This window comes from Arctopsyche grandis, chromosome 8 (assembly GCF_051622035.1).
Source record: "Arctopsyche grandis isolate Sample6627 chromosome 8, ASM5162203v2, whole genome shotgun sequence".
NCBI classification, from domain to species: Eukaryota; Metazoa; Arthropoda; class Insecta; order Trichoptera; family Hydropsychidae; genus Arctopsyche; species Arctopsyche grandis.
The window spans coordinates 10,939,020-11,083,198 of record NC_135362.1 but is presented as its reverse complement, the minus strand read 5'-3'; the positions used below and the strand labels follow the sequence as shown (position 1 = coordinate 11,083,198).

Here is a 144,179-nt window from a genome sequence, read left to right as displayed (position 1 = left end):
CAACTATCCACATATGTAATTACGATTCGACTCGATTCAAAATAAAATAATATTATTTTAAGCAATTTACGTACATACATATATACATTGATCTATTCGACAGAAATTTGTTAGATTATTTTTCTACATACATATGTAAGTATAATACTAATAATTTTTTAAACGTAACAGGACATAGAACACATCACACACATCTCAAAATCAAAAATACATTTTGTGGGTAGCATTTTAAAAGACTCGAATTTGTGAAAAACTGAGAGAAAATATTTATCGAATCTGTTACAACAATTAAATTAGAAAATTCTAACAGTAGACTGTGTTATAAAAACCACAATATCTCACCAGCAGCGTATTTGGTTGGGACTTGAACCCACGACCTGTCTACTGGTATGCAATAGCTCTACCAATGCACTACACTGTGGCTATACATTTATTTAATGTATTATTTTAAAAAAAACCTTGTAAAAATCAAATCATTCGAGATACAAAATTGGACCGTTTGTTCAAGTATAAATTTATGTACCACTTTTGATTAAAATGGACTGACATATTGAAATCACAAACTAGGGTTTTCATATTTTTTTAAGACAAAGGTAAAATAGGAATATTTTAAATATCAAATCCGATCAAATGTTTAGAAAGTTAGTGGAATTTATGCTTATCACTTTTTACTTTATCTATGATTTTTACTTAGTATACATACATATGTATATACCAGGAAAGTCAAACAGGTTAGCCCCAATGCGTCTTCCTGAGATTTATAAAGTAATTTCACAGAGCATCGTGCATAAATTTGAGACATCTATGCATTTTTTTATAAATCACCAAATTTCGAGATGCTGGAAAACATGAATTTTGCGAGAAATAGGACAGGGTTGCCAGTTTGTTGGAACCGTTTCAATGAAATAAAATAAATTGGCAAACTCCGATATATGAAACGATCGACCTTTGAGTCACATATCTAAGATCTGGCCAACAGCACAGCCAGAAATTGAACCGGTGACCACACAATTGAAAGCATTACACGCTAACAATTGATCCATGCTGCTGGTTTGATACTACGATGCTTACGACATTTGTGTTATTACGTCAAAACATTCTGAGTTTAATTAATTGATTCTGAAAGCATTCAGAGCGCTGCATATCGTTAATCCAATCTCTGAATTTTCCCTTACATATTTAACAATCCGTACGCGAATTTTCAAGACAACCAGAGCAAAGCCTCCGTACCGGGAGAATTCAACGAACGGTCATAATGGAAATTCGAACATACGAACCGTGAATTTTACAACACACACATACAAACACACCCACATAAACATAAATAAACAACAAGAACGTGCGTCTAACCGAGTTTTATATCTGCGAACTTCAAAGTTTTCAATTCGCGAAAAGCTCTGCTCGACGAGCTTAATCGCTCAGACGCGGGTGGGTGTGTACGCTCGGAATGAACGGACACGAAATAATAAATTAACTCGGTTCCCTCGGGAGAGCCGAATCTATTATGTAGGATACATATGCGTATGATATTTAACGCGTGTTGAGATAGCATAAAATTAAATATTGATAGATAGCGTCTAATCTAATCAACGCGCTGCAATGTTTGCCGCACTTTAGCAAGAGAGGGAGAGAAAAGGGCTAGCAAATCTGATATTACTGTTGCGGAACATCGACTTTTTGTGTACGAATGTACACAAGTGAGTGTGTACGTATAAGGGCCGTCATTTACGCTCGTAAAATGGCTATAAATCAATTCGTTTATTGTCGTATTCGTATTTTGTGCGATATTATCGCACGCTCACCCTTCTGATTAACGCGTTCGGCTCCGCTCGTTAAACATACCCCAGATCCGATGAAAATAATTATTTTTTTATTGTAGGTCGATGATACGAAGAAAAATTCGGTGAAAATATTTAAAAAATATGCGATTGATTGAATTATGTCACACTTAAATATGATATTCACAAACTAATAGCACGTAGCTGTCTATTATACTATTTTATTTCATATATTTCAATTTATTATTTGTTTAACCTTGCTTTCACTAGAAATTAATTTCAACATATTTATTCTTCTTTGTTTGATGTCGTACATTGAACTGCGTATTTGTCTGGCTGTACAGCTTTTAATGTTCTCTGCGAGTTTTTCTTGAGTTGTGAATTTAATATGTTTTTAAAACGACCCAGACGTCAAATGAGTTGAGAACTTTCTTAGAAACATATATTTTGATATAAACAACGAAAAAAGACGCATATAAATTTGCACGATATTAATTTTTTTCATCATAAATTTAAATAACCATGTAGGTATAACAATTAAAAGACATAATTTCGTCCAGCGAGAGCAACCCGCACGAGAGCAACCCGCACAAAGCGGTGGTAAAAACACATGTTTGGATAGCTAGATGTCGTCGTTTTAATCTGACACAAGATTTCGATGTAATTTTTAATGAGTTCGTTAACGATTAAGCTCCTCTATCTAACTAACCCTCGTATGTCGGTAAAATATCAAAGCGACATGAATAGTGGAAGTGGTTCAAAATCAAATCACAATATTTAGACGGACAGGAATGTCACTGAACTATCAGAGTGAAGTTAATAAAAATCCTGTAAAAATGATACTTTCACACCTAAAGGCGATAACATGAAAAAGAACAAGGCATTGAAAGGTGACCTTCGGAACTGATCGTAAAAACTCGTGACTTTGGACCGCAGATTCATATTAGCCTTTTTGTATGGAAATATATGTTTATATTTCACGTATCGAGCCACTTGAGAGTTCTATTTTACTTTCATTGGTTTATGTATCACATTTTGTATGGATAATTTTTCAATTTTCGCAAATAAAAAGCACACTCGAAATAGATCGAAAAATTGTATGTACCATTATCCTACTATATGTTTCATAAGTGCAGAAAATGCCCCCATATATTTTTTGTGCTAGTATATTGATATATATTTTCTAATTTTTACTGGGAGGTTCACCGCACCATTGCCCTTTAGGACGAGCCGCACCTGCCTAGGATTTGGACTAGGGGTGTTTCAGAAGTCTTGAATGTATCTTTTTAATCTTTAAAGTTTAAAGATTAAAGGGATATTAAATAATATTATTTAAATACTATTATTAAAAAAATATTTAAATATTTAAGAATTTACATATGTACATTTCCGAATTTCATGAAGAATGGCTCAAGTTTGAATCATTCTGTACGGAATTCGCAAATGTAAATTCTTAAATTATAATATTATTTGAATATTTTTGCATTTAAGTGTATAAGATCCGATTCAATTTTGCTAAAATTTACATGATTTGGACGACTGCAGTTGACCTCAAGAAATGCATTGAAAAATGCTCTCATGTTATGTATATTCAAGTACGCTGCAGTGGCCCCTTCCCCGTCGTCAATTCAGTCGACTTCAGCAAATTGAAAACGAGAGGAAAAAGTACGTCAAAGGAAAACTAGCCATAAATTCCATCCAAAAATAAAACCAACATTTTATATATTGTACAAAAATAACCAACAATCCAGGCCAATCATTTCACATATGTATGTACATACATGCAAGCGCAACTATTAACATTTTACGATACTTTACGATCGTTCGCATCCCTCCAACACCTCGACCCGATTTTAAAGGGCGAAAATCGCACACATACATATCACACACACACACACACCCTTGAAAGAAAAGTACCATGAGATAAGTATATACAATAGAGAGATACCAAGACAATACATAGCGAAAAGTTCGAACCGCGAGCTTTCGGACCCGGACGCGAATTGTTTCGGCGCGCGGTCGCATAATTTATGTTAATTTTGTGAGTTTCAAACGAGGTCGCGTATTTATGGAGAATGCAGGAAATCGGAACACGCATCGCTATAATACGTGTTTATCTCGTATGTTTGTCGTCGGTTATATTTATTTTTAATGAGGTAAAGTTCGCCGCGAGAACGCAATTTTACGGTTCGTCGCTCGGGCTTTCGCGTGCTCGCATCACCCGTGTACATGCCAAAGCTTGGTGTTCCGTGAAATTTGCGACAATTAAATACATGCATATGCATATAAATATAAGACGAACCGGTGTAAAATATCGCAAATGTATGTACAACCTTTTCAGTAACATAATGCCATGCTGAATTGCAAATCGTTTGAAACTGTACTATTAAAGTTACAATACGTGTATATGCCGAAGTATTAGAGATTCCAATTACCGTAATTTCCGTTTACGGGTTTTCCAATAATTCTTTTTATCAATTGCCGACTGACCGATTTTTTAATCTCAAAAAAGTATTTTTTATGTACTAAATATATTTAACTAAACGCTTATAAGCACTATTATATTATTCTCAGATATATTGTCCAAAAAAAAGTATGATCGGTTATGACGTCTTTATAAATGAAATAATTTTACAAAGGACTAAAAATTTTTTTTATTTTTTAACCATCGATTAAGAAACATAATGTATTCACACTATCTTCCGATAGTTGTGATCTAATTTTAATTTCGAAGTAATTTCTTCAATTTTATTTCATTTCATCAAAGAAGTGGTTCCCTTTCTCACAATTTCTTTATTTTTTTTCTTCTGGGTAGATTAATTTCCCAAATTGACTTCAGTTTTATTTCTAATAACTAACTGAAGCCTTTCTTTTACTGATCACACACATTTAGTTGTATATAGAAGAACTACATATAGATATACATACAATATCACCATCGGAATTCAAACCTACATTCCTTGTAAATCCGTTCTATAACTTCTATTATTGTATTATTTTTTTTCTGATTGAAGCACTCGGTCGGAACAGTGTTGCTAGAAGATAAAATAAACGAATGGAATTTGATAAAATGCAGCGAATATAAGTTGATTTACCGGTAAATGTAATAATTTACCGATAAATTCACCGGATTCACCGGACTTAAAATAGACTCCCTACTAAGTACGATAGATGAGCAGTCAAAATATAGATTATCAATATTTTGAATTGGACAAATTGGAAACTCAGCGTTCACTTAAGAGTTTTACATTTATTGTAATAAAACTCTCAAGTTACAAATATTTAATTATATTGAAATCCGTTTTTTGATGTACAAATTTAAAAAAAAAATAACCAGTAATTTCTATACAATGTTATTTTAATGAAATATGCTCACGTGTCCACAAGAAACATTAATAAAATATTTGCTATTTAAGTTTTGGTGTGATATGAAATTCGGAAGGATTTACAAATCTAGGATATGTAGAAAAATGTTTTAAATTTAGCAATGAAACGCATTATTAAAAAGGGCTCAATCGAATTATACATTATGATTTTACATTTATAAAATACGATTATATGGACCCATATGTGTATAAGCACTAACCAAGGATTGCAAAAAAAATAGTAAATTTATTGTCTTAGTAAATAAACTATTGTATCTTAAAATAAGCCTTTTTAATTTTCCAACTGCTGGTGCTTTTAGCTTAAAAATTAAAGCCGCAATAGAGATAGAGAAATTCAGCGAAGGATAGGAATTATTTTGAAACGCCTACTAATCTAAATATTTCTGTACGTAAATTAAAAAAAAAACAACAATGAGAAAATACACATTTTATAGAACGTCATAACTGATCAATATAAGCAGAGGTTCACTTCAGGTATAATGAGGTGGCGTATAGACATTTTCCAAAGTGGTTGATGTTTTTCTCGTTATGAAACGCTTTCCTCGAACGAAAGATCAATTTTTCTGACATTTTCTTATTATCGCGCGAAAAATTGCGTATTAACTTGTCTTCGTGTATATGTATTTTTTTTTACCAAAGAAAAACACACCAATTTAAAACAGATTTTATAGGCCCATTATATTACAAAAAGGGAAAAATAATGACGACACAAAAACGATAATAGATGCTTATATTTAATAAATAATTGATCATCACACAAAAAGACACGTGGAATCGATAGTTCACCGAATATGCCAGCGATGATTGAATCAAAAATTCAACCGGAGGCGAACACGACGAAACAATTACTACGTTAAATGGCAATTAGTTTTAGTAGGCTTTTAAGGATGCGTCGTCGAGTTACCCCCATCTCAGTAATTGGCTGTCACCCACCTAGCAAATTCCTTAATGGTTCGTAAATGAGAGAACATAAAGCCTAGTATACATACATATGGAGATGCTTCTTCCGCAACTTCCACAAGGGGAGAAAATAAACTTTAAAACGAAACTACAAAAAGAGCTTAGGTATTATTGAATTATATAAGTATGAGTTAGTCTCTGCAATTCGTTCAACTATCGCGATACATTACATGGGCTTTTCCCGTGCTTTTCCGAACGCGCGTCTAATTGGCGGGAAAGTTTCACTAGAAAGCAGAAATATTCAAATTCTCGAATTAAATGACACTTTTCAGCATAAATCTGCATAATTCGCTCTGCTTTCGAATCGCTGTCGCACTATCTGCGTACATATTTCGTTTGTGACGAGATATAATCCACTTATTTCCGAGCACAGAGGTCCATTTCACCCCGGCGATGTGGTTCTCTATCATTATCTCGAGACCCTGCGGTCCTTTCCTCGTCGTTGTGTTCCATTATTTGTCCTCTACGCATATCTCTCCTGCATAATTCATTCCATTTGCTCCAATGGGAAGAGAACGAGCGAGAGAGAGAGGACGAACCTTAGATCTCACGTGGGGTACTGAAATTAGCCGCCGTCCAGAGAGGATCTCTTGAGATTGAGCCCCCCTTGAGAAATGAGATTTTCTATTTTAAAGAAGGGATAAACCCCGCGATTGTTAGTACACATCCCGCCCCTCGAACCACCCATTATAACAGCGAATTAAATGAATAGATAAAAGCATAAATTTGTACACTCGAAAACCTCGTTCGGAATATAAATCGAGAATTTTCCATTTAACGGGGTCACGATCGCTGGCGTGTCTAATTAGACACTAATAAGTTCTGAGAACTATAAGTGTCAAGAACGATCCTTTATGGCCCATTCTCATTTGCCCTTTTCGCTTTCGTAAAACCATAAGGTTACCTTTATTAGGCTTGCCATCCCCCCCTCTAGCTCTATTTTCCCCACTTGCGACGTGTCAGGTTTGATTTTATTTTATAGTGAATTTATTACCAAATTATATTCCCTCTTCCCAACCAATTTGTTCAGTAAAAATATAAAAATTCAATTCAAATTTAAACGGAATACTTACACACGTACCTGTTGAATATTGCAAAAGGCGAGCAGTGGGTATTTAGAGATAAAAAATGTTTTTTTTTTTTAAATTCAACAAATTCATTTGAGTGTTGTGCAAATTGAACAGGCCGATCGTGATGCTGCAAAATAAAATATAAATTATCCCCCCACTCGCGAAAGCTCCTCGTTACTCCTGTCGGCACGAACATTTCTTACAATTTGAATTATTTATTGAACCTATTCAATGACCTCCGTTACAAATTTTATTCGGAACATTTTTTTGATTTTTTATACCATCAATGCTCGCATTCAATGTGACTACAATACATATTTCATATAATGATTTAGTTCTGAAATTTTTGAATGAAGAAGGATATGCGAGGTTAAAATTTTAAAGTTTCTAAAGGAAACGAAAGATCCCATTTTAATTTCGCCTAGAGGGCTAAAAGCCCTATAAATTTTAATTTCGAATGTATAAGCCACGGAGATTTAGCGTTCAAGGACTGCGCCGAAGCTCATTCGAATGGCAGACGTCGAGTTTTGGCAGGTTCGTAATCTGTCCTTTTTCCACCGACAAAAAAACGACAACGCTTTGTCATTTTAATTGGCATTCCTTTTAAGAGTGCCATGATTTTGAATTTTACCTAAAAGCCAACTTTTTTACTTAAAAATTCCAAAAACGTATGGATGCTTTTAATCATTCAGTAAAATAGCTAGAGCTCGTATTTTACTAGTTTATATACGCTTTCAACGATACTGTAGTATAACTGTATTTAGCCGACGTATCGCTGAAATCCGATAACGTATTTATGCGCTGAAAAACGAGGCGAGTTCTGCGCAAAAAGCGCTAATTTACATGAAAAGCGAGTCCCTTTGTGTAATCAGATCACCCCTGGGCGCGATTTTTTGAAATTCAACATTCGTTTTGCCGCAAATTAAATTTAGAATCGTGACGTGTTGTCGATCACATCATTCGACGCGAAGGACGAATGTGGAGTGAACATTTGGCGGATTTTTTCTTAAAGGATTGCACACAGTCGAAGATGAAAATCTGAAAAGGTTCTCTTTTTGAATGACAGCGGTCGAGTCGATAAGACGGAAAAAGGACGTATTGAAATTTCCGCTGTCGGAAAAGTCGCGTAGACTTTTCCGACCTACTACTACTATTTCGCGCACTACGTTCGAAAGATGTAATTTGCGTCGTAAGTATACTACATATGTAGGTATAGTCGACTTTCAGCTTTGCTGATTCGCCATAAAAAATAAGTATAAATTCACATATAAAGAATTTCTCAAGTGCGAATATCGAGAGGATAGATCTGAAATAAAGAAAAGGACGATGATTTTGTGGTAAAAGGCCAAATATCCATACATACGAATATAAAATCTTTAAAAAAATCATATATGTATTTTAATTTTAGACATTAAATAGAACCCTATACTGCCATAGCCTTTACTATATATACTACACTCAACGCTTAACTATAACTTGATAGTAATATATACGTACATACATACAATTTCAATTCCCGGAAACTGGAAAGGTATTCTCATATATGTTTATAGGTACCCATAATGAATAACCTTTTGATCGCAATATTATGCATACATGCTTGATACATACATATATACATATGTATATATTTTACACGCGCAATATATCAGAGCAAGTCAATTCGAGAATTTCAAATACACGTCGATTTTCGAGAACAATTCAAATCACGTAACACATACATACATATACAAGCTATAAATATAGAATAGGTAATTCATTTCGTACAGCAAACACATAGATTTGATTGCCAGCATTATGACACACTATACAAAATTTAAAACATTACAAAAAAACACAGTGAAAAAGTCATTACAATAAAAGTTCATAGTTCAAAGTGAATTTAACATGGCACTCGATGTACACTGACGTAAAGCAATATTATGATAATGACAACGCAACGCCCTTTTAACTTTTGTGCCCTATAAAATTCGGTTCGGTTCACTTTGTCGGGAAAATCCGATCCGTCGGAAGATTCTCAAGAGGCGATAACGAACGTCAAATAAGACGAGATGCTCGCGAGCCGTCGTTTTTCATCTGCTAAGCAAAATTCGAGAGATGGAAAAGCGCTCAAATATTATTATGTATGCACGATGGGTTTATGAAATTTATTCCGAAACGCACACGCTCGATTGGATTAGTGTCAGCGCGGCGCGAAGGGGTTATACCGACAACACGTCGAGGGAAAACCGCAAAATTTATGCATTGCTTCTGATCACTTGTCGCAATACGGATATTTTCCACTCCCTCCTGGCTCCAGATGCACTTTTGGAGAACTATTTTTCCATACATTATTCAAATTTGATACACAATAAATAATAATGAAAGACAAGCACCGAATGAGTCAGTGAAGACATATGAAAGCTTTTTTTATTTTGCACACTTCTGGGAATACAACTGAGTACATAAGTGAGAATGTGATATGATATTTTGTTTATCTACAAGATCGTATTCAAAGTTTCTCTCCATACGTACATATGTGTATGTATGTACATACATTTGAACTTCCATGTTATATTAATGATCTCCGTTTTTTTACTGACTTAAAAATAAACACGTACATTTTTTTTTTATATTGGCTATAATTCATTGACATAGTACTTACAGCTTTTTAAGAAGCGAATATCAACAATTATATTCATACGTATATAATTGTACACATGATAGTTCATGGACGCTCTTCAAATTTGTTACAAACATTTCTCAAAATTAGTCATTTTAGACTAAATAGTCACAAAATTTATTTAAAAAATAACAACATAACGATAAACATATATATAAAAAGGTATTACACCTTTATTATCACCATCTATCAAAATATACAACTTATAACTAGAAAATTTGTATGTATCCTAGATATTATTTTACTAAATACTAAAATACTAAATATTAAATAATAAATAATAGACTAGCACATAATGTTTTGAACAAAGTGGTCACGGGTTCAAATCTCACTGGTTTCTGCTGGCCAGATCTTGAATTTATGTGACTCCAGGTCGATCGTTAACTATCAGAGTTTGCCAATTAATCCGATTTTCATTAAAACGGTTCCAACAAATTGGCCACCTTACCCATTTTCTCACAAATCTCAAGTTTTCAGCAATCTCGAATTTCGCGGAATTGTATAAAAATGCTGCGAATTTACAAATTTGACCATAAATGTCTGTGTGGGTGTTAATTTATATGTATTTACTTTGTATAATACTAGTAATACTACAAAGATGTAATTCTACAATGTTAAGTTACAATATGTTTATTTTTACATAACTTGCAGTCCAAAATCGAATACTGCGAACACAAAGGTCAATCACGAAAAATATTGGGGCAAAATTTAAAAAGCTTTATGATTAAAAAAAAATCATTAGCTGGATAAGTCACCGCCGAAAGTGTTATGTTGGAAAGCGGCCCGCGGCGCAATTGTATAATCCGCGTGCGAAGAATTAAATTCGCAAAGGAAACCGTAACGCGAAAATGTAAATTTAAAGTTCAAACGGCCATTAGGAATATGTTGGGCGAAGGCTTTTACTCTTAAAAACACAACACAGTGGCGTTTTGTGTAACAATGGAGCTCGGAACAATACAGGTAGTAGGGTAATATGCAGCCTGCCAACGGCAGATTATACATACATATGTACATACATACAACACCCACCACACACGAATATCTACTTTATGTATGTGTGTGTGTGTGTGCTATGTTTATTGTACCTATATTTTATGTATGTATGTGTGAAGGCTACAGGGTGTTCGGTTAGTTGTTTAAGCGCGTTCGAACGGCGAGGATCGCGTAGGTGGGCATTAGAGTAATGTCGTCACGTGTCCAAAGGGTTATTATTTGACACCCTATTAAGTCGACACTCAACTCTACATACATATGTACGTCGATTCGTGACGGTGCATATTAGCGTTATGAAAATATGTCGTCTTTAAAATCGCTTCAAATCCTAGATTATGGCTCGCATGATTAAAATACTTACATATATGTATTATTGAATAGAGTAAAAATAGTTAGTTGGTCTGGTGAGTTACAGTCTCATGTCTAAGATATCGGAAAAATTCCGTAAATGACCACATTGAATGTAACTATCGTTGATTCATTATGACAATGAAATAAATTAATATTTGTAATACAGCTACTCTGACATTTTTATTTTCACAAGAAATTCTAAGCTAGGCGTATTCTACGTTTAAACACAGCTGGTAAATATATTATACTTTGTACTGATATTTATATACCGATATATGTACATACATACATACATATATACTGATTTATATGCTACTAGCTGAACCCGGCATGCGTTGCAATGCTAGAATAAGACATGCAATTCCCGTTCCCATCCCGTTCCCGTTGCGTTCCCATTCCCGTTCCCGTTTTAAGTGATGGTTGGAGCTCTACTAACGTCTGTTCAACGCCGTGTCGTCATAAACCAACTGGTAACGTGGTTACCAACGAACATATTTCCTTGACTACACAATGGCGCTTTAAATTTTCGCGTCGGTAAAATTAAGAGATTTTTTCCCGTTTTTTTTTCACAGTAAGCTTCCCGGACATGCATACAACAAATCCTGAATGTTCCATCGTAATCGGTTGAGTGGTGCAGGAGCCTATACGAGACAGACAGAGAGACAGACAAACAAACAAACAGACATTCAATTTTATATATGTATATAGATTATACTGATATTTTTTTCTATACAATTTTTCCACTGTGGCATCTTAAGGTGTAAATTCCAAATGATATATGTATGTATGTATGTATACATGTATGTATGTATGTAGGTATGAGCAGTTCTTCATTTGAACATAGTGGATGAATTTATGTTGGCTCTGTTATTTTTTTACTTGCCTCTTCTTACTTTCATTTACGATTTCTAGTCGGAAGAAATTTGGGTTCTTATTTATATTGTTATTGAATGTATTTATTTATAAAATTGTAAAATAATTTTGAATGTACATTTCGCAAAATGTGGGTTTATATTATCGGAATTTGTCAAAGAAACAAACCACAAATTATATACACAAAGCTAGACTATTTTTGTGCTGAAATAAATTGATTGAAATTAAAATCATTGAGAGCTTTGAGTGTTGTTAGGAAGAGTTTTTGAATTACATTTCAAATAATTATTAATAATTCGAAAATAATTAAATTGTATGAATTTCAAATATCAAAATGACTTTTGACCTAACTGAATAAAATAATCTGAATTCACGAATTTATGCCCGTGCAAAAATAAAATGAAAGGAATATTTTAAAGATAAACTAACGGTTAACGATAAATATTCCATGTAAAAGAAATAAAAGTAAGAAAATCCGAGGAATTTTTTACAACTCGTCTAATAAACCGGTATACAAACATGAAATTTTATTATTACGCTTCTTTGGACGGACTCCAGTAGTATAATTTGAATGCCGTAGGCTATTTACATTTGGGCAATTTTGAAAATTATTTTGCTTTCCTCTAAAATAGTACATTAGGCGGTAGAAATTGTAATTCATCCATATGTACATTTATATGTACCTAGCGTATACTAAATTAAAAGGGTGTTTATATGCAAGTACATAAATATGTTTTCATATCAGTTTTATGTTATATATCAATAGATTTGTCATGTTCTTTAAAAGGTAAGAACTGTTTGACTTAACAATATAAATTAATGCTATAATTACATTACACGGTAAAGGTCTAAATGTAATTGTTTATTTGGCTTTATCAACTATCATATATAATATGTATGTACATACAAATTTATTTATAAACTTGGGTCGTCTTGACCGAATTTATTCTTTAATTTTACGTACGCTTAAGCCATTGCCACGTGTTATTACAATATATAGGTATATCATGTTAGTTATTATTACAGGAATACGTTTTCCAACGCACGTCAACGTCAAAACAGTTAATAATCTTCTTATTACTTGATAAGATTGAGAGCTATTATTTTATATATAATATAAAGAATGTCTTGTGTATTTGTTTGGAAGAGGGGAAGAAAATGTGGATTTTCATTTTCTCACAGGGCAAACTCATTTTCAACAAAAGATGACGGGGAAAAAAAGGCATTAAATTGAAAAAGACAAAAAGGAAATGCGACCCGACGCCGTATCAATATTGTGACAAAGATATGTAAAAAAAGCATTGAGTTTTCTTTTGTCATTTGACGTTTTCGGGAAAAGAAAATATCTCGATCATATACATGCCATATTAATACAGAAATTCCATACATACTCGTAGAATAATCACAATTGAAAATGCGAACATTGAATTTAATAACATTTTGAGTATAAAAGAGGCGTTTTTTTCTTTATTTTATCTAAGACGCCATTGTAATCTAAAATAACTGAATGTACATACATACATACATATAATCTAAGAAATTACTTAAATGGGAGTATAAATGGAAATACTCGACGGAAATTTTACCGACCTACGTTAAAATTTAATTAATATTGAAATTTCGTTCCGTAAATATTAACGAACGTGAGTGGCCATCACGTAATATTCTCCATTCATTTCTATTAAAATTATAATTATTTTTTTTCATTAAACCGTTTTGCCATTGTATTTTTGTCATTTATGAGAAATTCTGCGAAAAATAGGAACACGAAAAATTATTTCAACAAAAGTGATAATTTAACCACAATAAGTATGTATGTACGACGACTCGACCCTTGTTTTACACAAGTCTAATAAACGAAAATACGAACATTATAAAAAAACATGTTTTTTCTTATTTTAAAATTTAAATGAAATATCACGAAACCAAAAGATACCTACATAGTTTCATACTAATCAACAATTATTTGAGCTGATTTGACTAGGCGAAGCAATTACTGATATAATTCTCCAATCCGTCGAGCAGCTATTAACACTTGCCTTACTTTGCTAAAAAAATCCGCTAGCCACTGTGCTGGACGCTAAGCGTCCAGTTAAAAATGTGTGTTTTAAGTTAAAATAACGCAAAATCTGCGAGGTTAATTATTGTAATTCGTTATAAAAATCATGTTATCGTGTTTTAAACGTCGAAAAATATTTAAAAAAGAGCAGGAAATGAAAAAGAAAATAGTGGTTGAAGGAGAGCCGTCATTCCAAGGCGGATATCATTCTTACACTAACCGTTGAGCATGGCGTACTGAATCCCCCCTCTCTCTCGCATCTGTGAGGCACGTGTACAAAGGGCTTCTCACGAAAATAATTATTTCTGTTGATATTGATCATTTTTTTATTTGGTATTGACATAATTTGATGAGGCAAACATAAAATATGAAGATCTTGCATTCAATATATTTAGAGGTATAAAATAAAATATAAGTCCGCTATCCATCACAGTGCAGTAAGATTAACACTTACTTTTAATTTGGTTACAAACACACACAGCTACCCTTCAATACATACCCACAAAGCTCATATACATATGTATATTCATATACAGTATAAAATTTATACACATTAGAGAATTCTCACACATAAATAAATTGCACGACCTTTTGACCCTTTAGCATAATAGAAAGTGTAAGACGGTTACAAGGATTCTGAGCCTTTGTCACAGCCTTACACCTTGATATTTCATAAGAGGTTAATTTATTTAATTCAAAAAACCAACATGCTATATTTTATCCTATGAGCACCTCATCTCAAATCTAACAAACGTATGAATTGATCGACAAAATTAGCTAATGCTGATATTTTCTAAGTATATAATATAATATAACATGAAATCTAAAATATATATATGTACATATGTATGTATTTTGAACCATTTATTTTCAGCAAAATACGATAATATTTCAGTGGGAATAACGATTGCGAATTTGCGAAATCCGCGTAATTCAGAGTACTGGGGCAGATCACCATTATCATATAGCCAGCTTGAACTAAGCGGGTGTCCCCCCGCCACCCCCAAAGTCCACCCATCCATCCCACAGTATAGTTTTAGCTACTTTATAGTTGAAACTAGCCCGGTTTGCCACCCTTCGGCATGCAACAGGCGAATAGCGCGTCGAATGCACCGAACGTTGCATGAACAACTGTGCACGCAATTCCACAATGCAAAGTTTCTCCAAATATACATCTAATATATCATTTCATTCCATTTGGGCCTCGCTGTGATTTTATTTTTATTTATATTTTGTTTTATTTTATTTTACTTTTTCTTTCTCCTTTGTATATTTTTATATACTAAGGATTTTAATTTTGTTCAGTGTAAACAAAGAATGGGATTTATGGATTTTATTTTTAATTTTTACACTTTTGTTATTTTTTTTCTCTCTGAATGATGTATTATTTTCCTTTTGTTACTTTTTTTTTTATTATTTTATTTTACCATGTTTTCTGCTTTTGCTTTTTTCCTTTATTTACAGTTTACTTGTTTTTATATCATGTTTTTATATCTTTTTCAAATGTAGGCCATTGTGGCGCATTAGGTTCTTCCTGTAATGCCAAAATGGTCCAAAACTATTAAATAAATAAATAAATAAATTTCGAAAGAGACTTTTCATAACATAATAACCTATGTATGTACGTAGATTTCAGTATGATTAAATAAACAATACAATGAGTGCAATTGCCCAATAAGTGGATTTACCCGCTTTGTTTAATCGTAGAACGACTTCGTCTCAGTTTGGAATTTCTCGTTGGAATGAAAAAGAGAAATTGCTGTTTTATTACCAACTAAAAACAAAATTTCTAAAAAAAAAAAATTGGACAATTCTGACTGACTAAATCATCAGACTGTAATACATAATTATTATTAATACAGATTATTATAATTTCTCTATTAAAATTATACGTATCATTTATTCGCGAGTATCATAATATTTTTAATTTATAGCAATTTTAAAGGCGAAACTCGGTCATAATCAAATTTTCTAGACGCTCCATTTATAAACAAAAATAATTAATAATAAAAATTAGCACCGCTAAAATTTGATAAGCGCTGGATTCTTTACATAATTCTCAACTTAACGCACGAGTAAAAATATTCGAGTGCTAAATATTTCGTGCCGTTTAATTACCGGTGGGTGAAACCACACTTAGGAAATTTGCGGTTTACAACTCCGATACGCATTTTTCGCGTCGCAAATAAAAATTTTAATCACAACGACACATTTTTTAAATTAACAAGAGCGATAAATCAATACGTCGACGTTTGTTTCGGTAGTTCGTCGTACAATACAAACAAACAACATTATAATAATTCGCATAATACAATCTGGACACGTACACACAACGGCGAAAAGGTGAAGGTTTCCACGTGCCCGGAAAAAAACATTTACACCCTAATATTATATTTTTCGAGACTTTTCCTTTATTTTAAATATTTTCCAGTTTGTTTTCGTGGCAAAACACGTATGCATAGTTTTCGCATGTGGAAAAATTTTTCTGCTCGTGTCGCGCCTATCTCAAACTACATTTTGTCACGTTACAATAAAAACAACGCTTATAAACACATATAATATATGTATGAATTTATGTACACACATATCATACAAACTTTAGTACACATTGTATGTGATAGTGTTAAAAAAAACCAACATTAATGGAATTGTAAAGCTTTTCCTAGAAGTACCCAACAAATGTAATTCCAAGTATTTCAATATTAAATATTGAAATCGAATGCCATTCTGAAGCATACTCATCATTATTATTGTATGGAATTGTGTAATTGAATTCCAATCGCGTTCCTTATCAAAATTCGAATCCTAAGCTTATATATTCCAAGTTATAATGAAGCCTATGTATATAATATGTGTAGCAGGGCAGGTTAGAGGGTGAGGCGAGCGAGGCACTTGCCTCAGGTGAACGATGGAAAGGGTGCCGAATTTTAAGTCAATGACTTTAAAAATTTAAAAATTTGCCAGAAAAAAAGAATATTTGATATTTGATTAAAAAGGATTAAGATTTTATTAAAAAGGATATCAATTTCATTTTCCTAACGAAAATTATAAGAAGGCTTTTCAAAGATATCAGCTTATATATTAGCCATTTTTTGTGAAAGTTCTAGAAAATTCGCCTTTTTGCGTTTTATTTCTAAATAAATATGCATTAATTGTTCAAATAAATCAGTAACGGTTAATTTGGGAAAACCTAAATTATCACACATGAATATCTCAATCTATTTTTTATCACACATCAATATCTCAATCGACTTTTGAAGATACTCTTCTTCGAACAGTGGCCCATAGAACACATAGACTTTCTCAAATATAAAAAAAAGATTCGGCTGTCGTGCATTCATATAGTTTATCATATTGAATAAGGATTTTTTTATTACATATTATATATAATGGTTTTTAAGTCTTCTATCACCCGCATCCCATTTAATTATGATAAGTTCTTTTAGCTATTATATTATATTATATATTAGCTATTATATCTTAGTTTTGCTTAATATTATAGTTAAAATAAATAAAAAAGCCACATTATAATTTTCGAAATTTCAGTAAACGTCATTAAATTATATAATATAAGTAATTTCCAAGTTAAAATTATATGAAAGACACTTTAAAATAGTGTTTATTATTGGCAAGCTATTCCGATATGTCGTCGCGAATACTATTTTATATCGCAAAATTATTAACAACAAACAAATTACCTCAGAATTTGAGAATACATAATTTAAAATTTTCCGACAATGGCTTATTTATTATTTTTATTTATTTTTACATGCATGTATGTATATTAAACAAGCATTCGTATTTCACAACAATGTGTATTCAAGTATACAAGTTGGGGCATTGTAAATATGTAGGTTTTTGAGCTCTTTTTCCTATTATGCTATACATTAACATTATAATAATATAATACTATGATTACTAACCAAATTAAATTAAATTTTAAAATAGAAAATGATCAGTAGATCAGTAGCTATTAAAATAGATATAAGATGTATTGTGAACATAATTTCGTTATAATAAAAAGCATTTAAAAATCAAAAAAAATACAAGTTGGGGCGAAAACAATAAAACGATCAGTATCTTGCAAATTAGTGCTTTAGTTAAAAAGTAAATATTTATCAGCCGAATGAAATCAGATTACATACCGCAAAAGCTTTTTTTTTAATATATTGAAGGGTGTTGTATGCTCACAAAGGGTTTTGCCCACAAACGACTCTATTTAGTGCCACGAACGGATTTTCACTTACAATACGAGAAGTCTACCGTGGAATCACAATGGTCATTGTATACGAAATATACGAAAAATTTAATTGAATTTCTAGCGGGCAAATGTCGCGCCGTAGGTAATGTCCGAGTACATACATACACACAATCAGAGCAGCGTTTTCCACGATGGAGAACCGCACGAAAATGATTTCTGCTCGTTATTTTTCCCGCCGTGAAACCTTTTCGTGGAAAACATTAAGCGAGCGCTCATCTTCGTCGCTTCTCGGCCAAACTGAGCGTATAATCGTCGCAGATGGCGTAGGGGCAACAGCTGAAAATCGCGGTTAAAGAAAACGTTTCTCGTCTTTCCCACAGACAGCGACGACTCCGCTAAATTCGACCCCTCCACCCACCCATCATCCGTCGCTTTCCCGACCTCCCATTCCACTCCAGTGTTCGACCAAAAGCACTACAACAAAGTCTTTCCTCGAATTTAAGCTGCTTCGAACGAGCTTTTCAGGACCGCTGAAGCGTTTGCTTCGCGCCGGAGCACACTCACAAAAACCGAAACGTCCTACACGTGTACCTTTTTTTTCTCGAAACCACGAACAGTTTTTCTACGAGGTTTTATTTCTCAATTTTAAACGACTCTCAAAGTGCTCCAATATTTAATATAACAAAACCTGGTACCCATACACAATCCACCATTCAAAACAATCGAACCGCATAAAATACAAATACTTACATAATAATATTTCTATATAAAACATAAAAATGAATATTTGTTGGTTTTCAATTGAGAATCCCTATATTTAGCATACAGTCTCAGGAATATTTATACATATTCATACATTATTATTACCAATTTAGATCGTCGACGGTTTTTAAAGGGAGTCAGAAGCCTTAAAAGTGTTTTATTTCAATTTTCATCTACCCAAATAATTCGGTTAATATATATACGTATATACATATTGATACTATAAATATACACGAATAAAACATATTTCTTCGTTTATGTACAAATATGTATAAAACCATTTAGTTTTCATGTATATTGTAAATATGTATGTATAAAATCATTATAATTGACTGGAAAACAATTACAATTTATTTTTATTAAGGGAACTAAAATCGGCCACTTGCATAATATAACTGCAGGCATTTTACGTAGCTGGAAATTTGATTAACATAAACAACAATTAAAATCAAAAAATTAAAAATTTCATCAAAGTATTACATTTTCTGAAATATTAGATAAAAATACAGAAACATATGTGAATAAATATTATAAATTCATATGATTCAAATTTTTATGTATTTATATATATGTACATGTATATGTATATGTATGTATATATATAAAAATATGTATATATATATATATATATATATATATATATATATATATATATATATATATATATATATATATACATATATATATATTTTTTTTTTTTTGTGAAATACATAAACTTTCACATAAACACAAAAAAAAAAAACATTTTATACGGTTCAATCTACATTATATAAAATAAAAGTATCAGACGTATAAATATACATACGTAATATTACATTTTAAATAATCTTATGATTTATTGAAAAATCATTTATAGTATTTAAATAAAGAATTTATTTAAATAATATACTAGAAGCTTTAAATTGATAAGAAAACGCCAAACGAAACGAAACGATCGACATTCACATTTACATATTTATAACAGCAGTAAAGTGACAAAAGATAAACTCACGGTCAGTGTTCGATGCGTGCCAGATGTTCTCGGGAAAAGCGTTGACTTTTCGCAAAGTTTTTCCCCCGCTCTCCCCACTTGTTGATGCGCGACGACTTGGACGACGCGTCGGTGTTCCCTCCTGCGTCCGCTTTTCCGAATTTTCCTGGCCGGACCGGGCCGAACTCGGTCCACGGAATTCAGATTCGCAGCTCCGTCGAAGTGTAGTTCAGGGAGGGTGCAGATTTTAGAGAGGTGTCGTTGCGACCGTTCGTATCGGTGGCTCGACGTGGACTGATGGCAGGGACGCGCTAGAGCCTTCAGCTAGGATGGGAGGGGAGGGGGCGGCACCCGAGCGCCCCTGAGGCGACCGCCTTATCCTTCATCCTTTACCTATAAAACGGCGGGGCCAATTCGCTAATGTTAGGTGTGCATTAAATATACATTCACATGTACATATATACATGCATACGCTTGTGATATGAAATTGAAAAATGATCCAGTTGTACACATACATACATATACAATATTTAATGTGTTAATTCACATATAACTGCGTACATTCGTGAGAGGACATATAACCTATATTGTTGTATTGAACAAAAATGGTATTCCATCAAGCATGAACATGTTTTAAGAAAGCATGAAAACAGTCAATAAATCATCATCATGACAACCACAAATTACTAAATATGTAAATATTTTCGCATTCATGAATATACAATCGTGATTTGAGCACCAGCTTTTTTTCAAAATTACACCGTTTTTCAATTAAAAAAAACGGGTCTACGTGATGAGCCAGAATGTTAAATTACAGAAAACACAAATATCGTAAGGCAAAGATCGAAAATCGAAAGATCGTAAGTCGAAAGATCAAAAAAAAAGGGTGCATGGTAATCTTAATTTGCGCGAGCAGGGTACAACAAGAGGAACAGGAGGAACAAGAGGAACAGGCTTTTCCTCCCGTATTCTGCGCGCGCACATTAATACGGGAGGAAAAGCCTATTCCTCTTGTTCTTGTTGTATCCTGCTCACGCAAATTAAGTGAGTATGTACCGTTTACCATGCACCCTTTTTTTTTTGATCTTTCGACTTAAGATCTTTCGATTTTCGATCTTTGCCTTCCGATATTTGCGTTTTATGTAATTTAACAATCTGGCTCATCACGGAGACCGTGAAAAAACATACCTCACATATCTATTATTTGTATACTTCGAAAATAGCTTTATAAAGGTATCATTTTAAGCATTCGTACGTTCAAATAAATTGAATTTGTAATGTTGATTAAACTTTCAGAGTAATCAGACTGTGAAATTGATTAAATGGATTCATAAATACACACGCACACCGGTAGCCGTTTTGTATTTTTATTCATGCCTGTAAAATTTCAAAGCAGAGCTCCGTCTAAAGATCAATCCGAGACGTATGGATTACGCGAATGATGGATAAGGGCGATTTTCGAGTAACTCGAACCCGACAGACGTGTCCAATTAATTAACGAAAATACAAATACGATCGAACGAAGAGATGGAGAGGCAGAGACCGAGAAGCGTTAAAAAGCGAGGGTCGAATTTTGATTTTTCGGAGGACGAACGACTCACATTTCAGCTTTCCGCGGAAAATTTCCGATGGGAGGAGACGCGCGTAAACACGGGACCGGGGCCAGTTCGTGGGTCGACCCTTAATTAAATAGAATCCCTTTATTCCGCCGGATGACTTTATCCGGAAAGAATATAGGGTTTCGGGTCGGTTAATTGAAAACCGTCGGCGATTGTTTTCGTGCCATACGTGCCTCATACGAATTCACTATACAGATTTCACTAAACTGATACGAGATGTGACTCGTAAAACACTGTCAAAGCTTGCACTACGCATGACGTAACACATAAATAACAAAACCAATGAACCCATTTTAAGTTAGACACTCAACAATATCAAATTGACAAAAATACGATTCGATTGGTTGAATCAATCTATTACGATTTTTATTCCATTTTTATATGCAACAAATAAAAAAAAATTTCAAAGAGTGAATCAAATAGTATCTATACTAAATTGAGTAGTCCTAATTCGAGAACCTATGGATTTGCAGAGCGGAAAAACACTTTTATATAAACACATTGAGCCACGGCGAAGCTCACTGGAAGAGCTTTTGTTTATTAATAGAGAGGCCGTGGGTTCAAGTCCCCTTCTAGAATTTTCCGATTTATCTAGCTTAATTGTTTTGACGCCTCCAATGAATCGTTATCTTCCCCCCAGATTCTCGGAAATTTGAGTTTCTTACATCTCGAATTTGTTGATTCTTATAAATATGCTACCTATGTATGTATGTACATACTCTTTAGAAATGAATTTTCTCCCAAATTTGATATACATATGTACAAATATGAAATATTTGTTGATCACAGCTTCCGAAAGTAGCAGGCAGACCCGTAAGAATCAAATATAGTCAGTCACGTGTATGTACTACAAATATAATGGACAAGTAGATTATTTAAGATATACATACATACATATTATAGGTATAACATGGCGTTATCCAAAATATTTGTACAAACAATTTCATACTACCCATTATTGAACAATTTGCTCCGGACAACGCCAGCTATTTAAAGCCTTCCAGGAATTATTGTTATATATACATATGTACATATGTATGTACATACAATATTGACTTTTAAACGAGGTACTAATAATAAATTTCAGCCTGAACAAACAAACATATTAAGGCACTCTCAACTACGTACAAATTTAATCACACAATACCTTTGCATTCATACATACCTACATATTTTATGGGCTTTCCTGGCCAATTAGAAACATCGAAAACACTTTGTTTACCGATGTTTACAGTATCATCGAAACATCTATGGGAAAATTCGGTAAATATTAGTAAATCTTTCTCGAAGTACATACATTTCACAGAGTGGGTATACTATAAAAAGGGTAGGAACCGTTTCATCGAAATCAGATCAATTGGCAAACTCTGATTGAAAACGATCGACGTGGAGTCACATACATCCAAGGTCTGGCCAACAACACTGTGTCAGGAAATGAACCCATGACCACTCAGTTTGAAAGTATTATTATTATTATTTTTAATATATATTTTCCATGATGTCATTGCGGTTGTCCCCCCTGGGCGACATCTAGTGTATTACGCTTGTACATATATAAATTTTTGAAATCATATTCAAATAGTGGTGACATGGTTTTTACCAATTTTATGGATGAACCATTTCAACAATGAAATCAAATACATTGGCACAGGAAACGACCGACTTGGAATTCCAAATATCCAATCCCAAAACAACCAAAGATACATACGTATTTACATACAAAGTCTCTTTCGAAATTATGTATATATTAGATAAGAATACAAACATATAAGCCTAATAAAAATACTATATACAAGAACTAGCGAGACATCTAATGTTATAGATAATATTTTTTTATATCATTCCATCATTCAAATAGTGGTGACATACATAGTAGGGTGGTTTTTTCCAATTTGATGGAGGAGCCGCTTCAACAATGAAATCAGATGAATTTGCAAACTCTGATAGGAAACGAACGACTTGAAGTCACAAATATCCAAGATTTACAAGCAGCACTACAGATTATACTCGAAATAAATTATCTTCAATAGAGGTCAGTTCGTGAAATATTTAATCTTCAATAGAGGTCAGAGGTCAGTTCGAACCCGGCGACTTCTCGGTACTTAGCATTAACGCAACCACCAAGCTATGCTTCTGGCTATACGATAACCACCTGAGATCACTTTAATTCATTTAATTCGTACGCTGCCCAAACGTCCGAAATTATATGCGAACCAGGCAGTATATGTCGGAGTATTTCATCAGGTAAAAGTCCAGTTAATTCAGGGCACGGCAATATTATTGGCATCGCAAATAGTAGCCAATCACAGGAAGGAGCGGGTCGACAGAGCCTCGCTTCCGAGCCTAGAGGGTCCGCCCTGTCGAGAATTGCGACTTTTACCCACATGTCAATTTCTCAATTTTTTTTATATTTTGAAATATACAAAATTTTATTAACAGAGAGGTAAGCTCTAATGCACTGATCTGGTAGTCGAACAAACTGAATTATGTATTTGGATTTGTATGTAACTACATACATATGTACTGAACTTTCGCCTGAATGGCCACTACGGATCAAAAGCTCGTTACTGACACAATCGACAGACATACAGGCAAAATCCCTATTGATATTGCCGAAAGCTTTAAAATAAAACGAAGCCCGCAAATTGGATATGTGCGCATGCATGGTGATTTTGCGAATTAACGCACTGCTGCGCACTCCCGCTGATTAGGACGCCATTAGTTCATTTCCCTCTAAGAGCACTATGTACATATGTGTGTGTGTTATATCATATAAACTTGTATGCAACATTATCAATGGTTAATGCTGTTATTAACACGAGTTGTGTATTAGATTTATGGGTAATCTTAGCGTGAACAATATTGCAACTTTGCCTAACTCCGTCCAATCATTTTAGCGTACAATTTAATTGTCACCGATTATGTATATTGCGTATTGTATATAATATATGCAGTGGCGGACTGGCCATACAAGCGTACATGCCCGATGGCATGTGGGCCCCACTATCCGTTAGAAAATATGGGCCCTCAGTAAAATTAAATAACTTTTTAACTATTTCACGTGTGTAAAAATTTATAGGATATTGCACTTTGGGACCTAGAGTTTGGGTATTTCAACAAAACAAATTTCTTACGATATACACAAACAACTAATACCTGCTTTAACAGCCCAAGGATCGGTTAACTTTTTTTATTAGGCTCGAAATGTAAGTTTCAACATTTGCGTGGGCCCTTTTACCGGGCCCATTTCCAACCTCAAGGTTATTTAATATTTCCAACCTATGTAACAACTACCTAATGAAATAAAAATGGGAATAAACAAATTTCCGTGAATAATATAAACTGAATTGCTTAAAACAATTTTGATAGGACGATTCATCATCAACCAGCGATTTAAATTTACTTCATACATACTTTCAAAATAACATTTGATTATACTTCGACGATATAGTAAGATTTAAATACACAATTTTAAACAGTTTCCGAATATAAAATCTATTCCTAATCTAGACACATCCATGTATATAGAAACATAGGATAGGGGCCCCTCCCCAAAATCTCGATTTTCGATTAACATTAATTGAAAATATTATGCATTTTTTGTTTTCAGGGACGTAATTTGGGGGGGGGGCACTCGCCCCCCTAAATTAAGGAATAGGTGAATTTAGAAAATATTATGAATTTAATGATTAATGAGATACTATGGATCTATGAATGCTGCGTTTATTTCTTATATTATGTTACTTTTGTGTAACTAATAAAATAATCGCTGCTATGTGCTTTGAAAAAAAAAGATTTTATTATTTTGAAGCAAATATATTTTGGTTTTTAAGTGGTATGCCTTGGGTAACATTCTTAGAAACTGTTCATCCCATTGAGCGAATCGTTAGAAAGGTCGCCTTTACTTTATTTTGTCTCAAAAACAGATGTGTATCGTTTATTTTTCCGAAAGTTTGTATATTTTTTTTATATAGTGATACATTTTGATGGTCGACTTTTGTTAACCATTTTGCGACCATGTGAAGATTTTTGGAAAAAAATTTTCGCCTGCGGCGCTTTTTTGGCTTTTTACATAAGATATTTTTATATATATTTTTTCAAAAATAAGCTTATTTTTTTCATATTGTATATTTTCCATTTTTATTCCGATATAAAAAGGATTTTTTGAAAAAAAATTCAATTTGACCAATCTTTGCCCCCCCCCCCCCCCCCCCCCCAAGAAAAAGCTGAAATGACGTCCCTGATTGTTTTCTACCGAAAGTAAAAGCCGCTTTTATGCCGCATTCTTTTATGATGCATTCTATTTACCTAGGACAAGGATTAAAACGAAATATACAATGTAATTTATGGATCTATATTGCTTTTGCCATTTTTCTTGTACCTAAATTTGTTTATTCCCATTTTTGAAAATTTTATTTATTTTTTGCCCTTGATATTTAGCGTGATGGAAAGAAGAACATTTTGTTATATTGGGGGGGGGGACAAATTTTTTTAACCCTGGGTGGGGCCCCCTTTGACTCCTGGCATGCACTGATTTCAGTCCCAGTCCGCCACTGAATATATGTACATACATACATATATGTAAGTTACGTAATTGTTGTTTCAGTGACTTGAATCTTTACTCATGTGCCGAAATCATTCAGCCTAGAGCTTAAATAAGAGGTTCATTTTACAGATAATTTAACCTTCGTAATATGTATGTAAGTCAAATTTAACAGAACGGTAAACTACCACGTATGATATTTCTCGATGACTGCTTTAATGAAATCATTACACTCGTAAACTGTACATAGAATAATTTCACCGTCGACGTACATATGTATGTATGTATGTGCATATGAGATTAGGGTCATGCCAAATATTAAATTAAAATTATCATTATTTATCTCAACTAAATATGTATGTAAAATCTCGATTAAGTTTATTCATTTTCTATATAGATACAACATTCGAATTCAAAAAGTAAACAAAAAGCAATCACATTTTCTATGGTTGCAAATATTGACAGACATGATCTGTAAATTTTGCGTGTTTTCGAATCGTCTCAAGAAAATATATACGTCATTCACAAAGCACGACCATATCGAGTTGTTTGCCTAGACTGTTTTCAATTTAGTGAGCTTTAATACTTTAATCCACACTTTTTCTTTCGATAATGTAATTCTATATTTGAAAGACTATGTGACCAGATAATCTGTTGACGAAAATTAAAATTTGCTTCCAAGTAATTCATTTAAAATACATTTAATACAAAACAGAAATTAAAAACCCACTCTTTATTTCCGTTCATAAACTATAAACTACATAGTTGCTAGACTATTGTGACATAAATAAATTTACCGAAATTAAATTCTGTATTCCAAAGATTACAAAGTATCACAATACTTTAAATTACAAAGTATTACAGAAGATTTTTTATTTTAGAAACGAGCTGTTCTGATTATCATCATTATGTACATATTTGTATGTCCACACATAGCTCAGTGGTAAGCGTATAATGAGAAGTTGTGGGTTCGATTCCTGACCCGGTGTTGATGGACTTGGATATATGGCTCCAGATGTTCCCGGGTACAAGCCCTGAGTTGACCTCGGTTGAAGAGATTTATTCGGAGTTTATTTGCAGTGCTGAGGCCAGACTTGGATTTTTGTAACTCCAAGTCCATTTTTTCGTATCAGACTTTGCCAATTTATCTGACTTAATTGTTGAAACGGTTCCTACCTAATTGGCCACCTTATCTCATTTGTCACCATTATTTGAATTTAATTTTAAATTTATAATAATTTTATAAACTTACATGTACATATATGTATAGTACATACATATGTGTAAATTCCTTCAGTATTGTCGCATTGATTGTTACCCGTAATAGCAACATAGTATGTAAATATAAATTTAAAAATAAAAATGAAATTTTGTCATCTAAGCATGTATGTATGTACAATACAACTAATTACCGAGAGTAAGAGAATTCCTATGCCAAAAATAAAGGCAGTGCTATTAAAAACAATAGGCTAAAAAATTTTAATGTTCACATTGTGTTTTTGTTCTTAAAATACAGGGCTGTGGGTCGGAGTCGTGGAGTCGCGGTGTTTTGGCCGGAGTCGGAGTCGTTTAAAATGAGCGACTCCGACCATTTTTTCTATACTTAATGATTCAGCAACTTAAATTTTAAATGAATGGAAAGAAGTAGAGGAACTTGAAGTCTTGCTTCGTCATCCTTATATCTTGACAAAAGTATTGCAAGCAGAAGACTTGACTCCTGGTGAATTTTACGAAGATTGGAAGAGCATTATTTTTCGTTTGTCTAAAATTCAGAATAATACTATTGCTGATGAAATAAAAAACGTCATGCTACTGCAAACATTTACTGGATAATGATATTCTATTGGCTGGGATCTATATGTACATACATATGTTGACCTCATGGTTCGATTCACATTGACGGAAGAACAAATAAATAGAGCTAGGAACGCTTTGTTTCAATTAACGATTCGTATGAAAGGAAACGAGACGACATCAGGCAGCTTTGATCAATCAATACTTGAATTATCATCATGTTCATCCGACACCGCTGAATCAGAAGACGATTTTGATTTGAGAGCTTCTACGAATACAGATTTAATAGAAGCAATGTTGTTTTTAAGAATAAATTCAAATAAATAATTAATAAAGTTTGATCTTGTTTTATTTTTATGCCTATAACATGAAAAATATTTGCAAAGGTAAGAAAACAACCTGATAAATTTTAACATTTTTGGCCGTGGAGTCGGAGTCGTGTTGTTGGTAAATATCGGAATCGGAGTCGGAGTCGAGGTCGTGATTTTTTTTAACGACTCCACAGCCCTGTTAAAATAGGCACGGTAGCGTGAAATGTGCAGTGGTAACGTAAATGCATTCGCAATACTGGCAATTCCTCATATTTTTAAAAGGTTTTTTTTAATGTACATATATGGCGGAAATAATTAGACTTGACTCAATATTTCTTTCCAGAGATTTTTTACAAATATTTTCACACTAAGAAACAAGATCGTTGAATTTAAAAAGAAGCTGGCTCTTTGGGACAGTTGTATACAAGAGGATAACATAGAAATGTTTCCACTTTTGAAAGAACTTTTATTATTTACTAATGTAAACCGAAAATTAATTTGAAACAAAATAAGTGAACATTTTAATTTAAAATTTCAATCGCTACCGCCCTGATAATGAGGATCCTTGTAAATGCAATCTATGAATTAAGAATCCCTTGGTGTAAAGATTTCACGTTATGCGCACTTAATACTCGAGAAAAATAATCCCTAATCGAATTTTATTCTGATGCTACTCTATTTAGTGTAAAGACATAAATACAAACATTGTATCAGTTTTGGATATCGATAGAAGAAGAGTATCCACCCCTAAGTTACAAAACCATTAAATTATTAACTGAATTTTCAAGTACCTTTTCATGTGAGAAAATTTTTCGGCCATTTCAATAATAAAAACTGATTGGATGTCAATATTCAAATTTAGTGGGTCAAACTTAGTAAAGATTGATTAGTCCCTGCTCCGGTTTTTTTTTATTGCTCAGTGCTATTAGTTGTTTGCCACACCAAGCAACATAAAAAATGAACTCCTTTAATCAAAATATAACAGGTGCATACATACATATTATACATATGTAATCGAAATTCTAACAACCACACACCACAATTCGCATATACATACATACATATGATACAATGTGTACACATTATATTTCACCTTATTCAAATAAACTTCAAGAAAACCAAACAACTCATTCGATCATTCTTAATGACACGTCGCGTCGGACGTTTCGGTTTTCCGACCAGGCAGCCAGTGTTCAGGGAAAAACCATTCAAGGGCGAAAATTTTCCAAGGAAAATACATCGAATGGTGTAGCGTCCGGTCCCCGGGGTTCTCGTTTTCAATTATGCTGTCTCTGTAACCCTCAAGCGACCGGCGACACTAACCCCGTGCCCACCTACCCCGACCGCAGTCTATAGTGGTGCAAAATCCGATATTCGAAGTTGCCATAATTGGCCCTTCAGGACGGATAGAGTCTCTTTTGATGGGCACACACGCGTGCTCCGAATAAATACCTGTACGAATACCGTCGCCATTGTGAACCTGTATCGCGGATATATGTGTTTCTTTATGCGGACCCTTATTTCGCGTCGATTTTGGTCGATATCAATAGTTGAGGACGCCGTATTTACAAAGCCCTTCCGGATAATTGTTGAGATTTTCCATTAGCGAATTTCCCCCCCCCCCCTGCCCACTCCCATAGATATACCCCGTTCCCATAAATTGGATGAGGGTTTAGCTCGTTATTCCATTAGCCCCGAAAGATGATAACCGAAATGCAAACAATACGAAGCTCATTTATGTGTATTCGATTGTATCCAAACATATTCTCGGCGGGCCATATTGTATTGATTCGATTTAGGTTAGATGATTAGAATTTTAATTTACCACCTTTGACTACAATCGGGCGAATCTATCGCCGCTACATTATTAAGCTCTGAATTGTCTCTTCATTATTATAGAACATACACAATACATATATATTTTATGTATATACCTATATGTATGTACATATATTATATCATAACGTAGAGAGTGACTGTCATTTATGCGAAGGCCTTCAATTTATGGCCAAATTGTCATACTCATAACCCAAAGCACTAAGAAACTTAACAATGCACATATCATTAAATTCCAGACCCGAAAACATATAATAAATTCTTATCTACATTATTATGAGTTAGCCATTTAGGAAAGCTACACATCAATTAAGACATATGTATTGTAATGAAAATTGCACGCTTATATATGTATGTAGATAAATTTAAGATTATTGGTATGTATACGTCTGCTCATAAATACATATGTATATATATATATATAACTTTGATAAATTTTTTTATATATGACTTTGATAATTTTTATATATGACTTTGATAATTTTAGAATTTTTATTAAATTAGATTTTTTAATTAAAAAATTTCATCCATGTATGTAGTTGTGCTATAGGTTTTTCAATCCACCTTTTTCATTTCAAATTAACGCTTTTTCATTTCATATTTACATTGAAATATGGATTGAATATGGTAAATGTCATCAAATCGAAAACTTTGCATTTCTATAGAAGCTAACTACGAATGGTTATCTAGGGATAAATTGTTTCCGAAATGCAGGTATGGATGATTTTGTAAAATGTCTTTTGAATGATGATTGGGAATTATTTCCGCAGTAACAGAAAATTTATCTTAATTGGAAGAAAAGATGCACATTTGTTTCCTTCCTTAAACATAGAAAATTCTGATTGGATGTAAAATCCGTTTGCTACGATTGACTCATGGAGTTCTGGATGTTCGTACCCAGAAGAAGAAGAATTGTTCTCCTTGTCGACGGATCGTACTTAATTAATTATTGTTTCCTTTAACTGTTATGTATTTTGTTTAATTGTTAATAAAAATTATGACCGTATATATATATATGTATATATATTTATTTATTTATTTAAAGTTTGGACCGTTGTAGCATTACAGGAATTCCTAATGCGCCACAATGGTCAAAAATATAACAGAAAAGACAAGAAACAAAATAATAAATTAGACATAACAAAAACAAAACATAACAAATACACAAACAACTAAAAATAATAATAATTATTATTATATATCGTTTATCGTCTTGAATTCATTCTATGTTTACAAGGTTTTTGTATTTCGTAATATTCTTTCTCGATTATGATTTTCAAGTTATGAATTCCATAAGTCCTCACCAGATAGAGTTTCAAAATTTGTCATCCGGACTGACCGAAACCAATCACGACAAGCAAATAATACACCACCACCACGTCGATCTACTCTATCGCGACGATGCACCCTCCAGGAAGAATCAAAAAGTTCAGCATAAAAAAATGATGAAGTCAACCATGTTTCCGTTAGTGCTACCATATCATCACAAATAGTAGAAACGGCTGAATTAAACGCAGCCAGCTTTGTCCTGAGACCTCGTACATTTTGGTAATAAATTACCAATTTTCGGTCTCCCAGTTTGGCGCGTGACATTCTTTGAGACAAGAAATATATATATATATATATATATATATATATATATATATATATATATATATATATATATATATATATATATATATATATATATATATATATATTCATATATAATTTTTTTGACCGTTTAATTCTAGTGTACAGCCATTTTTTCTCATGATCAAAAGTGCACCGTTACTTGAAAAAGGTTCAGAACCAGTGCGTTTAGAGTATTCTGTAATGTCACTGTAGCAAAATATGTAAAAAATAAAAATAAAATATCCAAGGTCTGGACAACAGTAACCCGTGTGATTGAAATTGTGCTAAACATAGTATACGTTGCTGGTTGTATGTAATAAAAAAATAAATAATTTACAACCCACCAATAGATCTATGTGAATACAATTCAAGACTTGCAGATTTAACACAACGCGTGCAACAATATCCCGTTTAAATTTTAAACACAGCGCAAATTCGTTCGGCGCGTGTTTCGAACAACCTCTCGACGCGTGACTTAACTCAACACAGAGAGTATGAATTTCGTCGACCGACGAAACTGAACACCGATAAAATATTCAGCCGAAAATTTGTCCTTCTGAAAAATTAAACTGTCACGTTTCACGAGAAGATTCAGTTTGACCTTTGGATCGTTCGGTGATGCGGCAACGCATTGCAGTCGAAGCGAACGGGAGGTTCTCACATATCGCCGACCGCAAACACCGATGCTGGCAGCTGCAACGAGCAAGTCAAAACCTTCACATTATATGTATGTACATACATATTGAACGTGCTCCTTCATTAAGGCTTTCATGGCCTCCGCCAAGGTGCGCATTAAACCTTCTTAATTAAAGGGGTGGAGGAATAACAAAACAAAACAATCGTTGAATAATAGAAGCGTGCGATTTCGTTTTCGGTACTTATGTACGAGCACGTGAGAAACGTCTGGAAAGTTGCCGACGCGACGACGGTATTGTAAAACCCGACTAATAAAGCCACAACCCCGAGGACTCCTCGGGGATGCTGGCTAACCGTGTAAAATTTTGACAGCCGATTAGCGTGGCACGTTGTGTGTTTGAAAGGTCGGGGTGTATGTATTATTCATTCACACACATATACACAGGTATAATATTTGAGAAGAAACCTATGTAGTTGATTTGCGGTGGATCAATTGATTTTCGGTGGAAATTAAATCACCCCTGATTGTTTTCAAATACATTTAGGATAACATATAAAGACAAAAATGTTTAAGAAACATCTATAATGATCTGGTACTACTCCAGTCAACCTAATGATTTGAAAAAAAAAAATCACGTTGTATCGATAAGTATTTCAGTAAACGAAACCAAGTTTCAGTTCGATAGCACTAACGATGATCAAAATATAACCAAAATACACAGACACATACTCACACAAATGCATTTTCTTATGGATCATGAATACGTGACCAGTGATCGATTCTGTCTCGAGATCGAATTTTTGCAAAATTTCATCTTGATAAAACATAAAAAGATCATCATGTCATGAATTCGTGAATTATATGTAAAACATAAAAAGAACCTTTCGGAAAGGAAATTGATAAAAAAACATCATAAATTTAACAAACATTAATTTTGTCCCTTTCATTGAAACCCGTCCATGAAGGGGCCATTTAAATTATATGTGAACAATTTGTATCTGCTTATGTGTGTGTGTTTCGTTTACAATCTTATATTTTCGTTCTACCTAATTTATATTTATCGGTTACAATTTAAAACAATATCATAAAAATATCAACATAATATTTATTGACATGAAAAAAGAACAAAATTGTTTCAACATCTGAGAGAATAGAAATATAAAAAAAAACCGAATTTCAAACGAGTGATGCTTTGATTTCTTTAAGAGCATTTTCAATGTCTGTAGGTGATTTTCTTATTGTTTTCGACATTTTTATCTAAAATACGTAATAGATATTTTAGATATTTTAGATATTTTATTGTTACAAATCAATATACACTCGCCATTACAGATTTGCTCCAATGCGACGGGTGTACGTTAACGAAATACAGAATACATAAACAATCAGAAATCAGAAATACAGTAATACATACATATACAATTAGAATATATAGCATATAACAATTAATCAGAAATAATAATCATAGAGACATCTATGGATTATTTTTAGATTTTTTTTGTATACAATCTTTATACATATAATAAATACGAAATTATAGAGATGTCTATAGAGATATCTATAGATTTCAGATTACTGTGTATAATTATTACAAATTATACACAGGCAGATTTTGTGACAACAGGATTAGATCTAATACCAATTTTCAGGATCCGTTTCAACAATGATCAGATAAAATTGGCAAACTCTGATAAAGAAACGATCGATTTGGAGTCACAAAACCCGCAAATCTAACCAGCAGTGGCGAGGACTCGAACCTTTGACCTCAATGGTGCTAAATATATACGCTTCCACTAAGCCAAACTGCTGGCTATATTTCATCAGCCTGTAACTTTTTGAATTTTGAATTTTTTCCTTTGATTTTTTGTTTCTATGTTTTCTTCAAACATTAGTAAATATTTGGTATATTTGCACCTGAAAAAATACCTAAAATTCATGCCTCTAGACTAGGATACCCTCTTAACTCTTTTTCCAACTCCAAAAAGATACATACAAACATCTTAGAAAATTAAACACGTTCCTTTAGCTTTCGTATTTTTATATTAATATAATTTTAACTGAACACTTATTTCCAGAGCACAGAACGTGCACAGTTCGAGCACTAACGTGTATTACATAAATTGAACAGGAATCGTGTTGAAACTGTTCTGAACACCCACGGGGGAATTGCAATACGAGATGCAAATGCCGATAAGACGAATGAAAACTCGACATTTATACAATGCGAATAAAACGCAGAAGACGTTCGTGACAACTGCCAAGACAAAATGATTACGGATTTACGAGCACTTCGAGGGTTCAAACACTGTAAAATGCCATCGTAAATTTTACTGTCCAGTTTATCATTTCATGTGCTATTTATAATGAGTCGAGAGACTTTTCGTTACAGAAGTCACCTAAAGCCATTTTCACACGTCAGGGCCACATTACGTTTACGTAAGATATGAGTCGATTTACCGAGATTATTCTCGAATATACTTTCGCTCAATAAATTTCCGTGTAATTATTCATGTATTACGCACGCATAAATATTTATACATAATGTGTACATTAATATTGCGTTTTCAATATTGCATATCGTAAAACAATTAGCGTTATCTAGAAAATTAATTCCGTTTATTGTTATCATCAATCATTATGGCTCGTCCTAATCGAATGCGAACATCAAAAACAATAAGTTTAATGTTGATCATATTAAACGGTTATATTATAAATATATTTTTTCGACGTCAAAAGATTATACATTTTATATATGTATATGTATACATATGAGAAAAATATATACTCCTAATAAAGCTCCGTAAAAATAATACGTATTTCATAATTTACACGTGTATGTACTTAAATCAGTTTTAAATAATGTAAGCATCTGAATAGCGTTAAGTTATTGAATACGCGTTACTTAATTATTCCTATTGTGGGTGGTTCCGAGAAAGAAATATTAAAATTAATTCATGGAATTATATTTAATATAAGCACTTCATTAGACTGAGTTATAAAATTTTCACGGGTAGAACAAAAAAACAAATTGAATATAAATATAAAGCTGAATCGTCTTCCATTAATTTAAATGGATTTTTGTGAAATCTCACGGACTTTTCTTCCAAAGAAAAACAATAGTCAATTGAATTTTTCGGAAAAAAGAAAAACTTGGGTAGATTACACAGAAAGACGTGGCTAGGTGGGTGGAATACCGTCAATTTACAGAATTTCAAACAATGCGGAAAAGAAAATCCCCCTCCCTCACGTCGATAATTTATACCGTGGCGTTTGGTAGACTTCTTTCACCGAAAATCAACGCTTTCACGTTAAAGGGAATCCCATTGATGAGCGGGGAAAACTCGAGAAAAATCATCTTCATAGAAATCGACGTGTAAAACGACCGGATAATCAAACCGAACTTTCAATTAATAAACAAACCGAACAACGAAAAAACTTTCACATTGTGTTTTCAGCAGCGGCTAGTCAAAGTTTCCATTTCGTGGCTTTTAATTAAAGCAAAAAAAACTTTTATGTGTCCACTAGAGACACAGACACGTCACGTGAACTCCATGGAAGAAAAAGATCGATGAAAACCGAAAAGTTTTTCGCGTCAAATACCAGAAAATCTCGGAACTTAGCACGGAATAAATAAAAAAAATCACATGTAAATAAAACTCAGATGTGCGCCAACCCTTATAAGCGTCATTCAAACATCGCACAAAGCCTTCAATCAATCACCAGTCATTTCAAGATCGACGATAACATTTCACAAAACAAATTTATTGAATGTGCCCCGCATTCATAACACGGAATACAATTCATAAATTACTTCTATTTTTTTTGTTCAACCTACATCTGTCGTCGACAATTGATCTTTTTTTCCTATTATATATTTCGCGAACTCTTTGCGACACTTTTTTTCATTCACTCTCAACAATAGCGTGGGCGAGGATTATTTAAGCATAGCGAATTCGAACACGGTGGAAAATTTTAACAGGTGATCCATTATCGTATTGATTCGCACGTTAATTTCAGGTTTCAACCGGGAACGGGTAGATAAGGGGAAGGGGGGGGAGACAGGTAGGGCTCGAATTACTCCTATCGAAACCTTCGATATTCCACTATTCGAATGAGCCCTCTGGGTATTTATGAGCGACTGTGGCCCTCGTTTGATTAGACTTCGATACGATATCGTGCCACTTTGCAAGTTAATGGGACCTTCGGCCTAGAATCTATGTAGATGCTTCCGCGATGACAGCTTCCGTTCGTTCGTAACTCACTTTTCCGAGAATTTCCGACATTCTGTGTGCTCTTGAGAGGAAAATCAGGGAGATGACGCGTTCGAGGAAGTGGGTTAAAATGTAAAAAAAAGGTTTGCACTTACATTATTGAACGGGTATTTATGTACGTTACTTACTGTGAACGAGAATTAATACAAACATAGTGACGCTTGTACATATGGTCAATCTGATGTTCTCCTTTTGATTATGTGTTTATTATGTACAATTAAGCTACGCAAACATGCAATATTCGTATAATGAATATTTGAAAAATCGACAAATGCGATTATAATGAACGTTGCCACATCCTATTGTAGGTATTGAATCGAATTGACTGTGGCTGATTTCACCTGGGAAATACTGAGCACCAACAAGAGTTATTATATAAGTTATTAGTTTATGGATGAAAGTTGAAAACATTTACTTTAGAACAGTTACACACACACACACACAAACACACACACAAACACACACACACACACACACATACACACACACACACACACACACACACACACACACACAAACACACGCACACATTTATAACTAATAATATTATTTTCGTCTATTTCCATATACGATTTTATCATGTCAGTTGCAGTTATAATTTAAAAACTTATTGAAAAGTTGGAGCCAATTCAAATATATGATTTTCTTTTAAATAAAGAAGTCAATATTAAGATGATACGTACAATAAAAAATTACAAGACATTTGAATAATTACATAAGTATTTCGAAAGGTTAAACTTTTTGATACCCATTCGCTCTAATATTCAACTCAAAAATAAAAAAGCAGGTTAATTTAAGAAAATCTTTACCGTCAAAAGTAAGACCAAATCTCGAATGATGACCGATTCTAATACCCAAAAATTCCTGTTCATCTCTTAAAAAGTACAGTACAATAACATTAATCCGAAATATTTTGTGTGAAAATGATGTCGAAAGTACAAACATCAAAAAATTATATCAGCAATAAATCATAAACATTGTGACAAATTGGCGCAAACTTTACATAAATACAAACATATGTATCAGTGGCGTGTCGTGAAAATCTCCCTGTTTTTGTCGCGCAGCCTTACGCACGTGTGCGCGAGCAGGGTGTAAGAACACTAGGTGACATCAAACCGACTCCCTCTGAATCCTTTTCGCTCACACTAAAGTAAAGCCGAGCGACAAAAACAGGGAGATTTTTACGGTACGCTACTGACATTTACTTCGTGTGTACATAGATTAGAAGCTATAGGATCGAAACTATCAATTGATAGAACGAATATCACCAATTAACGAGTGTAACTGTTTAATCATTCAATAGCATGGAATCGGCTAAAGTGCTCCAGGTATAAAGAAGCGCTGACACGGTTGTGTGTTGAGGTGTACAGGAAGCTGTGGCTCTACAGGTGTGGCGCGCGTGCGCCCCACGTGGCTACCGAATGGCGTCCCGATACGATCGATAACAACCCCTGGCTGCAACACTGTCATTCGATTTGTCCATCACCTGTCCGTCGCTCAACACCTGTCCGACACCTGACTTTTCAGTTTTTCCCCGTCCCAAGCACCAAGTCTCACCACTTTATTATATTCGAATATATATAGCCAGCAGCATAGCTCGGACGTTAAGCTTCTGCTTACCGTCAAGAAGGTGCCGGGTTCTATCCCTGAATGAAAATGAATTTTTCAGAGTATGCTGTTGGTCAGACCTGGATTTGTGACTCCAGGTTGATCGTTTCCTATCAGAGTTTGCCAATTTTCTCTGATTTCATTGTTGAAACGGTTCCCGGAAAAAAAAAATTGGCTAAAAATCCTTCCTACCTACTATGTCACCACTATTTGAAATTTGATGGATGTACAATAAAAATTTATGTACAATTCATAGATGTCTCGTTAATTTGCGAGTTTTTTCAGTGTCTCGCAATTCAACGACTTATAATAAAAAAATGCTGCATTTGTATTTGTAATTGGCCAGGAAGGCGCATTGGGATTTACCTGTAAGGCCTTCCTGGTATATATGTAAAATAAAATAAAATAAAAATATTATACACCAACAAATATATATTATACACCAACAAATATTATATATTATACACCAACAAATAGATTTTAATTGTAATGATAATTGCCTCGCCAAGTTCCGTCGAACACATTCTCTATTCACGATACAGATTTAATAATTTGCTTACTAAACATTAATATGAAATATAAAACTATTTTGCAAACTTGATTATGTTGATATGAAAATGTGGAACAAAAGTTTATACATTGTAATCACCGCGTTTTGAATGGCTGTCCAGTAAAATGTTTGACATAATGAAGTTTAAATATTTATTTAATTATTTAAGAATACTTGGGAAAGGTGGCAAAGCCGATGGACATAAGGGGTTTGTTAATACATATAGTTGTGGAGAAATACAAATATAAAATAAGATTAAAAAAATCAAAAACAAAGAAAACCGAAAAAAAATGTAAATACACAGCTCAAAATAGAGGAAAATAAAAAAAACAAGAGAAATCACAAAAGATAAAACTTGAAAAAAAGGAAGAACTACAAAAACCTATTTAATTTATGGAAATCATCAAGTTTATTTAAAAAAAAAAGGTTTAAGTTACTACATACTAATTCATTGGATAGACTATTCCATTTTAGCCTTAAATTGAAAATAAGGATTCTCTAATTATTTTAAAGTAAATATATTTATAGACTCCGAGAGTCCAAACGAGTGTCTTTGTAAACGTAAGGAGGTTTATCACAAGACAATTGTAATGGTTATTTTATCATCGCTGCCGGATGAAGGCCAACACGCTTCCACCCGTCTGTTTTGCGCAACTCTCATCCACACATATTCTTAATTTCATCTACCCATCTTCCTTTTACTCTTTTGCATTCTTTCGGGTACCATTCTAGCACTTTTTTTGGTCACTTTCGTTCATTCTTCTAGCCACGTGGCCCACCCATTTCCATTTCAATCTCTTTACTCTATCCACTATGTCCACTACCCTTGTTATTCTTCTCACGCAAGTGTTCCGCTTCCTGTCTTTCCTCGTTCTGCCAAGCATACAGAGTTCCATACTTATTTGAGTGCATTGGACTTTATGTATAATATTGTCGTTCAATGTCCAAATTTCACATCCATACGTCATCACTGGCAAGACGCATTTATAGAAGATCTTTTTCTTCAGGCAGAGTGGTATTTTTGATTTAAAAACAACATTCATTCGTCCAAATGCACTCCATCCTAATTTTATACGTCTTTTTATCTCTTCTTACTACTGGAAATGTCTATTATTTCACCTAAATATAAATAATTATTTACTACTTCTACTATTCTATCATCTAATGAATTGCAATAACTATTGAACATTAATTTGGTTTTACTAACATCATTTTTAATCCTACTTTCATACTTTCCACGAGCTATTAAAACTATGTACATATATCGTCTGTGAACCGAAACTGACTCAAGAAGCGACCGTTTATGCGTACTCCAGCTGTGACCCATTTCAGGTTCCTGAAAACGCCCTCAAGCACCGCATTGAATAGTTTATGATATATGGTGTCTCCTTGCCCCTCTCCTTTTCCTTTGCTAAATGTTTATTTATAATTTTATAAATATGCTTAACCGCTGAAAGTAGACTAATCTGGAATCGTATGTGAGGAAGCTAACTGCAATATATAGGAACGTCACAGCTTCGATAAAACTTTTTTCAGATACAACTAGATTTATCATAGAAAAAGGAGTAAGGCAAGGAGACACCATCTATACCAAAAAGAGCAGCCAGAGAGACTCTCCACAACATGTAGAAAAAGGATTCTTTCCTATTTTAGGCATATTGCAAGGAAGGATGTGGAGAGTTTAGAAAAGCTAGAGGAAAAGCGAGCGAGAGGACGGCCTCCCATAACTATAGTCACAACGTAGCTCACTGGTAAAGCCAATGTATACCAGTAGAGAGGTCGTGAGTTCAAATCGAGTAATTATTCGATTCATATACGGTGCTGGGGAGATCTGGGTGGTTATTAAAATCCAGATCGGCCGTCTCCAGCTAGAGTTGCTTATAATCTCGCTTACCCCCTTCAGTTCAGCAAGTTTCTAGCATCTAGAAATTGTTGATTATTATAAGTATTCTACTTATGCACATACTCTGTAAAGTGAGTTCTCGCAAATTCACTGTATATCGAATTTGGTGATTTTTGACTATACCAATTTGTCCATATATGACTATATTATATTGCATAATAATAATTGTATTGTAATGTTTAGAATTATCAGTACTTACGAACGAAAAATTTTACCACAGATGTCGCCTTGGAGCAACCTGTCGTGGCACCTATGGCCAAAATGTATGTATGAAATAAAATAAGACGATCAGATCGAATTAAATAACTGACGGCATCGTCCCTAAACGATGATCTTAACTTAGCACAGAACCGGGAAGAGTGGAGGTAAAACTTCCACCGGATCTCAGATGATAAAATGAACCACGACGCTTACCATTGATCAGCAGCAACGAGAAAGAAGAAAAATAGTCCACACACATGTGTAATATCTTAATCTACAACCAGATGTATACATACATATATGTATATATATATACATATATATGCTTAAAAATTCATCAAAATCTTCTGTCATTCTTTTCTCTTCCACGATTTATTTTCTACATGGTATCCGTGGGCTGGCAGGGCAGCACATAAAACAACAAATTCTAACACAAAACACGATCAATCTGAATTTAACATTATTCATATCATAAATTAAAGGAACACTCAAAATTCATGGAGACTGTTGAATAAATAACTCACCCTCCACCACAAAATGAACCCAGAACCATTCTACCTGGACTAATAACGTTTTACCTATTGAGCTATCACCGTGGCTGAACATACATACATACATACATAATACAGACACATACGTAAATTACACATTCATATTTTCTGGTTATATTATATGCGAGATTTATAACGGTCGTGTGAAATTCAAGTACGGAAAATAAATTGGCTCGAACGATCTTGGCAGACAACTAAGACATCCGACAGTATGTGTAGATATGTATTTTTTACGACACACATATGTATGAAAGCGTGGACGTGTTGAGTGTTCGACATTAAAATTTGCGGCTTTCGTGTTCACTATGATATGTACGGTACCCACACATACAGACATTTCCTAGAGAAAGTAGAAGTTTATAATTTTACGGGACGAATTTTGTAAATTTAACGACCCGAGCAATTTGGGCCGAGTGAAGGGTGAAACGATGTGACACCGCACGACAGGTAACGACGATCAGTTATCGAGTTGGGTTAAGTGCAGGCTGATGCGAAATGCGAAATGCGATAACGTAGCGATGAACAATCGCCAGTAACTCGATGGCAATGCGTCGTATCCTGTGGCGTCGCTCCACTGTGCACTCAGCCCTTAGGTCGCGACAAGGTCAACTCGAATGTAGTAAGTAGAATGTAGTACTACAGCTACAGACACGGCGCGATGCGACAAGACTAGAAGCTAGGAAATTGCATCAGTTACCGATGGTTACTTTGGTGATAGTTCGTCGCTTTGGATTATTGTCGTGTCGTTTCGCATCATCGTGCACGTACACAGTATTAGAGCAGGCATGCTCTAATATTGTGGCGCTCAGACCGACATATATACGACATGCATGTATGAATACAATTGTATAATGATTAAGAGGGCTGTACACCGGAAACCTTAATTTTGTTACCGTTCCTTTCTTCGATATATGTATATATTCAGTGTATGTATATATTGAGTGAATGCGACAATATATATCAATATATATATATTGAGTGAATGCGACAGTTGCGCTTCGACCAGATAAAACGTGTTTTAAATTGACAAAATCGAGGTTTCGTATTCTACTATTTTCTCCTCCAAAACTGAACCAATTTTTAAAAAAAATTCATCATCAGTATGAGAAAGATATTTTCTGTGCATCTATCGGCGTATTTTTTTTTAAATTGACCGTTAAATAACCACGCTAGACTCTTTTCGTGGGTGTAAAAAAGAGGCAATTTTATAGATGTTTGGCGGCTCCTAGCTCCTATAAAAAATAATTAATCAAAAAAATAAAACGATAGATGCACCCTAATGGTGGATATCCATATCATATTAAAAAATAATTTCTCTAGTGCCATAATTGAGCTAGGGAGAAGTATAGTACGTTTGTATGGACAAGGCGCTGTTGTCCAGCCCTCTTAATGTACGATCATATTAAAGCTTATTTATTTAAACAATATATTACGCAAACTAACCTTTGCATCTATTTTGGAAAACCTATTTTGGAAGTGAAAATTTACCAGGTATGATTTTAATTACATATTTGTATAATTAAGTAACAGCCGCAACTTTGCAAACAACCTATTTAAAATAAGTAATAGAACAAATAGAGAAATTCGGATGTAACCAACCCACGACTGTATCTATGTATGTATTTGAGGAATATAAGAAGGTCACAAAACAAAATTCGATAATAATTAAACGTACATATACGTTCACACATTCCGGCTATGAGAGAATTTTCGATACAAACTGAGCGCAGGTATAGGAAAACTTACACAAGACAAAAAGTTCTACTTCCGGTAGTCAGATTTTGTTCACATTTTTTTTATTACTTAAAATCACTATAAATATTATACACATTAAATATCAAGAGGATCACAATAATTTAAAAGGTCAAAATAAAATAATGAAATATTGTTTAAAAAAAAATAACTACTTCCGGCTTACGAATTCTGACCAAAACCTTATCAAGTTAGTACATAAAAAATACAAATATAAATTTTTTAGCTAGATACGTTCAGGGGTGTGGAAAAAATCGTGGTCACAACATTTTTCACTTTTCTAAGAGGAAAAAGTCCCACTTCCGGTTTATTAAATTTAGTGGTTTTTTTTTTATAGGTATCCTCTTAAAAAACTTATTCTGGTCGAGGGAAGCAGTTTGGGAGATAATTGAATTCAAAAACAAAAAAAGAGGATACCTATAAAGAGAGGTACCATTTCCCGTCAAATTAAAAATTTGAAAAAAATTAACGTCATATCGATAAGAATTTCAGTAATCGATACTAACATTCAGTTCGATAGAACGAAGGGTGTTCAAAAAATTCCCAAAATTCACACAGACACATTTTTTCTAAATCATGAAAACGTGGTCAGTGATTGATTCTGAGTTCGATGATCACATGGTCACATGTTCTTTCACATGATCACAAATCTTCATCTATTGTTACTACGTACATATGTATGTAGATAATGAAATATTTGACAGTTGAAAGGGTTCAAAATTCTAAATATAAGTACATATGTACATATCTGGATGTTTGAATTTAAACATTATTTTATAATTTATTTATTTAGCACACACTTTGAGAGACGTCGTGCCCACTGCAAATAGGATCAAAGGATAACAAGGTGAACTTCTTACTTTTGCGGTGATTTAAACCACCTAAATTTTGCAGAAGTATTTTTTTTTCTTCGCTTTGAAAGTACGCACGGTATGAAAATCTCCAAAGAAAATAAAGGAAATATTCCACAAATATTGAATCCAAAATCCCCTTTCCTCCATATTAGATTTTCGGATTTAAAAAAAGGAAGACGTCAAAAGGAAAATCATATCTTTCTCGTCTTTTTTTTTGTCGTCACATTGATAGCTTGTGCGGAACTGGAAAAGAAAACGACCAAATCGAATAAAAGGAAAACGCGACGCGCATAACAGGTGATTCGTATTTTTATTCTCTATTTTGACCTTTCTGTGCTTAACCGACATCAAAATCGAAAGAAAAATAAAGCAAATACAGCAAATACAAAAAAAAATACACACGCGCTCTCTAAATAGCGCGTTTGGCTGAAAATTCGACATTGACAATTAATGACGAGCTGAAAAAAAAATGAAACGAAAAAAAATACAAATACATTAAGTAAACGGCGTCCTCGACATTTCTAAGATTGGGGCCAAAAGAAAACTTTTTTCTCTTTCGAACATGTGTACGTATCTAACGACGCCTATGTATGTAGTTGCCAAAACCACAATGGAATCGTTACGGTTTCAAGTTAAATCGCTTCGTGTCAATTTTTTCTGAAAACCAAAGGGCCTCGATCACAAAGCGTGCGTATACATCACGTCGAAAATCTGCCTTTGCGGTGATTTTAAATAAATTCAAAGTAAAATTTGCACTCCGGCGGGATGCTGAGGGACGATGGAACGGAGCGAGTTCAATAGCTCCCGTGGGGATCCCTAATAATTAAAGGACGATGCAAATGAGCTTTAATTCGAATTCGTGACCCGGTTTCATTTCACTGAAACGAAGTCAGAATGTACGACTCGGAATATTGCTTTCAACGAATATGGATAATGTCAAAGACATTGAATTGTAATACATATCATATAATCAGTTCCTTAGAATGGATCTCTCAAAGGAATCTGCTTTCAAACGTTTTGCCGTACATACCACATTGTGGTGTACTGAAAAGTGTGTTTTATAGTTTTATATTCACTTCTGGAAAATCATGAAAGGAAAAATCAAACTATTCAGATTTGTTGAATAGAAGGAATATAATTAAGGTGCTCTTGACTATGCATCTGTATATCGCGTCTTTCTAATTCCTCTTTAAGTTAAGCGTAATTTATATACATCATCTTCATGTTTGTACAGCCACTCACTGGATGAAGGCCTCTCCAACACGCTTCCACTCGTCTCTGTTTTGCGCAACTCTCATTCATATCATTCCATACATTTTCCTAATTTCATCTACCCACCTTCCCTGCGGTCTTCCTTTTACCCCTTTGCATTCTCTCGGGTACCATTATAGCACTCCTTTTGTCCACCTTTCGTCTATTCTTCTAGCCACGTGGCCTGCCCATTTCCATATCTTTACTCTATTCACTATGTCCACTACCCTTGTCATAATTCTAATTTATATACACAGAAAATGCAAAAGTGCAAGAAGTTTATAATGTTAAAATTAGTACATTTTTCAAGGTCACATGTTCAGGTATCAAACGTTTTATGATGGATTCAGGACCATGCCGTGCCATGGATATAGTGATCCAGCCGCATTAAATCGCACCTCAAGGGGGGCAGCACAGGCAGCGAAATCTAAATACAATTTGACTATAAAGAAGCTGTCGATAAACCCTTAAGAGAGGAGAATGAATTTAAGATAAACTTTTTCAATAAGTCATATTAATTATCTGCCCCTAATTCTCTGAATGAACGATTCACGCTTCTGGAAACCAATAACAACATTTTCCAGTTTTTATATGACATTTTTAAAACTCAAGGATATCGATGACTGAAGGCTAGAAAAATATTTACCAGTCTCCAAGCAATACTTTCGGTCGAAAATGATTCTGATATACAGTGAATACAAATGATCTTCAAGAAGAATTACTTGATGTATCCCGAATGCTGCCATATTCTATGAACATACAAATCTGTCATTAATTTCTATTGAATCTACATCAGCGGCCACTCTTGACTACCCATACCTAATTAACCATTTTACTGAAGTTAAAGTTAGAAGGGTAAAACTGTAGTAGATTGTTATAGTTGATATCATTATTTTAAAGTATGTAGTTTATATTTTCCAAATAAAAATAGTATTCGTACATTTTGTGCAGTTTTTTTTTAAATTACAACCGAAGATTAAAAAAAAATTTGCCTCCAAAGAGGCACAGGATATTTTTTGAAATCAATGTTTTTTTTTAATTATCGTTCCCTTGATACGACAAATATTTTACACCGTGTAGGTCCACCGATGAAAATCTAAAATTTTCGTTTTTCGCTCCAGTCTAATATATAATACACTATTTTTTGCGATAAATGCGTTCCAAGGGAACGTATATGAATGAACAATCATGTATATAAATCCTGAAGAAAAAAAATCTTTGATCAATGTGCTTTGCCAGTGTATGGATGTAAAATTTTTTAAATTGGTCATTTTATTGTTATTATTATTATAATTAATAAATTAAATAAATAAAATGGAATACGTGGGTGAGAAGTGTAAATATAGTAGTGGATATGGTTGAGAGAGTGAAGATATTGAAATGGCAATGAGTGGGTCACGTAGCTGGAAGAATGGACGAAAGTTGATCCATAGAAGTACTAGAATTGTACCCGAGAGAAGATGGTTAGACGAAATTAGAAAGATGTGTGAGGTGAGTTAAATAAGAGTTGCGAAAAACAGAGACGAATGGGTTGGAGATGCTTTCATCCACTAATGGATGGTGAATGGTTGTAAATGATGTATTAGAATGAAATTTGTTAACACATATGTACATACATATGTAGGTATTGTGAATCAAGCCATGATTTAACTTATATGTTGCGCCTCAAATGAGAAACATCTTCAGAATGTAAACGTATTTTATAGTACATATGTAATTATTTAAATTATAATAACGAAAATTCTGATACCGAATGTTTTCAATTTAAAAAATAATAAGTTTTCATTTGTTTTCGTAGAATTTCAATAAAAATTTTAAACAATGCTAAAATCTATACATACATTAGGATAATAATAATTTAATATAAGGGGTGATGAGATGGTTTTATAAATGAAAACAAATAGCAATATATAGATAATTCTTATGGGATTTAGGAATTTTGCAAACCACAAATGGGGACCACAATAGTTCAAAACTATAATATGATTTATATAACAACCTCGGGTTTAAAAACTACTTAGAATAAGTTGAATAAGTAAATCAATTATTCCCATTACCTTGGATAATGAAAATTATATCAAATAATGACAAGAGTTCGAGCATCAGCACCAGTAGGAAGGAGGAACAATTTTTGCTGGTAGCCATTTTTTCCAATAGCTGTTACTAAGGAAAACAACTAACAGATTATCCGAATATCATGTGTGTGTGTGTTTGCATAAATGCAACATATGTATTGTGTATATTTAATGTTAATATGATTTATGATATACTTCTTTGTACTTAATTCATTGAGGATAAAAGGAAATGACATTCGATTAATTCTAAGATTAATTTCAATCACGAGATTCCATATTTAATTGAAGTGTTTTGCCGACTCAGAGTTCTACCGGGACTTGGGGAATAGTGACTGTTTAATTTGGGAATATATTGTAACCCACAAAGCCTTTATTACATATATGCGATAAATTCACATTTTAATTATATCTGTATTTCATAAAAAATAAAATAAGGAATAAATGTGGTTGGTATTAAAAGTAAAATGATAGATAAACAACATACACAATGTATATTTTAAATTAAAATTATAATTTTCCAACATATCCTTAAAATACAAAGGCGGGGAAAAAAAATATGTATGTACATGGCTCAAATAATATACATATTATTATGAATAATATTAAAAACACTAATGATTTACATAATCTCCTCTCAAACAATGTGGTCTTACAAACAGTAATAAGCCCAATTTACTATCATTCACGAATTTATTTATTTAATTTTTTATGTATTAAGTGCATCCTCGATTGACTGACAGATAAGATCGAAATATACTCATCAGTACCTTTAAATTGCGTTATTTATTTATAGGTATATAAATGTATGCTACTGATTTAAGACTCTAGCATGAACTAATATATAATAATTTAAAAATTACGCTAGCCGATAACATTAACATGATTGCATTTGGTGTTATATGGAATTATTATTAAGAATATTATATGCCAAAAGAATTAAGATAGGTATATAGTAAATACTATCGATGATCGTTATCTAAAAATGTCATGCGAAAACAGAAACGAAACAAATCTATCTAAGTTTACACGTCATGCTATATTGTGATGGATTGGGTTTGGCACAAAACTTCGCGTCGTTCAAAAGTTTTAAACAATAATAATAAATTAAATTACTTCTATGCGGAGAATTAATAATAGCGATACGTGTCAAGTGAATCGATTCGACTGTGTGATGATAAATAAACTAATTTAATTATTTCGATAATAAAAATAAATAGGAATCGTAGTATAAAATGAAAATTGATATTTTATGATTAAAAAACATTGATTATAACATATTGTAACAATGAAATTTCACGTTGTTTCGTATGACAAAAAAATATGACCCGCATATAAACTCGATATTTAGTCAATTACATATAAATCTCACAATTAAACAAGTAAAACTTATAATAATGTAAGTAGTAGACAAAAAAAATACAATTCATTCATAAAATTGAATGAAATTACAAAAGATTTTTTTTTTTCATTCAAATACGTAAACATTGAATTTGATTTATCAACATCTTGTATGATTTTTCAGGAGCCAGAATTCGGTAAATAAATGCAAAATAAAATAAATTGGTAAAAATAACAAAAACGTGAGCATTGAATACTAAAAAGAAACAGTTAATGCACATTACAATTTAAATGAGCTTGCCACTGTATATTCCGTAAAAGTGTATTTACAATACTACTATGATGTAGAATATTTACGAAATAATTGAGATATTATGAAATAATTGAGTTAAAAATAAAAGGTTATCAAAAGAACTGTGTTCTTTTCAAGACGTTATTTCTAAAAAGGGTTGTTTCAAAAATTTTCTTTCTCACTTTCTAACCAATTCAATAACGTCTATTTGTTCCCAGGCTGGTCCCACCCTTGACTGGTGTGCGAGTGGTGCCATTCTCACCACGATGATGACTATCAGCGAAGCATATTGTGAACTTTGACTCGGCCATAACATTTAAAATCGTTCGTATAATAATAAAAGCATCTTCACAATAGTTATTACATCGGAACAAGTATTATTGAAATTTATAATACACTTCACTATACAATAAGTATTGAATTTTATGTATGATACATACATAATATGTATGAGGTTAAATTCAACACTTGTACAATATTTGAATTATCATTGCATTTAAAAAATATGCATTTTCGCGCGTTAAGAATGGCACCAAGCAACAAAATATTCATTTTTCTATTAAGATTGGAATGTCTCAATTAGCGAATGGAGCCAGGCCCAGATGCATCAACACGAAATCATAATAAAATTGTGCCAAGTTTTTGTCTAAACATTGGTCTCACTCCACTCACTGGATCGTTATAATAATATTTTAATATTCTTCCTATGTCTCTTGGTCGGCGGGAGGAATGCAGCAACAACAAAAGCTTTATGCAATTAATAACAAGTTAAACCGTACATCTAACATAATACAATATCATAATGACGGTTATAATATATATATGAAATATAATTAAAATATAATTTAGTTCAACATCTTAAATTATATTAATTTATCACACGCACGCAAAACAGAATGGAAAACTGGCGGCAAAAAAACTTAAGTCTACATACATACGTACAAAGAATGACATTTTTTTTATTTATTTTAAAGTAACATAATCACTTTGCAAGATGAACGGTATGGTTTTTACGCGATTTCCAAGCGCACAAACAAAATATTAAATATTTCAAAAGCTTGAAAATAAAATGTTTAGTACAGCTTATGTGCTAAGATTAGCTCTCATCGTTTTTTACACAAATAACTATGAAATAATAATTATATTGGAAGCATTTCATTATTAGTTCACTTAACCTAATGGCAATTTATTTAAGTACACACTGGGTTTTTTTTTAATTTTTATATAAATAAGGTGAAAATACAATATCGTAAATCACACTAGCGAACGTTCAAAATGGTAATCGTCCTACATGATTTTTTGCTTTCAATTGTCACACAAATAAATAGTCGGATACTTCAATGTTCAAAAGTTATCACACCCCGTTTTCAGTGGAAATTTAGTCCTGATATTTTTAAATTATAACAAAATTCAGCACCAATTTTCCTCACATCATTTGCCCCGCATCTAAGACTCCTACTACGTAAGACACATTTTTGATTAAATACAACTATATTTTATGAAGCCACAACCTCGAATGATTTTTTCGCTACTTGATCCCAAAAGTCGACTATTATAGAACTGCTATCCGATGGGATTGTCGGTCAAGTGGTGGCAAAATCCACTTTATCCCACGAAAAATGCGGTGGAGGACGAGGCGCTGGTGCCGATCTAGATGCTCGAGGAGGTCCACCTAACAATGGATCGCATTGCGGTGCTCCTTCGGTTCCCCATAAGCTGTCCAGCCATTCGTCCATATCCATTACTTCACTGCCTCCAGTCATGTGAGTCGTTCCGGTACAATCCGATTGGGAGAAATCCATAGAATCCAATCCCTCGAGATCCAAACCCAACTCTTTCAGATCCAAGCCATCATTTGCGTCGTCGCCGAGCAAATGTTCTAAATTGAAGCCTTCATCCATTTGACTGTGCTCTCTGTGCGTATCCATTTCGCAATTGTCTGGAACGTGAGTCGACATGCAGTCGTCAGATAAAATTTCGGATTTGAATAGGTTACTATTATCGTTCTCTTCGATGAGTCGTTGATTCGACAACGAATCAAAGTCGGTGACGAGATGTGCGTGGTGATCATTCGACATATCGTCATCACGGAATATGTGTCCGTGCGTTGGCAACTTTTCGAGCTTTATGTGTGTCAGGTGATTGTTATTTGTCAATTCTGATAAATGTCCAAAGTCGTTGTGACCTTGACTAATGAGGGAGTTTTGCAATGAGACTTGGTTCACTGAATCCATGCTGTTTTCGTTGATCAAATCATCCAAAACACTACTTTCGTCTATGTGTTCTGATGCATCGTTGCCCAATTCTGAATGAATACTGTTGTGTTGATTTAATAAAATGTTTCTTTGATTCATTAAGTTATTATGCATGTTATCATTATTCAAAAGATCATTGGTAATACTGTTTTGATTTAGTAATTCATTTTGAGAATTGCTTTGATTGAGGAATTCATCGTGAATGCTTTGCTCAATTAAAGCGTCATGTAGATGATTTTGGTTAATAATCTCAGTGACATTATCCTGCAGATTGTTCTGTGTTATGAGATCATTTTCATTTATTGTTTGATTGAGATTTTGATCATTCTGCAAAGCGTTTTGATTCAAAAAGTCTGTACTCTGATTGATGATATCTGATAAATGATGATGAGGAAGCTGAGCAGCTGAGGCAGGTAGTTCGCCATTCTTAATCAGAATTTCCAGCACATCATCTACTGTTTGATTTTTGACAGTAGGTGATGTTGCTTGAGGTGGTGGTGGAAGTGGTGGAGGAGGAGGAGGTGGTTTATTTCTAGTTGCTTCTTCATATTGTGGCGGTGGATTTGAAGGCAGTATTGTTATAGGAACAACTTTTACTCCGTTCAATACCAGACCAACATTATTTTTTCCATTTATTCCATTGAGACCATTCAGTCCATTTAGGCCATCCTTCAAAGTAAACTGCATCTTGACGCTTTCTCCACTCGCTTGAGTGGTGATTAGTTGAAGCAATTGATCAGATACTGGTTTTGGAGATAAAACGTATCGGGGAACTTCAGCTGGAGGTGCAGGTGTTGTTGCAGTTTGTATCTGCACAGACGGGGGAGGGGGTGGTGGCAGCGTAGGTCCAGGACTGTGTCTCCTCTGAAACTCCCTATGCTCCTGTTGTCGCCGTTCTGCTGTTGCACCATTTTGACCTTGTAATGCTTGTAATTCTTGCAGTTGTTGAATATGCAATGCTAATTGGTGACTTTGAATCTTAGCTTGCAGGTGATGAATAGCCAATTTACGATTATGGCGTGCATCTTGAGGAGGTTCTTGACGAGTTCCCTGTGCCTGTGCTTTGATTTGTTGAAGTTGTAACTGAGATTTTTGCAACTCCCGTTGAAGTTCTTCGATTTTGCGTTGCTGTTCTCTGACTATATCTTCACCGAGTGTTGCTGAATTTCCTTGGGATTGTGGAGTAGGGGGTTGAGACTCTACATCCATAGCTTCAGCTTGACTTTCTGGAGATGTCACAGGAGATTGTAATGAGTGATTCAGACTTTCTACACTATTGCTTAATTTATCATGATCGTCTTTGATTTGATTTGACGCATGCGATTCTGTAATGAATGGTCGAAGCCTTTCGATCAGGTGTGGTTTAGCACCCGATACTGGCAAGTTTCTGCGTTTTAATTCAGCTTTTAAATCTGATACTTTCATATCCTCCAGTCTTCCTGGAGGTGGAGGTGGAGGAGGTGGTGGCGTAGGAATCTGTAAAAAGTAAATAAATATGAATAACACATGTCTTAATAAGTGATACAATAGAAACATTTTTGAAAAAGTCTTACTCTATGAGGATGTGATGATGAAGATGATTCCGGAGAATCAGGAGCAATACTAGAAGCAGGCGATGCTGCTATATGCGTATGCTTATGAGGAGCAGGTAGAATCAATTGTGGGTATTTGTGTTGGGATTCCAACTGCCATTGTAGGAATAATTGTTGTTGCCTCAATAAGAGTTCGTATGAAGTTTCTCCTTGGGCTGTCATTCCTGGTGGTGACGAACTTTTGTGGGCATTTGGTGGTCCTTTGTATTCGTGAAATTTGATTGTTCTGGCTTTCGGTGTTGCTTTTGATTTTGATTTCTTTCGATTTTTATCTTTCCCAGGTGCATCGGACCGTTGAATATGGATCTGTGACGAAATGTGTAGCGGGGAAGGTGTCGGTCGTGGAGTTATCGACGCAGGAGGGGAAGCAGCAGAACTCAACGGCGATAACGTTGAAGTAGACGAAGTGATGCTGACGGGACTTGGTGCAAGAGGCAAGAGTGTAGTTTGACACAAGTCGGCAAGAGAAATAGTTGGCGACGGTATAACTGCATGAAATTGTACAGGTGTAGACGTGACTACCAACGCTGTCGGAGGACTAAGAGCCAATTGTAAAGGAGGAGATCCTTCTTCGACCGGAGAATCCTCTTCTAAAGATTGATAACTACTCGGATGTTCCGGTCGCCGTAAAGAGCCCTCGCATGTTGCCTTAAACGGTACGAGTCCTTCTTTAACGGCTCTCTCGATGGGCTCTTCCGTATGTAGTATGTTCTTCTGTATTAATTCTAAAGGTCCAGGCCTGTGTGACAACTGATCATTTAACTGATCCGCTAATCGAGCTTTTTTGAGCATACGTTGCTTCTCCGCTAAGCTCGGATCAACATGTCCTTCCTGCAATGAAATGAAATAAAAAAATCAATCACAATGATTCTAATAAAATATACTTCGTGAACGGAAGCAGAATATTACCTGTTGTTGTAAAATGTGTCTCCGTTCTAATTCCTGTCTGTCGGGACGCTTTTGTATTTTCACTTTTAGAAGATCGCTAGTTTTTGCTCTCTCTAATTGTTTCCTTTGCTCATGAAAGGCAGGTGGTGTTTTCAATGCTGAAAAGTATATGAAAAATAATTCATCAGTAGGCGCAGTCGAAATAGCATATTCAAAATATATATTCTATGTAATGTGTCGTTTAAAAAATACAAGACATTTTTTACAACGTTGGAAAAAAATGATTGTCGTGAGCGTGGAGGAGGAGGCGCCAGGAAACGAGCGTGTAAGTTTTTGGCTCTGTTGAATTACAGTTTAGATAACGTTGGCAGATGTTCGATAAATAATGTTGGCAGACTTTTGAGTTTTCACACTAAATAGTCTCGTAAGAAACAGGTGGCCACAAACAATGAAAGCTAACTAGGTGCAAAAGTTCAACAGATACCCAGGTAGTATAGTACGATAGCACCAAATTGAGATGAAATGATAGGTGGAAATCTGTAAACAATAATTGAGTACTTGGAAGCATTTGGATCATGTGAAGCATATCATCTGGGGAAGAAATCTTTGAGCGTCTGAATCACTTGTGGAGTTTGACCTTTGGGGGGGAATCCCTGGTTGGAATGAGTGTCTTTCAGACGTGGAGTTATTAGGGGTGGTTGTAGACGGTTGGGCGCCGCTGCCTGTTGCGAAATAGTGTTGCGGATCGGGAGCGGCGTCCGCGCAAAATAATAAAGCGGCTCTCGCCGGTAAACAACATTCCTGGCTCGTAATGGCCGCGTACGCCCACGCTAGCTCCCCGGCTAGCGGATAATCGCGGAACGCCCGTTCCCGGATCCCAAAATTCACGGTCACTCGTTCCCGGGGGTGTCTACATATCCTTAACAGCACGTGTGACCTTTGACAATGCTTCTGTCATTGTCGTTTATGCCATAGTGCCAAAACAGTTCACCCTAAATCAACACCATGGCTAATCGTGTACGTATGTGCATACAAATCGCAAACGAACCAATTTATAAATATTTTCCAAACTTTGATGCGGTTTCTCGAATGTATACTTATTTATTTATTTACATATTTGCCACAGTGACATTATAGAATACTCTAACGTGTCACTATGACCAGACATATGTATATATATGTACGTAAGCATAATACAAATACTATATATGTATGTATAAGAATTATCAAGACATCTACATATGTATGTACGTTATAGATAACAAGATTCTGAAATTACGTTCAAATAGTGATGATATAGTCAGGGCCGCCGAGAGGTGTCCCGGGCCCTGGAAAAATAATTTCCCTATGATAAACTAAAAATACGTAAGGTATTATAGATATATTTCTAATGTGCGAAAAATCAGAATTATTAGAAAAATACCTTATATGTTGGTTGTTATTTTTTTTAAATAATTGAGCAATAAAGTATGATATAACGGGTACGATTTCACATGGACACAAAGAATGCGCGAATCGAAAAATAATAAATATACGAGTTAGCATTAAATAAATATACGATTTTTTTATGTAGAATAATATCAATATCGGCTAGTCGAAAATCCCGACACGGGGACCCTCGAGTAGTCCAAGCTCTGGAACTTCACCCCAGCTTCCCCCCCCCGTTCTCGTCGGCCCTGTATATAGTGGGTAGGATGGTTTTTTGCGATTTTGATGGAGGAACCAATGAAATCAGATAAAAACTGATAAACTCTGATAGGAAAAGATTGACTTGGAGCCATAAATATCCAAGTGCTTAGAATCACTGCTTAGAATCAACGCAACCACCGAGCCACGCTGCTGGCTGGCTATACGTAGGTAAGCTCAGTCGTCGCACACACACTCAGTATTTGTAGCGTACATACGCTAAATATTTATACTTATGTGTGTACCCTGAGTACTGTAGCTATCTTACGCATACTACTAATAAAACAGCCCGAATTAAAGTTTGAAAAATATTACATATTTAGGTATATAAACATTTTTATAGCATATACATACATAAAATGCTTGCAACAATCTTTGATTTTGATCAACTATTATTTTTGTATAGGAAGGGCTGCCGATTTTATAGAAAACGTCACAGCTATATCACACATAAGTTGGATTAATTGGAAAATTCAAACAAAAGATTTTTGAACTCACGACCTCTCTTGGTAAATAATTGCTTAAACAGTGAGTGATCATAGAAAATATAGGTTTTTTAAAAAATATACACTTAATAAAAAACAACGAGCGGCTTACCGTAGTACTTATAATGCTTCCATTTGAATGACTATATGTGTGTAAAAATGGAGAGGAGAAATAAATACATAGTATTGTGAAGGCAATATTCTAACGTTTCTTATCACTCGAGCGACATTTTTACAAAATTTAATGAAACGTGAATGAATTTTAAATTAATAATTTGATGTAGGTACATTCGATATGCAACAGCTGCTGATATGCATATAAGAAGCATAATATATAATACCAACAATAAGGAAACACGGTTCAATGACCAAAACAGCTATTTCAAATCTATCAAACGCTATGGCGTATTTTACTGCTGGCAATAAGAATTTAATTACAATAATGGATTCGGAACGTTCATTTTATAATATACAAAGAAACTGACAGTAAGTATCCGGCGCCAATTTAATACAGTACATTTTAGTATCGCGAGAAGAGCGAATGCCGTCAGAAAAGCCTAAGAAATTTCCACGAAAAGCCCACTTAACAGAATGTATAAATACCCCATTCATCGAATGTTTTTCGCGCCTAAAGTCAATGAGTATAACGAGCAATGATAATTATTCTCATATTCAAAACTCTATATAAACAATTCAAAAAGTTGAATCACAAAATTTGAATACATATACAATCTATTTTATTATATGTAGACAAGGATGTTTTAAAAATCAAGAATAAATGTTATATAAGCTAATTGTTGAATCGATGAATCTTAAATTTGGATAATTACATACAAATTGCTTTGAATGAATGAAAATAATTTAGAAACGTCGTAAAATGCATAATAATTAATACTGGATTACAAAGTAGCATATGTATGATGCTATAAGCAAAATACGAAATCAACTGGCCCGCATCAAACGCGTTTATTTATATATGCGCAAATTGTCGATCGTTAAACGAGCGTTGTGAGCATTTATCGAGATTTCCCGCCGATGCGATGATGAGAAGGAAAACTCGTCATAATTGAATCGACCCGGTTATATCAGCGCGGAAAATCGTCTAGAATAGTGAAAACACATTGAGAGAGTTGTCCGGCGACGATACGTGGGATTGTGACGGGTAAGTTACACAAGAGCCGGCCCCAGCCGAGAATTGATATATTGTTTGTGGGTGCGCGAGTGGACGCTATTGGGAAACTGGCTGGACAAGATGTTTTCTCGAGTTTTCCGACGCCAAATCTGATCGGCCACATACAACCGCTTCCAAATTCTGTAGTCTCAAAGAGCGAACGACTGTAATATATTTCAAACAGAATGCACGCGAAAAAAAATTCAACACTTCAACTATTATACATATGAAGTATTTGATTAAAAAAACAATAACAACTTGTTGTTAGTGAAATATTATTTTGATCATTTTTTTAAATTACACATATAATACGAATTTCCTTTTATCCCCGAAAAACAATTAGCGTAGCAATATATACATAATTTGAAGAAATTATATATTGTTACGCATATTTCATATGTACGAATGTATGAAATGCTGTATGCTTGGCATAACGAGGAGAGATAGAAAACGGAATACATGGGTAAAGGCGCAGACACGCAGAGTTACAAGGCACGTGTTTCTTTTAAGATAGTTTTGCACATGTAAAAATAATGCTAGCACACCTGATCTATTATATATGTATTATGGCATCCATGACAAAAATCTTTGTATTGACATATAGTTTTGATAGTGATCGATAGCGATGATTCTCCATATTTTAAGAAATGTAGGAGAAACTTGTCGAAAAATAAAAACGCCTTTGCGATGTGAGACATGCTTTTTCGCCACGAGAGGCCAAGAATGATTCATTGAGTTTAACCTTAAAGGTGCAGCCACATAGAGTGGTACGTGGCACGTGTTCCTTTTTTTCAATTTATATAGTTTTGTATATGCAAAAAAACCGCTAGACCCGATCTATGCTATGGCACCCATGCTAAAAATCCTTGAATTGACATGGTTTTGACAGTGATCGATAATGGTGATTCCCATATTTGAAGAAATGTAGGAGAAACGTGTCATGAATCATACGAATTGAATGTGACATGAAGACACGCCTATCACAGCTGGAGTCCAACCTAGGCATGCCGTGCCGCAATTTTGAGTGTGTTCTTATCATTAGAAGTATGATAAAGGTGGTTGATGTAACGGTGAGAATAAAGAGATTGAAATGACAGTGGGTGGGTCATGTAGCTAGAAGAACGGACGAGGTGGGGATAAAGAAGGGCTCGAATGGTACCCGAGAGAATGTAAAAGGGTGCAAGGAAGGTTCCAGGGGAGATGGGTGGATAAAATGAGTGGGATGAGCTGGATGACAGTGGCCCGATTTAGACGAATGGAAGCATGTTGGAGAGGGCTTCATCCGGCAGTGGATGGCGAATGGCTGTGAATGATGATGATTCGGGGAAGCAATATGTAAATGACATACATATAATTAATCGCTAAATAACTCTAACAGTAGATCTATGATACGATTACGTCTAGAAAAATGATGAATGCTAAAAGTAAACATTCTCAACATCTGTGATGCTAGAGGTGAAATGGAAGTGTGTAAAAAATTAAATTAACTTTAGGTATGCAAATGTATGTATGTATAATGACATTGTGTGATAGTATATTTTGGTGAAAACAAAACTTTGATAATGTAATCATTTTTCAAAATAATTCTTGCCAAGGATTCAATTTTTTTGTAATCAATACTAATAATCATACATACAATCGCACAATTTTACGGCCGGTTATATTTTAAACAGTTGAAAACAACAGTTTTTTAACGGCGTCAAGAAGTCGTTCAGGAAAATTGCATAACTGACGCAATCGGATAGACATAATGGTGAAAAAATCACGACAGAAACAGTGCCAAGTGTGACTCTTCTACGGAATTTTCGAATGAAAATGAAAATAAAGTAAAAAAAAACACGGAGGTTTCACATAAATTCACCAGTCGGATTCTGCACAAAAATAAAAAGACATTTGTACGCGTTGAAATCAATTATATTAAATTATTAGACAATTCGGACGCGCGATTTTATTAGACGGCCATAAAAGTGCTGAGGAATATATTACACTAGTGTTGTGCCCGCTGATTTCAACGGGTGGTTTCGGAAAGGAATTGATACACAAATTAAAATAAAGTTATATGTTATATATAAATACAGTGTAAGGTAATTTACACACGCACGTATTAATAGTAAAATGTAGAGTGCGCGCATTACACGCTCGCCGATCCAACCCGTTCACCCATTTGAAATGTTTATGTGTGTCCGTTTTATATATATTATATTATATCGAACTTGAGGTGTTTGCGACGAGCGTTTACGATCTCATGAATGAATTCAGATAAGAACGTGCTAATTAGATGTGTCGAGATAGTTGCTAGCCAAGTTCTCCTGACGTGTAATTGTGATTTTGACATTCGTATGAGTGATTCAAAGGTGTACGTGTCTTCATTACTGTGCACGTAAAATAAATCAATTCCAACTTACGGGGCATGATTCCTTGAGCCACCAGTTGAGTTAATGGCCGCCTCATCATCAACTTCACCTTCAGTGCTGTGAACAAAAAAGAAAAAGTAAAAAAAAATGATTTTTAAAAAGAGTGCGGTTTTGCTCTGTTGGTTTATCGTCGGCATAAACGACATAATTGGTTGCACAAAATACATAAAATATGTGTGTTAATCTAATTTAGACCGAATCATCTACAGTGTGTTCAGACAATGAGGAATGATTCGACCAATTTCTTAACTGTAATTGGGATTAAAAATGTGCTGTACCGTTACTTGGATGCATTGTGATGAATAATATTGGTAGCAATTTTGCTAATTATGTAAGAATTATAACATTCTTGACTTACGATTTGTATTCGTTCTATAGGAAATGGTCAACGACGCACGTTTTATAGATCAAACTATATATGAAGGTTTCATACAGTAATGGGGTATATGAGTTATATATGTATGTATAAGTTGAAATTTGGCCGCAGGTGATTCTATAATGTATTTTGGAATAAGTGCAAAATATATGCTAGACATATCTGCATGTCATTAATGCTAAGACTTATTTTTATTAACTTAAATAGAATGTAATATAAAATTTTAAATGCTTATATTTTCATTTGACATGCCAAAAACGATGCAAAACTCAAAGAAACAAGACGCAGAAGTAATTGAACTATTTTTTATTTTATCCAAATGAAAAGTGGAATAAAAAAGAGACTTAAATAGAAAAAAGTTGTGGAGTTTTTACATAATCGTGAATATTGGCCTTCGATTTGTAGGAAAATTTTGATATATTAGTGTGTATTATAATAAAAAATACACTTTTTAGTCAATGTATTAAAAAATTGTCGCTAACTTTTACTTGTGATTACTTGTTTTCCACAAAAAGTATCGCACTAGGATAATACTGCATCTAGTATGTAATACAACGGTTCTTAATATATGGATCGCAAAGTACTTTGTAAATATGTTCAGAGCAATATGTTTTAGATAAATATAATACGGTATGGTACCAACAAATGTACAACATTTCAATGTCTTCAAATTTACTTGCATAATGAATGAAGATTTTTTCATAAACGACTCAGGTATTTTAACTCCTGCTATAACAAAAACCAAAATATGCACCCTACCTAAAATAGCATCAAGATTTATTGATTTGACGATTAAGATTTAATGTCAACAATACATACAAACAATGCATAAATTATCCTATAAAAATTGATTTAATTGTTCTATGTATGTATCTTTTGGATCAACAAACCAAATTATTAACCTTAATTTGGGTCGCGGCTTAAAATATTCAAGAAACACTGATCTAGCAGATATAGTAAAAAATGAGACTATGAGACTTTTCTCAACCAAGTTTCTCTTACAATGTTGGGGTCCAATTTATATTATACAAATATAAATAGTCGAACTCATTTATAACAAAATTGGCGTGGAAATTATGGATACTGCCAGAAATGCTTCACATTTGTAGAGCAATTCTTATAAGGAACGCACATTTAATAGGGGTATTTTTTAAATTAATTTTTTTTTCAGATCCACTTAATTGGAATATGCTTCCACAACCTTTCCCACTCGTGTTGTTGAGCAAACATTCATGTCAATCGTCGAGTCAAGCAAAGCATATCGCAGCTGCAGTACGGTGAGTCGTCTCGAGGAGCAACGAACGCGTGCGAACCTGTGCCAAATATCGATCCGCATAATTTCGCGTTTGCCTCTAATAAGTGACGGACGAATTAATCTTGCTACGACGGCGAAGACGCACCGTTTTGACACTCCAATGAAATAAAGTCGAAAATTACTCATCGATAAAACAAAACTCACTGTCAAATGTAAACGGAAAGAGATTTATAATAGGTCAAAATTCCCATACGACGTATCCGCAGTTTTTCGACATAAATTCGTGTGAACTAGAAAATACAAGTTATTCAGGCCACAGAGCTGAAGAATGATCGGCCGCGTCGTGAGAACTTTATACAAAAAAAAATTATAAGAAATTCGGAAAAAAACAATGAAGTAAGAATAAAATGCGCCAGGTACATAAGACGAGTACGTATTACATGATTGATATGCTTTGTATGAGCGGGAAAAGTGCATAATCGGCAAAGGTAAGCAGATATTAATTCAATCAGAAGCAACCATTTTAGTACGGGAAACAGCAAAATGTTTGGGATATGGGATTTTTAAAATTTTTAATGGAAGTAATAAAAAACAAAAATCTCTTCGATACTTTTGATTTCTCATTTGACGTTAGGTTACAATTGAAATGAAGTGAATGAAATCACTTGTTGCCATTTTTAAATTAAAATTGACCGTTTGACAGATATTTTGAATTGAAAACTTCTTTACGCAATATATGGGTAACTGAACTTATGTGACTTAAACATTGCACTTCTTCCCGAATCATATGCGTTAAAAACACTGGGTAACAAAAAAAAAGCTATCGGAGCGGACATATTTACTAAGTTTGATCCACTAAATTTGAATACGACAATGATTTTTGTTAGTTTTTGGCTTTTGCAGACTCAAAATCTAGTATTGTTGTGCCAAAATAAACTATTGGAATCAATAGTCAGTTGTTTTATCTATTGATTGCGATTTTATTGCTTTAAAAACACGTATAATTATTTGTCTAGCGAAGTCAAAAATATTCTTATTAGCCAGAAATTTTTTCCGTAATATTATGAGCTTATTTTGCTTATTTTTCACTTAACGACGTTTATAAGGATTGGTTTTAATCTCAATTTTTTTTATTTAAACGTACCTACTAATGGTATTGTCTCCTCTCCGGTAAGTAAAAAACGTGATTTTTTTTTGCTCAATATAATCTGCAAAAAACCCTCTCCTTGAGAATTACCTTAAAACCTAACATATATATGTAGATTTTGCATACGTAAGTTTGTACTGTACTGTATATACTGTAAAATAAAATGTTGACAAAAATTTTCCAAAATAGTTTGATTTATCGATAGTTCGAAAAACAACGACAAAATTTTCCAAGTATCACACCGTCTAATACGAAACTAATATATTATTCTGATATAATGTAACATATGACAGTTATAAATTTACGCGTGAACGTTAACGAAGAGATGAACGAGTTCATACATAAAGTTGAACGTTCTCCAGATAAAAATACGATAAATTTCAAAATAGACTGCGTATGACAAAAAAATAACATAAAAACACTTTGTGATTAAAACAAATCACATTCAAATGCACTCACTGGATTCGTAAAAATGTTCGTAATCGGCACGATATCACTTATCGGTTAAATGTCACGGTTGCGGTGAAATTGTGAATGTCGTCGGACTCACGCGGCACATGACTGTTTACAGAATTGTCCTGGAGGTGTCCTGGAGAAGAGGACCGCATCAGGACACGCGGTTTTCAATAGTGTCGAACACATGTCGACAAACTTGTTGGCGATATTGACATTCAAAGAGCGAAGTAGCGGTAGCGGTTCGTCGCGCGTGCCGCGGAAGTCGCGAACAACGTCGGAAGTTCGTTGCGGGTCATTTGGCACATCTTACGAAAACTAATCGATGGACACAACGGTCAAACCTAGACCCATTGGCTAAAAATAGAAATGCAATGCAAGAAAAATGTCAATAGAATAAATTTTGACAGGAAGTTTCGTTAAAAAAGTTGTACGAAGTGCAGTAGATAAGTAGGCTAGGAATTTTTTATGTTGTATTTGTCAAAAATTTTATCTGCCTGGCAATAGTTTGGAACGACTTCTTGTGGTTGGTGGCAAAAGACCGACAAATCTAATATTTTGTTTGCCGTAGTATTTTATCAGATACCAGTAAATGCCCCGCCAGCAGATACAATGCAATGGGTCGGGTGATCTTGAATTCGTCACCGTCTTTCAAAAACTTTAAAAATATAACTAAATAAAGAATCGGATTATAATTATAATATTTCTTTAAAACGAACTTTAAGATTTTTTGTTCAATAAAGATCAATAAAGAGGCCCAAGGTTTAAGCCTTGCGGGACTCCAGAATTAATTGTAAAGCGGTCAAAGGAAAAATAGCCATAGCTAACGTATTGCCGGCGGGATTGCAATTAACTAGTAAAACCCAAAATTAATAAGTTTGGCTAAGACGATATCGTAGTAGACTTTATCGAACGAAAGGTAGAGACCCTTCGAGAGACATCTGCAGACAAGACTTTCAAATTAAAGTAATAGGATGACAGCATTGACAAGATTTGTTACTGTGTGCATATTTAATAACTAAAGGTTCGTTGATAATTTATAATCTTATTATATAGGTACACTAGCTGAAACCGGCATGCGTTGCAATACCACAATAATGCATGCAATTCTCGTTCCCGTTCCCGTTCCCATTTGTCGGAAAAACGCAGGTGGCGAACACATTTGAGATTATTCAATTGTTTGTTTATTTTACCCTAACAACGCAGGTGGCGACGCGAAAACATTTGAAATTATTGCGTTGCAATGCCACTCATTCCCGTTTTTCCCGTTTTTGGGCGATTTTTTTACAGAAGCCATCGCGGACATGCACACAATAACTCATGTAAGTTTCATCGCAATCGGTTGAATAGTATAGGAACGCATACGTGACAGACAGGTAGACAGACAAACATTGATCTATATATTTATAAACTAATCGGCATGGAAATCATAATACGACAGCTGTAAATTTGATTTATTTGTACTCATTAGTAGTGTATGAATCTGAAATGTATTCATCCACCATGTCCTTTTACAATTATAATATATTTTATAAGTTAACTTAAATTTAGATACGAGATAGTGAAAGAATTACGCAGCAGTAATGCTAAATGCATCGCAATTGTTACGAACCGTGACGAGAATATACATAATTTTGCAACAGATGAATGGACTATTAAAAACATCACCGAGTGCGATTTGTATTCGAAACAACATAACTGCAATAAAAGCTTGCGTTAGAAATATTAAATAGTCAAAATACAACAATAAATTTTAAGCCGGTGATAAATCTTCATAATGTAGATAGAATTTATTTTGGAAAACGCGCTTGTTTGGTTGCGGTTTACGAGTGTAAAATTAACCATTTTAATGCCGATAAACTAGTCCAGATACGAAAATACAATAGAAATAGAATGTAACAAGCAGAAGAGTTCATCTGCAGGCTTGTTGACAGATAGTTGGAGCAAGATGAAAAAAAAACCTTCCCCAAAAACGTAGAATTTATGGGCGATAAAGGTTTAGAAATCAAATCAAAATTTACAAACATGAAAAGTAAACACGTGAAAATATCAGTTCTTTCACAATCCCAATAGAGGCGAGGTCGTGCAGTAAGGATTTCATCATATCATCAACATCATCATCATCATCATCCGTAAACACTCCAGAATCGCGGTGGAGTGACCACGAACGGTGAGTAAACATTAGCCAAAATCCACATAAAATGAATAATTCGAATGCGGTGTTTTTTGATGTGATACATTTGGTTACTATATCAACTATGTACTTCTGATTCTTTAGCTTTTTTTAGATTGGAAAAATAGTTTCGGGTACCATCGATTACCATATGATTGCCAAACCGAAACACATACGGATGAAATGAAACTACGTTTCCAATTTTACAAATCGAATTCCCAAAGTTTGAGCATGAATCACTCCAACACCATGCTCTCTTCTCGACAACACTTCCTCGTTACCTAGCATCCATCTGAATTTTGCATTTCATAACATTCCGGGGGGAGGGGGGGAGGTTGCGAGATCTTTGTTTACGATGTCCACGTGGCTGGGTGAGCGTCAGGGTGAACGACACGCATCCGATCAGCTGTCGGACGAAAATAAGTTGGCGTCGCGGTGCGTCCGTGTCGGCGTCGACGCCGCCTGACCCAATATCCAACATTGACACAACACCAAAGCCCTTCAACACTTCAATAACTGTGCTAAGTACACCCTTAACTCAACAGACACCAGAAAAAACGTCGGCCATCTCAAAAACATCACTACACCCAAACAAATTCACACCTATAGACCGTTCATCTGTTGCACAATCGACCAATCAGGGGGTAGAAGATACGACCCAAAACGGATTTCAGTCCAAATTCGTACCGAAAGTCAAATCTCCGATCGGTTCGTTCCTTGCCAAAAAGGTTAGGCGACGCTTATATCATCGCGACTGTTTTGTCTCGTCCAAAGTGCAAATGATCCGTTGCATCCATCAACGCAGATGATGTTTACAAAGCAATTGTTAATTACTGCTCTCGGGACAACGGGGTAAAATTCTTGGCTCCCGGTTTGAAGTTGAGCGTATTATGTCATCGCGTCTGCTGAGGGCAATTGGAGACGAAATATAATACAATATTTATGTACATTTCGCGCACGGAATTTGTTTCATGCGAACCATTTCAAAAGCGACGATGTACTGAACGAATTTAAATCAGACTACAATAATTATAGATCGGGGTGATAATACGGGCTAAGAGTCATATCCTAGATAAAGAAAGAGCAAAATGTGGTTTTAAGGATAACGTAACTAAGGCGGAAATTTAAATTTTATTTGTAATAAAAAATTGAAAGCATTGTTAATTGAATGATGAGTTGTAAGCTGCGTGCATATCTGAAGAATACTTCATATACACATCTATTTAAAATAATGCGAACATTTTGTATCGATGATTCAACTCTTGAGTTATCGATGGTATTGAGAGTGCGTGATGCAATTGAACTTGCATTTAAGTTGCACTTAAATGAGATTGCACAAGGATGGTTGTATTTGCGATTAGAGGGCTTGCTCTGGAACGAATCAATATCCAGAACAGAGACTACATATAATACATATTTGTATGAACGTACTGACAATATTTTGAGACTACTCGGGATGAATTTGTGGATCGTCAAAAATTATTACTATACATTTACATACAGGGCCGGCTCAAAGGTGCAACAGACTAGGCAAGTGCCTAGGGGCGCCATAGCCAAGGGTCATTGGTACAAATGGTGACTTGGATTTTCATTTTAATCAAATATGCTGAAACGTTACGTCAAACCGCTTAAACAAATAGCTAATCTAATAGTAAACATTCATTTGTTTTTTTTTTACTTTATTTGAATCGAAAAAAAAATTTAACGATATAATGTCGTCGGCATAGAAACTTTGATTTGTTTGATGCCGTCATGTCTACGAAACAAACAAACATACAAAGTCTAAAGTATTTTTATATTCTATTACATTGTAAAAATTTTAAATTCAAAATAAAATGGAAAGAAAGATAGTTTTCACATTAAATGTATTTTTTAAAATATGTTCCACAATAACATCTTCCTTTTACAAATTTTATTTTATTAATTTTTATTAATATTATATACGTGGTTTTACCCGGCTTCGCTCGGTATTTGTAATATAAACCGCTTAAATATGACTAATCTAATAGTGAACATTTTATTAAATTTATGTGAATATTAATTTTTTTTATTAAATTGAATGTCACGAACAAACAAACATATATACTAAGTATCTTTCGAAATTATATGTATACCAGAATCCGGCGGCCCCCCCGGCGCCCCTCGGGACTTCTCCCCCGGGAACTTCATCCCAGGGCCCCGTTCGCCCCAGGGCCTTCGAGTGTTGTTTACGAATTCCCAACCAATGATACATATATTATTATTTATTTTTATTTTACATATATACCAGGAAGGCCTAACAGGTAAATCCCAATGCGCCTTCCTGGCCAATTACAAATACAAATGCAGCATTTTTTTTTAATTATAAGTCGTTGAATTGCGAGACACTGAAAAAACTCGCAAATTAACGAGACATCTATGAATTGTACATAAATTTTTATTGTACATCCATCAAATTTCAAATAGTGGTGACATAGTAGGTAGGAAGGATTTTTAGCCAATTTTTTTTCCGGGAACCGTTTCAACAATGAAATCAGAGAAAATTGGCAAACTCTAATAGGAAACGATCAACCTGGAGTCACAAATCCAGGTCTGACCAACAGCATACTCTGAAAAATTCATTTTCATACAGGGATAGAACCCGGCACCTTCTTGACGGTAAGCAGAAGCTTAACGTCCGAGCTATGCTGCTGGCTACATATATATATATATACATACATATATACAAAGTCTCTTTCGAAATTATATATTACATTGAAAATAAAACGTGCATATTTTGAATGAAATTTATATTGTTTAATTTTTTTTTCTAAATATGTATATTTTTCTTTAACTTGAAATTTTATAAAATGTATTTATTGTTGTAAAAAAATAAGGGGGGAGGCAGACGCTGAAAACCAATCTGCCTACGGACGCCATATACCTTCAGACCGGCCTGGCTACATACTATGCCAAAAAAGCTTATGGTGCGAATGTTTGGATTGGGTGGTAGTAGCAATAAATTGTAAGTGACTCACATTCTTTATTTTTGTCCATGGCTTGTTGCAGAGGACTAGCGTCCACCACGGCTTTAGGGGGTGATATACGTGCTGGTCGCTGATGGGGTGGAGGCGGTGGCGGGGGCGCCGGCGGAACTGACTGCTGCCCCGCACCGCCCGCCATCGCCGGCTGCTGCGGCTGCTGCTGCTGCTGCTGCCCCTGTTGCTGTGTTTGCTGCTGAGGCTTGAACCACTCCGGATAGATGGCGCTCAGCGTATCCACCAGGTCCTGGTCTAGCGTCACGCGCCAAGAACCGCAGTTGTGACTTGATTCTGCAAACAAAAACGAAAAAAAGTTCTTCATATGTCTTTATCAATTAACACTTGCAAGTTTGTTTTTGGCAGTAAAAAAAAAAACAGCAAATAAATATACAATTTACATGCATGAACTTTCACCTATAATACATATGTATATTATTTGGTTTTAACAAAAAATAATCAACCTATATGAGTAATAATTTGATCGGTGTAACTTTATGACTTTTGGTGAGTATGGTAGACACAGGACGAAAACACACGAAGTGAAATGTGGTACATGTTTGTTTTTAGATACTTTCAAACATGCAAAAAAAACGCAGCACCCCTAGCCAGTATTCATGGTACACAGTCCCAAAAATCACAAAATTGAGTGTTTTCGGTGACATTTTATCCTTGCTTGATGTGATGGTTAACGGTGAATCCCATATTTGAAGAAATATAGAAGAAACTTATCGGTTGCATATGGATATGCATACACGTGCGACCTCCCAAACATATTCATTCTGCACGTGCATAGCGGTAAGACAAGAACACATGACGTCCCATACCACTCAGTGTGTTTTCGCCCTTAAGGTGATGACTAAAGGCCGGATTACCGAGGTGCCGTCATGAAAAAAACGGACCCAGAGGGTGCTGTGTATTGTTCATTGCATTGTTAAAGGTTCGCCGAACGCTTTTTTTTTTGCTCTAGCTTTGTAAATAGAACTAAACCGCCCCGATTCCTAGAAAAAGCATTGTGACTAACCGGTGTCTAGTGATGACCAGAGATCGGTGAACAAGTTTCTTTTGCCCACAAGAAATGGTTCATTATTGTCAATTAGTATTGTCCTACAGAGCAACAGAGCAAAAAAAAGGTTGACAATAGTGAACCACTTTTTGTGGGTAAAATAAACTTGTCCACCGAACTCTGGTGATGACCTGACTTCGGAGCTTCAGTACGCTAAATGGTCCACTATTGTAAATTTCTATTGTTAACCTTGTTTTTTGCTCTCTAGAGAACAAAGATGACCTAAATTTCATAAGTTTATGAGTTTAAGTTTTAATTGTTGCACCTTATTAATGTTTGTCTCTTACTTTAATGGGTATTATAAGGATTAAACTCATTAATTTGCTTTGCTTCTACCATCGAAATAATCAGCGAGTCTTTGAACTTCGTCGAGTCCAAGGATTTTGTTCTCCCACGCTATCTCTAGGTATGAATTTATGTTGCTTTTATAATAAAAATCGAATTAGCACTGCTCATTTATCAACGATAATATAATTAAACGACAATTATAAATTTAAATATAATGATACAGTTGTTAAATATTCAAATACTATATTTGCAGATATAAATCAAAATTACTACCCTAACTTCGGATGTGCAAATTTTCAATAAAAATAACAAACACAAACCGATCTAGTACGCCAATAACAAACCGATCGTAATATTCCGAAAACAAACAAATGCACAATAACATAATCGCGAATTCGCCGATCGAACTGAAATCGAAAACGTGAACGGACTCAACTTTACTATCGCGTTTTTGTAAATCCCCGTACAGACGATTGATTAATGATTGTCAATAAAATCGTGCCCTATCTGCTATACACACTTTTATATCTACATATAAATATTACACTCGCCTTATTTTAAAATCATTGAATAAAATAATACGTTCGATAGATTGCTATGAATCAAGTGATGTACATAGTAGATGAGTTTAATTTATGATGTAACATGAACATATATTATATATACATGAAATTCTTGTATATTCTGGCTAATTATTAATATATTAGAATAATTACATGCAAATTTTCAGCAAAATATTACCGACGACAGTAAATTAATTCAATTGTGATTGAATATTACATACTAGATTGTAAAGCAAAGAAAATGTTACGGAAAAATTAATTGCATTCCATAATTTAGCCAGAAATATATTCGTTGAATCATTACGCAGTATTACAGACTGTGACTACTTACTGTAATAGCATGTGAATGTCTATTCATACACAGCACAGCAATGCACGGAAAAGTCTACTTCTATTCATACTATACAGCAGTTTCGACACGTTCAGACTTGTATTGGCCGAATGCAAGGCAAAATCCAGTTGCATATACATTATATCGTTAGTACGAGTGCACTCGCTACTATAACGTCACGTCATGCGTGAATATTTCCAAAGAAAACCGGTTCTGTTCGATACGTTCCAGTGACATGTACTGCTGTATAATATGAATGGATTTTGTCGGCCACTATTGTAACGTCTACGCCAAGTACACATTACGGAACATACGAATGTATCAATATTTATAATGTACCAAAGAATACTTTTCGTACTGCTGCTAACATGCGGTTGCGGTCTGTGCTGTGCTAATATGAATACACCTTAGTACGTAAATACACGCGATAGATTCAAGTCTGTAATTATATGCGTCACAATACAAACTATGTACATTATGCGATTTAAAAAAGACATTTATTTACAAGTTCGACTTAGCGATTTGATATGTCACACGTCAGAAGGTGTCACAGCAGTATCGATAGCAACCGGTCGTCGCGATGACCGTTCGTCAAGAAACATTATACGCATAGACAATGTTAACCAGTTGTTGATTAATCATGTGCGCATGTTATTGATGTGTTCCGCGAATTTGCTAAATTGTATTCGAATGCATTTAAATATCGACCAGTGGTAAAATGTGTAGTAATTTAGAACGCCCACACGGTATGACAAATTCGATAGTGCTGGTTCTGGTATCTGCGAGTTTCTGTATATTAAATGTATGTAATACATATTTCGCGGCCCGTATAATTTATACACAGCCTATAATTTACCACAATTTAATTATAAAAAATGCATATAAATCATAATGAGTAGGTGCACATGAAAGCACTTTATGTTTATTTAGGAAAATTTATCGTCCGTATCGAACGAAAGACACGCCCTTTCGGAAGTGTGTTAGAAACCCTTCACCAAACAGCAACTCGCGCTAAGGTGGGTTGTAAATATTTAACGCTTTGAAAACTGCCCAATCCAGTACAACGTCGATTGGGATTTTTACTATCAATTCTGGTCCATAATGCTAAGCTGAAATCAAGTTTTAGCAGAATTAGATAAGAACCTGAACACTTAATGAAGAATTTTTATGATTATTACACACATCATCATACGTTACTTTGTGACTCATACATTTGATTACATTCTCATTCAATAAGTCTCCTACGCATAAAATATAATCAAATGATTTTTAAGCATGAAACATGACAGATTTATAGCTGATTGAAATTTTTCACAAGTATGAAATTCAAATTGATTGAACTTTCTTGATACTACAGTAATTTATATTGTTAAATTTATTTATTTGTTAAAAATGTAGAAGAAACGCAACATAGCCGATGGGCCCAAGGGGTTTGTTAATACATACATAAAGTTATACAAGAATACAAATAAGATAGAAAAATTAATTACAAAGTAAGCTGAAAATTAATAAAAAGAAACCTTAATAGAGGAAAATAAAATAAACAATTAAAAAAAGAAAGGAAGTACTAAAGATAAACCGAAAAAAGCAAGAACTACAAAAACCCATTTATTTTAAGGAAATCATCAAGATTATTTTTAAAAAGGTTTAAATGACAAGAGGTTACTAATTCATTAGAAAGACTATTCCAAGTTATTTGAAAAGAAGGATTCTCTAATTATTTTTAAGTAAATATCTTTTTGGAGTCTGAGAGTATGACCTCTCAGGTGAGTGTTATATGAAAGCTTGCAATAAAAAAAATGTGATTTTTATATATATATATTGTTAAACGTAAGGAGGTTTATCATAGGATAATTGTAATGGTTATTTATAATTGTATAGACTCCAATTAGATGACCTCTCATTCTTCTCATCGCCAAAGTTCAAAGATTTATTATTTTTAATATCATATTATATGTATGAAGGTTATTTAAGTTTGGAAGGTATTTTTGTAATTCTTCTTTAGAACTTTTTTAAACATGCAAAATGTAAACGTACAGCAAATGCTTTAAAACATGAAGTGAATGAGAGCTGAATATCTAACACATAGTAACCTTCGACAGTACGGTGTATGGATCAGGCTTTAGAGCGTTGCTCAGTATAAATCGATCAAAACCTTCTCCTTTGATTAGACCCAGAATGTGTTATTTTGTTCCGTATGACATCAACAACTAAGTAAAATAAACATTTGCAGCATTACAAGTTAAATAAAAGAAACAGTTCTGTATTTTGTAACACGTGAATAAAATTTGTTTGAAAATCACAACACACAGAAGCAACAAGTGACAAAATTAAAATTTCAAACACGTTGAAAAAAGCTTGCAATAAAAAAAATGTGATTTTTGTCGTATTTGAGAGCAACAAGCAACAAGGTGACAACGACTGATTGATTGTTTGTGTATACACGCTACTGTCACCAACAATCAACTTGTTGCAGTGACAGCTGTACCTGCTGCCTTTGTTGAGCTAAATTCAACAATGTTGCTTACAAGTTACCATTTAAAATAAACACAACATCAAATCACTTACAATCAGCATATCATTCAATCACCGCAGCAGCAACGCTCACAACATAAATACACCACACCACAGCCTCACACGTCTCGACACGAACTGGAAAGGGCTAAAAGGTGCAAAGGCGTCGATCCACTATTCTACAATACGAATTTAAAGTCGCTATCGACACACCCGCAATTTATATTATATATATTTATATATTTATTCCTCGATCCGCCTACGACTTGCGAACCGCGTTCGTAAATAAGACGCGCGCGTACGAAAGATCTGCCCACACATTCGTGTTTGTCTCTCTCTGGAAACGTCCGTCCAGCAGCCGATGGAGAGCTTCTGCAAGTGTGGCGCGCGCCTCCGTCATAATTCGATCGGTGAACATATGTAAATATATATATATATATATATATATATATATATATATATATATATATATATATATGTCGTATGAAATATGCAAGAGAGAGCCCACACGTAGTCGACGATCGACCATTGATTATATTGCGCGTTACGTTTTCGTATCGACCTTCAATTTAAAATTGAAATTATCATACGCTTACGATAACGTCATCCGTGTTTTGAAATCGCAAGAAAAAACCATCGGTGAAAATAAACCGGTGAATTTGTATTATATTTTTCGATTAATTGATACGTTCGCAATAGATACACTTCGCGAAAACCGTACGTTAACGGTATTAAAATATAAATATGTATGAAAGTTGTTTTTTTTCACAACTTTTATAAATATTTTGTGTTTCGAATGTAAAAGAACATTCAACTTATGGCTGCCTCTGTATTGTGAGCAATTTATAAGAATGCACATCAAAAAAAGAAATAAAAGCTTGCCAATCTAAACAAGACCAGACCTTAATGATAGCAAACATTCTGAGAAACAGTTTTAGCATTATAGTTTTTCGTCGAAAATAAGTCTAAATTGAATTTGATTGAAGTAAATAAATAGCGTATGATATTGTATGCCTGACAGTATTAAAATAGGTAATGAACCAGTAGACGTATGTATATGTATGTAGTTATTATCTATATTTATTTAAAACAAAACTATTAACATGTCTGAAAGTAAATAAGCGGAGATAAAGAGATGGATCAAATTAGAATGGATTGCATTTGGGCGAATTAATACTGTTTTTTTTTAATAAAAAAAAAATACAATTTTGTATGAAGAAGAAAATTTTTGATCAGTGGATCCGAAATTTGAGCATTGAATGCCAAAATGTTACATGCAGCCAAATGCAGTTGAAGATATGTACATATATGGAATGAATGATTAGTATAACAAGGAGAAACAGGAACTAATACAAGGGTAAAAGCTACATACATATGACAAGAATAGCTTACAAAATGAGCGAAGAGGTTGAAATGGTAATGGGCAGGTCATGTAATTAGAAGAACATACGAAAGGTGGATGAAAGAAGTGCTCAAAGAAAATGAGCGGATGAGGAAACAAGATCAGCGGACGAAGTCAGAAAAATGCTTTGGGATTTGATATGTATGTACAATAGTGTTGCTGTGCTGATGGAGAGTGTTGAAGAGGTCTCCATCCAGCAGTGCATGGTAAATAGTTGTAAATTATGATGATGATATTAAAAATAAAAATATGTGCGTGAGAATTTTGAATTGCCTCATGCGTTTCATCACAATTATATGTGTAGTACAAACTATTATGCGTTCATTGAAGCTGAACTGAATTTGTAGTAGAAGGTGTGGTACTTTTTTGATACGCGTTCTCTGTCAGTACACAAAAGATAGTAAATAGAGCGTACAATGATGAGAAACTCTTAGAATTGATATACAATAGAATAAAAGAGTAATGTGATTAATTGTGCGTTTAAAAGTAAACGTTGAATTATTGCGGTGCGGAAAATTATACACATGTTGACGAGCGCTGCGCTTTATTGCGATCGAAAACAAAAAAATAACACCTAGGCGATTGCAATAAAATAATTTTTTGTATATTATTATATGTATACAATGCAAATTTGAAAGTGAATATCGAAACTACGGAGTTGCTTATTCAATTAAAAGTTTTAAAAGCATAATTTTTATTATCAAGCTGTCACTTTTTTCATTGTTTTGACACTCAAAATGAAAAAAAGACACTTTTCAAATCAAACAATTTGATGATGCAAACATGTAAGTATTGTTTACTACATACATTTTACTCATCAGTTTAATATGCATAAATACATATATTTAAACGTTAAATTATTGAAATATACGACGCAAAAGTATAATGGAAAATATAAATCCGAAGCTAAGAAGCATAAATCAACCATTTTAATAAACAATGCTATTAAAATCTGCTCTAATAGAGGCTCAATGAATCAAAGTAAATGAATTTTACGACTTTTCAAATTAGTTGTTAACAAAAATAAATGTAATTTTGGAAATTACTTTCAATGTCTACAGCTTTTTGATTGACTTCCAAAAACATATCGAAACAAAATGGCAGTTATTTTTTACGCAAACAACAACATTTCACTGTCAACGATATATGATATTATTGTCATTATGTTGAAAATTGGAATTATAATTGGACGCCTTCACATTCATGATTCTATATATAATATTATAATTATTATTTTTTTTTATTTATACCACCAGGAAGGCCTAGCAGGTAACCCCAATGCGCCTTCCTGGCCAGAAACATTGTACATTTGAAGTATTAATAGTATTATACCTATACAAAGTACATAAATACAAATCAATTAATATGCACAGAGACATCTATGTTCAAATTTGTAAATTTGCAACATTCAACAAAAATCGAGATGGCTGAAAAATCGAGAAAATGGGCAAGGTTGCCAATTTGCTGGAACCGTTTCAATGAAAATCATATAAATTGGCAAACTGTGATAGGAAACGATCGGCCTGGAATCACAAATCCAAGGTCTGGCCAGCAGAAACCAATGGGATTTAAACCCGTGACCACTCTGTTCAAAGCATTATATGCTAACCACTAGTCTTTTCCTGCTGGTTAAATAATAACTAATGTAGCCAAAATAATTATACTTTTAATTGTTGTGGACTGTGACTATTTTTAAGTGAAGCTAAATAAAAGCGAATTTCGGCGTAGAACTATATTATTAACATTATTCGTAACAAAAAACCGTGTAAGTCGTAACAGATTGACACACACCTCTGGAAATGTCGGCAAACAGGCAACAGGTGGTACATACGGACGATCACAACAAACGAGAGGAGCAACAGCGCCGCCTGGTGCGAGCGGACTCCGCCGAAAATCTCGGGCAGAGCCGGGTTGTTTGTTCTCGCGGAAGTGGGCAACCCTTTGCATGCGGCGTCACCGGACGCATTTCGTACCCGAACGATGATTACGTCAGCGCGAGAACCTGCTGGCGCGCACGTGGGCCGAGACGACGCCCACGTGACTGAAGAACGCTTTACCTGCCGACGCGCTGTACCGCGAGAACTTGCCGCACGCGACTGCGCTCACCTGAGACCACTCGCTGGCCTGTTGTCTGTATCCATCATTCGGTGTCAATATGCACCGCTAACCGCTAATTCGCGACCAGAACCGGTTTCGGCCGATTCGTTTCTTAATGCAGCAGACAACCCCCCCCGCATCGACAATAACAACACTGCACCGAACAGGTAAGTATGTATATTGAAAACATATGTATATATTCAAAATCGACGTGTATTTTAATAATTTCAGTTCGTTCATGGTATGTGGGCCAAGTAAAAATGCAGAGCATTCGAATTTTTTTTAAATGCTTTATTGTGCAAAATTTTTATTTTCCATATATTCCAGTGTCATGGCCAGAGATAGGCGCGAAAATGCGCTGAAACGGGATCCTATTGTCAATTTCTAGTCTTAAGGTCTGACCGCACTATTGCGTCTGCGACACGAACGGCAGCGTGCGGCCAAATATTGTTTGTATGAAATTGTATGAGATATAACACAATACGTCGCGTCACGCGTAGTGTTATATGACTAGTCACCGGAGCCTGAGGGGGCCGTGTATTTTTCAAAGGTTGTAAATGCATTGTTAAAGGTTTGCCGAACAATGGATAGCACTGTGACTATCCTACCTCTAGTTATATATCATACAATTTCATACAAACAATATTTGGCCGCACGCTGCCGTTCGTATCGCAGACGCATAGTGCGGTCAGAGCTTAACCTTTGTTTTGCTTTCTAGAGAGCAAAAAAAAGGTTAACAATAGAAATTGACAAAAAAAAAAACATTTATTTCGAACTGGCGCATCCTAACGCCGCTCACTGGTCATGACTAAAGGACGGATAGGAAGCGTGCTTTTTCCATCAGGAATCAGGGCGTTTTGGGTCTATTTACAAAGCTAGAGTGCAAAAAAAAGGTTCTTCGTAAAATTGAATAACAATGAACAGCACGCTTCCGGTCCTACCTCTAGTCATGACAAGAATCCGGACCCCGAGCGCGCCGTTTATTGTTCAATTGTTGTAAATGCTTTGTTAAAGGTTCGCCGAACCTTTTTTTCGCACTCTAGCTTTGTAAATAGAGCCAAACCGCCCCGATTCCTGGATAAAGCACGCTTTCTATCCTCGCTTTGAGTGCTGACGTCTATTCTGTTGAAAGCCCATCACGCTGAAAATTTCGCCAATATTTCCAACTAGAATTATTTTGAAATCCAATAGAAAGCAGGTATAAAATTGTAGCTCCAAACAAACCCTAGATCACTACCCTAGATAACTACCGCCGAGGATTTCGAGTTTTGAAAAGGTGTGTTTAGACTATCTATTATATCTTGCAACAATATATAATGAACAAAATAATGTATTTTACATATTATAAAATAATATATAATTTAGTCTGATCCGTTGAACCGTTTAGAAGAAAATTGTATCCAGAAACTTCAAAAAAAGAGGACACCTATAAGGGGAGGTACCATTAGCGGTCAACTTAAAAATTTGAAAAGAATTTACATCGTATCGATTAGCATTTCAGAAACCGATACCAAGTTTCAGTTCGATAGGACTAACGGTGTTCAAAAAATGCTCAATTTTAACGGTTCAATTTTGTTGGAACCATAATTACAATTAAGTTAGATAAATTAGCAAACTCTAACAAGAAATTGAATAAATTTTTAGATTCCGGCCGGAATTTGAACCCACGACCTCTACTGGTAAATAGTCGCTTAACCAGTGAACTAAGATGTGGCTATATGTATATGTATGTATGTATTATGTTCACAATGCACCTTAAATCTATTTAACACGATATTTTTCTTGTTAGTATTTGTAGTCTTATCTAATTCAAACTTTAGTATTCAAGACATAATAGGAAAAAAGCTCATAAAACCTATTTATTATAAATGTTCATAGGACATTTTATACATACATACTTTTATATAACTCTTGGTTTTGCACAAACCATCATCATGACTTCAAAATATAATATAACCCTCAGTTCTGTCAATCCTCAAATCTTGAAAGTTCATTGTCCTTAAACAAACCTACTCTGAGGGCGTGAACCCGCAAGATGTCGACATATGTAGTTGAGATTGCTTGAAAAAATGTACATACATATGTATGTATATATGTACTAACATTTTTGATTTTAGAATCTACTTTAGCATCTATGACACATCTGTATGTACACAGAAAAAAAACTAAAATATCATCGGAAAACCTTTTGTAAAATACGTCAGTAAAGTAAAACGATATTTACAAAATGAGCGAAAATCATAATTCTCAGAAAGATTTAGTCAGAACACCGTATATACCAAAATTTATGAGACTCAAAAAAACAATCGATGAGTGAAGCGTGATGAAACTAATTCAAAATTGACTTATCTTACTAGCAAAGACCACACTCGGGTACATTTTTATTTAAGAATAAATGACACAATTTATGTATGTATGTATGTATATAAAATATATCTATACGTTCAAAAACGAGACGTTATTAAGTTAGGAAATGAGATCAGACCATGGGCGATACCTAATTGAATGCTTCCGGTAGGTATATACATATGTACTATATATTGAAAAGCTTCCTTTGAAATGCTTTCGATCGAATCAAATGGGAAAATCTAATCAAAGAGAGCTACACCCTCCATCGAACGAAAACATCTAGAAATAGACTACGAAAAAAATCATACTAAACAAATACATATGTACATACGTCTGTATTAAATGCAAAAAGCACTAGGAGAGTAGTTGGAAACAAATTTCAAACCCACGACAAAAGCATGCAAGGTCAGTATTAAAAATACCTAACGGAACCATTTCACTGCATATATGCGAAAATGCGTGATCGATTCCTTAACGACGAGCCAAGTATGCCATTCGAAAATAGTTCAGTCTAACCTGTCCGAACTCATGTACATTCGTCTGTCTACTCGGTTCAATTACCGAAAGCAACATAATACAATCCTGCTTTGATTTAGTACCAAGTCTAAAAATACACACGATGGAAAATTATTAAAATGCGAAACAATTAAAGAAGAGCTGTAGAGCGCGACTGCACCATATGAACGTTAAAAAGCTAATGACTGGTCAAAAAACTAACGTTGTTTTCCTTGCATCAGAGCAATTATGTACATCTTACTCGGCGATTAATATAATAATAATGCAACAAATCGCATCGGGTTTATCAAACGATTATTGAGAGATTGAATCGTCAAAATATGTCAAATTACGTGCAACGAGACGTTTTATTCGACTTCCGGACGATGTTGGCGTCTGAAACTAATTTAAAAACGTGTATACGGAGGGGAGGGGGGGGGGTTCTAGAATAGAATGAAAAACGCAAATGCGCGGTTAAAAAATAACATAAATTCAAGATTTGGCATGAAAACTGCATAACTTACAATACGGTCAGTATGCGTTAGTTATGCCAAGGATTTGAAAAAAAAATTAAGTGCTGAAAGACAGGTGTTTTTTGTAATATTTCAATTAAAAGTATGGGCTGGTGTTGTGTGCATTTTAATTTCAATTATATTACAGTTGGTTTAGATATAATTGAGTATTGTTTGATATCTAATGCAGTGGTTCATAACTACTCCTACCAAAATGAGATTTTTTGACGTAGAATTCTGTCTATTTGTGTGGGTACATATGGATAGCCAAGATTCTCATATTTATCATAAAATAGTTGAATGGAGCAAGAATCTCATTTTTGTGCTCATCAAGTGCTCATTTTTTCTCATTTTTACTAAATATATTTTTAAATGAAATTAATTTATTTGTGTATGAAATTCACACACATGCACAATGAATGTACTTAATTTTTATTTATACCTATTTCATTACCAACAATTCAATAAATTGGGTTATATGTATATCATATAACCCAATGGTTATATGTCAGTATTTAGTGACTATTTTAAATTTCTTTAATTATTTTATATTTTGAAAATCACTTATTTTAATTACTAACAATTTTATACTTTGGCAAGAAAAGTCGTTCTTACTATAAACTCTTTCAAGTTGAAGTCGGAGTCGGTTAATTTTGAAGCGACTTTACAGCCCTATTTATAATAATAATCAGAAGTCGGACCGGTGACTTACAGTGAGTTCGCATTATTGTCTTAAAGACATGCAAAAGTATGAATTATATACTTCATACACATACATGTGTATGAATTCCCATAAATGAAACTGTTTTTTGTACAAAAAAAAGCAATGTACAAAAAATAATGAAAACAATGAATCTTTGTAAAACAACGACTCTTGTATATACATATGTACTTTCATTTGCAAAAAAAATCTTAAGTTATTGGTGAGTAGTTCTGCTTTTAAATACAGCTGGCGAATACACTTCAGTCCCGTTAATTATAATATAAAATAATATATGTCTACTAAACGAATGATTTGACGGTGATAAAATAATTTATTAACTCAAATTTTCCAAAAAGTCATCAAAAACATTAATAATATTTTCGTAATTTATTGCAGATTGAACCCCAAATATCACGAACCTTAAATTTCTACCTCGGCATTCGAAAATTAATACATAAACAATGTACTTATTTTAAATTACTTGCCTCGTAACAAGCCGAAGGAGAGTGAACGCACGTGTGCATCATAGCGAGACGCATGTATTTGCATGCGATTGCAGACATCCATCTCACGTACGAGGTAAAATAGTTTCATGTATGTCTTTTAAATATAAGCATTTATTTTAGACATGGGAAAGCAAGCAGTCCGATCGAGGTCAAGTTCACAGTTGCAAATTTCGCGTTTCCGCACATATGTACGAACGCGTGGTCAGCACCGTGCGGGTTAAAAATAAAAATATTAGGAAAAAAATAGAAACGTCCCACTACTACTGGGTGGAATCATACGACTGCCGACTGCACGGGCGAATTTTAAATTCCCATATTTTATGCGAAAATCACACGTATTTATAGATACTTACATACTTTTTGTAAGCGCCCAGTCTAATTTTTTTTCAGGCGAAAAACACGCTTATGTAATGCAACGAATCGGTGATTTTAAACGCATACAAAATCACAACATGAACGTATAGCGAGATTTGCGCACTCAATAGGACCATTCCACTTTGAAATGATGTCATGTAATATAAAACATAAATAATAAAATTAAGATGTATTATAGAAAGATATAAGGAAAATTGTCCACTAGAAATAAGGTGCCATATGATATTAATAATATTAAGTTTAAATGAGATGAGAATGAAACAATTAACTGTAATAACTGTTCAACTGTTATGCCTGTGAGTTCCGTAGGGGCGAAAGAAAGGCGCGTTCGGCTAGCTAGCTGTCGTGGAATCATCAGATTTGTAAGCTAGATCTGATGATTGCAATTTAATTTTAAATGAGTTCATTTTAATAAATAAATTATTCTGGCTTAATTCCGGAGACATTTTCTTACTATAATAAAAGTTGGTTCAGTGATTATTCCGCAAAAAGCGATCTCGCGCACATCACCTTAAATCTCGATCACGGAACATCTGGCACCCAAAAACTCCATGAATCGAAAGCAACGCACGCTAAATATTGTACTTACAAGAACTCGAGTGCCAGATATTCCGTATTCGCGTATTTTTGTGGCAACGATTGTCGTGCAATTTGCGCAATAATCCGTTTACAATAAAAGCTAACCCTCGTATGTCGGAAAATATCAAAGTGATCGGAAGAGTGGAAGTGGCGGTTTTCGGACGAATAAGGCGTTTTCACCTAACTAACCAAGTTAAATACACAAGCTTGTAAAAAAAGAAAGACATGTCCTCCTTTTATAATTAAAACATAACTGACTTAAAATTGTTGTGATTTTTAAACCTTTTCTGAAAATGATTGTACAATTTTTGTATTTCTGCTTATAATGCAAAACTTGATATCATTTTTCGATGTATAGTGAGTAACGGAATAGACTAAAAGTGGAATTAGTGAAGGAACTAATAGTCATACAATACAATTTTAAGGATGCTATGTGCTGGGATTTTTATGAAAAGAAAATAATCAGCTCTGAAAGGTATGTCTATATAATAAGTTCTATCATTATTATTTGAATTTTTTTATTTTGTAAATTCAAATGTTAATTTTTTTATTTCTGATTTCAGAAGAGATAGTCATATTTTTTACATTTTATGCAACTGGTAACTTTGTGCAGAAACAGTTAAGCGCCACAATATGTCACAACAACAAAAAAATCATTAAAGTTTGTCGAGACGATTGAATATATATATACGGCGACGTAATGGACAATGTCAGTTGATTGAAGTAGTGTTGCGATGACTTGTGCAAGACACGTTAAAAGAAAGAAGAAACAGAGACACGAGGCTGACGGCTCTTCCCTGTTCGTCAATGTCGCATTATTTCTGGCGCGCCGTCGGAAAAACTGGGTTATGGCAAACGAATAATACGTATTCCGGTTGGAGAAAAAAATTCGTACCAGTTTGATCTTTGACACGTACCTATTCATAGAAAACTTTTGGAAAATGGCTCGCGGAGTTAATGCCGCACGGCAAACGTCGTGACCTACTGTGGCACAGTTTCCACAATTTTCAACACCACACCCCCTTAGTTACGTATATATGCGTGTATATTGATTAGGTCGTTCACGGGCATGACTGAATATCTGACTACTGTTAGATGAATCGAACAACGTCATCGATCAACGGCAAATCGGCAATCAACGTGTCTGTCCGTCGCATCGAGCCATATATCAATCGATACGTCCGTCAGTCCAGTTAACCAGTGACACCAGTCAGTTACAAAATTGGTAAATTTAAATAAATTGGAATACGGTCTGTCCAGGTAAAAAACAATACGCAGCCTCAATAGATATATAAATTAATATAAAATAAATTACATTTACACGAACACTGTTTTCAGACAGTTTAAAGATAGCAGCGTTGCCATTGACTTGTAAACAGTCGTCGATGTTGTTTTGTTTTGTATCACAGTGCATTATTTTTGCAAAGATAAACTAACAATAAAAACGGCTTTTGTATTATTTATGCCTTAATTAGATAAAAGTTTCAAAATATCATCCATTTGATGATTCATAGTTTGTCGAATGTTAAGAAATATCTCAGTATATCAAAGATACATACATATGTATGTATGCAGTAAATCTACATACATATATAGACATACTCAAGTACGTATGTTAAGTTTAAAAAGTATCAGCAATAAAGTTTCAACACTTCGAAAGAAGTTTCTCATAAATATTGTAAGATACATAGTACTATACAAAGTGCATAACCAAAGTGCATAATGCATGTATGTAAGGATCTTCAGCAATATGTTGAAAATGTTTCTCTTGAAACGGACTTCACATTTATATATTATTATCTTAGTATGAAGATCCAAATTCAAAAATTATTTATTGACAACAAAAAAAACATATCATAATTTTAACAACAAAGTTAAATATGAATAAAATTTGGCATACTTTTCAATTGCTACGAAGTCAGGTCGCGTATTGTTTTGACGCCACGGCGCATTGTTTTAGCGCCGGCTTCCACAAACACGAATGACTTCATAAGAATACAAACACGTCGTTTTGAAGTAAATTCGCATACAATGAGCTGACACAGGTCGAGGTATAAAAACTATTTCGATTGTGGCAACAACTTGGCCATTATATTATTCGATAAGACGACTGCCAACCAATTATTTCGGGATAACGATTTGGAATGGTATCAAAATTACGGGATAAACGAAGAAAAAAAACGCCAGCTAAAACGAACGGCGATTACAGAATCGCCGGACAATATAACGAGCGATTGAATTGGCAGTTAAAACGGCTGACAAGCGTTAACACTAAAAGGACTTGACATATAACAAAATTGTCATTATTGACAAGGCAATATTACAAACGACCTGTATACCGAGCTATCTCGCCAACAATTAGCAGAGATCATTAAAAATGCAATCACGAATATCTCATCTAGCAATTTTGTAGTTCATTTCGAATGTGCGAGTATTAATCACATAAAACGGTCATTACCATCCATCGGTCATCAAGTATAAATGGTAATGCTCTTTTTATATACGAGCGTGTGCGATCATGTGAAAATATAGCTTTAACAAAAAACGCACTAAATTCGAGATGAATACCCGCACCAAGAACGCTCATACCGGAAATTCTTTCGAGGATTTGATTCGAACGAAAACGCTCTATAAATACTTTTGTCAAAACATTTCGCACGCGCGTGTATCATACGAAAGGGTTAACTTGCGTTCGGGCGAATGCCAAACTGACGTGCATTTGCATTTGCGTAAATAATGATCGATCCGTTTGCCTGTTTATACTAGTAAAACCCATTTCCGTAAACGAACGATGCCGAATTGACGAAATGAATTTGTATGCAGTTTAACGACCCTACTCCAAAAGTTTTCGCACAGATTGTGCAAATCAACGAGCGGCTAAAAACGTTTCCGACCACCTGGATAGAGGTGTGTTTGACGCATCAAACCTTGATCGAAATTCGGAACAAACGATCGACAAATCAGTGAGCACGCGAGCCAGCGTTTCTTAAAGTGCGAAGATAGCTCCAGGTGGTCCTAAATGCAGATGTGATTAAAAAAAGCCTCGATGAAGGTTAAAGACCCATAAGAGAGGATAAACCTTGAGAAAATTTAAATCGAAAATAGATGATGTCGTAAAATGTACATACACTAATTGGAATAGGACACTAACATATGTACTAGAAATAAAATTCCCACAAGATTCTCAAAACATTAGAAATGTTTAATGAAGTTATACTTAATTAAGGCATTGAATATACTTTGTATGAGAAAAAAAATCATAAATTTCTACTGCCATATTATAAACATGCGTGATTACAATCTTTGCTCTGGGCTTGCTACAAGGTGTTTAGAAGGTGAAAGGCCGATACACGAATATCTCAAATTTTTAAGGATATTTTTTTACAATCTCCTAACTGCACATTTCGAATGTGGGTCAAAATCCTTATAGGCAGCCTTGATGATACGAAATCCCAATTTTGCAAATATGATATAATAAATATGTACATGTGTAGTTAACACCATATGCATATTTTTTAGCCGCACAGTAGAACGAAAGAATAAAGTTAACACCCTAATAAAGTTTTATGATTATAGGCAATCTTGATTATTAGATAAACTTATTAACGTGCATAAAAATACTTGACACTTAACAACGGTAAAGAGAAGTAAACAATACATCTATTAATTGGAAAAAATGTAACAATAAAAATTAATTTATTTGAAATAGCTTCTTAAGAATACTCAAATATTTAAACTAGCAACATATGTGGATCAGTGGTTGGCGTGTAATGTTATCTTTTGAGGGCCATGGATTCAATCCCTGGCCCGGTGTTGCTGGCCAGATTTCGAATGTATGTGACCCCAGGTCGATCGTTTCCTATCAGAGTTTTCAATTGTTGAAACGTTTCTAAATAAATTAGCAAACTATCATCATTATTTGAATATAATTTCAAATTTATAAAAATAATGTTATAAATTTTTACAAATAACATATGTACGAAATTGACCATAGGTGTCGCCTTGGGGCAAAACCCGTAATGACACCATAGTCAATATAAATTAAAAAAAAATGAAAATCCGAAAACTTATTTCTAGATTTGGCATAAATATTTCCAGCAATGTAAAATATCTTATTTCGGTCGAAGTTGGTTTTAAAATCAAAAGGAAGCTTTAAAATCTCCTGTCAGCATGTATATTTACATTTATTTTTAAGGTCGATGCTATTAATATTAACGTTAATTTTTAGTTTTATTTTTGATAACTCTATATTTAATTCTTCAATCATTGTCAAACACACAATTGTCCCATCTTCATCAGAATCTAAGAGTTTCCTCCATTGTGGAATCGTCAATACAAGTGGATACACTCGATTCATAGTAAATTTCATCTTAGGATATATGTACATTCGCCTTTATTACACAATTTAAAGAACGTTTTGATTGAAATCAGAAGTTCGGTGAGTCCACGGGTCGATCCGGGCAGAAACCCTGGTTCGGACATTTTGTATGAATGAATGAATAAAAGATAGTTTCTTAAGAAAATTCATATACGTACTGTATGTATGTAATATACATACATAAAAAATAATGAAAAGAAAATTTTCTTGCTCTCCTTTCTTGGAAAATCATCGGAGGTATTTAAAGTCAAATGAAGGCATAAATATTACATTAATCTATGTAGAAAATTGAATATAATTTTGAGTATTGCAATAAATCTAAGTTTAACAATCCTTTGCAGAACTTATTTGGATTGAGATGGTCCCACGCAAAGATAACACCAAATCCAAATCCATCAGATATTTATATTACCTTCAGTGGCCAATCAATCAAAAGTCACTTCACCGAGAGTGGATACTAAACAAAACTAATCCATGATATTTCCACAATAAACCAAGCGAGCTGAAAAAACTTGAAAAAGCACTGGAACGGACGTGCATAGCAAATACGTTGACGCAACTCGAAACATAACCACACATACTCAACTGTCTAGTCCGAAAAAAAAAAACGAAATAAAAAACATAGGTAGTATATATCTGGCTACGATCTCTCGCCGCTGAAAACTGGAGCTAGTTGCACTTAGGTAATGAAACGTAAATATTTAAAATCGTATCGCTAATAAGAGTGTTGTATTATTATAGTAAGGTACATATTTGAATCGTCGAAGCTTTTAATTATACGTTCGCGAGCAAATAAGCGGGGATTGATCGTCCGGGCCTGAGATTCGCTCGAGCTTAAAAGCACATATTATACGAAGCAGTAAATTAACGACGTTATGCGAATATATAAATGACAACGAGCGTAAAATAGCCGAGATTGCATAATGGAGACTGTGCCCGAAGACATTATAAACACTCGCGTAACGATAATTTGGCGACATATTTCAAAAATACACGCTCGCACTGCACAATCGAAAGATCGCTATCTTCTTAACATCTGGTGCTACTTTCTAAAACTTTTTGGATTGAATAAAAAAATGCTGAATATCAACAACATATATACATATATATATATGTATATATATTCGAATCGAAATCAACCTTTCACCATTTACAGCTGGAAGAAATATTATTAAATCCTTTTTGATTCATTGTCAACTTACACACATAATACATTGCAATTTCTTTAGATTCAACTGTTCAGTCATATCAAACATTTCATTGCTACTTTTATAATATTTTGGGTACCACTTGGTTTAATTACCATCCACCGGGGGTACGGAGACTGAAACAGCTGAAAATTTGTACTATCTTGCTCCACTATGTAATTTTAGTAATCAAATAAGAATGTGATTAAAATAAACTAAGAAAGAACAGATATTTAGACACGACTGCCTTGCTCCTAAATTTATTACGAAAAGGCGCAAATTGAGCTCATGGAGTAAAAGGAGAATGAAATTATGGTTAGAAAATTAGATAGACAGTCTTGCAAGATCAAGATAATCATCGATTGTATGATTCACCAGCAATCATTAAGCGGGTATTACCAATGTACAATATTTTATTTATTTTTATTATTAATTAATACCAGGAAGGAATTTATTATTAATTAATACAATTCAATGAAATTCGAGATTGCTGAAAACTCGAGGTTTTGTGAAAAAATGGATAAAGTTGCCAATTTTCTAAAACCGTTTCAATCAAAATCATATAACTTGGCAAACTCTGATAGGAAACGATCTACCTGGAGTTACAAAAGTCTAGCCAGCAGAAACCAGTGGGATTTGAACCCGTGACCACATTGTTCAAAGCATTATATGCTAACCACTAGTCTACATACATGCTTTGTTGATTCATTCGTTTCGCTGAAGCGAAACGAAGCTGAAGCTCTCATTTCCACATTCCACAACATTATATACAAAATTTATTGAATCACAATTGAATATTGGACGAAAGAACTGCTCACTCTCCCAAATGCGTTATATCCCAATTTCAATTCCTCTACCTCGCGTACACTGACCGCTCAAAACTTTACTTAGCCATACCCAAATAATTTTCCGTCTATGATACATACAATGTGAACGGATATATGGCAAAAATTTAGATGAACCGAGTGCCAAAGATACTCTGTAAGATGGAGAAGAAGCCGTTTTAGTACGCTTCGAATGTCGACGATGGATATCTAGTAGTGTTCGAGGTCGACCCAGACGCACATAACGCAATGAACACACAATAATGTATATGGCGGAATGTTCTTCTGATGTGCGTACATGTGTACGTACATATAACAAACATCTCGTTGAATCGTATTGGCAACTGGGTTTATTTCTAGAAGTTTAAGAAGCCCACAGCTAACCTAGCAAAGCTCTCGTCGCACTCGAAAGCGCACATTTCGGCCGAGAAGGTGATAATCGAACGAATACCGCACGTGCATAATGTGAACGTATTGTGAACCGTTGCATTTGCGTTTTTGTATGCAATGATAATATCTAAATTAAGTTGTTGTCGGCGAATGCGAAATGAGTACGAATGAATGAAAATTTCAATGAGATTATGGCAATACGGGTAGGAACGATCACATGTCGCTTAATTGCAACGAGAAATAAAGTGCATAATTACCCAAGATGCAATTCAACTGTGAATTGTCGCGAGTTTATTCATTTATGCAATTATAAGAGTTGGCGCCAGAATTTTTCCAACGATTTTCCAATGAATATATTATTAGTTTGATTTTTAATGAAACATTTCAATAACTGTTTTATATTGTACAAAGCGCTATGTATTTATACTTATTTTTCATACAAATATTTGTAGAACATCGATCATTTTTTTATAAAAAAAAATAGATCAAACTCAATTCAATGACCTATTTCCTGTTAAAACGACCAATCAAATGTTGAAAATTTCGTTTCGAAATTTAATGTATCAACAGCAAACAAACCCATTATTTTACTGTATACTAAACGCAAAAATAGACTCAATTAGTCTTACTGAGCATAACGGAAAATATCCATTAGTCATTTATATGGAAAATTATGTCAAGTTGAAGTTTCCTTGTTTATTCTGTTTAGAGCAGTATTTTCAGCTCCAGCTTAAGAATGCACATAATTTCAGCGAATGTGACTGAAAACTGACTCATTTTATGAGACTGTCGGAAGGTTACCCACATACATATTTTCTGTCCGTGCTTAATTCTGTCTACATTGATTAAAAAACTATTTTCAGAAATAATACTGAAATTGCATACATAAAACAAGAGAGAACAAGCCCGAATCGAAAAAAGTTCAATTTCATTCTACTGCAAAGCATCTGTAGAAGATGATTCAATTAAAAATAAAGTTAAAAAATCTAAAAATAAAAACGCAACGGAAACGTTGCATACCAAAGCCTCAATAAAATTTGGCAACAAAACCATCCCATCCTTGCACTTTACATCAACGACAAAACGTCAAGACAAGATAAATCACACCGGGGAAACGCATTGATATTTGATAAGCTATCGATCCGTCAAATTTCTATATAATTTGTTATATCGGTCAAGGCAAACGTCCTGCAAAATCTACAAACACACATTGCACAATCTATGATTGTTTTTCTCCGTAAACGTAACCGTAAATCAGATGCTTCAAAATATTTCCAGCGAGTGCAACAGTTTCGACTGACGTTTGTGGCCGACGAAACACTGCGCAGACACCCCGTGAATGAAAAGCGTGACTAACAAACATATTTGTGCGTAAGTATAATATAATTTCACGACTCTTGGCCAAATGAGAGTATAAAAAGATTAAAACGTGTGCGAATTTACCGCTGAATAAAGGATAATTATAGCGGTGCCGGGAAATAGCCGTTATTACCCTCAGATGGCCGGTTTACGAAAGCACTGAAATAGCCGACGAAGGATTAGTGCCCGGGAAACTAGAATGTAAACATTTCGGTGTTTCGGGGTTTTTCTTTTTTTTCGTGTTTGCCGTTTGGCCAAAACTATTCGCCGTTTAACTACGTGTGGAAGATCAATCGAAAGAACGTGACTGTCGTGGGTGAGCTTTCCGATTCGCGTTCTATTGTCCGAAATGTGGTTGGTTGAAATGGGTTGTTTTTGTTTACGTTCTGGAGGTTAAATCAGACTGTCTAAACGTGAGATTGTACATTCTCGTCGGACTAAAGCGAAATCAGATTATATTTTCCGGATTTAATTGAAATAAAAACGAAGGTCGGGTGAAGAAAAAATTCCTAATGTTAAAACAGGAAGTTTTTGAGAAATTTGAGGACAAAGTAACTACATATAGTTAAATTAATGTGTTAAGCTGAAGATTTTTACAATTAATTGAAGTTGAATATATGTACATATGTATGTATGTACGTTAGGGTTTCTGTCCGGGTCGACCCGGAATGAAATTCACGGAATTTTAGTTGTCCCGTATCTCGGGAATTCTTATCTCGAATCCCAGGAAAATATCTCAATCGAACGGCAAATATATATTCTACCATGAAACTATTAAGAAACAAGTGTATACTTATTGTATTGACGATTCCACGATGGAAGCAACTCTTTCAGATTCTTATGAAGAAAAGACAATTGTGTGTGTGTTTGACGTTGAATGGAGAATTAAATAAGGAGTTATCAAAGACAAATCTATCAAATAACGTAAAAAATATCATCAAAAAATAAATGAAAATATATAGGCTGACAGGACAAAAAATAATAGATAATTAAAAATATAATTATGTAGTTTCTTTAAATTATAAAACTAGTAAGAGTTTTTACATTGCTGGAATATTTGTGCCAAATCTAGAAATAGGCTTTCGAATTCTCATTTAAATATTTTAGTATTCTTAATAAGCAATTTCAAGCAAATTTACATTAATAATTATATTTTTCCAGTTAATAGATATAGTTTACTTTGCAATTAAATAAATTTTATATTAATAAAAAATAAATCAAATGGAATAAAAAAAATTGTACCGGGATCCCTGGAATCCCCGTGTCCCTAAAATCCGGGGAATCAGAAACCCTAATATATGTATGTACATACATATATGTATTCAAAGTAAACATTATTTCTGTTTGATTTATTAATTCACAAATTGTCATCGCTTCTATTAACTCGATATATCCAGAATCTCGGAAAAACAGGATAAACGTATTACAAGCCAACAGTATTTTTAAATATTGTTAAACACAAATCATTATATTTAGTGTTTTACGAGATATTTCTCGAAATTAAGAAAAATGGACTTATGCCATTTTTAAATGTATTGGCTTATATCATAAATAATGTTTGGATAGAGACGAATCCACATATGGTACAATGGTCAGTGATAGCCACAATATTTAATACACAAATTAAAATCTAATCTAAAGAAAAATAAAATAAATAGAATTTACAAATTTCTACAATTTTACATATGAACCTACATGGTAGCTCAAATATTGTTGATTGATATAAGAAGCGATTGTGTCACTTCGATATCCCTACCTCAACCGATACAATAGTAATTGTAGAGAAGAACACGATGATGCTTAACACGTAGGTGAAAACAACATGACGTCACCGATACACACAAGATCGACCTCAAGCCAAATGACGTCACCATGGAGCATCCTCACCGATCATAAATTCACATCAAGAGCAGATAGACGAAGGGTTTGCACGTCACGTCAACACACATACATACTTGTGGACATCTATCTAAATACCCACCAGGAACGAAGAAGGCACGCGTTGAACATGCACCCAAGATGGTGTTGATTGGCGGGTCGTGTTTACCGAACACCCGTCAAAATGTGTTGGGAAACCGCGACCAGGCCCGTGCTGTGCCGAAGCGCAGACATGATTTTCGCCTTAATACAGCTCGATGTAATTCAGTAGTCCTAAAGCAGAATAAACGGCCGCAGAGGCATCCGGCGAGCCGATGGACCATATGGCATAACAGCCGGCCAACAGCGTTGAATACATACATACACATAGTAATGTTTGTACGAATACAGTATCCACCGTAAACAGACGCAATGCGATCCGATCGCAAAACAGAATCGGAGATGGATCGATGGAGAAGCGTACAATAACAATAGTCGATTTGGGAGCTTTTCCTGGAAAATATCGAGCGTCCGAATGCACGATGATGGGCGAGAATGTGTAAACTGTCCTGGTAGCACCTGCTCGGTTTATTATAGCAATAGTGGTCTAATTTGGCAGGCGACGTGGGAGTTGAGCTACTGTGTCCAGCTCTCACTATCCAGTCGAAATTTTTGTTAAGAATTCCATGATATATATCAAAAGTTTCTGATTACGAACTTGAAATTTCAGTACTGATTTAATTTACCTCTTGAAATGAGCTACATATGTATGTATCTACATAACCAAAACGGATCGTTGTACTTTTCATAGTCGATGGAAATGCGGTTTTTCTTTGCCATACATTTTTGTTTTGAAAGCTTTTTATCAAATTTTATTTTACTTAACATACTTTGTCTAATATTTGCATTCAAATAAATTAATCATAAGTAGAAAGCCTGAATTAATCACCAAATACCCGAAGTGTAGTTAGCGGTTTTTGGAATTAAACATTTTTTTATTACAAGGTTAATGTGTATTATGGATATTTCTCATAACAAAATGAATAAAAAATAGATAATTTAAGCATTTGTATACATACACAGAAGCTATTATCTCATTTACTTCTTCAGATTATGTATAAAATTTACAATTTGCATTTAGTTACAAATTCGTTGCTAAGCATTTTGGAAAATTTCAACTGTTTTGTTGTCCTACATAAAAAGTCTCCAATTTTTTTAAATTATCCTACAACAATTGAATTTGCAAAATCATAATTTTTTATATCAATATATGCATGTAGTACACAAAATAATTTAAAACAGTAAAAAAAACCGAAGACATTTCATTCAGCTATGAAAAGTGAGATTGATAAAAATTTAAGGTATTTATTTTAGATTTTCTTGAAATATATTTTTTACCATTGTCACTACGGTATAGCCCCAAGGCGACATCTATGACAAACTTTGTACATATGCATGTACTATACATACATATATACATTTATAATATTATTATAAATTTGAAATTAAATTCAAATGAGTAGGTGGTCAATTTGATAGGAACCATTTCAAAAATTAAATTAGATAAATTGGCAAACTCTAATAGGTATATCCAAGGTCTGTCCACATATATCCAAGGTCTGACCAGCAGCAATGGATTTAGGGCTCAAACCCGTGAGCCCTTGGCTGTTAGCATTATACGCTAACCGCTGAGCTATGTTGCCGATTATGTAGATACATATCTTAGAAGCAACTTGTATGTATAACAATAGAAGAGATTATAAATAAAGAACTCTAAAAAGAGCGTAGGCTCTTAAAAATGCTTGGGGAGGTAGCATAGTCGATGATTTAAAAAACAAAATGAGCAACCCAAATAATTTTTCTGTATTGTGAAAAGCAACAATTTATAATACGCATAATTTATAATTGTAGTGTAATAGGAACCCCATGTTTTGTCTAAAACTAAATTTCAGCCCCAGTTGCTGTCCTACTTTTCACCTCACATCACCAAAATCAATTTTTTTATTCAAAATATTTTAATTAAGAGTCATACAATTCAGTGATTGTAAATCAAAAAATTCGTAAGCAAAGTGCATATGCGTGTTTACGATAACTCAGCAAAGGTACGCATACAGAATAGTCGGTACCGGAAGAGGAAAATTTTGACAACGGTCGCATCGGGAAAATTCAACATGGCGATATTGCGATAGGATCGATGGGTATCGCGCGGCAACAAAACACATCACAATACCGAAATAGAAGCGACGCCACACTGCGATTGGGCAAAACAAGGCGAGAGGAAGAGCTAGATGGCCGCAAGATTAGATTCTTGTGAATTGTAGAGGCGGACAGTTGGGAGAGTCTGCTCGGCGAACATAAAACACTGTTTACTCGAGTTTCGCAACGTTACCACAACCACTATTAATGCTGAGGACACGCATACTGATCCAGTGAGCTGGAACCACAGAACGGGGAACTGCAGCGAACGGTCGACAACGCAAAGGAAGAAATTTGGCAAACCGAAGCTCTCAAGCTTTCTCGATGAACGTTAGATTATTTCAATTTGTAAAGCTAAGTACTTCGGATTTGATATTGGATCGATTCCAAAACAATGGAAAAAAAATAAACATCAAAATATCACTTAGCAATCGTAAATAACGAGGATCTCTCACAAACGCTTGTTTCTAAACAGCACTTCGCTTGGTGACACATTGTAAGTGTGTATAATAAATAGTGAGGATTTTAAAATAGATAACAAATAAAAAAGCGGAAATTGTACCGTTAGTACATGCTTACTTGATTTTCGTGTACAGTGCATCCATCTACATACTAGGGATCCCAAATATTCGTCGAATTCAACTATTCGAATATCGAATAGTCGATCAAGAGCCATTAGAATATTCGAATATATTCGAAAATTAAAAAAAAGGTAATTACATATGTGCTATGGTAATTACATCAATTACATTATATTTGTATATGTAATATATTAAAATTAATAAAACATAATTATAAGACAATTAAAAAAACACAAAACTGAAATACACACACACATAAATTATAAGATAGTTTGTAAAATTGAGAAAATTGCAATTAAAAATAAATTTACAAAATATAATATAAAAAATCTTAATTTAATTTATTATTATCGATCGAAAAGTGATTTTCTTCAAACATTTCTGTATTTATGAATAAAAAACCGTTTCTTCACATGTAGGCATTTCATCTTCCGGTAAATCTTCATTTTCATCACAATTATCCCCATTACATATTTCATTTTCTTCATCACTCTTTTCATGTTGATTTTGTGTATTTTTTTTATAAAAAAATATATACACGAATAATTTTCGAATAGTCAGACGAATAATTCGAATACTCGAATATTCGATTGGGATCCCTACTACATACATACATATAGCCAGCAGTTTGGCTTAGTGGTAGCGTATATATTTAGCATCACTGAGGTCATAGGTTCGTGTCCTCGCCACTGCTGGTTAGATTTGGGGGTTTTGTGACTCCAAATCGATCGTTTCTCTATCAGAGTTTGCCAATTTTATATGATCATTGCTGAAACGGTTCCTGAAAATTGGTATTAAATCTAATCATGTTGTCACAAAAATCTGCCTGTGTATAATTTGTATTAATTATACACAGTAATCTGAAATCCATAGATGTCACTATGATTATTATTTCTGATTAATTGTTATATTCTATATATTCTGATTGTATATGTATGTATTACTGTATTTCTGATTGTTTATGTATTTCATTAACGTACACCCGTCGCATTGGAGCAAATCTGTAATGGCGAGTGTGTATTGATTTGTGACAATAAAATAAAATAAAAAATAATATGAACAAAGATGTAGGAGTTGGATAAAACTACTATGTGAAACTTACCTATGAGACTACATGCATGATGTGAGCTCAAACATATCGATTTGTTATGGTTGTACTCGATATTATACAGTAGTTAAGCCACAGTTCAGTAAGTAGTAGTATTATAGTAATTATACTTAATCGATTCACAGATCGACAGCTAGCTTTGATTCTAGGAATTTGTCCTTCTAGTATGAAAACTGTAAATCTCGTATCCAATTGGGCGCAAAGCTTTATGAACCTTTAACATACGCGAACTTCAAAATGTATTTTGTAGATTCCCATTTGTAGAATATTTTTGATGACTTAATAAAGATTTTAATCTAGATTTTTAGTCGACAGTGATTATATCTACGTATATGTACGTGATTAAATGAACAAAAAATATTCACCGAAGTTCAACACCCAATTGCACAACTTCCACAATACAGTTTTAAAGTTGTTCCACCGAGTGGTAAAAATTAACTGTATTTGTTAATGAATCAAACTCGTTGATGAGCTTTATATTTTTACGCGAGAAACGAACGGCGGAGATTTGGCCGCGCTTCAATCGCACAAATTTCACCCCGGTCCAGAATAAAACAATAGTTAATTAGCGGGAAAATGTGGTGAGATTGAGAGATTTTGACAAATGAAAATGCGACACGCAGCTAAGGAATTCAAACGCCGACACGCATCCGTGTGCCACCTAGCACATTGTCACGTTGGTGCCAATTTTATTTAAAACTATTCATCCCGCAAAGCCAACTGTGAACAGCTTTCATTTTACTACGGTTAAAAAGCCCACGCTTCAAGCTCCAACCAGACACAATATAAAACGATTGCTAACAATGGCCAACAGAGTAGTCATCGATGGCCATTTCCGACGGATGATTCAAAACCGGATGATTTCCACACTACAACAATTATGTATAATAATATATAAGCACGTAATGCTAAGGTGAGACATCATCGTTCAGCTCATTAGTGTCATACAGTGGATACGTAGAATGAAACTACAACTAATGAACAGTCGTAGAAAGCGAACAAATCTATGATAGGATCGTGCAGAGGCAAACAGTCGCTTCCATCGCCCGGCAGATGACGATCTATTTGTGTATGGCCACAGAAACGGTCGTTAAAAAGATAATGAAAACTGAATAGGGCGTAAAAGAGTGGACGTCGGTGAAACACGGGACAGAATATTATGAAAAATTCCTGAAATTCACAACGACTGTCCGTTCGTAGGTAGGTATGTAAGTACCCACGTCGTAAAACCGTAGGATATGATTTAGGGTGATGTGACCCGTTGACGACAGAGAGAGAACTCTCTGGGTATTCTGGGAAATCCTGCGACCTTATTCAAAGTAATTAGTGAATTTAGCGGTGGAAGTTCTGTCGGAAAACATGTATGAATGTGTGCGTGTGTGGGAAAATGGGAAAAGCGTTGAAGCTTTTTCACGAGCGAAGCTCGAGAACATTTGCATTCATCATGATGTAGCCAAACAAAACACTATTAGACAATCTAAATTATCGATGTGGTACATCTTTAGTAAGTTGTCTAGCTAACAATGAACATAATAATAAGCAAAAATAGATGCATTCAAATATAATCAATTAAATCGTGAACCGAATGTTAAACACGTCTATCTTTTCTTTACTTTTTCCCATCTTTCAGATTTTTCATTATATTAATTCTTTTCGAATCCAAATTTATGAAAATTCCTCTACAGTTTTTCACTATTTGATTTACAAAAGACTTTATTGATTTAAATTCATTTTGATACAATATATTAATTATAATTGTTTTTCTTTTCCAAAACAAATCAATTTGTTGTAAATTTTAATAAATAAATACACAGTTCAAGCATACATACATAGGTTTAAAATACTAATTTGCCGGTAAGCTAAAAATACAACGAAAAAATAAGACTTTTTGGCCTCTACCATTTGTAATAAAGTTCATCGTTTGCTTGAGCTATTAAAATAGCAACAACCTGGAATTTTCATTGGAAAATTCCTAGTTTTCCATGAAATTTATATCTCCCAAAAGCTAGAATTAACTATTCATGCTTGAAATTAAAACAATGCACAAACTTTACATGAAAAATAATTTTAAAATATATACACAAAGTAGATATGACACAAAGTTGCGTTGAATAGATAAGTTTTTACTTTTTGGACTGTAAACATCCGTGCGTATAATCAGTGCAAAATCTATAGCTGTCGCGCGACCTTGTGCTCATAAATAATAATGGAACATATTGTTTAGTCTAAATTGGTAGCGAATGCAAAAAAAAAATGGATTAAAATCCTGCTGGATACGCGCCAAAGCAGTTCTAGTTTTTTAACGTAAAGAAATAATATAATGTGTTCGAGGACGAGCGATTTATCTCGTCTTTTGATGACGATTTGCGAATGCACAATCGTCTACAAGGAAATTAAAAAAAAACTATAATAGACTTTCATGCGTAATAAATTATGTCATATAATAAAATATAGACAATATTAGCATTTATACTTAATGTCTATCCGTATGTTCAATTTTGCACTGAAATCACACAGAAATAAAATAAATTAGTTTTATCTAAAACACTTCTTATTCTTTATACTTTATATGTATAAAAATACGATTTTACATTGGTATACTTATTTTAGCATGATATGTTACATCCAGTGCATATTACATAGAAATTGATACTTGTACTGTTCAACAGTGTGGGACGGAAAACCTTGACCGGTCTTTGCACTGTTGAAACTACGATTTACATAATTATATTTTTTACACTACAATTATAATAAATTAAAAACATCAGGAACATAAGCTTTAAAAACCTCAACGATAGATATTAATAGTATGTACATATTTATGTATATATGCTCGAGACAATATGAGTAACGACGAGGTATTATTGAATTTTCAAATATTGTGTGGATACAAGAAAAGTCTTATATGCTTAAACACATTATGATTATGATAGCTTATTGTGCTCGAGTGACGGTAATATGTATTGCACACGTCAAACAAACAAGAAACGGGCATTTAAAGATAAAAAAACATCGTACGACTTTCAGTGTGCGAAATAAATAGAATAGTGTAAAAGCGACAAAAAAATTAGCGTATGAAAAAAATATGAGAAATAAATCTTTGCAAAAGATGAAAATAAAATTCACGAGGTGATGCTACATAAAATTCGACCATCGTACAAATCGCTCCACGTCGCCGCGCGAAGGTTAAAACTACAAAACTGCGAATATACATATCTACATAAAATACTAGCAAAGTTAGGATGATTGATGGCTCATCAACTGTAAGACAGATCAGTACAGCGGAGACAAAACGATGGGGAAGATCGTTCAGAATAGTATTCACCGACATTCGATTCTTATACACCGAGTCCAAATGTTTCGACACCTGCCTATCGAACTCGCAGTATTGAATTTACCCGTAAGCAAAAATCCCTACAACACCACGAAGATTTTTCGCAGTTTCACACAAAATATTTCAACTAAATTAATCCAAGATGTTAAATAGCCTACAGGAATTCTAATAAACCAACACTTGATTATTTTACAAGACAGTTGTTGATAAGCTAGGAACTGAAAGTGGTTGACGACGCGTCTAACGTCACGCAGTCAGCGGCTCGACGGGAGCTGGACGTCTTTCGCAATGACAAGTTTTCTTGGCAATTCGCTGAGGTAGCGTATAGTAAGAGCGTGCAGCGTAGTCTCATCTCTATAGAAACATATATATTTGTCATGTCGTCTGGTTTGAGTCCAAAGAGGTGACGATACGTTGCGTTTCGTTGTTGTCGAGAACTTTACAATATCATACGAGACACAATAGAAAGCACGTCGGATGCAGACGAGGGCGTGAATTCAATATTGAGATTGGAATCTCGGAGCCGATTCACGATTTCATCTCCTGAAAAGAAAAACCAACTGGCTGGAATCGTGCGATTCCAACGATAGATACTGACCACACCGCTTTCGAGGAACTACATATTATATTCACGAGTATATTTTTATAATGCCTGTGTCATAAAACCATAGCTGTATTATAATAATTCTTTCGCGTAAACACTATCGACGGTGCTCGCTTGTAATCAAAACTGTGAAACCACAAGACTTGAACGTGAGTAAGTAAATATTAAAAAAAAAGTAATAGTAAACATTGGCTCCTACTTATGAATATAAAAAAAAATATATATATATATACATATATTGAAATAAATATCACATAAAAAATACAAAAACACAAAATAAATATAATAGAAAACTTGAATCGTCATACATAGTTTAGCGATTTAGGAACTATTTTCGGTATTACCTACCTCAAAATATATTTGTATGTTTAAAGATTTTTTCTTAATTTTTACAAATTCCACATAAATCATTTATTAAAATTCATATTATTTATTGAATCTATTTGTATGCAAAATATTTACTATATGTAATATGTATAGGAATACATATGTACATACATATGTTCGAACTTTTAGTACCCAAAATAATTCATTTTAGCTTATTTGGGGGGTAACAGATCCCAATTCCGCGACCAATTCATTGAATAATCTTTCAATTTATAACGCAGTAAATTGCCCAATTTCTTTAAAAATTAACGGTCCGTAGAAAAATTTTAATGACATTATCCAGCACTGTAACACTGCCCGGAGAAGACAACTTCTATCCATGCTATACAGCATAGCTCGTTTTCGGCACGTTCATGTTTGTTTTGGACGAGTACAAGGTAAAAATCGAATTACATATACCTTCCAGAGGGCAAAGATCAATATTTTCAAAGTCAATATTTTCACAATAAGACGGTTCCAAAAATATTCATACACGCATGTGAACTTTCGTTAGTACGGTTGCACTCGCCACTCTGACTGAGTCATTACACATACACATTACGGAACATATGAATGTGTCCATATCGAATGTACTAAAGAATATTTTTCATACTACTGATCACATGCATTTGCCGGCTTTAGCTGTACTGGTATAAATGGATCTTCAATGATCGAATGATCCGACATCGAATGATACATACTAGTGATACCATGAAAATTTCATCGGGTGTATTATAAGTAAAAACTACCTACCTACCTACATATAAACAGTATAAAACAGCAATAAAAATGTATTTATTAATTTTCAGTAGATCGCGCTAAATGCTCGTGGCACTATTTTCCAAGAGGAAATATTGATTGATATTGCAAACAATTTATTTTATTTTTACAAAGATATATACAACGAAGGCCTAAGATGAAAACACCAATGCGCCTTCCTAGACAATTAATTACAAACATTGCAGGCTGTTTCACTACATAAATTGCTGTATTTTGAAAGGCTAAAGAACACGAAATTAACAATTAATTAATTAATTAATTAGTCCATAGAGACATCTATGAATACATAATTTTTTATTTCTTGATTCTACCACCCAAATCTTACAAAGCCTCTTTCGAAATTATATATTAGATGATGAATATCATTTGAATAGGTAAATTTGAGTCTCAATACGATGTAATCCATGTCTACTATGTGCAGAGGTCATAAAGAAGAAAGAGATAATGTTCAGATCTAATTTGAAGCCAAAACTATAACAGAAAAACGTAAGAAATTGGGTATGCAATCTTATTCAACTTCGTGGTTCTGAAATATGTATATGCACGGAAACTGACTCGGACCCGTATAAACCGGCCATCGAAAGCGGCACGAATTCGTACGTTTTGCAAGCTCCAGTCAACTTACATCATTTTGGTTCGATAAGCTCTACGGGGGACGATCTTTGTCGAGGTCGCCACGACTCGTCAATACACGCCGGCCGGCCGATGAAGAGTAGCTGTCGTTGGCGCATTGGAAGATTTTTGGCAAGCACTAGCACGGATGACACAGATAAATAACATTTAGGAAGGGAAAAAACGAGAGTCTTTCAGCGCAAAAATGTGGGACGAGCTACGTCGGCCAGCGTACGACAAACCGCGCACGCACATGCCGACGTAAACTCCATTCAAATCAATACCTGTCGATTGCAATAATACAATATATGCATACATTGGATAATCGATTTGGAAGTAGACTACTACGAGTCGAACAAAACAAAGCGAAAAAGAAAAACGTCGTAAAACGCATATGTATTTATTTCGATATCTTAGAGGTCAGGTGGAACATATTTTTTATATCAGTGCGCGGAAAGCGCATTAATTAGTCGAAATTACGAAACGACACGAGCGGCATAAGCAAAAAAAGCTCTCGGCGAGACGGACTGTCGGAAATAAAAAATAAATAAATAAACGAGGAAAGCTCGCCGCATCCCTGCGTTAAGCTTAATTTATGCGCGTCGAATGCTACCAAACGTGCGAATCGTCGCGAAGAGTACACGCAAAAAGTGAAAGTGTTGTTTCGGTTCGTTAAGCTCTTCGAGCCTAAAACGGGCTAATGAAATTGTAAAGTTCTCGGACGTCCATCAGGAGCTTTTTTGTCGTGGAAGCGAACGTCGCCAAGTCGTGACGCTGTTTTGCATCGCAAAATAAAGTAATTAAAAATAAAGTAAACTAACACGCTTTTGTAAAATACTGAACATTTGAGACAAGAAATAAGATATGTTTACAGATCGATAACAAAATAAACAATGAATGTTATTGATATGAAGATTACTATAATCAATTGAAGATTACTATAATCTTTCACTTCAGCGAAAACTTCTCGCAGTAACCTTTTTTTTTTAAATGAATAGTTTGTATGATGCGTGTATATGTATGTATATTCGCAGCAATTCAATTAATTAAAATTTACTCACACGTAAATACAAAACCTATTGTTAATATAATTTGTCAATGAAAAATATTTAAGACTCATTTGATGGGAAAGGCGTTGTTCATGAATAATATAAAGGTATCATAATAGCTTATTAATTAAGTTTGAATAAAAAAAATTCTTTGAACAAAATAAGTAGGGCACTTGAACATTTCAAAAATTATAACTAGTACTGGGAACTTTATTTTCTGGAACTGAATTATTAATAAAAAAAAGTATAAATAATTTAATAATAATAATTTTAGACCCTGTTCTACAAACTTTTCCTATAATTACTTTTTATATAGATCTTGCTATTCACTTAACAATATTCCCCCTCATATTGATCCATTTTGTTGTTCATTTTCTTGCTTTTAACTTCTATTATTTGGTCATAATTCTTGGTATCGCATATGTATGTATGTACATACATATATCCCATATCTATCAGCATTGACATTAAAAGCTTTTCTACTTTGTTTTTATTTTATTTCATTGTTGTAATTTATTTTTAGTAACTATTGTTAGTGTCAATTTTATGTTATGTGCGTTATAATGCTGGTTTTGTTTTTGAAAAAAAAATTGTCAGACGAAAAAGCGAAAGCAAGCTAATAAGAGGCTTTTAATTAGTAAATAATAAACTAATAGCTCTAGAGGAAGTTTTCTGTAATAATTTATTTCGTGTCTGAGATGTTCTGAGCAATAAAAATTGCGTTCGTTAGATGTTTATGTATAACAAAACTTTTCGACCAATGGGAATACAGATTTACTAATACCACTGAAATGAAAAACAAGTAGGCACTCAAGTTTTATTTTAAATTAGTTTTTCCATCTTTATTAACATTTAATAAGATTTAATTTAGATAAAATGATAATAGATCTTTTGTTGGTAACTTAAATTAAAAATATGGATCCAAAGTTTGAACTCACACGAGAGCAAGCGCCGAACAAAGTGCATTTTCAACGCGAATATGTATAGTATGACTAAGTTTCGTAACCAGCGTATGTAATAACGCGAATAATATTTGGTTTGATTCAGCGAATAGAAATAATACGGGCAAAAATACACTCCACCCACATAATGCACACATCCATGGACACGTTGCGCGCTCACACGGACGAAAGCATCACTGGCTTGCCTAGTTGGCCAAGTGTAGTAAGCAGCCCCGAGATGGTGTTTTCGCGCAAACTTCAAATGTTTTGCCAACGTCGGATCTGCAGAGGTTTAGGATCTGGATTTACACATATTCGTACTGACGAGACCCGTCAAAAGAACCGAGAAATTGCCGTGACGGCTCGACTGACGGCAACCAGATGGCTGTCTTCTTCAGTTTGGTAAAAAAAAGAGTAATAAGAAAAAAATAAAATAAAAACACATTCCGAGTGAGACATCAATGCTTCCGTCGAAGCTGAACAAGACATCAATCTAGATTTTGCTGCGAAAAAAAAGAGTTATGCGGAATTGGGTAACGGCTACGGTCGGAAAATGCAAGCGGAAAATGACAATAGGCCGACCCAAATAGTTTTAAAGGAAGTGGACTTCAAAAATCAGTATGAAGGTCAAAATCTAATTTGGGTCACTATGACACACCAACGCGTTATTACCTATGTTTAGCTTTTGGCAATGTGCTTGATGTAGGCGATTATCTGTACGATTGTGTATCTTGAAATATCTTTTCGTTTTGAAAAACCGTGCAGTTTATACACACTGGCGCGTTCGGACACACGCTGACATACATATACACACACGTGCAATTTTTTCCCATCGGGTGAAATCGCAAATAGTGTTGGTCGTTAGTCTGCCACAAGGCAAGCATCCAAAATGTGACAAATTATTGATAAGTCAACAACGAGAGAGGCACCTCTGAAAAATACAACAATGTTAACACAGCCCTACGTTGTGTGACAGAATGAAGACGTTAAAGTTTCATGTCGGTTCGAGCTTACGAGGATGCATGCAAAAGAGGAAGAGTAAACAGATGTGACCGAGTGAACGGACGAGTTCCTGGACTGCTGAAAAATGCTGAAAAGAAAAAATAAAACCGAAGGAAATAAGGCCAAACGACATGTGCTCCGACTGTCGTAAAAATAATTGCGTGCAAGTCAGGCGAATGCACCTAATGCAATATATATTCAAATAATAAACTGACTAATACGTTCAGACGGTCGAAATTTCATTTTAAATATATATGCATACTTAAAAATTTTAATGGGTGTTTAAATATGAGAACATTAAAAAAACTTATTCATATGATAGAAGCATGCATGAAAACGATATTAAAAATAACAATATTTAATTAAATGGCGTAATAGTTAATATTTATTAAAACAATCCAACCTATAGTTTGACCATTAAAGCAAATTTTTGGACTAAATAAAAGTATGTTATTGATATACATATGTACATATAGATATTTGATTTATTATGTAGAAAATGATTGATACTTTCTACTATCGTATTAAATACACATTGTAATGCACTGGTAAAGCTATTGTATGTATACCAGTAGAGAGGTCGTGGTTTCAAGTCTCGGCCAAATACGCTGCTGGCAAGATCTTGTGGTTACACAAACACAGATCGACCATATCCTGTAAGCATTTTCCGATTTTGATCCAATAAATCAGTATCCTCCCCCTAAGTTTCTCGCAAATTCGAGTAATTAACATCTCTAATTTGTTAAATCTCATAAAATTCTACCTACATAATGTATTCCTCGAAAATTTGATGGGTATCAAAAATTTTGTTGATTGTGCATAGATGTCTCGATTTTATTCTATGTAATGTTGTTTGAAAAAAAAATTGTACTTGTGTACAAAATAATCTAATCATATGTATGTGTCGCCTTGGGGTAATTCCTGTCATGGCACATTTGATGTTTGTATGCAAAAAAGATAAATAAAGTAAAAATATTTAACTAAACATTTTCTTTCACCAAACGTATCACAGATGATTTCATGTGGTATATTACTATTAATGTATGTATGTATGATGATTGCAAAGATTAACATATGCCTACAATTATCAAAACATTGCGTTAAAAACTTAATTCATTCTGCCGAAAGAACGATCGGTACGATAATCAAATCAGATCCAGCTTGCAAACTCTCCCACAATGCAGTAGCTTGCATACAAACACTGATCAGGGCTAGATTACACACGGAAGCGAGAAATCACGCGGATGTACTCGAACGATTCGAATAACCAAGGCTTGGTCAATGTGAGTCAACCTCGATTGAAGCAAAAGAAGCGCATTGAATAATAAAAAAAAAGGGAAAATGCTTCCAGAAAAATCAAACACCAAGCATTTGGCTACACCGACAGCATAGGATGCTGGATACAGAATAAAATGACGAAAAGGAAGGGGGGGACATCTCGAGGCGTCGAAGCGCGTGGGGCGAGCGCAATAAATATGACACGGCGGCCAGTTAGTCGAGGCAATTACGAAACAGAATTTTCATTACGGGGAAATGACACCATGTTCGTTGGGAACGCGCAAGCCTCGCGGAATGCTCGCCGTCGAATGAAGACGCCACATAAACCCGTCCAGCGAGAGACCAATGATCGAATCAAAGGGTTTTTTCGACCCTGCGCGCGCGTGTAGGTATTATTTTTAACGAAACGACTAAGGAAAACATGCAAGCCGTCGACTTTATTTCGTTTTACGTTCGTACTTATACCTAAAGAAAGTATGCCATTCTGAAATAAACTTCTGAAACACATGGTTAGAGGAAAGTCGAAAAATAACTACTGGGTGGCAATAATCGCCGTCCGAAGGAGAAAAAGTGCATAGGAAATTGCATCCAACAGAATCTTGGAACCGACACCGCGAGTGGTTTAGGTTTTGGGGAGGTGATTTGGCAAGCTGCGAGAAGAAGTGAGACGACTTGTTTATGCTTCGTCCAACGTCGTACATTGTAGTGAGATAATTGATACCATTTCAGAGCGTGAGCAACGAACCGTTCATTAACCTGTTGCATTATGCTGCCACCTAATAAATTGCATCAGATTTATCCTAATGCGCATTACTAATAGCACCTGACGATCCAACAATTAACTACCTATAATACATTGTATAAACGCTTTCTACTGAAAAAATATATTGAAAGTAAAAATGTACTAGTTGTGATCGTGTGATTTTTCATATAAGATAAATCAAAAATTGTTAAATGGCAACTCGTAAAGAGTATGAAATGAAAAATAATATATAACATTATTAAAAGAAGATGAAATCAAGAAACTCTAAAAGAAGCCATTAAAAGTTTGTGAACAACTATAGTTTTTTGGGGTAAGGAAGACGAACTTAGAATGGCGACTCATTTCGGGATTTTGTCAAGGGAAAGTGGCGAAAAAGACTCTCAGGGTCAAAAATTAGAATTGGAACATCATTTTTGGCATCTCTTTAAAATGTAATTTTTACTCGACAGGATTTATTTCAAATAATAAACTGCCAATTCCATACTTGACTATCTATCGCATAAATAAGCTTTTATTAAAATACTGAAAGTTCTAATCTAAGCGCCACGTGGACAAGTTCACTTTATGAAAAACACAATTTTTTTTATTGGTGATTTATTTTTTGGCGAGTTCTAAAATTTCTAGTTTATCTCAATATTTCTCATGCTTTATTTTAGACCTACGTTCATCATACATACGTAATTAAAAGTCAATGAATCTTTTGAACTGTTACAAAGGCCGCAAATCTAATTGTAAGAACACACTCAAAAGTGTGGCACGGGACGTGCTCGTGTTGAGCACGTCACATTGAGCTGTGATGGGCGTATCTTTATGTCATTTTTAATCCGTACGATCTTATTATTTCGATAAATTTCTCCTATATTTCTTCAAATATGGGAATCATCGATTACTGTTAAACCCATGTCAGTAAATAGCACCAAAAACACTCCAGGGGGGTGAGTTTTGCCAAGGATCTAGATAAGGCGTGTTTATCATGTGCAAAACAATCAAAATAAAAAAACACGTACTGCGTGTGTGCCTAAAGGTGCACTCTGTGTGTGTCTGCACCTTTAGAATGTTTTAAACGTCTGCTTCGAATCGGATCAGGATATTTCTTGTTGTTTATGAGTTCAACGCTCTAGCGAAATTGTCACGAAAAGAACATTAATTCAGAAATGTTTATGTTCTAATAACGATCGGATTAAATATATCATTCTCTTCTAAGAAATTGCCTAGAAATAATAGAAATGCGCCAAGACTCAAAGAAACACACAAAAAATGTCGAATAAACACGAACGGAGCCCAACAGATTTGATATAGTGCAGGAGCGTTTGTTTATTTAGCACTATAAACATGTGTATAATACGAGTGCACTCCGGTGGAAGGGGTCAATAATAGAATCGGAATTGGGTTGGGTATGTAAAATTAGAAGTGTGTAATGTCGAATCGGACAGATTAAAGGATGAAGACGACGACGATGATGGTGATGACGATTACGAGAGAAAATAAAGCGAATAAACGGATCTAGTCGTAAAGCGACGGGGTCCATAAATAATAAACTCGAAAATAAAACGCATGAGGAATGGGAAAGTGTGTCACGTATGTGGTGAACGTTTTCAACAAAAACAGTGGAACTAGCCGAGTGGCTTAGCTGGCAGCTTCAGCGTCGTCACAGCCAATTAGTCAACGGGGGAAAATCGGGGGAAGGGAAAGAAATCCAACAAAATTGGAACACGGGCTGGGAACGTCGAATCTGACACACCCCCTTACTCCAACACGGCCGGTGCCGAGCGAACCGGTGGAAAAATCGAGTTTTTCCGCAAGGTGGAGGGGGGAAGCAAAGCGAGTTAGAAGTTTTCAGACGTGAAAAGGCGAAATTAGTTCAGCGATGTCGCCACACGCGGAACAACCGTTTATTATACTGTCCACTTCGCCACGAAAGCACTTAATGTTATTCTGGAAAGCGAATTTCGTCCGACATCGTGAGAGTGTGATTCGATGTTTAATTTTGGGGACATGAACGTTGAATTGAACGCGTCTAATAATAACAACAAGTAGGAAACTGTTTTTATACGATTCGAGCGAATATTTCTAGAAAGTCAGAAAACTTTCGTATATTGTTGCATAATAAGTAGATGTCCTGTTCCATTTGGGCTCAAATTAGACGAACTCAAGTCTTATGTGTGAATCGCTAATGCAAAATCACAATCGATAAAATCGCACAGTTCCGATAGTAGACATATGTATGAGAACAAGTCGATATATTCCAACACACTATTGCATATAAATAGGCTAAACAAAACAACATCGCCTGAGATCCTTAAAACCAAATACTGGCACACATAAGATGATATCTGTATATGATGTGCTTACTTGAAAAAAATAACTTTTTTTGGAAAAGGCGGCATTTCCGATGGATCCAAACTTTATAATTCCCCATGATTCCTTTGGTATTTTACTTGTACATATTCAAATGTGGGTAGGATGGTTTATGCCAATTTGATGAGGTACTGTTTCAACAATGAAACCAGGTAAATTGGCAAACTATGACCAGAAATGATTGGCTTGAATTCACAAATATCCAAATCTGCCCATAATACTTGGAATATATTCTTTCCAATCGGGGTCAATCCACGGAATCGAACCCGGCAACCTCTCGGTGGTTAGCATTAACGCAAACACCATTATATGCTACTGGCCCAACTGTCAAGTAATAAGTTCAATTACCAGTTAAAAGCTATAAAGCTCCAAGACCTCTGTCATTTTAAGTCAAAAAGTCTAACTGCAACAAATTTATATTTCATTTCAGTAGTCTTTGAAGCAGGCAAACTCCCTATTGACCGTAGCTCGTCAGTTGACCAATAGGAATATTTCTATATAGATTTCTCCCTACTGCAAATAGCCGCAATATGAAATATATTCCAGGCTTCCAAAGGTTAAAATGCTCAATATCTATTTTTTTTTATTATTTGTACATGTATACACCTATTTTTATTAATTTAACTGTCGACATTGTACATTTTACTGTCGACAGTGTTATTCAAGGCCAATTGCAAACATCGATCATCAAACATTAAAATGATCATAGAGACATCTATGGATATTATTTTTTATAGCACATCTATGGATAACCTTTTAAATATCAACAAATTATGGGAAGCTTTAAACTTAAATTTTGCGAGAAAATAGGACACCACTCCCAATTTTTTGGAACCGTTTGCAATGAAATTAGATAACTTGGCAAAATATTTCTATATTTTCCTTTTTCTTTTAGTTATCATTTTACTGTTCTAATTTTATTTTATTTCTCTGTATTTTCTATTATTTCGTTATTTCTTTTTCTTGTTTACCTGTCTTGTTTTTATTTTATGTTGAATGTTTTATTACTTTTTTTCTCATTTAATATGTAATATGTATTTTTCATTTAATATGTATTTTTCATTTAATATGTATTTTTTCTCATTTAATCATCGTATGTATATGTATTAGTCAAATCCCTCTATCGGCTTTGCCATCTCCCCCAAGTATGTTAAATAAATAAATAAACTCGTAAATAATAAAGTGAAAAGAAATGATCGGCCTTGGAATCACATATACAAGGTCTGGCCAGCAACAAAGCTAGGGATAGAAGCCATGACCACACAATCGAACACATTATAAGCTTACCACTGCTCTATGTTGCTGATTAAATAAAGACTTATTTACCAATTGAGGGTTAACATAACTAACCAATCCTAACTTGAGTATCTACTAAACCTTATCTAATGTCTGAGGTGAAAACCCCTTAGCTTAAATATCGTATTCAATGATACCAAGCTAGCACTTAAAAATGTACAACATTTCGATAATCCTACTACATAGAATATTTCGAATATTCAGATAGCAATTAAACTCACTCGAGCGAACGGGCCAAATAAAAAAGCTCGCGGAAGAATTTTAACAGGCACACACTATCAAAAAAAAAACATCGAGCGGACAATGCGTTAAATCGTCTGAGATGGACGTCCATTAATCTGCGCTGACCGGACAACTCTCGTCCGAGGAAAACACGGATTCTCTATTTGATTTCCCTAGAAACGGGAGTCGAAAAAAAATTGAACTTACCGTGGCCGAAAAATAGGTTACCCACTTTAACCGACACGTCTAATTTTAATGCGAGCGTTAACGCCGTCGTCGCAAAAACACACTAACGAACGTACGTAGATATGTATAAAATAATACGAACGGATTCGAATCTTCGAATAATTCCCCTTATCTGCGGGAGTGATAGGGTTAATAGGGTTGGACTATGTGTGTCTGGGCGCGTCGGTCGGTTTCTCACCTCATTGGCGCATACCCGACATTATCTGTCTAAGACCGCCACGCTAATTTAATCTCGGCAAAAGCTTACTTTGGCTTTCTGCGTCCATTTAAATCGCATATATATAGATTACGGGATCAGCGCAACAGAGTCAGGTGCACTGAACTGCAAGCTCACACCGCCAGATACCCGAGACACTTCAATGAAAACATGCCGTAACGAAAGACGAATATGTTACTTTGAAATTTTAATCTGGTAATAAATGCTACATTGGGCTTGCATGTATCAATTAAGAAGTGCAACTTCATTAAATAAAATGTATTCATAGTTTAGGTAATATGTAAGTGTTGACAGGAATATACCGTACATATGTGTGCGTATATAATTGAAAAAATTTGAATGTCAGCTTCGAAATATTATAAGTAGTAAGAACACACTCAAAAGTGTGGCACGGGACGCTTTGGTGGACTCCAGCTGTGATAGGCGAATGATCTTGCATATTGATCATTAATTCGTACGATCTTATTATTACAAGTTTCTTCTACATTTCTTTAAATATGTGAATTACCGTTATCGATCACCGTCAAACCTATTTCAATTAGTCAGCAGTATGGCTCGGTGGTTTGGGCTTTTGCCTAGCACCGAGAGGCGCCGGGTTCGATCCCGTGAGTTGACCTCGATTTAAAAGAATTTATTCCGAGTATAATTCTAATGCTGCTGGTCAGACTTGAATATTTGTGACTCCAGGTCGATCGTTTCCTATCAGAGTTTGCCAATTTTTCTGATTTTATTGTTGAAACGGATCTTCGATTGAATTGGCTAAAAACCTCCTTCGATGTCCTCGTTAATTTCGAGTTTTCAGTGTTTCGTAATTCAGCGAGTTATGTAATAAAACTGCTGCATTGTTTGTAACTAGCCAGGAAGGCGCATTGGGGTTTACTTGTTAGGTCTTCCTGGTATATATGAATATAATAAAAATAAAAATAAATAAAATTAAAGGATAAAGGTGAGGTTTGCGAAGGGACGCAACTGTATAAATTTGGCCTACAAGCATTTTCTTGCACGTGCAAAACTATCTAAAAAAAAAGACGCACCGCGTACCTCTCAGTTTCTTAACTATAAAAGAACAATGAAAAACATACTTGACACGATGCGAGTAGATTGGACCAAGTTGCTCGAACGAGTAACTTGTACATATGTTAATTGCAGCGTAGCAAAACGTGATACAACCGTTTTTGAACGTTTTGGACCTCCAAGCTACTTGTTACAAGCTACTCGCATCGTGTCAATCCGGCATTAACATTTAAGTGTCATATAAGCTTCATCCAGGAAACATTTAAAATTATATCCGAGACTTTTTAATAAGCAGAAAAGATTCAACAATATATATGTATGTATGTACATGTACATATGTATATACATTTAATAAAATGATTTTTTCAATTTTGGAAGCAGACTATTCAAATGTTTATTATTAAAAATTCAATTAATCGCACACCGTCCACATGAGGTGTCAATAGAATTTTAGCGCCCGCCATTCACAATAACTTTCAATAAATAAAAGAAACGAATTTAATATTGTCCAATTTAAATACTTCAAATTCTAATAAATTATTATTATAATAAAAACAGCAGGTCACGAAAAATACATAAACGATTTTTTTTATATTGCGTCCAGTTGGCACAACGAGCCTTTAAGTGCATTATTGGCAACTTACAGCACCTCTCTTTTTGGCACAAGGTCTGACCAAAGCCTGGAGCAGTCAAGTGCCCACTGCATCATAAAGAGTGATATCGGTCCCGATTAGTTAATTATTAAGTTTAGATTATTATTATTAAGATTAGATGGAATAGATTAGTTAATATGGAAATTTATTCGGAACCAAATTCTTGAAATTTATTTCTAAACGCCTTATTTCGATTAAAGGCTTAACGAGTTAACGAGTTAACGAGTTTTATAATCATAAATTAAATATAACAAATTCATTATATTGGATCAGTTAATATTTGAGATAAAATTTCAAGTACACGATAACGGTTTCAGATTCTAAGAATATAAGTACATATATAATAGATAACCAAAAGTCTAGTAAAATCAAATTGCCATTACACTTTGATTTAAGTCATTTAAAAATCGTCGTCGAAATTAAAATTCAGTCTCAATATTGACATTTTTACTCACTTCGGACTGACAGTAAATTTCATTTCGCACGCCTGATATACCAAGATCATAATTCAAAGTCCCAAATTTTTGACATAACTAATTACGAAAAGCATATAGACGCACCATTGCACTTGTGTCAATCGCGTGACGTTAATACTGCAAAAATAGACGACCGTCCTTAGGTCAAAGATACAATCTAAGACAAAAGAAATATTCAAATGTAATCATATTTACCATCTGGGACAAATTTAAAGTAATAATACGGATTAGACATCACATTTGCACTAACTAACCACTCCGCACACTAATAGAACGAATGCGAAATTGAAAACAAGCAATGGCAAATTATCCATAGATTGCTTTTATCTCACCGATAGCACTACGATGCAATCACTTTTGGACAAATTTAAAAAAAATGTTTTAATACTGAGATACGTATGTAGAGATAACGCGACATTTTCTATGTATATAGACATACCTACTCGTTGGGTTAATCCGTTACAAAGTCATGGATAATATCATGAAATGAATAAAAATATTGAGACCGTGAAATAACAAGATCTATTTACACTTCGTGTTTTCGAATAGCGCATGTATGACGTTATGAATGACCTCAAAGCTCGAGGAAACTATTCCAGGCGTTTTCCTACCAAAAAGCTCAACGCATTCAATCTATATGGAATTTTCTTACATTCCGAATTCAATCAAAGATTTCCAAGCGAATTGAATGCGAGAATGATTAATCCTTATATGGCACCTATACTATTACTATTAACGCATTAACTTTCACTAAAATATTTACGCAACGTGAGTATAACTCAAAAGTCAGCATTTTCAACGAGCGATTGAGTAATGTTTTAATGAAAAATTGATTTAATGCGGACAAAGCCAAAAGAGACGAATGCGATTTATAGATTTTTAAATTGAAATAACGTTACAAATGATAAAACAACAAATAGTTCGATTCCAGAACTGTGTATCCGACAACCAGTAAGTAGTTTCCGTGCCAACTGTAGTAGGCGGATACCCTAATAATTACGCTACTATTTCAACCGACCAGGAAAAAAAATAAAAACGACAAACAAGTGTTATATACGCTAGCGACACTTTATTTTCGTTCCAGAGAAGAAGTCCCCCTGCGCCAGAATAAAAGATCAATGAAAATTCTTGTCAACGCTCAGATATGTAGAACAGAAAAAAAGTGTGTAGAAATCAGACTATTCACGAGAAAATAGTAGCGAAATATCCTTGACAAAAAGGATAAGGAACTCGTGATGCATCAGTCGTTGAGAAAGTCAACACACATCCTACGCAAGAGTAACAAATAAATAAGATGGATCACCGTTGAGTAAGATCTGAGTTATTTATGATGCACCAAATACACATTGTAACTCTGTATGAATATACATATTATGAGGTACGAGCTAATGTGAACGAGAAAGATCATTCTCAATGGTCCGAATCAGTCGAGTGCATTTGATGATGTTCATTGTAGCACATATGTAAGTCAAAAGTACATATGTAAATATGGACCTATATAATACAAATCGCAATAGATGAAAGTGAAACTCGTTTATATAAATGCGGCACCAAGGCTGTGTTTTGAATTTAGGCACAACAGATCAATCGAAATGCCATTTATAATAATATAATCTAAAATTTCTAGCCATATTCGGTGCCTAAATTGACCTCATTCTTACCTAAACACCGCAGCGTGTGAATAATACGACCATATGCTGCTTTCGAAGAAAATTTTAAGTATCGCCGATTTCCTTTGGCATCAAAATATAACGGGATATTTGCGGCGAATATTTTTCATCCCGAAAAAAAATCTTCGTAATGTCGGAATATTTTTTTTTCAACGGTTGAGTGTTGCGTAACAGACATAACGAATAAGTATAAATTGCTAAACGGTTCAAATCTTTTCATCACTCTCAGGAGCTAAAACGTTCATGATGCCCGACCTTCGCCAAGATGAAAACAAAAGTCCGTGATGCCAAAATTTGATGGATTTTACAACGGCGATTACGGTTTATTTTTGAAAAAGCAAAACACAGTGTGTGTATATGTATATATAAATATGTATGTATATGTTTTAACTAAAAATTTCAAAACATATCATGAATGGATCAATTTTTCAAGTATGTACTGTATAGACAAAAATATAATCAAAAAAAATGTATATATATATAACATTTAAAAAAAAAAGCATGGCATACAAAGCTGATTAAGTTTATAGGCCGCAATGAAAGGGTTAATAGTATGTACATACATATGTGTATATTGCATTTAAATGTGTATTTTTCTATAAAAACACGATCTACTGCAAGTGACACTATAAACAAGCGCTTTTATACACATTTTTCATTGACCGTGCACACTACATTGGATTAGGATATGTTATTGAATAGTAAAAATAAATCAATTTCATTAAAAAATTAATTTTATTGATTAATAATAATATATATAAAAAACAACAAACATGTTTAATCAAATTTACATTTTTAAACAACTGTCAAAAAATACACCGAACGCTTTGAAGATTATTCCATATAAAAGTTTCAATATTGAAAAGCTTCGGCGCATTAATTCGACAGATTCATTAAAACAAACACATACACACAAACACAAAAACAAAACATGGACACACACTAAATATCGGAATGTAATCAGGACAAGGAGAGTTATCAACGGCGTATCAATAAATTAAAGATACGCCTTTGAATTCGACCAAGCAAACGTACTTCCAACAACAGAAAGTGTTCAAATACATATATTGCATATCAAGAAAATATATTGACCTAAAGCTACGTTTTATTCGGAGAGACAGTTGTGCTTTAAATAATATATTACTTAACACCTAACAATAATACTTAAATATATAATAACCAGAGATCGGCTTTGCACGAATGCTTTTTAAATAACAATAGACCACACCATTAGCGTTCAAAGCCAGAGTAAAAAAACATGGCTTTTCTAAGAAATTGACAACAGTGAACCAATTTTTGTGCGAAAAGCATCCATCCAACGGCGATCTTTAATAATAATAAAACTTGTTAACGACAGTACATTAGATGGCCTGTTGATTTACAGTCAGTTCGAAATATTGCATGAAATTTTTGCAAAAAATATATACATTCCGTTGTAGGATGACACTTAATCAAAACGCATATGATTTCGACCAATAGCATTTCGCGCGTACAATGTTCTATTGTCTGCACGAAATGCTATTAGTCGACAGGCGGTGAAAGAGATAGCATGTACGATTTTCCTAAAGTCTCTTCCTATAGCGGACCTAAAGTCTCTTCCTATATTGAATAGTAAAAATACAATTTAGTATTTTTTAACAGCCAGGCTGTGTGTAATTCTGCGTTATTTCTTTTAAGAAATTCTATTGGCTAGATATTAAATGTATAGTACAGTGGGGTGCGGTGAAATTCTCTCTTTCTGTCGTACAGTCTTACTTAACCCTTTGAATGCTGACCAACGCCGATCGGCGTTTTGCCAACAAGTCCATCAGCCTGAAATACGCCTATCGGCGTTGTTTTTTTAATATGTAAAAAATAAACAAGAATACTACCCGCTAAGCCTTTCCAGGTATCATTAAAAAAAAATGCATTAAACATGGGTCGTGTAATCCGTGTCAATGTTTATAAAGACTGGTTGACACTGGAATTTCTGAATTTATAACCATAGCAGAATTTCTCGATGGAAATACCTAACTGGCGAGTATTTCAGATTTTTAATTAGGCATTTAGATTATGAGCATTACATTTTAACATCAATGAATAATGGACTTCTTTTGTTTATTTTATACTGTTGCAAGATATACCAGAGAGTTTAAACACACCTTTACAAAACTCGAAATCCTCGGCGGTAGTTATCTAGGGGTTTTACCTGCTTTCTATTGGATTTCTAAATAATTCTAGCTGGAAATTTTCAGCGTGGTGGGCTCACAACAAAAAATATGCCAGCACTCAAAAGGCTAATGTGCGCGAGCAGGATACAAGAGGAACAGGCTGTTCCCCTTGTATCCTGCTCGTGCACATTAAGTAAGGTTGTACGACAATAAAAAGAGAGAGAATTTCACCGCACACCACTGATCAAATTAATATGAATTTTAAACTTATTTTTTGGATTTAAATAAAAAAAAAATACGCCGTGGTGAGATACTAGCACTGCAAATAAAATGAAATAGAATCGTCGTGGAAAGCGATAGGTGGTATCATGAGTGGAAGTACGTTCGCCGGTCGAGTGGGGGGGGAGGTGGTGGTAGAGTGGGTGGATGTGGGGTGTGGGGTGGGACACGGACCGTCGCAGAATTTGCAGCGCTTGGGCTCCGGCTCTCCGTTGCGGTCCCTCACTGGCATGTTGGTGGATCAGCGCGTGGAGGTGCAGCCGGTGTGGGTGTGGGTGTGGATGGTGCGGGTGCGGGTGCGGATGCAGATGCAGATGGCGCGCGTGTGGATGGTGGTGGTGGGTTGTGGCGCGCTGGCGGCGCGCGCGCCACGCGCACCGCGCATCCGCGCCACCGGCGACGGGCGCGACCCGCTACTGACCACCGCCACGACCACTGCCACTGCCAGCACCACCACCGGCTCCACCACAGCTCCGCTCCACTCCACCACTCTCTTCCACTCCACTCCACTCCACTCCACCACTCCACCACTCCACCACTCCACCACTCCACCACTCCACCACTCCACCACTCCACCACTCTCTTCCACTCTACTCCACTCTCCACTGCCCGGCTATTCCTGGCACTCTGACTCACGACGACGCTGCACCGGCATACGCCGCCGCCACGACACGCGCCCACCGCACCTCATGCCTAACTGAACACTACTCATCCTATATCACACAACACATCTCTGCCTGGCCACCTCAGCATCTCACTCTCGCCTTCAACCACCAACCCCCCCAGTGATGTCTTCGACGGTTTCCAACTAAACACACGCCGTAGTTCAACTGTTCCCAGCCATTTCAACCCCGATATCTAACAGTACAGCTCAGTGGTCAGAGCCGGCTCAGAGGTCGGTTTTCGGCCCGGTGATCGGATAAATGCCCTTAAGGGCGAAATCAGACAGCGCTGAGTGTGGGACGTGGTTTTTTTAGATAGTTTTAAACACATAGAAAAAATGTGGCGTTCATGGGATAGTCCTTTCAAAACGATACATTTGACCTACATATGTCGTTGAAATTGTATGGTAGTATTTATCCTTGCTTGACAGTGATCTATACCAAAACGACCCTTTGGACCATTTTCGGTAAAATTGTATCCTTGCTTGACAGCATATGTGGATCCAAGGGGGGTGCCATGCCCCCCCCCCCCCCCCTTGGGACGAATTTAATTTCATATATATATTGTAAATTTTTCATATTTCCTGAATGGGGATTTACACCATAATAGTTTTCTTTAAAAAAATTACAACAATGTAAGTATCATATCTCCTATTATTTATATCGTAATGTTAAATCACATAAGTTTTAATTTTTTTTATGTTCAATTTCAAAATGGCACCCTCCTTGACCACTTTCTGCTTGACAGTGACCGATAACGGTGTATACCCATATTCGTAATCGATCACTCACTGTCAAGCAAGGATACAATTTTACCGAAAATCGTTTTGGTATAGATCACTGTCAAACAAGGATAAATACTACCATACAATTTCAACGACATGTGTCTTGAATGTTTAAAACTATCTAAAAAAAATACGTCCCAAATTCACCGCTGTCTGATGTCGCCCAAAGGGCGAAAACATACAGCGATGAACGGCACGCGTGCATGGCTCCTCACAGTGGGTGGTCTCCTACATTTCTTAAAATATGGGATACACCGTCATCGATCACTGTCAAGCAAGGATAAATACAAGCATGGAATTTGATCGAAAAGGGTTCAGAGGATCATTGTGGGGCACGGCATGCCGAGCGTCCCATGAATGGCGACATGACACTGAATGGCACCCATCGTTTTTTCCGCATGTTTAAAAGTATCTAAAAAAAAACTACGTGCCGCATTCACCGCTGTGTGATTTCGCCCAAAGAGAGCCTCACTCTCGAGACATCCAAACTTTCAAAGATGCTCAAAAAGAAATAATGCAATAGAATTCCACAAAAAAACGTCAAGGGCAGCGGCGGATCAAGTAAAAGCGGGACCATCATCATCATTTACAGCCATTCACCATCCACTGCTGGGTGAATACCTCTCCAACACGCTTCCACCCGCCTCTGTTATGCACTAGGGCAGAGCATAGTAACCTTTGGATATTCGCGGCACACATTGTTTACGACTAATAGAGTTTTTCAGCTACGTACGTAAGTATATACCGGTCTCCGTGACGAGCCGGAATGTTAAATTACCGAAAACGCAAATATCGGAAGGCAAAGATCGAAAATCGAAAGATCTTACGTTGAAAGATCAAAAAAAAAGGTGCATGGTAAACGGTACATACTCACTTAATTTGCGCGAGCAGGATACAACAGGAACAAGAGGAACAGGCTTTTCCTCCCGTATTAATGTGCGCGCGCAGAATAAAAAATTGTAAATATATATTTTATTTTACAAAAAAATAATTGATTACAAATTAAATTGAGTTATAAAAAGTAAGAAGAGGTATGTAAAAATTATGAACTTTCATAAGATCGTTATTACATATATATTATTATTACAAATATCACAGCCGTAAAATGCCATATCCTGAATACGCACAAATAATTAAATGATTTAAAGCAGCTACTATCAAGAAGAAGAACGCGCAAAAACTACAAATTATGGAAAACCCAATTTGACGAAATTCTGGAAGGCCTTGTGTAAGTTATTGAAACTACTTTCAATAATACCTTATTGGTTTATGAACTGGTCTTCATCCATAACTATATCTCAAAACCACCGCTAAGGGTCATACCTTTTTTTGTTGTTCAAAGAAAGTTTGGATCCAATACACATTTTTTGTGATCTTTCATAGAAATTTCAAATTCATAATTGTTATTTTTGAGGAAAAAAACATTAATTAAAGGAAACCTTAAAAAGCCGGTTGATTGAGCCAAAAAATTCGATTTCCAGTTTTTTGAAAGATGGTCAAAAAGTCGCTTTTTCGGTTTCGGTTTAAGCCAGCGTGGAAGCCCAAGTTTTGCACAACTCTCATACATCTCACCCCACACATGCACCCCGAATGAAACGTCGATTTCCCCACACATTGAGAAATAAATATATTTTAACATTTCAAAACTTATCCCAAATTCAATTCATAATCTCTAGGCCGGTATATAGAAATGTATAACGGTATTGCTTTTAAAAAAAAAAAATCGGATGTGATCAACCTACAACTTTATCTAGGTTCTTCCGGTTGCCACTTTTTTTTGAGAGGTAGAGGCCCCACCTATAACTTTTCCCTAGGGCCTCGCAAAACCCCCAGCCGGCCCTGCACACATGTACCTAATTTCTACCCATCTTCCTTGAGGTCTTCCTTTTAGCATTTTGTTTTCTCTGGTACCATTCTATGTATTTCTCATCAAAACATCTACGATTCGAATTATGCCATTACGAAATAGAACTCTGTAGAAATCAACAGAAATAATTATTTTAGAGGGAACCCTCACAAGATAAGTTGAAAAAACGAAACTTTGGCCAAATTTATACACAGTAATGGGTAGGTATGAGCCAATTTCTGAGGAATCGTTTCAAAAATTGCATAAATTGGCAATCGCTGGCTTGGATGTCACAATTATCCACCACAGAAATACTTCAAATCATACAATGTATGATTTTTTTCAATCGAGGTTTAATTTGAGACTCGAAGACTCGAAACAATCTTTGATTTCCTACAAAGTCATTTGAAGTGGCTTTACAAGAATTTTGTTCGGAGTATCGGAAAAACCATGGGTTTACTCATCGGTGGTTTTAATTATAAATTAACTACCATAGTAAATGTAGGTAAATAAATTCAGATCATTGACTCTATAACGGGGTGGTTTTATCCTTTAACTATCCATTCTTGGTTTATTTATTTTATTTTATTTAAATTGGCACACATACAGAATAAAATACAAAAAAGAAAGCAGTACAGTCAGACAAAAAACATACAAATATAAATGAAAATATTATATTGCATGTACAGTGAGCACCGCATGGTTTCTGGGGTCAAGTGTGTTTAGGCCATTTATTCAGTTTCATGATTCAATGTAGTCAATTCAGTTAAGGTCCATGGTATTTCATTTAAATACAAGTATAATTTGCAAGAAATGAAATTTAATTCCTAGTCAAAGTATTGTAACGTCGTTTAAACCATAAAAAGAAAAAAAATGAAAAAAAAGGCTTCAAAGTTGTTAGTTAAAACCACATTTTAACGCATCATTTGGTTTTACATATGTTTATGTAAAGTAAGATGAAAACTATAGAAAGTTGTCAGTTTTAGTTGTCAAATTAATATTTGGCAATTCGCCTTCTAAAGAGTTTGGAAATTGCGACACTGCTAAACTTGAGGTTTAAGCACCCATAATTCAATCTAAAGTCACAAATGCGTCATACTATTGTCACAACAGACGAAAATTTCTGGTTCCATAAAATACACTGTCAGCTTACATGCCAAAAAGAGTTGATTTATTATTATAACACTTCTTTCAAAAATAATATATATCGAAGATTCAAGTGAAGACCTTTTAGCTTTCAATCAATTACTAAATGAAATATCATACTTCTTCTATTCCTCACATTATGTAGCAACATCTTTTATAACATCATTTTGGCATACTAAGATATTAAAATAATTTCAAGGGAAAAAATAAAATTAACGGACACAAAGACATAGGTATACTAAAAATTATTTGATCGTAAAAAAAAACAAGAAAAGCCTCCATTGACAAGGATACAGGATAACAAACAGTTTTTAATAAGCAAAATGTTCACCCAAGAAAAGGCAAGTCAAATTGTAATGACAAACTACGCAAAATTCAATAATGCCCATTCACAATACAATGTCTTATCGATTTCGACAATATTTACAATCCGTTATCTTCTATTTGATTGAATTGTTGACAAAATTCTAGGGAAGTCAACCGCATGAATGCTTGCTAACGTATATAAACCAAACAATGTGTCGCACTCATTGCAGTTACTTAATAATTCATATGAAATATAAAATCATGTTGAACATTTCTAACACCATTATGAAGGAAATTGCTGAACATAAAATATATATATATATATATATATATATATATATATATATATATATATATATATCCATTTGTTTATAAAATCGTTACCACTATAAATAAATTGAAATAGCAACAGTTTCTACCGTAAACAAGAACAAAAAGTCATGTAAGAGTAATTTAACTTCTACTGTGTTCTAAATACGTACAAATTACTCACATTTAAAACCAAAGAGACGACGGATTCCTTTCGGTATTACTGTAGTCTTAATCATACAACCATTATAGGTCTGCTGAAACAAATAAAATATAAATATAGTCGTTATATATAATCCAAGATTGTCATATAAAATATATATATATCACAAATTCTAATTTGAATTTAAATAAGTTGAATGAATAGAGCTCGTACTAAAATTAGCTATGAAAATAAAAGGCATAAATGTCAACGGCATGTGCTCATTCGAGACAATATTTCAATATTGAAATTAAAACTTGCGATGAACATTTATTTACAAAATGATTATTGACATTATAAATGAGGTTACGGCCAATAAATTATTTGAAATTAAATGAACGTTTGTTTAGAATCAAGGGTTGTGCAAAATGTCAATAAAACTGACCGCTTGGAAGAGGGAGGCGATACGTCAAATCTGATTAGTCTATGCGGGGGGATTGAGTATGTGGGGGTTAGGAATGGGGCGCAGCACCCGCCGTGGGGGCGGAGTCGCCACTCACCGTCGGTTCTGCGGTGTCGGTATGCGTGAGGCCAGAGGGGATGTGCGGCCTGCCGGAGGGGTGAAGTGGCCAGGGGGGTAGTGGGGGGCGCAGACTGTGAGCTCGGGCGCCGCCCTCCGCCCCAAAACAAACGTCGGTGTTCTGCAGACGTGACACGGCCACCAACCTACACATACAATACTGACACTCGACCCGTTTGGTCCGCGCGCTTGCATTGTCGGCCATACGCCCACAGCCATATGATTCATTTTCATCTCAGATGTGCGTCTCTGAAAGTTTTACGCATTTCAATTTACTTTCGTCGCATTTGCGATGTCGTAATGTATTTAAGAGAAAAAATTCGATTTCGAACGCCTTCGTTTATTTTTTTTTCGTATTTCATGATGCTTGTAATAGTTATTTTTTCACCTTTTTTTTACTGCAATACATATGTACATACATCCAGTGGTATCGCTAGGGATGGTGTCACCTGAAAAAATATTTTTTATGAATTATTAATATTTGTTAATTGTAATGACTTAAGGTCTGTTCATGCTTAACAGCACTGCACGACTCCGTTTCAAATATGTCATTTTATTACATTTCTATTCATTTCATACCTACACGTCGCGGTCACGTCACGTTCACAGCACTTTGGCCGAGTGCAAGGCAAAATCGGCTTACTAATACATTGCAGGCCATGATGATACGGCGCAATGTTGCTTACGTCGTATTGTCGAGTACTTACAATATGAATGCATACACGTGCATTCGTAGCTACGCGTCAGAATACAAGTCAGCAAAAATGTTTCGGCGTTTATCGAACGAAAAATGATGTATAATCGCGTTGTTGTTGGAAGAAGAAGCTCAAGAAGGCAATAAAAAAGCACGGAGGCGTTTTGATGTGCATCCCATGTTAAAAAATAGAAAAACCGAAGGAGAGTTTTGGACATTGTATAAGGAGCTTGTGGATGATGGACAATTTTTTTTTTAAATATTTCCGTATGAACCGATACCAATTTGAAACAATACTGGATAAAATAAAAACACAAATCACCAAAAAATCTACAAAATTTAAGGAAGCATTGTCAAAAAGTCATTGTCAGCGCCAAAACCATGTCGAAAGATTGAACAGCTGTCAACTGTCACTATCGATAATTGGTCCAAAACAGCAAAGCGGCAGACTCATGGCACGTAATTCGCGTGTATATCTCCACGATGGCCAAAAAGACGGATACGATACGTTGACGGATGTTGCTGTAAGGTATGAACAGGAAATGTCGGGTACTGCTGTAAGCCTGCCGTGGTGTAAACGTGACGGTTGATATGAACATACCCATACAAAATGTACCAAAGAATACTTTTCGTACGGCCGGATACCTGCTGAAGTCGGTACGTGCCGACTAGGTATGACCTTTACGGGAGAGAAGCGCCAAAAGAGGAGCTAAGTTCACACGTTGTTTCTGGATTGCGTCTCCGTCTGATTGAATCAGTTAAAATTCTTAACTTTAGGTACATACACTGATTTCTCAGGAATTTGAACAAATGCCAATTATGGCTCATATTTGATGCTATATATATGTACATAGCTGTACCAAACGGATTTCGCGGTAGCTGTATAAATACAGAAAACTGTACATTATAGGGATTGCAATGAGGCGTGTAGTCGCTCGAGGACACCGTCATACAACGGATATGTCGATTTAGCGTTTTGAATTTGGACAATTTGGTGTCACCTGGTGTAGACCGCACTCCCTGCACGGACCTAGCGACGCCACATCAATGTATTTGATTATACAAGAGTTATGTTGTTACAGCATTTTGTAGAATCAAAAACAAATATTATTTTAAAAACGTATTTCTAAGTATGGATAAAAGAAACAAGATATTTTGAAAATAATTTTACTATTAAAATTAAGAAAAATCTTTTACACATTAAACATTACAATATCACTTATTTTCAGAAATGCAGGACATATTAAGAAACTCTATTTTCACAGCAGTCTAAAAATGATTGCTTGTTCAGTTATATATATTCTTATGAAATAGACTTTTAGGAAATCACAACTAGCAATCTTAGAATACATTTATATCGCTATAATTTCATTAGTCATGTTAATTGTCAATTGACACATTGACATATATAAAATGAATTGGTTCAAAATTTGACATAACATTTAAACAATAGTAAATGTTTTATGCTGCAAATATATCTTCGGTCTGATCAACTTTAGATTTCTTTGCTGGGGGTGTCTCTTCATTTTCTTCAGGCTCAGAATTTTGCGCTTGCTCTTTAGCTTCATCTTCATTTTCCTTTTCTTCAGTTGTGGGTTCAGTTTCAACTCCATTCTCAGAAATTTCATTGTCTATTGGTTTTACCTGTAATAACACGAGTAGATTAAGCGATCAATATAAGAATTAATATAAATAAAAAGAAATTCTATTTTGAAAATACATACTTCATCCTCCTGTTCTTTTTCTTGTGCATTTAAAGATTGAGCTTCAACAAGATCAGCCTCTAATTCCGCGATCGCTCTCTCTATGCGATAATTATGTGATACCAATTGTACCCACTCTTGTTCTAAACCTCTTAACTTCGACCCCATAGCAGTTTGAACCGATTTACGTTCCCAATTAACGGCTGCAGTTTCTTTTCTGAAATGAAAAATTTGAACATTGAAATTGAAAGTCTTCCAATTTCACTAAAAGTGTACATGCTTTTTAACAAGCACCTAAGTTCTTATAAACATTTTTACCTCACAGCCGACAAACGAGTTTGTGCTCCGGTCACCATCTTAGATAATACGTCCAAATAAGCTTTCCAAGTTTCACACGAGTATTCCAACTGTAACTCTAAATTAATTACCCTGTAACATTTAAGAAAAAAAATTAAATAAATCTAGCATTGAAATTGAAAAGTATACACACAAAATTTCAATAAATTACTTGCCGAGTAGCTTGATGTTCTAATTGAGCAAGAGAATTATCAACAGCTTCAACCCATGCTGTTGGATCACTGAGTCGTCCCGGCGGTGGAGGAGGCAATTCGTATCTATTAAAAAATAAACATACATATATAAACTTTATAGTAAAGTAATTATTTATCATTTAAAAAAATAAATCTTCAATTGATACCTTTTCATGGATAGCGGTTCAGGAGGAAGACGCGAATTTAATCGCTCCAATTCTCTTTTTAACATAGGTGTCTCAAAAGTTATACTAGACGTTATAAGTGAAGAAGAAGGAAGTTGTTCTAAATAATTCTTCGTGGGTCGATAACGTCTACATTCCTCTTCGACCATAGCCATAGCCTGGAAATAAAAAGCGATTAATTGAATACGATGAAAACACATCAACATTAAAGTTAATCAAATAGAACAATAGGTTATGTTGAGTTAGGTTTTGGTTTCTAAGAAAACTCTATACTCAAGAGTAAATATATATTTATAATAAGACAAATATTAACTATACCGCTTCTCTAACTCCAGGATCATCATATCCTTGGTCAATATAAGGGAGCGCATCTACAATCACTTCACCAGCCATCGCGGCAGACGCACGATTTGACAGACACACAGTGCTGCCAACAATCGTTTGATGTATGAAAGTGTTGCCATATCATAATAGTTATAATAATGAATGTCAGAATAGAATATTTTGGTTCTGGCACCCAAAAAATTCATCAATCTAAATATTGTAGTAACGAGAACTCGAGTTCCAGATGTTCCGTGGTCGATATTTTAGTGACTTGCGCGAGATCGCTTTTTGCGGAATAATCCGTTTACCACTATTTTAAGTCAACATTATATCATTAAAACTTCTAAATATTCGCGGTAACCATTTTCACAGACAACATTATCAATATATGATGAAAGTTTAACATCACACATCTTACCAATAATTTTATATATAACAGAAAATAATTTTTCAAATTTCATATAAAGATTATATACTTTTTATGAAGATTGTTCAATTGCAAGTATGTATACAAGGGATAAATATACATACATACATTTGTACAAGCTTTTGTTAATTTTTATGTACAATATTATATATTTTGATTTTTATACATGAATAAAATATTTTATTCATCATCCATTGCAAAATGAAGGTCTCTCCAATACCCTACAACTTGTCTTTATTTTACACAATTTTCATCCATCTCACACCACACATTTTCCCAAGTTTGTCTACCCGTCTTCCTTGCGATCTTTCTTTTACCCTTTTACGATCTCTCGAATACCTTTATTACAATATAATTATATAATATTATAGGTAATGGTGTATTAACGGAATTGTGATACACTATATTAAAAGTTAATCCATTTTGGAAAAATCATAGACTTTCAGATGATTTCAATTACATATAAGAAAATTCAGTTTACAAAATTCGATTTTTCGTTATGTACATACACTATATGAATTGTACTAAGTATTCTTTTAACATGCATACATATGTAGATAGATATGTAACATGTTAATATTTAATTATTTTTTTGTACATTTATTGTTTTGAGAATATTTTCAAATGAATATTAAAAATAAATCTTTTTGAGAACATGAGTATCTACATCAGAATTGTGGAAATTGACACAACGTTTATTGTTATAAATTACCTTTCTACAAAAATAAAGAAAAACCATGACGTAAGATATTGGAAGTAACGGGAATTTAAGAAATCTTCTAAGGATGTACCTTGGCAGTGGAACAGGGAAGTAGGCATCTCGAGAACCACACTTCCAGAAGGCAAGAGCGAGATGGATAACATTATATGTCGCTACAGCACTCCCCGAGCAAGAGGGTGACGGATGTATCCCGAGATCTTCGCAAGAAGCGGCGGGTGACAAAAAATATTTGAAAAATTACAATTTTTAGGACTCTCAAGGGAAAACCACAAATGGGGTAATTGACCTTGGGTACTGGACGACTTATTTGAAGTGCGAGAATATTTTTTCTCGCAATTTTTTTATGTACATACGCCTTTAAACTTTATGAGCGATGTGAGCAAAATAGCTAGAAAAACTAACTTACAAAAATTAATGCACACTTTGAATGTGGTAAAAATGTTCCATTACTCATATGACTTGTAGGTATAAATAATAAAACTGCCATAGTCTTTTTAAAAGCTTTTTTTCAGTTCATCTTGTAAAACCATAGATATATGTGTAAAACACAAATGTATGGTAAATACCAAAAGCAGCGCTTATATAATATTATGTTTTACTGTAAATTCAAATACTGCATATCAGAACGACCGTGTTCTGATAATTTTAAGGGATTGTCGGATCCAATTACTGGATATACTGGTTCGGGTGGTGTATGTCAATGAAAAATTCGGGTGGTATAAGTCAATGAGAAATTATTATAAAAATATTTATTTTGGGATATTTTTATAGTTTATTATTATATCAAAGAGAGATAGCCAATGTGGATTATAGTAATATCAAAAGCATGTTAGCAGTTTTGAATCAGCATATAAATATTTTATCACGTTTTTTCTAAATTCAGATTTAATTCAGCTAACATTTTAACTTATTGTTATTAAAAACAAGAGAAAAACGTCATAATTGTTTTTCTGCTTTTCGTTTGCTAGATGTAAAAAGTGGTAAATGGATTATTGCGTAAATTGCGATCGCGCGCACGACAATCGTTGCCACAAAAATTGCGAAAACGGAATATCTGACACTTGAGTTCTCATTAGTACAATATTTCTTATGTATTGTATACATTGATCGACACTTAATTTAGGACAAGCCATGACAAAAAAATCAAAACACAAAACACAAAGTCGTGGGTTAAAAACTCAGCCTTAATCAAAAAGTGTATTCGATTTACTCCATGATTACAAGTACGTTTGTCTTTGCTGGCTAGATCTGGATGATCGTTTCTTGGTAACTTATTTGTTTTGACGGTTCCAATAAAATCAGTATCCTCCCCCCCCCCCCTCCAGTCAAACAAATAATTCGTGTAGTGCGAACTTGTTGATTGTTGCAAGCAATACATATACTTGTTATTTGTAGTGTCGTAGCATTATAGAATATATGAAAAAATAAAATATACACACAGTAAAACTAGGGCCGTGGAATTGTTGAAAAAAATCCCGACTCCAATTTTAAATTGTATTTTTCCATGAATACATAAATAAAACTAATAAAATGTATGCATTTGGCGTAACGGAATTGTTAAATATGAATCATATTTGACAATTGCTTCAATCCTTCAATTTGGCCTAAATATGAAAAATAGACAAATATAGAATCACTTTTTCTCAGATCTGCATTCATTGTGTATTGGTGAGTCACTTTCAATTAGTAATTCAACATTCATGGAATCTTTGGACCTATAGAATCCATTGGACCCATTGGACCCACTAGACATACAGTGTTTGTGCGCTTGTCCGAGAGAATGTAAAACGGTGCAAGGAAGGCCACAAGGAAGATGTGTGAGAGAAAGGGTGGATGAAATAAAAAAAAAATCCCCAAAATTCACAGGCAAACACACAGACACACAGACATACACACCCACATACACATTTTTTCTAGATCATGAAAACGTGATCGATTATGAGTTCGAATCAGTCAAAATCTCGAGTTCGAATTTTCGCATGATCACAAAACTTCATCTATTTTTACTACGTACATAGATAAAGTAAAAAATCATGTGTGGGATGTGATGGATGAGAGTTGCCCAAAACAGAGACGAATATACATAAATGTGTTGGAGAGGCCTTAATCCAGCAGAATTTTTAAGAACTCTGACTCTACAGCCCTGGTAACTAGCATATACATACAGTCAGCTTAATCGTAATTTATATTTACCATGGTGTCATTACAGTTTGCCCCATAGCGACACCTGGATTTTCCCCAAAATATAGGGATTTTTGTAGTTATTCTTATTTTTTTCCCTGTTGGTTTTATTGGTTTGTAGAATAAATTGTTGAAGTCAAATTTACCATTTGTATTTACACTTGTTTATTTTATTTTCGTCTATTTTGAGTGGTAAATATATTCCTTTCGGTTTTCTGTGTTTTCGATTATTTATTTTATTTTATAAATAAATATATGGTAGGTGACCACTTCGATAAGAAACCGTTTGGTGAAATTCACAGACTTTGATATGAACAGATCGACTTGGATATAATAATTATCCAGGTGCACCACATAATTTTTATGAATCAATGGTAGCGTATATATTTAGCACCACTGAGGTCGAAGGTTCGAGTCCTCGTCAAACTGCTGGTTAGGTTCGGGGGTTTTGTGACTCCAAATCGATCGTTTCTCTATCAGAGTTTGCCAATTTTATCTGATCATTGTTGAAACGGTTCCCGAAAATTGTTATTAGATCATTTCCTGTTGTCACAAAATCTGTGTGTATAATTTGTAAGAATTATGCACAGTAATCTGAAATCTATAGATATCTCTATAGACATCTCTATAATTTCGTGTTTATTATATGTATAAAAATTGTAATAATAATTGTACACAAAAATCTAAAAAATAATCCATAGATGTCTCTATGATTATTATTTATGTACTGATTAATTGTTATATGCTATGTATTCTGATTGTATATGTATTATTGTATTTCTGACCGTTTTCGTACATTGGAGCGATCTGTAATGACGAGTGTATATTGATTGTAACAATAAAAATAAAAATACAGCGAATGATTCGTTTCAATCGAGGTCAAACCAGGGCTCAAACCCGGGTTATTATTATTATTAGGATTATTGCGCAAATTGCGATCGCGCGTACGACAATCGCGGCCACAACAATTGTATTATCTGCCACTCGAGTTCTCGTTAGTACAATATTTCACGTCGAGTGATCGAAATTTTAGAACCATAAAAACATATACACATACACCGTTACAAAATAACTTCATCTATTGATTCTAAGTGCATACGTGAAGTAATAAGGTAAGACTTATTCCGCACACCCTTACAACTTATAAGTATATATTTTTTATATTATTGTTGGTAAGGCCCAACGCGACGCCACTGTAATCTCGAGGCAGTGTGTAGCGCAGGCGCCAGTACCGCGTCGGCGGTCAATAGTGTGGCGGCGCGGCAGCCGCGCGCGCACCACGTGCGATTCTCCCGACACTCCGCTCCACTCCACTCCACACTCCACTCATATGCCACTCGCGAACGTACTCTACTCGGACGCGCACATATACACGCGTTCCCCTCTTATCGCATCATCTCTCACCGCTCGACGACGCTGACTACTGACCCCTCGGCTCTCTTGCCATTTTATTCCTCACGGTAAAACATCCCCATAGCCATCATCTCCCCCCTCTTCTAAATCTAAATCTACTTCCGTGTGTGAAAGTGTATCAGAATTTATGCATCTGCATGGGAATGACAACCCTCCGTAATGCGTTTTTACAGTGTGAAAAAGTTGGCCGTAAGTCGGTTGAAATTTATTTGAACGTTTTGACGTTGACGTTCATTTGTTTTTGTTGTTGTATGAAAATTTTGAAACGACTCGATTGTTATGAATTTTATTATTTTAATGTGACGTTCGTTTGTTTTTTTTTTCTTAATGGCGTCTGTTCGGACAGGTATATCAATTTTTCTTACTTGAATTTAGGTTCGATTTCATTATTGAAATTGCTATTATTTTTTTTAAATCTTGATGTATTATTTTGATTTAAATTCAATTGCTATAGATGTATTTATAAATACATACATGTTGCATTTATTAAATTATTAGGTATTGTACGAAATGAGTAGTGTTGCACAATTTGTTCTATCGGTTTATAAATTTCTGGTCGATTTATTTTTATATATGACAACCAGTCATATATTAATTTCGGTTAATTAAAGTTCATTATCTAATCTCTCCAGTATTTATTTATTATTTAAACATTGACGTTTGAAACATTTTCGTTGGAAAATTACATCATATGTACATATTTGTCGCCTTAATACCATTGTATAATGTCTATCAATAATTTGTTGAAATAATTCATTTACTATCTAATATTTAATTTCGAAAGATACTTAGTAAGTTTTGGTTCCTAGAATCCGTGACGTTAAATTTAATATAAAAAACAAATGAATATTCAAATAAAATATAAAAAAGCGGTTTATATTACAAATACCGAGTGAAGCCGGGTAAAACCACTAATAAGATATAAATTGTTGTGTAATTCATGTATAAAAATGAATATTGAAAAAACAAATGAATTATTCAAATTAGAATATTTTTCATAGTTATTTTTTTTTTCATATAATAAAGGTTGTCAATGGAGTTATATATTACATACATATATTTTGATGTATGTAAGTTTATGTAATTTTATTGGATGTCGAGTTCGAGCGTGCGAGGATGATGATGGTGTGGTGGTTTTTTCGAAAGGGCAGTCGATCTCCTCGTTTGACTTATAAGGAAACTTGATATTCAGCAGAGTAAAAAAAAATGACGACTGCGATGATGTTGATGATGATAGTCGTGATCGCGTTTGAAAAACGCGGTCGATCAAATTTCATAGATTAAAATACAAATTCGTGCGGAATAGTTGTCGAATTGAACCGTGTTCGCTTTTCAGGTCCGTCGACGTGCGAATCGATAGAAATCTAAAAATTGTCTACAGTTTAACTGCCCGCCGGTAATCCGTATGGACTTTTGTGTTGATTGAACCATAAAAAATAGTACCTACGTAGGTATGTGAAAACTATGTGATCTCGTGGACCAGTCGAGACTTGCGAAATGGACTTCGCACGTCTTCCTATCTGAACTGTTCGCGGTATCCACTTCCGAAGACGAAGACTCACCAGAGGGTCAGAACGATGGCGAAATCATCGGCAATGGCGTTGGCGAAAATCACTCTTCTCTGCATATTAGGTATGTGAGTATCAGATATCGATTTAATTTTCAATTTAATAATGAACGTTTCCGCTGTCCATATTCGACGAGGATGAAATCGAAAATAATTAGATGCAGAATCACTGTTGTGAAACTCATCGACGCTACGCAATTGTATAATTTGTTCACATTTTTTTACGTTGTCACTTTATTCAAATGGACGCATAAAAATTTACATCGTCCTTTGAAGTAGTTTTCATTTATAATTTTTTTAGAATCGAATCACTTTACATACTTACGCATAAGGGCGAAAACACACTGAGTGGTATGGAACGTCATGTCCTTGGCTCCACGCTGTGACAGTGGTTGTTCTCCAAACCGAATTCGGGTGTAGTTGTAGGTGCAGATGTGCATGTTTCTTCAAATATTGGATTCACCGTTACCGATCACTGTCAAGCAAGGATAAAATACAATATACTCTCGATTATCCGGGCGTGGAATATCCGGTTTGCGGATTATCCGTGCTTGAAAAATATTAATAATTTATTTTATTTTATTTTTTATATGATTATGAGACGCACCGATTGATTGCGACCGTAAACACGCGTGTTATTTGAAACAAATTATGTCACACAAAAGTTTTTCGTTCCCTTTTTAAATGTCTTTTGCTATTGCGTTAATTCTTTCAGTCGCTTTTGATCAGCGAAGAAGTAACAAGTGCGTGTATTCAGAGCAGATTTTTTCGTCTGTTTAATTATTGTAATTTTCGTAATTAAACATACGTCTGTTTAATTATTTTCAATTACTGATAAATTCTGCATCGAATTTCGAGAATATTTGCGAAGAGAAAATTTGCAACCCGATCAAATCTATAATGCAGATGAAACCGGCCTGTACTGGAAGTGCTTGCCGACAAAAATGCTGGCTTCAACGAGATATAAGTCCGCTCCTGTAAATAAATCGTCCAAAGAAAGGATAACTGTCATGTGTTGCGGAAACGCATCAGGAACTCATGAAATGAAACTTTTGATGATTGGAAAAGCAAAGATACCTCGTTCTTTTAAGGTCTTTTGAACTGAAATGAAAAATCTTCCCGTTGATTATTTTAGTCAGAAAGGAGCATGGATGGACAGGGAGATTTTTGAAGATTGATTAAAAAAGAAATGGGTTCCAGAGGTACAAGATTAAAAAAAAAATAAGGGATTGCCATAAAGAGTAGTATTGTTATTAAATAATCATCCGAACGAAAGGACATTGAAAACAAATGATGGACTTATGGTTACAAAATTTTTGTTCCCTAATGTAATATCTTTGATTCAGCCCACGGACCAAGGTTATATCATCATCAATGAAGCGTCTTTATCGTCAAAGTCTTCTGAAAACTCTAGTTGAGGAAGATGACAACCTGATCAATTTCACAAAACACAATCTTGTTCAAAAGTAAATCCAGCAACACTTGTTCGATCATGGAGAATGATTCTTCCTGACATGGAAACAGATTTAGTGGATTCTGAAGAGAATGAAGCAAATGATATATCTGAAATATGTGGATTATTGGAAAATTTAAAATGTTTTGAAAACGTGGATAAGGAAAACATCGAGGAGTGGCTCAATCATGATTTAAGCGATCTAGGTTTTATGTAAATGCATGGATGATGCAGATATCGTTTCCTTTGTTTCTCAAGAGGAAGAAAATGTGAGTGACACTACAATTGAAGAAGATACCAGTGGTTAAATTAGTCATAAAACGGTACAACACTAGTACTAACTACTAACAGCCACTTATCTGCTTAACTACGAGCGTTTTTCTTAATAAATAATAAGTATTAAAATTATGAAACAAAAATTTGTGTTGTAAATATGATATTGTATTCGAAACCAAGTCAAAATTCAATGATTCGGATAATCTGTGTTTTTCACTTATTTGTGCCCTTCCTCCCCAGCAGTAGCCCGGATAATCGAGAGTGTACTGTATCACTAAAAACATTCCAGGGGGTGATTTTTGGGACTGTGTACCATATGGGCTAGGAGTGTTGGGTTTATTTCGCATGTTTGAAAGTATCTAAAAAAATGGCAAAGTTTCAAAACGATTTGAAGACTAATAATTTTAGCTCAATTTTTTGCGAAAGAAAGCTAATAGTGTGTTTTCACACTCGGTGTGTTTTCGCCTTAAATTTCTTATGTACATACATATATGATACATTATTATAATCCACATACAATTGTTCTGAGTCAAATATATTGGCTTATTTGTATATAGGTATTTTATATTCTTATTTTATATTCTTGGGAGATTTTTTTTAAAATTATTTACGTAACTATGTATGCAGTTTTCTTTTATGTTTTGCCTCTTAATTTTTATATTACGGTCCATCTTTGCATTTTATGTACTGCGCTGACATAGACACTCGTTCAGATTCATTTCTTAGTCTCTCGATAACTGTAAAATTACTCTCGAGATAAAATCACATAAATCAAGTTCGGTAATAGAAATCTTATCTCGGCGAATTCGCCGAAATTCGATGGGACATCTATATTTATGGCGCACTTTGCGGTAATTATACCACATTGAATAAGTGGGTTTACGTTCGTCAAATTCGCCTAATAAATTTGCAAAGTTGCCAGAATGGACAAATTGATCGGTTTGGTCGTCGCTAAGTTCTCTCTTCTTAATTTGCTAAACGTTAAGTGGTGCCGTTCGAATATCTGGTTATGGAGCAACTTTGCCAATAAATTACAGGTCCTTTATACTCAATTTCGCATGATTTTCAAGCGAATTCACCTACACACACAAAACACAAGCAGTATGTAGCACTTGAATCGATCATTTTGCTCGCGTGAAAGTACCTACATATGTACATATGCATATATGCAAGTACTCCCATGGTTCTGGAGTGTAGTAAGCTTGCCAGTCATACGGCCCGAGCATATAGGAGGAATATTGTATGTGCACACGTAAACCGGCTCTCAATCAGGTTTTCACGAGCCGTTTGAGCATCTGATTTTTTTTGTTGTTTTTGAGTCCTTTCATCCTTAACTCATTAGTCCCAGAACCTCGGCTGTAACACCTGTCGACCCGATGAATCCGTCTTGTTTGAGCGGACACAACGTTTCCTTGAAAAAAAATTTTCCTCCTCGCTAATATGCCTCATTGCCGATCTGCGGTTGCGCTCGCGTATCGCAAAAACGCGAACGGAAATGATGTCACGGATCAATCGCGGATTTATCTGGCGTAATCTTCTAATTGTCTTCGGGGTTGACTTTTGGGGTCAAAACGGAGCGCTTTGTTCGATTTTCACTCTTATCCGGAGAAAAGAGAACGTCGATTGTGCTCATTCTTCTCGGAACTCCAGGAAATTACTTGTACTATATTACATATATACATATGTATGTATCTACGCATTGAAGATTTTTACGAGTTGAATTTATGCATTTCATTCAGTAGCGGCTATAAATCGATAGTAGCCGTTTTCTATACTAGGGATGTCCATTTATTCAATTATGACTAGACTATTTCGGTAAATTTTCGTTCCTCATTTTGAATTTGAAATCATATTCAAATACTGATGACTAGAGGTAGGATAGTCATAGTGCTATCCATTGTTCGGCAAACCTTTAACAATGCATTTACAACCTTTGAACAATACACGGCCCACTCAGGCTCCGGTGACTACTGATGACTAAGGGACGGCGGCCGGTTTCTATTTGGACAAAAAATGGGTTCACTATTGTCAATTTTGTATTGTCTACCTTTTTTTGCTCTCTAACTTGAAAGGAAAACAATAATTGACATTAGTCAACCCTTTTTCCTGGAAAACGCCACCGCAAACTCTAGTGATGAAATAGTGGGTAGGATGGTTTTTTTCAATTTGATGAGGAACCGTTTCAGTAATGAAATCAGATAAATTGGCAAACTCTGATAGGAGTCACAAATATCCAAGTCTGACCAGCAGCACTACAGAAATATTTCCGAATGAATTCGTATTAATTGAGGTCAACCCAGGACTTGAACCCGAGAATATTTTGGTGGTTAGCATTAACGTAATTACGCAACGTAACTTTTAATAGTAATAAGTAGAGCACTGCACTTGCTGAGTTAAATATACATGTACACGTATGTACTACATGTGTATGGAATAACTGCAAAATATGGTATTTCAAATGTATGTTGAGTCAGCTAATTTATTATCAGTCGATCGAAATTGAACTTTAGGGCAAACCGTAAACTATAAACTACGGAATATATCGTACATACATATATTAGCAGATTATTCAAATGCAAAGCGACCTTTATCTCGTCGGCAACTTCACATCTAGCCGTCGACGACACTATCTCCGGCCAATGTAATCTGTCGAGTTAGTTGGGTCACGTGAGTTTGGAGGCACGTCGTGTGACACGTGTGGTTTCAGCCGAATGCCACCTAGCTGCCAACCTATGTACTCTCCTTCGAACAACCCCCTCTTGCTTTGTAATTATCCACACGTGCATTAAGCGTGACATCGGCGGGGGTCCGGGCGAGTAAACGCGTACAACCCAAAATGGAAACTTTGGAAATTTCCTGCCGATAACAATCTCAATATGGTCTTGTGTGGCACTTCGTGGGAACTTTCGACATCCCCTTCGCGATACATCGCAAGGAAATAAAGATTGTATTAATAATGAGAATTTGACTTTACATACATATGTATGTACGTCACGGAGCTTTTTTGGGTACCACCCCTTGATTTGAAACTTAAAGTTCATTATCACAAAAAAATTCATTTTGTCCATTTGGAGGTGATTTACTCCAGTTTTTATTTGATGTATGTACATTGAAATTTATTATAGTACGAAATAATAGTTATTATATTTCCGAATGGCGTGCCTGTGTGAACTTTTCTTTATCGATATCTATATGTGTGCGAGTTATTAGCAAGGTTTTCGATTAAGAGCTAAATGATGTGGCAGTCTAGCGTGAAGATAATATAGCACCTGCTGTAGTTTTTTTTGTCGATTCTCGAAGGACTTTTTCGGTTATTATCCGATCTTATCGTAGATTTTTATTTGCTTTTTCCGATGCTCCCACACATATTGTTTTTAGAACAGTTTATTGTTTTCAATACCATTCTAACTATAATACATAATATATATATATATATATATATATATATATATATATATATATATATATATATATACATATATATATATATATATATATATATATATATATATATATATATATATATATATATATATATTCTCCTGCGTATTGATCAACGAAATCTGTTGATAAAACGTTCGATTCTTCTAGGCTAGTGGTTCTGAACGGATGTGCGGGGGAAGCTTTTTTTTGTGTGCTCGAATTAATTCGCCGACCCGATACTGTGTATAAGTAAATATGATGTACATATGTATTATATGTATATAAAAATGTATTGGCCGAATTTTCCGACGTTATTCGGGCAGATGAATATAAAAAAAAAACTGAATTTTGTAGTAAAACCATTCAAAAACCGTCTACGGTCTAAATAAGTTACATAGAGTACTCTGAAATAGTATACAAAATTTGATGATTGAAAAATTGAAAACTGTAGATTTAGGGTTTGGGTAGCCAACAATGAATAAAACAGACGGTACAGATTTTCGGGGCCTGGTTAATTTTAAGAGCCCGGTCCGTAATGTTAAGCTATGTAAGTGAAGCCTGCAAATTTCTGTATGCCCAGCGGTAACGAATTTGTCGACAAAATTTGCCACAAACGGTATAGTTATATGCACTTTTTATTTTACATTTTTCGCTCGGATTAAATGTTTTCGAAAGGTTTTCAAGTCGTCGTTCTTCATTTGACAAAGAAAAATTTTACTATCTGATATTGGTAGAAAAATTGTTTTGAATGAAATATTTTTATATGTAAATCATTACTAATTGAAATGAAATTATTTTTTTTATTTGGAGAATTTAAATAAAAATTATGGATACAAAAATTGTTTAATGCGACATTTGAATAAGATTTTTTATAAATTTTCAAGTATTATACAAAAAATAATTTATATTTCTTCTGAAATTCGTTACACCTTAAGTAATTTAATAATATTACAACCATGTTTGTACATATGTACATAACTATACATGCCTATATTTATATGTATATGATTTATTGTTAGCACTAAAATGCACTCAACACTCGTGTATTTAGTAAGTTCTATGCAACTTCTATTCGAAGCACCTACATAACTATCTAGTACATACATGTATGTACGTACATGTAAATATGTAGTACTTACGAGGCACTGAGCAGCAACTGCTATTTCAGTTATTCGCGACTATTAATTTAAACATCCTTTTGTAGAGGCATGCAAGCTTGCACCGCCGAGTGCAGCTATGCAACTCGACCATTCATCCAGCACGCGCAGGCAGGGGGGTGAATTTGTTGATGGTTATCAATTTCGTCGACTACAACGTGGACCATGCGAGGGTGCAGCTCTCGTGAATCATCGATCAATTCAATATCCACTCCTCCCTCCCTGTTTCATCATCACCAACATACATCGTCAAAGAGAATGTACTTGGACGGGTGATGTGTGCGGTGATTAACGGTAGAATCGTATCTGATCCTATTAAAATCGACTAAATTCTGCATCACTTTTCATCAACGTCGTCTACCCTTGTCATTATATTGTGGACTCTTCGAAAGTTTGTCGTGGAAGTTGCAGCCGTCAGTTGAGTTAAGCTTCTCTGGTGCTAATCGATGTGAAATAAGTGGTAGCGTCGTCGCATCGCTATTATTAACATACTTGATTACACGCGTTTTCTTCTTGCAATTCTTCATAGAAGACACCTGTCGATGGCGGATATGCTTCTTTCATAAATCATTTAATCTTGTCCTCTCGTTGTGCGTAATTAAATATTTGCCTATACATATAAAATTTAGCGGTGGAAGATATCTTCTGTTGTTGCTTTTTTTGTGTCTTCCATTATCCTTCGAATTAATTAAATAATTAGCGGATGGCGGAACCTTTGAACATCGGTTATATTGTAGGAAAAAAATAATTTCCTTACTTGCGCAAAGCGCTTGAAGCGCTTTTGATTATTGTTTGTATAGCTTGTTAATTTGTTTATGAATTTTTGAAGCAGGTAATTAGGAAATTCATCGTGCTTCTCGTCTTTTTTTTATTTGAGGGTAAAACGATGTTGTACTTATTAATACTTTTGCTGTATGCTTATTTACATTCTTTATGTTTTTGATGAAACTTTGCACGATTGCGTTATTTCGCCAATTCGTAATGTTTTATCAAATTTTAATTACATACATATATATAGAAAACATAAAATGTTTCGGATGAAGCCGATCGGTAACTATATATTTCCGTAACGTTTCTGAACTAAATTTCGTCCATAGTCGACACTTTTATAATATGTACATAGTTATTGTAGGTAAATAATTTTGATCTATCCATGTGAGTTGTTAACTACTTTTCAATGTATGTACCCAATTTAACTGGTTATTCTTTTCGTACATGTGCTATTCATGTAAGTATGAAAATGTCAATATGTACAAATGTGCAAAATTGAATTGGAATTTAAACATTTCATACTCGTATGATAAAAGTTTTGATCCTTGGTAGATTCGAGCCGGGAGAATTCTCTGATGTCTTTTTATTCTCGTACTACGTATTATTGGATGTTTCTTATTACATTTTTTTCATTTCATAGTGGCACTCTGTAGCAGATTGCTTGCTGTACCGCGGCTGTTCAATATGATCCCACTGCGCGGCTATTATTTTTATGGAAGCCTCTCTCGTCGACATATGGCTAAATGACTCTCTGCATGATTTATTTGTCGGCGTATGCCGCATGCCGTACGCGAAGACGATTCCGTCATTTTTTTATACCGGCGAGAATAATTTGAATATCCTTTTGATTCGTCTTTTTTTTCATTCGCTCTCTTTTTTTCTCTGCGCACGGATCCAATTCTTCGGGAAACGAAATCAAAAAAGGGTCGAGAGAAAGGCTGTTTTAATTAATTGGATCTTAGGCAAGCACTTTCTACGTATTCCACCTGCCCTTTCGTTCGTTCCTTTCGTATGTGCGTGTCTTTTGGTTTTATTTTATTTTTGCGCAAAAATCTAGCACTGAAGCAATATCGAACTATCGGTCTACCCTTTTTTTTTACTTTATTTTTTTGTTCATTTTCTCCCCCTTTTCACATTAGCTGATGGTACGGCTTCGTTGTGTCATAGGGACGAAATTTCATTACGGATTTAATGGATCGAGGATTAATTCCGTCCTAACGTGAGCGGATTATTGTCAAATTCATATACATACATACATACAGTCGGCAAATTATTATCATGCAAAATTTCGTATGAACAATATATGTATGTGTAGTATTAAATGAACCGCTATATTTGAAAGTAGTCTAATTTTCGTCCAAGTCCAATTTTCGTTACGGTTTTGCAGTCCAATTTTCGGTTACAAAAACACTATTTCTATTTGACTTAATTTTTTTTTAATTATTTTAATTCGATATGTCCTGAAACTCGGAAAAGTAAAATAAACGTATTCCAGGCCACCAGTATTTTTATTAAATACTGTTAAACGCAAAACATTATATGTATATTTAATGTTGCAAGATATTTCTCGAAATGAAGAAAAGTGGACTTTTGCCATTTTTAAATATAACGGCTCAAATGTAGATTTTATTCTTGTGATCCATTAGTAATAATGATCATTTATTTGCTCTTAATGAGGCTAGGTTTGATATCTATTTTTTCCTATCATCTCGTCATATACATTGATATGTGCTCGTCAATCATTCGCTGCATATTTTTTTGCTAATACTTTTTTAATAAATTACATTCAGCGAAACCTCTTCCCCCGCCATATTTTTATGTATGTACATACATACATATGTGCATACATGCAGTGGTGGTAATTGAAATTGGTTTATTTTTTTCTATGTATGATATTTTGATGACCATATGTACATACATACATACATATGTACATATGTAAATATCAAAAAATTTTATTATATCACACCGAATTTTTTGTATTGTGCTTGCTTTTGTGATTTTTTTATATATTAATATATAGAAAAGTAATTAGTATAATAATTCTATATTATTTTTACTCGTATCAGGTTTTTTACATATACCAATATGAGGTGATTTTCGCAAATTTGCCACCAGTAACAATCGCTTAAATATTCTTCTTCTTTTGTATGATTTAGTTGAAGTTTTGACTATTGACTCTCTACACGTAATTATTTCACTACAAAGCTATTCTTGTTCGTTCCAAAAACTTATTACTTTTTCATATGAAGTTCTCACCTTGAATGAATCGACCGTTCTGTTATTTGAGTACTTCATATACCTGAGCGCATAATTCACCTGGCCATAATACTTCAAGGAATACAAAGAAATACCCTTCTCGGTTACACCTGCCGTCTACTTCGGCAAATTTCGATCTTTTTTTCTTCGGTACTTTTTTTTACGTTTATGAAGTCCGAGAGCTTCGTACCTGGAAGGAGGAGTTCGCATACGTCTGCTTCATCTCGAGGGCTATCTTCAACGGTAGGTCGATGTGTCGGCGTATTTTTGCATACATACGGATAAATTTAACCTCGACTTGAATTATTGCTGAATGTGGAATTGGCCCGTCGGATTGTTGGATTTAATCCGGCGATCTTTACACATATGCACATACATATATAGCGTATTTATTATGTATATGTATGTGCGGTGTCGTGACAGATCGCGCTTTATGGCCGAAATGTTTGCCAAAAGTGATACCTGTTGATCTAATCCTATTTTATTGCCTTGTCGCTTTCGTATTGTGTATTTATCTGAATTTGAACTGTATCAATATTGAATTCAATCGACCGGAAACGTAAAAATTTTACTTATTTAATAATAATATAGGACGGAATTGTATCATGCTTGTTTCGTTGTTTTATTTTTTAAGTCATTCCAATGTATTAATGTATATATATATATATATATATATATATATATATATATATATATATATATATATATATATATATATATATATTGTATAAAATGTTATTATTATATAAAGGTCAAAGAATCATATCTGAACGGTAGCAATAAATTTTGGTAATAAATAATCATTCACGTATCTGCGTAGCGGTTAAATCGGATAACGTGTCTTCCCATATAACTATTTACTTATTTAATTTAGTGTAATACATATATGTATGTGTAAGTTTTTACTACTCTTCTTATCGAAATGTAAATAAATCTGAGTGGAATCGTAAATGCCTCTCGCATACCTCTCGTCAGATGAGAGATTGTGTGGACACACCTTTCAGGGTTTTCGAACTTCTTTTTCCCTTTTCGCATTGTATGATTATTTTTAGTGTGAAAGCGCTTTTTTTTATTTTCATCTTTTTTTTCTTCTTTGTGTCGTTTCTTTTTTCAATGGAGTTTAAGTTGGCGAATGAGAATATGAGAAATTGTAGTTTCGGAATTTTCGATTGTTGAACAAAAAAAAATCAGATTCTGTAAATTGGAATCCTAATATTTGCGTTAGCATATGTAGGGCTTCGTAGTATTTGTGATAATACTAAATAAAGTTTTATTTTTTTAAATGTAGTAGGTAAGTGTGAAAAAGGGTTTTTAAGAGATGGGGTTTTTAGAATACGATTCGGGGACAAGTTTGACTATTGACTTCTTCGCACATAAAAGTTAAATTTGCATAATAGTTTTTACGGCTAACTTATTAATCGGAACTTTTATGATCTTTTATGATAAATCTTTTTTGCCGATAAGAGACAGAGGAATTCGAGATAAATGCGCAAGCAATGTATGAATGGATACATAATTTTATTTTTGGTATTATTATGCAGATTGATGATAACTTACATATTATATACACATACTTAAATTTCAACCTCGATGTTTTATAATTTTATTATTATTTTTTATTGCATAATTTAATAGGTATAACCGATTCTGTTTCAGTTCCGATTCCGATTAATGATTACTATTCATATTGTAACTTCATTTTAAATCATGTATCAATCCGAAACCATCCGTTGAAATTCCAACAGGCATAAAACTAGTAGTTATATTAATGTTAATATAAGTATGTGTAAGAATTCTTAATAGAAAATTTAAAATGATTTATAATTGAAATGAGTTTTACCAATCGACTATATTTTTTGATATCCAAAAACTCACAAATAAAAATAAAACAAATCGTATAATACGATAAAATCAGAGAAAATGAGTATTTTTGACTCGTAATCTAAATTTGGTTTAATAGTATTATTATTTAAGTTAAAACTTTCATCTTGAACATTGAATTATTAAATTCTACGAACGAAACCTAGTTTATCAAGATTCTTATAATACATATGTAGGTACATTTGAAATTTACATAGGTGATATTAGTATAACACGTGAACATGCGAAGTTTCAAGCACTTTATCCGAAAAAGCTCGACGTCTTTTCGCAAAGGAACACTTTTGCGAATCATATAAGAAGGTATGTATGAATGTATGTACTTGAGTATGATCACCTATGCGAGTTTGGTTTGAATATGCGCTTTCGTTCTTTGCAGAAATTGTGCAATAAAAGCTTCACGATTTCTCAGGCTCTCTCGCCGTAACAGCACCATGCTGAGGAGGACTTATGATTGAGTGCAACGGAATAGTCGACATACTTAAACTAATATACATATGTACTTACATACGTAC

The 144,179-nt window shown here is 34.4% G+C and overlaps 3 protein-coding genes across 7 annotated transcripts in view; all 3 read right to left on the bottom strand.

Annotated features, from left to right (window-relative positions):
* The window catches only part of LOC143915825 (uncharacterized), a 38,040-nt gene extending 10,693 nt beyond the window's left edge, over positions 1-27,347 (bottom strand). The window contains exons 1-2 of the mRNA XM_077436642.1: positions 27,210-27,347; positions 20,087-20,359 (exon numbers count right to left, since the gene is read on the bottom strand). Of these exons, the coding sequence (XP_077292768.1) occupies positions 20,087-20,359; positions 27,210-27,347 (411 nt within the window). The remainder of the gene's footprint in view (positions 1-20,086; positions 20,360-27,209) is intronic.
* Positions 27,348-47,907: 20,560 nt separating this feature from the next.
* Mrtf (Myocardin-related transcription factor) lies at positions 47,908-122,945 on the bottom strand. Of its 5 annotated transcripts, none has more exons than XM_077437305.1 (7): positions 122,683-122,945; positions 122,165-122,234; positions 67,957-68,250; positions 59,548-59,613; positions 53,822-53,958; positions 52,874-53,743; positions 47,908-52,796 (listed from the first exon to the last, which is right to left on the bottom strand). In XM_077437305.1, the coding sequence occupies exons 3-7, from the start codon at positions 68,099-68,101 to the stop codon at positions 50,649-50,651; spliced, it is 3,366 nt and encodes a 1,121-aa protein (XP_077293431.1). In that variant the 5' UTR covers positions 68,102-68,250; positions 122,165-122,234; positions 122,683-122,945; the 3' UTR covers positions 47,908-50,648. The 5 variants fall into 5 exon arrangements, with proteins under 5 accessions (XP_077293431.1, XP_077293433.1, XP_077293430.1 ...); XM_077437307.1 differs by having other exon boundaries at positions 122,165-122,237; positions 122,683-122,898; XM_077437304.1 differs by lacking the exons at positions 122,165-122,234; positions 122,683-122,945 and adding exons at positions 117,101-117,464; positions 117,506-117,563.
* Positions 122,946-124,510: 1,565 nt separating this feature from the next.
* Positions 124,511-126,264, bottom strand: BCAS2 (BCAS2 pre-mRNA processing factor). The gene is made up of 6 exons (XM_077435492.1): positions 126,133-126,264; positions 125,797-125,972; positions 125,612-125,713; positions 125,418-125,528; positions 125,121-125,316; positions 124,511-125,040 (listed from the first exon to the last, which is right to left on the bottom strand). Exons 1-6 carry the CDS (start codon positions 126,205-126,207, stop codon positions 124,858-124,860), a joined length of 843 nt encoding a protein of 280 aa, XP_077291618.1. The 5' UTR covers positions 126,208-126,264; the 3' UTR covers positions 124,511-124,857.
* Between the last annotated feature and the right edge of the window lie 17,915 nt (positions 126,265-144,179).

Excerpts from the sequence above, each read along its gene's own strand:
- Mrtf (XM_077437303.1), bottom strand. The coding sequence starts at position 117,158 with ATGCCAGTGAGGGACCGCAACGGAGAGCCGGAGCCCAAGCGCTGCAAA. Across the intron at positions 59,614-67,956 it reads CATGGACAAAAATAAAGAAT|CACTGAAGGTGAAGTTGATG; the intron begins GTGAGTCACTTA and ends TTTTGTTCACAG. Across the intron at positions 53,744-53,821 it reads GACACATTTTACAACAACAG|GAAGGACATGTTGATCCGAG; the intron begins GTAATATTCTGC and ends ATTTCATTGCAG.
- BCAS2 (XM_077435492.1), bottom strand. The coding sequence starts at position 126,207 with ATGGCTGGTGAAGTGATTGTAGATGCGCTCCCTTATATTGACCAAGGA. Across the intron at positions 125,529-125,611 it reads TTAGAACATCAAGCTACTCG|GGTAATTAATTTAGAGTTAC; the intron begins GCAAGTAATTTA and ends TAAATGTTACAG. Across the intron at positions 125,041-125,120 it reads AAAAAGAACAGGAGGATGAA|GTAAAACCAATAGACAATGA; the intron begins GTATGTATTTTC and ends GTGTTATTACAG.